The sequence below is a fragment of the Kogia breviceps genome, chromosome 2 (assembly GCF_026419965.1).
Source record: "Kogia breviceps isolate mKogBre1 chromosome 2, mKogBre1 haplotype 1, whole genome shotgun sequence".
In the NCBI taxonomy this organism is placed as follows: Eukaryota; Metazoa; Chordata; class Mammalia; order Artiodactyla; family Physeteridae; genus Kogia; species Kogia breviceps.
Genome location: NC_081311.1, coordinates 87,369,291 through 87,488,532, shown reverse-complemented (window position 1 = coordinate 87,488,532; position 119,242 = coordinate 87,369,291). Strand labels below are relative to the sequence as shown.

Genomic DNA, 119,242 nt, shown 5'->3' with positions numbered 1-119,242 from the left:
CAGTAAGTGTCAGCTGTGGGGGGAGTCCAGATAGTGAATGTGAGGTGAGTCTGTGAGCTACAATGATGAGAGAAGGATGATTAGAATACTGGCAGAAAAGAGCTGCAGGCAAATTTGTTAGGTTAAGTCAACATAATTTCTAAGCATTCTTGTTCATATGAACCAACCACTACTTTCATTACAGCCATCTGCCTCCTAGATGTAAAAAGAGTGACTTAATACAAGATTCCTTTATTCTTTCTCGTATGTCTATGGGTCAACAGCACAATTTTGTGGACCTCAACCAGCTTGGCTCAATGTCTGGTCTCTGAGTCATCTAGGTGGCTTTGCAAGTTGCTCTGCTCCACCTGGTCTCCTCCTCCAGCAAACTAGTCGAGGCTTCTTCTCATCATGATTTAGGCTGGGAACCACCACATTTTCTTGGCCAAAGACAGTCCCAAGGCCAAGGCCAAGGCTGGAGTGGAACTGCAAAGCCACTCTGCAGAATGGGTGGGCACATGGATGAGTAGAGAATCAGAGCCATTTTTATCAATCTACCACATCATCAGAGACCAGCTTGCCAGCTATCAATAGTCAATGTAATTCCTTATTTGACCATGTCATCTAGCTAGAATTCAGCTGAGACCAAAAAGGTAAGCAAAAAAGTTCCTCTGGAGCCAGTTCTAAAAAGCACATCTGTCTGGTTGCCAAGCTTACAGATTAAATTAGAAGCTGCATAGTTACCAAAACCAGACTGGTCAGGGGCTATGCAGTCTAGAACGTTAACAGTCCAGTTTGAAAGGAGCAAATTATATCTGGCATTTTCTGGCTAAATAAACATAGACTTCGTTTTAGAAAGATTCCCACCGAAAGTGATTTAAATTTGGTATAATAGTGTCTCTGTATCTAGTCAAAAACTGGAAGAATATCCCCAGAGGACTTTTGTACCTGTAACAAAGGTATTATTGATTTATTAGCAGGTCTCACTGCAGATGTAGCTAGTTGCGCTTCCCGGTTTCTAAGAAATGAGCCCTCTGTCTTTGTCCTTTTTCGAGGAAACCATGAAGATGGGTCCCAGGAACTTGCCACGTTCCAGGAGGAGCCAAGGCAGGACAGCTTAACAGTGGGTTTCCTGTGCATCTCATGAAAAATAAATCTCTGCTCCAAGTGTTGGGAGACCGGCTTTTACCAAACCACAAACTCTCCCAAAGAACTGATCTATTCCCCGATTCGGTTAGTTAACTTTTGGGAAGAGAGGGCCTGACCCTGAGCCGAGCCGCCACCCCACCCCCCACCCCCCATTCCCCATCTCTTGGTCTCGCGCCTCCGCGTCCCCCAACCCGCCCCGGTCTCCCTGCCTCACTCTAGTCCCGCCCCTTGCCCTCTTGGAGCACCTTTCCCTAGGGGCTCTTAGGGACACCGCTTAAAATGCAGCTTCACATGCTAACCGCGCGTGGGAATTCACTGTACAAGGTACTTTGGCTTTGATCATTTGGTTGCCCAACAATACGTGGCAAAACGCGGCCTCCTAAACCTTCTCCCTTTGGCCCGCCTCGCCGCCCTCCGCCAACCAGGACTTGGAAAACAGACCGGAACACAACCGGAAAGCGAGCCGGGGGCGGGGCGTTTGCCGCGCCGCAGTGCGCGCGCGCGCGGCTTCTCTTGCGTCACTCTGCCGCGCCCACGTTTTTCTCGGCCGTGCCCCTTGGTCCTGGTGGAAGCCGTGGGAGCCGGAGGTCGTTCGGGACAGGTTCCCCTGGGCGCTCCCCCATGGAGGAAGAGGTGCGCACGGCTGCAGCCCCGGATGCTCGCACTTCCCACTGGACGGCGACGAAGGCGGTGGCCGCGCGTGCTCTGGAGGGGGTAGCCCGTGCGGCCTGTATGGGGGTGTGAGCGGAGGTGACCGGGGCCGGAAAGTGGAGGGCAAGCCGCGCGCGCGGCGGGCCGGCCATCGGCGGTGAGGTCGCCACGTTCTTCCTTTCAGGCAAGCGCGAAGGGGCTGGGGGCAAGCCTGCCCATCTTGGGTCGGGAAGGACTCTTCAGGGGCGCCTTTCTTTTCCCTGGGGACCCCGAGCCGCGCGTGGTCTGAGATGGGGTTTCCCCCGTAACCTGCATCGAGGAATAACACCGTGCGTTGGATTGCCAGTAAATCTCACGGAAACCGGCCTGGCCTTGTCGGGGACGCGTGTTCATTAAGTTCATTAAGATAGTTTCCTATTGTTGTGAGTTAGAAAATTGTTTCAGCTGCTGCGGAGATATTAACTGACAGTTGAACAAGCCTTAGATGTCGCTGTAACGGTTTGAACATGGCTTGTTTAATTTCCTAACTTTTATAAACTCAGAGATTCCTCTCTCCCTCTCCATACAGCAGAACAAAACTCAGTTATACCTTTGGTTTTGTGTTTGTCTCTTGAATCTCTTTACTAGATTTTTCATTTCATTTGCTATAGACCGTGCTTTAAGTTCTGTTTCTAGAAATTCTCTATATACCGTGAGTCAGTTAGTACTTTTATTTTTTGTTAAAGTACTGTCAGTGAATGTGAGGGAATAGAGATCTTTGTTTCATACCAGTAAGCTGTCTGTTGAAGCAGTATGTTATGATCGGTTGAGTTGTTTTTATGTTAGTTGGTAAGTAAAACGAGTATGGAGGGTAGTAGTCAAATTTTTTAAGTATTCAGTAACTATTCATTCCTTTTGCCTATTTTTGTATTTTCTTCGTTCCAGGCTGGAGCTACTCTGCCAGGGCTTAAAACTTTAAATGAGAATAAAGGGTATTATTTTCGAGGAAATGAGAGTGAATAAGTCATCTCTAACCTCTTCCAGCCTTGTTTTCATAAGAGAGACCATATTAAACGTACATGTAAGTTAAAGTTTTAATTTATAACTAATGTTGGAAATAGGGTTGGAAATTTAGGTTCTGTAGTATTTATAACTACTACTTTTAGAAATAGTTAGCCAAATGAGAGGTTGGAAAAAATCAAAGCAGTGGAAACCAAGCAGAAGTAAAGACTGAGAACTCTTAAGGTTTTATTATGATGTGGGCAGTCTATATAGAAGTTGAGTCCAGTGGACACTTAGGTTCCATTTCAGGCTGTTAAACTTTCTGTGTGATCCTCCACATGTGATTTAACCTCAGAGAGGTTTGGTTTCTTTACCTGCAAGGTGGGGTTGATGATACCTTTTTCTCATTATTGTGTGGATTAGAATTAATGTGTATCGATTACCAGGAGCAGTGCCTCTGTAGGCGTTCAGTAAGTGGTAGCTATTACTATTAGGGAGACATAATAATAAAAAACAATTACACTAGTTTTCAGGATATTTCAATTGTATAAAAATACTCTGCTGTGGCATCCCACCTACCCTGTTTCAGTTAGTGTCAGCCACAGTGGCCTTTCTTTTCCTAGAAAACTGCATACTTGCTCATGCCTCAGTGCCTTTGCACTTCTTTCTCTGCTTTGTTCTTTTACTATCTCTTTCAAGCCTTTACTCAGTGTTACCTTCTGCACTAGACCTCCTAACCAACTTAGTTAAAATAGAAGCCCCCCAACCCTACTCCCCAATGCCTTTAATGTGCTTTACTTTTCACCATAGCGTTCACCACCTTCCAATATTGTGTCCTTATTTACCAACAGAAGGTAAACTCCATGAGGGCAGGGGTTTGGTCTGTTGTATTCACTGCTGTATCCCTGTTACTAGGACATAGTGTGTATTCATGTAAATATTTGTTGATTGAGTAAATGAGATAAGCATACCACTTGTCCACAGGGGGATATGAGTCATGTACATTAGTAATCATAATAAGGGCTAGAAAAGTATCCAAAGAGAGGTTCAGATTAAAGGCTAGGGAATTCAGAAAAGATCGGCTTATGGAATTCAAGCAGGGCTTTATTGTGGAGGTGCTTTTTTGAAGCAGGTCCTTAAAGATGAAAGGGATAATGTAATAAAGTTATAGAGGAGTGAAAAGGAATAGGTAAGAATGGCAGCAGTATGTTGGCTTAGGGTGGAACCAGGGTATGTGAAATACAGTATCGGGAAGTTAAGATTTAAAAGACAGGTTTGGAACAAATGGTGAAAGGTCTTAGTTACTGGCTTACAAAATTTGGAATTCTTTCTGTAAATAGTTGGGTAGCCATTCTAAGTTTGTAAGCAGGAGAATGAGATGGCAGAGATGTGTTTTATAATAGAGCAGTATGGTAGCATGATGTTTTTAAACTGGATTAGGGTCAGAAGAGACATGGAGATGCCAGACCATATTTCAAAGGTAGAATCCATCTGGCACCCTTGGCCCTTTGTATGCAGTTAGGGCGATGAAAATGGTGAAGCTGCAGTCAGAACCTAAGGAGGAGCAGATTGGGTGTGAAGACAGCGACCTACGCTGAGAGCCTGGTGTGAGCTGCCCCTTGCTTGTATTCCAGCTCGGGAACTACAAGGAGACGCCAGTGGGAAAGGCAGAAGGCTGAGGAGACCTGGATTCTAGTCCTGGGGCTCCTACCCACCAGCTGCGTGAGAAGTTACTTAACATCTCTGTGCCTGTTTTCTCAGACTGAGGCTCTTATCACATTTCTTTTCAAGCTTTTTCGAAAATGAAATGTCAGGAGTGCTGTGACAAGTTTAAAGCTGTAAACGTACTTCAGTTGGTATAATTTTTAAAGTCAGCTAACTTTGGTGATTGATGATAAGTCATTTTGCAAAGCAAATTTTTTTTTTTTTTTGGCCGTGCTGTGTGGCTTGTGGGATCTTTCCCCTGCCAGGGATTGAACACAGGGCAATGGCAGGGAGAGCACCAAGTCCTAACCACTAGACCACCAGGGAACTTTGTTTTGGATTTCCAAGACAAATCTTAATTTAGGCTTTTTGTATAGGTGTTAGAATGCTAGTCTGTGTTTTCCTGTTCCTCAAATTATGTGTTCTCCACGTTTTAGAAGGAGGCAGACCAATTTCATAATTATTTTCTTTGAGCTATATTAATTTCATTTTTGACATAATGCATTTAATGGAAGTTAACAGTATACGTATTCGTAGATATCGGTGAAATCAATTGTGAAAACTAAGTGTGTTAAAGTTTAGAAGGAATAAACTGAGAATTCTAAAAGTCTGAGTGTGTTTAAAATTTGAATAGTTAATTTTCAGAATTCTCCCTTAGCTGTGGAGTTCTTAAGGACAGGAACTTCTGGTCATCTTTATAACTCCAATGCCTGGCACATCATAGCTATTCAGTGTATGTTTCTTGAACAGATGGCCGCATATAAATAAACAGTAACAGCCAGGGGTTGGGGAGTGGGACCTTCCACCTGAGTCCCTTTAAGAGGTAACATGGGCGGGTTACCACCTGGAGCTCGTCATATCTGGTTTGGGAACCTAGATGAAGTGAAACTTAGCAAGTTTTCTTTTTTAGCTGTCTTTAAACCTGGCCCTGCCTCATAGCTAATCCTTAAGAAATAAAAAATAATCTCTGTTTCAGGCTCTCCTGGCTATGATTGACCTTCAGTTACACAGAGTAGGAATAGAACATTACCAGGTCAGCGAATAGTGAAGCAGCTGTTCCTTTCAGGACATTCATACTGATGTCCTATTTTCTTTCCTTTTTTTTTTTAATTGAACAGAAATTAATATCTTTATATAAACTATTAATAGATCTCTAAATACAATGTGGTTTTTAAGATGAAATCATGTATATATAGCTGTATTCATAAAGTACACTAATCAAAAGCTATACAACAACATTCACAGCGAATCCAAATACAAATGAAGATAGTCCTCAGAATTTCATGTTTCACCGAGCATCAAAAACCACCCATCTTTTAGTCCTTTTCTTGTATACTATTCTGTATCCACATTTTCTGCCTCAGGCTGGATCCTGTAATTTTATCTCATTTTCTGTGTGACATTCTCCACAGGTATATATCATTGGCTGCTGCTTTGGGGGTTGAACGTTCTTCTGGGTCTCCATTGTTGTCCCCACGTAGCACGGAGGGACTTCTCTGCATTTCCAAGCAGATTGCGACTTGCCTCTGTGTCCACGGATGTCCTGTTTTCAAACTGTAAGTGAAATGAGATGATTCATTTACTAAGTTTAGTGGCTGAAGGCTGCTTTATAACTTGATGGCATGTAACTTTTATGTTACTTGGCACCCTTCCCCACCCACATACACATCATTGTAGTTCAGTAAGTGAACGAACAAGCACTACAAATAACCTTAATTCTAGAAAAGCTTATAAATCATATTTGCCACTATAAATGAGTACCTTTTGTGGAGGAACCACCACAAAGAACCAGTCATTGTCTTTAAGAAACTTAGAATTTATCTTTGAACATAGAACAGTAATTAAGAAATAAATTTTATGAAGCTATCTGTAAATAAAATAAGTGCAAAGGAGAGAAAATGCCTGTGAGCTATAGCTACTGGAGAAGTCTTTGTAGCATAGCTTGAAGTGTGACCTGGCCTGGAGTGAAGAGCAGCCTCTAAGTAGTGGAAAGGAGGATGGGAGGGCTGTAGTGTGGCTGGGCACTGATGACTTGTCTCAAGGGAGCCATGATCCTGTGTTGGGAAATGAAGTGGGCACGAGGGATACAGCTCTCCAAAGCCACATGCATAATAAATGATTGACCCAACTGGTCAAAAAAGGCCTTCTCTCTACTTTTGTGTGTTTGAAAATTTCCACAATAAGTCAATAACAATTAAAAAAAAGAGGGAAAAAGATTTTAAATAGCATCATGCAACTTTATGTAACAAGTGGAGAAAATTTATATGTAGACATAGTAAAGTTAAGAATAGTGAACTTTCAGTGATCTTTGGATAAAGTGAGTAAGATTCCATTATAACGTATTGGTTTAATCACCTCTTCTTCACTTTGTTGGTTGGGGGTGGGTGCGGATTCCCTCCCTGTGACACTTGACACTGGACATGTGAGAGCAGTTTATTAGACAGCAGTTTATTAGTCACTTTTACTCATCTAGGAGGAGGACACCGCATACCACACAGGGCCACACAGGGCCTGCAGAGAAGGAACCAGGGACTGTGGAGGCAGGCTTTGTAGTGCAAGAGGTTGAGGGGCCCCTTGGCTCCTGCAGGAGGTTGTGATTGGCTTGTTTTAATAATTCTGCAGTCTGTCAAGGCCGTGAAGCCCGCTACTCAAGGATAAGCAGGAAATGTGCCTGGTCCCCGTGATAAGTAGAGTTGTTTGGCTTCGGGACCCAGCCGTGAGAGTAGAGTGGGGGAGGGCAGGAACCTGCGGTCAGGCCATCCCAGTCTTACCAGGTGTCAAGGCAACACAATATATTGGGTCTTAATTTTAGACCTTACACCATATGTATGTAACTTGCCTTTGGTGAAATTTAACATTAAGTGTTAGTAAATATTAGTAAATTAGTAGTTACACATTTGGCATTTGAAGGTCAGGTTTATATAATTAAAGTCTGAATTTGTATTTGTGAGGCTATCATTATACTGGGATTGGAATTACAGATAAACCTGACTTGTTTCTGGGTATCATCCTTACAGATAACAAAGTTCCATCTTATTGATTCCAGAACACTCAGACTATAATTTGGCTTGTTCTGTTCAGACCTTCAAAAGGGAGATTTTTGAAGATTTAAGTAGTTACTTTCTCAGTTGAGCTTGTATGATAATTACGAATATTGTTCCATGAACATAACGGTTAAAGGAGGAGGGTTCATTAAAGTTAGGTAACTCTTGCTCTTTAGAAGGATATACCTGCCAAGTGGGCTGAAGTGTTTGGTAGCCAGGTTTCTTTACTCCCTTTTTCCAGCCATTATTACTATTATCTTTGCATGTTCACTTGTATGTGGTACTATCACTTCCCAGTATACTTTGACAGCTTTTTACAGTTCTTCAGTTTATAGTCTATAAAATAGTGGTTACATTTTAGGATGCTGATATGAGTGATGCAGTGGTTTTCTCTCTACTAATGACCACTCGTGAAGAGCCAACTTTATTTTTTAGAACCAATTTTATGACTCCAAACATGTATTGAGACATACTTTTTTTTTTTTTTTTGCGGTAAGCGGGCCTCTCACTGTTGTGGCCTCTCCCGTTGCGGAGCACAGGCTCCGGACACGCAGGTTCAGCGGCCATGGCTCGTGGGCCTAGCCGCTCCGTGGCATGTGGGATCTTCCCGGACCGGGGCACGAACCCGTGTCCCCTGCATCGGCAGGCGGACTCTCAACAACTGCGCCACCAGGGAAGCCCTGAGACATACTTTGAGACTGCCAGATAGCTGAGTACACAGGATAAAAAAAGGTGACTCTTGTGTAGGAGCCCAGGAGCTGGCATTCTGCTGAGGGTGACTGGGCCATAAACGTGGATAAACCAGTTGTTTAGGGTGTGGTGGGAACCTGTAAGCACTTATTTTTGTTATAAATTTTTTTTCTTTTGGTGTTAGAGCAGTTAAATTATAGATTTGAAATTTATCTGTCATTTTTGTACTTTTACTTATTGATAAGAAGTAGAAGTAAAGGAATTGATTCAAGCTAAGCCACCAGATTTGAAAAACTATAGCATATTTGCAGAGAGCTTCATTCCTTTGTGTTTAAGTATATTGTCAAATCTTTGGTATTCAATTACAGTAAGTACCGTTTTTAAGATGTGTTTTCATACCTGGAAGTTTATTGTCAGAAGTTTTGTTTGTTTGTTTTGAGGTATAATTAACCTGTAACACTATGTTAGTTCTGAGTGTACAACATAGTGATTTGATATTTTTATATGTTACAAAAATGATCACCATAATAAGCCTAGTTACCATCTATCACCATGCAAAGATGTTACATTGTTATTGACTATATTCCCCATACTGTACATTTCATCCTGATGATTCATTTCTTTTGTAACTGCAAGTTTGTACCTCTTAATCTCCCTCACCTATTTCTCTTATCCCCCAACCCCCTGTTATAATCTGTCGCTTGTCTGTCTCCCCATTGAAGTCTAAAAGCTATTACCATTTTATCCAGAGAGCTTATCATAATGCTTAGTGCACATAGCATATGTTCAGTAAAAACTGTTTGAGTGGATGGATAAGGTAATTGAAGGGCTAGGTAGATAGGAAGTTAAGTTCCTTTTATTAAAAGCCTGAGTCCCATTACCTGAAGAATGGAAAAATGTGGCTAGTTAGTGAGGGTTAATGACTAAGGATCCTGACTGAGTTGCAGATTAGTTCTGGGATTCAGTTGTTAAATTGTGGGATTAAAAATCTCAGGACATACCAGAAAGTTGGACTGGCAGTTAGTTATAACCAGTCATAAATCTTGCAGCTGAGTAAATGTTTTTTTTCTCCACTTTCTACACTTTGCTTTAGTTTGTCAGCAGAGTTCTGAGTTTTGGCTATTTGGAAAAAAATTTGCAGTCTTTGGTATGCCACTGCATCCTTTCTGGCCTTATGACTCAAGTCCTCTAGGTCCCATGGCCCTCATGTTCTCTAAAAAGTCCACCAGTACTACACATACACCCTGGCAAACTTCTGTCTGTTAGAATCATCATCCTCTGCTCACAAAATAATGTGACTTCTGCCTTCTCCTTACACACCCCCAAATAGGCTAAATAAGAAATAAATTACCAAATGCTTATGTCTACATAGATTTCTAAGAAGAAAATATATGAGTGAGAAAGTTTCTTGTTTCTCTGTATAGATTATTCAAAAAGGACACATTTGTGAAATTGTTAAATGTATTTATAGACTAGATTTGTATATTTTTATGCCTGATTTTCATTCTGTAGAAGTTTTTTTCTTTTCTTTTTTGGTGAAACTAACTTTTAAAATATTTATTTATTTATTTATTTTATTTAACTTTTGGCCACAGTGGGAGCACAGAGTCATAACCACTGGCCTGGCAGGGAAGTCCCTAGAAGGTTTTGTCTTATCAGCAAAGTTTTGTTACTATGGACTGTCCAGCTAAGACTGGAAACATTTTAAAAGTACGAAACCAGAGTTTATAAAATCAGTTTAAATGTGGTTTTATTTTTAATTTTTTCCCCAGTTTTATTGTTATAGCTGATATGTAACACTGTATTAGTTGAAGGTGTACCACATAATGTATATATTACAAAATGATTACCACATTAAGTTTAGTTAACATTCATTACAACACAAGAGTTACACATTTTTTTCTTGTGATGAGAACTTTTAAGATCTACTGTCTTAGCCACGTTCGAATATACAATACGGTATTATTAACTATGTTACCATGCTGTACATTACATCCCCATGACTTATTTATCTTGTAACTGGAAGGTTGTACGTTTTGACCACCTTCGCTCCTACCCCCTAACCCCTAACTCTGGGAGCTCTCTGTTTCTATTAGTTCAGTTTTCTTTTTTTTTTTTTTGGTCACGCTGCATGGCATGTGGGATCTTAATTCCCCAACGAGGGATCAAACCCTCTCCCCCTGCAGTGGAAGTTTGGAGTCTTAACCACTGGACCGCTAGGGAAGTCCCTATGAGTTCAGTTTTTAAGTATGGTTTTATATCAAGATCCCATCTTTAGCCATAATTGGAAGAAATATAATTAGATTAGCACAAAATACAAATGGTAAATATATTGATATTATTAATAGTACCAATAGAAATGTTATTATTTTTTGAAAAGAGAAAGATTAAAATTTTGAATTGTATATGGTCATGCATCCTGTCATTCTGTGAAAAATCTCATTTTCTTTTGCGTCATTTAGATTTGAAGACTGCATCATCCTGCCTCCAGCACCAGCAGTTTCTCTGTTCTTGATCAATGTAATTCAGAGGAACTTTTAAAGTAACAAACGAAATGAGCCAGGGCCGTGGAAAATATGACTTTTATATTGGTCTGGGATTGGCTATGAGCTCTAGCATTTTCATTGGAGGGAGTTTCATTTTGAAAAAAAAAGGCCTTCTGCGACTTGCCAGAAAAGGCTCCATGAGAGCAGGTAGGTTATTAATGCCCTATGTGACTTTGAAATGACATCAGTGTGTGCTTATGTACTTGGGTTCTTTGACTGTAGAAGACCATATCTTCATTCCTAGTGACTATATTTAAAACTTTGAACCGTGCAAGAGTTGTAAATGTTTATAGAGAATCATTTTTGTAATGAGAAAAATAAAAAGTAAGAAGATGTCAAAATAAGTTAACTACTCTTGCAGTTATTATCAAAGTGGGAGTAGGGACCACTGCCCAATTAGCATCCAGCCTTTTCTTTAAATTTTGATATGACTGCAGAGAAGGAAGTGAGGGTATGTGGATAGAATCAGGATCCTGTTGAAGGCTAGGATCTTTTGTCTATGATAGTAAAAGTTTGACTTTTCCTTAGACATTTTTTCCGATGATCTCCAATTGGCAGGAAGAAAAGAGAGGGCTTCCTAAGGTTGAAGTGTACTCAGTTGAGTGAAATTCTGATGGGTGGTGTAGGTTGATCCCCAGAAATTACTGACAAGTCACAAGACCCTGGGGGATGCCCAGTGTGATTGAACCCCCCTGACTTCGTCTGGTGCATCGTGACAGCTCCCAGAATTATTTTGCATTCTGGTCATGTTCTGTCATTCAGCCTCTGCCCCAGTTCTGACCTCATAGGAAAACCTGCTTTGGCAGTAAAAAATATTACCTTCTTTTCTGTGCCATCTCTATGGCCAAACCTAATTAAACTCTCTTAAAACAATGGCCTCTATTAGATTTAGTGCAGAGAGGAGAAAGTATTGGCATATGCTGCTTGAACAAGTGTATCCTCATTCCTAAGACAGGTACTCTCATTGTCCATGTGGATAAGCTTGTCAAGGGCTTCATTTGCATTGGCTTTTTATTTTGAACAGTGGCTTAAGTATGATTGCTTTCGGATTTTATTAGTTTAGACTGGAGGAAAGTTAAGTGAAAAGGCAGGATGAGCATCCTGGAAGCCCCACACTGTGAGCAGTGCTCAGTCTTTTTATGTCTGGTCAATATAGGACCCCTTTCTCCAATAACCTCATAAGTGGGGCTAACCAACACCTAAGTGGCTTGTCCACTATCTAATTCATTTGAAGTTGGGCTACTTCTTATTGGTTCAGTTTCTTTATTGAAACTGAGTTCACAAAACAAAAGAATGAAGTATGAACTGAATATACGTCACTCACATTTACATGATCCTCACATCCCCTTTTCTAAGATAAGCATAAAAATATTATCTAAGAAATCCCGTATGTAATCATGATGAAGCCTTTATTCAATGTAGTAATAATTAGCAAATGATATTTTAAAATCTGTCATTACTAATAGTTGTCATAAATTTCTTAAAAGTCTGGTGCTTTTCCAAAGAGGTGAAATATGTTTTCATTCACAGGTCAAGGTGGCCATGCATATCTTAAAGAATGGTTGTGGTGGGCTGGACTGCTATCAAGTATGTATAGAGGACATTTCAAGAAAATATTATAGCTGTATATTGAAATATTTACATATACTATTACAGTCTCATATTACCAGCAGTTTTAAAACTTTAAATAAATGCTGTTTTTATAAGTGAACAAAACAAAATATGTAAAATTTAAGCCTGTAAAAGTCATTTCTCAGTTTAATAGCTTATTTAATTTGAATGAGAAGACTTTTGCTTGATTAAAACATGTCTGATATATATATATGTATTTTTAAAAGTTATGCTCAGTTTAAGAAGGTAATTTTGAAAGTGAAAGATCATAGAACTCATCCTGTTTTTAATTCCTGTCCCTCCATTAATTTTCATTCCAAATTGGAAACGAGATATGCATTTGAGAAGATTGTCCATGCTTATTTTGATGATTACGTTTTAAAGGGTACATGGAAAAAGTGATCCTTAAGACAGTAAGCCTTCAAAGTATTCAAGATTAAATTATGTAAATGTTTTTCTAAGTTTAAGGGCAGTTGAAATAACAAAGGGACTGATTTGACTATTCATTCAGCAAATATTTCTTGATCATTTTTTGTATGCCAGGTGTTCTAGGTCCTGGAGGTATAGCAAACAGAATACACAAACAAAAAAATTCTTAACCACATGAGACTTTACATTCTAGGTGGACAACAAAATAAACAAGATAAAATGTGTATTAGTGATAAATGTTAACACTTGCTAGGAGTAAAGTAGGGAAGGGATGTAATAAAATGAAGGATGATAGGTGTAGATTTTAATTAGGGGGCCAGGGAAGCCCTTGCTGAAAAGATAATATTTGAGTAAAAAACAAAGGAATTGAGGAAGCTGGCCATATGGATATTTGGGGGAAGAACACTTTAAGCAGGAGGAAGTAATAAGTCTGAAGGTCAGGAGGCAGGACCATGCCTGGCCTTTTAAAGTGTGGTGGGCAGAATCCAAGATAGCCCACAAATATTCTCATCCCCTGGTGGTAACAGTAACACCTTTGTATGATCCCCTCTCACACTGAATTAGTGCTGACCTGGTGTGATCAAAGAATACAGCAGAATTGATGATGTGACTGAGTCATCAGAGGCGTTAAGGTTTGCCTTGATGATTGTATTGGTCATTCTGAAGCCAGCTACTGTGCTGGAGGACAGTCAGGCAGCCTGAGGAGAGGTCCCCAGGCGATATCCAGTTACTGACTTACCAGTCATGTGAGTAAGTTATCTTGGAACTGGGTCCTCCAGATTGTAGCAAGGTACAGGTTGCAGATTGTATCTTGACTGCAACCTCTTGAAAAACCCTGAGTGAGAAGTACCTACTGATCAACAGAAACTATGAGAAACCGTTAAGTCTTGACCAACAGAAAACATGGCTTTTGTTGTTTTAAGCTGCCAGTTTGGGGAGTGCTTTGTTATACAGTACTGGATTACTAAAACCTCAGGAAACATTAAAGAGGCAAGAATAGTAAGGGAGTGGATGTGCAGGGAAGCAGTAGGGGTAAGTTTAGAGAAGTAATAAGGGCCTAGATCATGCAGGGCTTTGTAGGTTATACAAAGGACTTTTGACTTTTATGTTTGATGGGGAGTCATTGGAGGCTTGAGTGAAGAGGTAACCTGATCGGACTCAGGTTTTAATAGGAACTCTCAGGCTGCTGTGTTGAGGCACAGACTGCATACGTGCAAAGGCAGAGAAACCAGGTAAGAAGCTATTGAAATAATTAGGTAAGAGGTTGTGATGGCAGGGACCCAGAGTAGTAGCAGTGAGTATGGTGAGAAGTGGTCGAATTCTGGATGTGTTTTGAAGATAAAACTAATAAGGTTTGCTGAAAATAAGTTAAAAGTCTGGACAGGATATAAAAAAGCATCCTCTTAAAAGCATCAAAGAGCTAACATGTTAGTGAAGAATTAGCTAGCCTAGATCAGGGAAAAGCATAGAGCTCAGGATAAGCTGGAGATACTTCTGCCCTAGAGGTAATCGCAGACTCCAGAGCAGGCAGCTGAAAGAGAGAACTTGTGAACTGGACTAATAAGGATCAGTTAGGTGATGCCACTTGGGGAGTCTGGGTGGTGGATATATAGCTGTCATTTATATTTTCTGTTTTTCTGAATATTTGAAGTGTTGCATTATTAATCTTTAAACTTTTGAAAAGAAAATCTTTTAAAATGGGTGGTATATTTAAATCCAGATATAACTACTGTACACGAAATGCCCCAGTTAAAAGGCAAAGATTATTCTACTGGAATTATAAAAACAAATAACAAACAAAAACAACTACATGTCTTTTACAAGGTGCACTGTAAAACATGAGATATAGAATGGCTGAAAGAGAAGGATGGGAAAACATGCCTGAAAAAAGTTGAGATTTCTGTTATTGATATTAGAAAAAATATAATTCAAAGCGAAAAACAATACTAGAGACAGAGGATTATTTCTTAACACAAAGGGTTCAACTCAGGAAGTTTAACAGTTCTAACTTTATTTAATAATATGGCTTATATACAAAGCAGCAGATGACAGACTAGCAAGGAGAAATAGACAAATCCAAAATCATACAGTGAGATTTTAATGTAACACTCTGAGCAGTTGATGGGGAAAGCAGAGTAAAATCCTTAAGGTGATAGAAAATTTGAACAGCAGATTTAACACGCTTAAGTCACTGAACTCAGCAACTTAAGATCTACATTCTTTTCCAGTGCATATGGAATATTGATGCAGATGGACTGTTTGCAGGACCATAAAGCCAGTCTTAAATTTTTCAGAGGATTTGATGAAGTCTTTTCACAGATCATTATATTAGAAATAGTAACAAAAAGATATCATGAAAAACACGTGTGGAAATTTAGAAATACGCTTTATGTAACCCATGGTTCAAAGAAGTCAGAATGGAAATTAGAAAATATTTTTAAAATATGTTTAATTTAGAAAATACTTCAATATGTTGATACAAAGTACAGAATATCATAACTTGTGGAATATAACTGAAGTAATTAGAGTAAAATTTATGGTTTCAAATAAATATAATTGAAAATAAGAAAGGTGAGGCATCTAGTTCAAGAAAATAGAAAAAGAATGGCAGAATAAACCCCAAAATGTATTAGGAAGTAAAGAGAAAAGCTGAAGTTATTTAAATAGAAAACAGGGCATTAAAGCAAATATTTGGGTCTATGATCAGAATAATGAACTTGATAAACCTTGAAACTGATCAATAAAAGGAGAAGGTAGAATAGCTAGGTGATGTAATTAGGATTTTATAGGTATTAACAGGATGTTATGAAAAATTTATTCCAGTCGATAAAAAAAGTAGACAAAATATCTTGAAAAATAAAATTTATCAACACTCATGAGGAAACAAAACTGGAATACTCCTCTAACTTAACACAGTTGAATCTATAATTTTAAAACCTATGCATATGGGACTTCCCTGGTGGTCCAGTGGTAAAGAATCCGCCTTCCAATGCAGGGGATGCAGGTTTGATCCCTGGTCAGGGAACTAAGATCCCACACGCCACGGGGCAACTAAGCCTGCGCACCTCAACTACTGAGCCTGCACGCCGCAACTAGAGATCCTGCGTGGCACGATTATAGAACCCACATGCCACAGCTTAGAGAGAAAACCTGCACGTCACCACTAGAAAGAAAGCCCACGCACTGCAACGAAAGATCCCGCGTGCCACAACTAAGACCAAACGCAGCCAAAAAAAACCCTTGCACATACTAAACCTTGGGCACAGATGGTTTCATTGGTAAATTTTTCAGTCATTTAAAGAAGAAATAATTGTAATCTTGAGAAATTTCCTAATAATAGAAAAAGGAGTATACCTTCACTCTTCTTAAAAAAGCTAGCATAATTCTAATGCCAAAAGCTGATTCGGACAGGATAAGAAAGGAAAAATAAAGTCTAGTCTCATTCACGAACATATATGTAAAAATTACAAACAGTGATACAGCATGAACAATTTATTCTGTTGATGCAAAGTTGGCATAATATTGGAAAACCAGTCACTGTAATTTACCATGTTAAATTGAAGGAGAAAAATTATTATTTCAGTAAAATTCAGCTATTCATGACTATAAAGAAACCACTTCAAATTAATAATTTAAGTGAATTTCCTTAATATGATATAGGATTTCTAAGACAAGAAAAGCCAAAACCAACAATTGCCCAGTAAACACAAAAATGGGGAAATATTGAAGACTTAACTTTTTGGAACTGGGAACAAGCAAATAACCTCTCATCACTTTTTCAATATTTTACTGGAATTTCTACCCAATGCAGAAAGTCAAGGGGAGAAAATAGGATTAGAAAGGAACATATAAACTGTTTTTTTTTTTTCTCAAAATCTCAGATAGAAATTTCAAAATGGTCCAAATAAGTTTTATTCAATGGAAACAGCTCTTAAAAACATGTATTAACTAACATGTTGGCTACTCCAAAGTGTGTACCTTTACATGTATTTTTCAGTATATCTGTTTTGTTTTTTTTTTAAACATCTTTATTGGAGTATAACTGTTCTACAATAGTGTGTTAGTTTTTCCTTTACAACAGAGTGAATCAGTTATACACATGCATATGTTCCCATATCTCTTCCCTCTTGCGTCACCCTCTCTCCCACCCTCCCTATCCCACCCCTCTAGGTGGTCACAAAGCACAGAGCTGATCTCCCTGTGCCATGCGGCAGCTTCCTGCTAGCTATCTATTTTACATTTGGTAGTGTATATATGTCCCTGCCACTCTCTCACTTCTCATTTATTTGCTGATTATATGATTGTGGGTATAAAAATTCCAAAGAGCATACAGATGAGTTATAAAATTAAAATTTAGCAAGGTTGTTGGATACAAAGTTAGTGTACAAAACTTAGCTGTATTTCTATATATCAGCAACAAACAATTAGAAAATGAAATGTTAAAATGTTACCATCTGCATATAATTTTAAGAAACAGGAATTAGTTATATATAAATCTAACAAAAGATGGTAAAATTCCCACAGAGAAAATGAAAACATTACTGAGACGAATAGTAGAGGGATATGTCATTTTCATGGATTGAAAGATTCATCACTATAATAGTTGTAATTGTAAAATTGTCATTTTTCTCCATGCTGATATATGGATTAATGCTATTCCATTTGAAACTAGGTTGTTAGGTGGTACATGATAATTGATTTTAAATTTTGTGTGGAAATACAGAAGTCTAAGAAAAGCAAAGATACTCTTTAAGAAGAAAAGGTGAAAGGACTTGTTCTATTGGATATCAAGACTTAATGAAGTTACACTAATTAAGTCAGGATGGTATTATAACAAGATAGATACATGAGCCAATAGAATAGGTCCATGGGCAGTACCTTTATGACAGAGGTGGTATTGAAATAGGGAAATGTACTTTTCAGTAAATATTGCTGTAACAATCCATCTGGAAAAGAAAATAGGGTTCCTACTTCACTCTGTATAAAGATCAACTCCAGGTGGTTTATAAGCTTAAACGTGAAAGCAGAACACTAAAGAATTTAGAGGATAAAGAAGTTTGAGACAGATTTCTTGTACAAGTTGTATGAAGCACTAACCATAAAGGAAGATATTTTAAAATTTGACATTAAAATTAAGAACTTTTTTTAAAAAATAAATTTATTTATTTTTGGCTGCGTTGGGTCTTTGTTGGTGTGTGCAGGCTTTCTCTAGTTGCGGTGAGCGGGGGCTACTCTTCATTGTGGTGCGCAGGCTTCTCGTTGCGGTGGCTTCTCTTGCGGAGCACAGGCTCTAGGCGAGTCGGCTTCAGTAGTTGTGGCACGTGGGCTCAGTAGTTGGGGCGCGCGAGCTCAGTAGTCAGGGTACATGGGCTTAGTTGCTCTGTGGCATGGGGAATCTTCCTGGACCAGGGCTTTGAACCCGTGTTCCCTGCATTGGCAGGCGGATTCTTAACCACTGCTCCACCAGGGAAGCCCCAAGATCTTTTTTCTTTTCTTTTTAAAAAATAAATTTATTATATTATTTTATTTTTTGGCTGTGTTGGGTTTTTGTTGCTGCGTGCGGGCTTTTCTCTGGTTGTGGTGAGCGGGGGCTACTCTTCGTTGCAGTGCAAGGGGCTTCTCATCGTGGTGGCTTCTCTTGTTGCGGAGCATGGGCTCTAGGCGCGTGGGCTTCAGTAGTTGTGGCACATGGGCTCTAAAGCGCAGGCTCAGTAGTTGTGGTGCACGGACTTAATTGCTCCACGGCATGTGAGATCTTCCCAGACCAGGGATCGAACCCGTGTCCCCTGCATTGGCAGGCGGATTCTTAACCACTGTGCCACCAGGGAAGCCCCCAAGAACTTTTTTGATTAAAAGAGTTTAAGAGAATAAAAAAAGCAGGTCATGGTATTTTAAAAAATGCTTTTAACCAACAAAAGATTTGTGTTCAAAATATATAAAGAATTACCTAGAATCAATAAGAGAAAACAAATAGCTTAATAGGGGAAAACTTTGAACAGCTACTTCACTAAAAGATTTTACTTGGCCAATAAACATGAAAAGGGAAAATGCACATTGAAAGCATAATAAAATAATCCCATTAACAGATTAGCAAACTTTAAAAGCTGACAATACTAAATGTTGGGGAGAGTGAGAGGCAAAGGATATTTGGCATAACCATTTTGAAAATAGTAGCCAAGAGTGATCGTTTTATGAGATCACATGTCCCTCTTCTGCTAAAATTCCCCAGTGGCTTTTCAGCTCAGTTAAAATCCATTGTGAGACTCTCCCTGGCTTCTCTCCCCCTGGCTCGCTTTGCTGGAGTCACCCTGGCTTCCTTGCTGTTCAGACATGCCAGACATTGTCTTGAGTCAAAGTTCTGTACTTGCTCTTCTCCCTGCTTGGGATGTCTCTCCCCCTTCCCCATACTCATAACTGGTGGTAAATCCCTCACTCCATATCAGATTGGTCAAAATTACCTATCAGAGCACCTTTGCCTGGCACCGTGTCCTGCCTGTCACCAGCTCTCCATTCCTTTCCCTTGCTTTGTTTCTTCATAGCACACTTAAATACTTGACCTACGTGTTTTGTTTGTTTTCCCTCACTAAAATGTAAGTCTTAGGAGGGCGGTATCTTTATTGTGCTCCCTGCTGTATTTCCTGATGCTAGAACAGCATCTGGCACATAGTAGGAACCTAAGAATACCTTTTGAATGTAAGAGTTGGGTTTTAAAAAAGAAAAGAGCTAGTGAAAAAGACTTGGGAGAAGTGCTTTCATATCAGTTTTAGCTGATTTGTGTTTGTTGTCATAGGATGTAAATATCTATTACAATTTTTAATTTAAAAACCTATATAAACATAAATTAGATGTCTTCCATTGAAATTATAGATTTGTATTGTTTCTAATGGGTTTGAACTCTATTCTAATGTTGCTAATTTACAGGAGAACCCTTATGAATAGATGGGAGAAAATACAGAAACTACTAAATACGATTGAAATAGTATGTTAAAAAATAAATGTAAATACAATGCAGGCATTTCCGTTTTGACTAGATCTGTGCCTATCTGAGCGTTTTCTCTTGTTGTCTGTCTCCAAGTGGGAGCTGGCGAGGTGGCCAACTTCGCTGCGTACGCCTTTGCCCCGGCCACCCTCGTGACCCCGCTAGGGGCGCTCAGCGTCCTGGTGAGGTAAGGACCCTGCTCGTCACACACAGGGACAACAGCCAGGGCTTCAGCCTGTGGAGTCTTCCGTACCATCTAACCACACATGCTCAGCACAATCTACGTTTAAGCAACGTGGAGAACTTCTTATGCTGGGTAGTAATGCTTTTGAAACGTTACCCTCTGTGTGGAGGCAAGCTATCAAGTTGTGGGAGATGCTTCCATTCTTTGTCTTGCTTGTGTTCAGAGTCAGCACTAGTTCTACTTCAATTTCAGTTTTAAAAAATTCCAAGTTGCACTTGTTACAATATTTATCATTTGATACGTGTATACTTTGGTAGGTGGTGGTTGGTGATGAATAGATTTCTGTACCTTCTACAGAAAATCATTGATTGGGGCGTGGTTGAATCAAGGATCCTTGTTTGGAAGGAGCAGTCCAAGACTTGTCCTGCTTCTGTTATTTTAATCATTAGCCCAAACAGCTAAGCCCATATTCAGGTCTGGATTTTGGCTACTATTCCCAAAGTTGGTTGGTTGATAGGTATTTTTATCTTCTTCTTTTAAAGATAGTGTTTATATAAATCAATGTTGTATGCAAATTATATAATTTCCAAGATACTATATATTATACATAATATATAAAGATATAAGATGTTATGTATTATGTATAATAAATAAAGATATATTATGGCACATGTCTTTTATCCTTAATTTTTGTATATTATGCCATTATTATATTTATAGTTTATATTTTTTTAGGATTTTGATAAAACTAGTTATAAATTATTAAAACTTGATAATTTAACAGGCAAATTACATAGAATTAAATGAAAATGTACAAAGGATGCATCAACCAGTAGGGATAAATTAAAGTTGAGCAAATATTAAGCATTGGTTTGTACATAGATTCTTAAATAGAATATACATTTGTACCATAGCTCTGTTTATTATAAATTGCACATTGATGTACTACAGTAGAAAGATGGTAACTATGCTAGTTTTAGTTTAGTGTATGATGAAACAGGTGGTTCCCAGAAATTTTCGTTTTACGATTGAATTTGCATTTTCTTTACTTTGGCTGAAAGCCAGAATCTTTATAAGCTCACAGTGTTTTAGTTTGAGTTCAGTAATTTGAATTCTGAGTTGTGTTGATATTTAAAAATGAGAAAAGTAGTTGATTATTTTAATATTCTCCACCTTCTCCCCATTTTAGTGCCATTCTTTCTTCATACTTTCTAAATGAAAGACTTAACCTTCATGGAAAAATTGGATGTTTGCTAAGTATTCTGGGATCTACAGTTATGGTTATTCATGCTCCAAAAGAAGAGGAGATTGAGACTTTAAATGAAATGTCTCACAAGCTAGGAGATCCAGGTAAAAAAAAAGAAAAGCTTTATTTATTAGTCTTACTGTATTTTACTTTTTAACGTAGTTTTTATTGAATCAGAATTGTTTATGCATATGCAGAGGCCAGTTGTCCCACAAGGCTTATTATGGAAATTGCAGTCAGTTTCTTCCCCTGCCAGTCCCTCAGCCCTTGTTTCTTTTGTTCTTTAACTTGGTATCTTTAAATCAGGGGTCCCCAACCCCCAGGCCGCGGACTGGTACCGGGCCAAGGCCTGTTAGGAACCGGGCCGCATGGTAGGAGGTGAGCGGCGAAAGAGCAAAGCTTCACCTGCCGCTCCCCATCGCTCGCGTTACTGCCTGAACCATCCCCCCACCCCCGCCACCAGTCCTCCACAAAACCAGCCCCTGGTGCCAAAAGGGTCGGGGTCTACTGCTCTAAATGACATGCTCTATTGCTACTACTTCCTTGCCTTCCTTGCATTATTACATCTATTACCAGTTGTATATATTTAGTTTTGTTTAAATGATTTGTTTTACATTATTGTCACTACATAACTTTTATTCTCAGCTTGGACATATAGTACATTATGATTACTTTTCCCTTCCTTTCTTGTGACTTCTGATTTTCCTGAACTAATAATGATCGTATTTGCTTAGTTTTCTACAAATTTATCAGTCCATCCTGAAAATTTCCCCCTGTGATCTACTTCTACTCTCAGTAATTTCAGACATACTTGGTGTTCCTGCAGTGTCATCTCTTATGGAACTCTCTCTCTCAGAGCCTTGTTTGGCCTCAATTTAGACTGATGTCTTGAGGCCACCAGCAGAGTCGACATCCTGGGTTCCTTCACCAGCATCCTGGGGGGTCCCTTTCACTTTTGTTTTTTCGTGGATCTCTTATCTCCCAAATCCTGGGTTTGCGCCCTCATTTTGCTGGAGCCACTCTTGTAGGAGACAAGAGAGGCACAGAAGAGAGACTTTTTGAGACCCTGCGTATATCAAGATGTCTTTTATCTACCGTGACCTCATTATCTTCTCGCTTCCAGTATTGCTGCTGAGAAATCAAACACAATTGATTTTTTTTTTTTCCTTTGGTTACCTGGCCAGGGATTGAACCTGGGTCCTTGGCAGTGAAAGTGTGGAGTCCTAACCACTGGACCGCCTGGGAATTCCTGATTCTTCATCTTTTATACGAGACTGATCTTTGGAAACATGTAGGGATGTCCTCTTTGCCCTCATTGTCTGACATTTCCCAGTAATGTGCCTAGATGCGGGTTAATTTTTATCCATTGTGTTAGGTACTTGATGTTATCTTTTTTAATTTAAAAATTCATGCCTTATGCTAGAAGCAGTTGAATTACTTCTTTGATACTCTTCTCTTTGTGAAATTCTTCTTATTCTTCTTGTTGATTGGACCTCCTGAACTAGACCATCAATTTTCTTACATATTTTTCCCCATTTTGCCTTTTTACCGTCTTTTGGGAGATTTCCTCAACTCTTCCAACCCTTCTTTTGAGTTTTTAGTTCTGCTATTGTATTTTTAATTCCAAGAGCTTGGCTTTGTATTTTGATTCCTTTTGTTTTGTTTTGTTTTTTGGTGTCAAAAAACACATAACAAATTCACCCTCCCACCAGTTTCCAGATGTACAGTACAGTATTGTCAGCCACACGCATGGTGTGGTGCATCAGGTCCCTGGAGAGTCCTAGGTATTTTAAAGTCTTTATCTGAAAACTTTTAATATTTGTGGGCCTCTTTCTATGGTCTGTTTTTTCTTTTGTTTTCAGTCATTTAGTTTTGTCTTTGGACAGTTTCAATTGAATGCTGGCCATAGTGTATTAAAAAGTGTAAAGGCTCTAAGTGATGTTTTCTTCCTTCGAGAGAACTTAAATATCTTTGGGTAGGCAGGTAAGAGTAAGCAGATGACCTCCAACCTGTAAGCTGGGGCTAGTTTTTTTCCATTTTGCCATTATTCTTGGTCATAGCCCTTCTGGCTCCCAACTGATAGGCTGGGACTCTCCCGCTTGGCGAGCTGTGGATGCCAGCGTCTTGTCTTGGCAGCCCAAGACAAGGCGGGCCTCTCTGCTTAGTCCTTTGGCCTCCTCACCAGGCTGTTCACTTGGCCCCTCTGACTAGGCGTGTACAGCTCTGTGCCCACAGACACCACACAGACAATTCGCGTGCACCTCTTCAGTTCCCTCCTTTCTGGAATCTTGGCCCATTGTGTCCCAGCTACTTAGCCCAAAATTCCCACTTTTCTTTTTTTTTAACCTCCTCTGCTGAAACATCCATAAGCCCCAGGTTACCACTCTGCTGGCCTTCGTGCCTGTCCTCACTCTTGCTCTAGGTTTGGTGTTTGCCCTGAGGGAACAAGCAGAGGTGTTGGTGCAACCTCAGAGTACTTCCTTTCTCTCCAGATTTTGACTGCTTTGATTCCTCTCATATTTCATCTTTGTCTGTTTGAGGAATTTAATGGTAGTTTTTATTGATTTGGGAGGGGGGGGATGGTAATTTGTCTAATTTGAAGTTTCCCTCTAGACAGAATTAGAGGAGTAAAAAGGTTAAATGACTGTTGTGTCTGTTGTGCAGATGACAGCGTCTGTACTGCAGGGTAATTGTCACAGTTTAATGAGTTAATCGGTGCAAATTGCTGAGACAAGTGCCAGGCCCACGGTGCTACACAATCATTACTATTATCCTGCTGGGTTCTATTCTCCATATCCAACCTGAACCCTGACAGTTATTTTCATGTTCTCTTACTGATTTTTTACCCCAGTGGTTGTCCCTAAATATTTTTTAAATTTACTCATTTTAGACAAATGTTTAGCATCTATAAATCGTTGAGCGTTCAAGGTAATCTCATGATTTCTCTCCACTACTTTCTGATTGTATGTCTTTGGAGTTAGAGCACCCCAGTGGGTGGGAAGTAGTACAGTATTCTAGAATAGACAGCTGTGAATCAGCCTGATGCCGTTTTCTGTTAAGTTTGACCCTTTAACAACACAAGGGTTAGGAGCACCTGAGAAAACCCACTTATAGCCCATCCTCCATACCTGAGGTTCCGCATCCACAGATTCAGCCCTCGGACTAAATTTTTATGAATGTGCTTTTGCTCGGGTAGCAAAAGAAAGCGGATTTTTATGTTAAGGCCACACCTTTCTCCTTCCTATTGAGGACTTCAGTATTTGACTTTGCCTCCTCCAGGTTTTGTGGTCTTTGCGACACTTGTGGTCATTGTGTCCTTGATATTAATCTTTGTGGTTGGACCTCGCCATGGACAGACAAACATTCTTGTGTATATCACAATCTGCTCTGTAATTGGAGCGTTTTCAGTCTCCTGTGTTAAGGGCCTGGGCATTGCTATCAAAGAGCTGCTTGCTGGAAAGCCTGTGCTGCGACATCCCCTGGCCTGGATTCTGCTGCTGAGCCTTATAGTCTGTGTGAGCACACAGATTAACTACCTGAACAGGGCCCTGGACATATTCAACACTTCCATCGTGACTCCAATATATTACGTATTCTTTACAACGTCAGTTTTAACTTGCTCAGCTATTCTTTTCAAGGAGTGGCAAGATATGCCTGTGGATGATGTCATTGGTACTCTGAGTGGCTTCTTTACAATCATTGTGGGAATATTCTTGTTGCATGCCTTTAAAGACGTCAGCTTTAGTCTCGCAAGTCTGCCTGTGTCTTTTCGGAAAGATGAAAAAGCAATGAATGGCAGTCTCTGTAATATGTATGAAGTTCTTAATAATGATGAAGAGAGCTTCGCCTGTGGAATTGAACAACACACTGCTGAAAATATCTCCCGAAGAAATGGAAATCTGACAGCTTTTTAATAAGAAAGGTATAATTAAAAGGTTGATCGATAATTGTGTTCTAAAGTGAATTTGAGTATCCGAATGTGTCTGAAAAAGCATTGTTCTCAAATAATGTTCTCTAGAGACAATCTTTTTTAAGGTTTCACTAATCTGGACCAAGAAATTACTTTTCTTATATTTAAATGACCTCAGTACATGGCCACTTTCTTTTAACATTGTATTATTATAGAGGTATTTTAAATTTTCCTTCACCAAAATCTAAATGCACTAATGACAGTTTTAAATCTATAAAAATGCTTTATTTTTTCATTGGTGATGAAAGTCTGAAGTGTATATTTGTCATGCCCACTCTATCAAATTCTTGACCTTAATGTTAAGGCTTTTTGATTTAAAAAAACAAAATTAACTCAACACATTATCCTGTAATTTACCTTACCTGTAAAAATGACTCCTGTTTGATGAATTAATTTTGAATTAATTTGAGACTCCTAAGTTATTAAATGAAGGAAACTCTTTTACAACAAAAACCAAAAAGGTAGGAAATCACCACATTGAACTACTTCTCAGGCTGTGAGTCGCCACCGTGGACATTTGATGGCCTTCCTAGATGGCACCTTGTTAATAAACCAGCGCACCCTTTGCCAGACTACAGCCTGGCTGCTTTTATTCTTCAGTCACCCTAATCCCTTGATGCCTGGAACCTTGATGACCATTTTTACATCAGCTCTTGGACTTTTCCATATATTTTCCTAAGGAGTTATATTGTCCTTTAGCTCTTCTAACAGCTCTGGGAAATGAAGTCAAGACTAGGGTAATTTCTTAAATTTAGCTCATATTGAAATAAAAAGACAAATTGAAACAAAGTTCTTTTCTAAGTCTGAATGCTCAGAATAAACAGGATATTTGTAAAATATGGTTTCTTTGTACCACATATTTTACTTTGCTTTGTTTGGACCACTATATATTTTGGTTTTTTTAAAAAAATGTCCATGAAAAAAAAAGTTTACAGAAAACTTGAAAAATATGCAAAAAAAGGTAGAGTACTATAATTAATTCTATGCAGCTTTAAAACCTGTCACTGATTGATTGGCCTCAAAAATACAACTAATTTGGGTCAACATCTGGGTTGGGCTTGTTTCCATTCTGCTGCCCCTGCCCAAGGTCACACAGCTTGGCCCACTGTGTAAGTAGCCACCACAGGAGCCCCACTGTCCACTGGCTTTATCAGGGCAAAGGTGACAGTTTTCAAGTTTCATGAAATAAATTCCATTTTCCCAGTATTGTATCATCATTGACCCTCTAAGGAGCTTTTGTAGACTTTTTTTTCTAACTAACTGCCTCTCTCCATGTAATTTTAACACCACAGATATAACTCTATATTTGTTTATGTACTGTATCTATATCTGTGCTTTGTATACAATAGATAAAAACCAATTTTCACTCCCTTGGGTGTGATAGTGCCCTCATTGAGAATGCACAGGTTATTAGTAATAAATTCTTAAGTATTTAACATCTTACAGCACTTGAAATTTTTATTTGGTTATTAAGTCTTATAAAACTCAGTAGTGTAAATTATTTAAATTTACTCATGAAACTTAAGTTTTCATCATATTCTATACTTTCATTACAGGGTGAGCACAGCTGCTACCTCTTAATCTGCGGCAGAATGCTGACCCCAGGGTTATTATTTCATATTACCAAAAGCAACATTTTTAGGTAACTTTGTAAAGAACGGTTCTGTTTTAGGTAACTCAAGGTTAAACAGTACAACAGAATATAGTTCAGACTATATTTGGTGCCATGGATGATGCACCTGGACTTCTTGGTATTAACGTTTTTAAAGCCATATGGAAGTTCCTGTCATGATCACAATTGTCCCTTCTCCCAAGGCTGCAGGTGACCTAGACTCTTGGCCTGATTTGTGCACCCGAGTGAGGAGAGAAAGTACCTTGCCCAAGCCAGGGCTCACAGGGAGGGTCACGGTAAATGAAGGAACACAAACGGGTTTCATTAGTTTTATTTCTGTAACCTTTAAATCATACCTCACAAATTAGATTTTGTCACAACTGGATTTAGCAGAAGCAGAGAAATCAAGTTCACTATTTTCTGAAACACTGACACAAAAAGGGGAAAAGAACAAATGACTTAGAAAAGGTTTTCATAAAAAAAACCAGAAAAGTCCCTAAACAAAAGCTAAATAATCATTAAGTTTAATTCTAATTGGTAATGGGTTTTTATCACAATTAGCTGGTAATTAAGGTTCTTGCTTAAGTTCACAAATCTTTCCCTAAATGTTACGGATCCTTTGTTAAAGGATAAATGGATGAACTCAGCAGCACTTCATGACATAGGTGGCTGTTGGAACATTCCATAGAAAAATGGAAAATAATTTTGTAAGGACATGATGGCAACCAGCAGCAGCCAAATTCTCGGACTTTCCAATTACCAAAAGTATATACAAGTTTAGTGTAGAAAAATAAGTCAATTTTATAAAATTAAGCTTTTAGATTGAAAACACCCCCTTTAACAGGCACAGAGATACTGAAAAATAGTTCCTAAAAATCTCACTAAATAGTTTATGGAAAGAAAAACATGCCCTTATAGTTCTTAAATGCAGTCAGTACTGGGACTCTTCAAAACCAGGTGATACACATGCCCTCAGCTGCTGGCCAGGGACTGGTGGATAGGTGGCTGAAAGCAGCGGACATGTTCCACGGGCGTGCTCTCCCCATCGCCCGACTTCAAGTACTTGTCCAAGATAGTGATTATCTCATCATTTAGAATCTGGAACTTGCGAATTCTCTCCACCATCTTCTTCAAAGGCTACAAGAGTTAAAATTAGGATGTTTTACTAATGACAGTTACACATTTATTCTTCATGTGTCGAAATGTCCAGATTTTCATATCTTCTCAGAAAAATCAGAGCAAACTACTGACACGTACCATCTCATTAACTATTGGACCGATGAATACATTTTGCAACATTTCTCTGTTGGTTTCATGGTACTAACTGTAGATTCATTTGTGAAACTTACAGACCTATTTATTCAACAAAGAGGTATTAAGAACCTATAGGACACCTCCTAAAAGCCAGGAATGTAAAGGTGAAGATAATATGGTCAACGGGGAAAGACCAGTAAACTAGTAATAACACAGGTTTTAAAAAATTTCCAGTTATTGTGGACAAGATGCTTTGACAGACCTTCATGCTATAATAGAACCGGATAAAAAAACCACAAGCGCTGCTGGTTCTGTCTCTGCAGGAAGTAAAGCAAAAGCCAGGACTTCCTCAGGGATCGATGCCACCAGCAGCAGTGGGATGAGGAGACAGCCTGGGCAGTAAGCAAGGTGGGCTACACCTGGAGACCCCACGAAGCCTGGACCTCTCATGAGGCTAAAGTGGTCCCAAGTTGGTAATAATTCTGGGATATGAACAGTAAGTGAAAATCCTAGGAGAAAACCCTATCAAACGAGCTGCCAAATAAATAAAATCCAGCACACAGGGACTTCCCTGGTGGTCCAGTGGTAAAGGATCTGCCTTCCAATGCAGGGGACGCTGGTTTGATCCCTGTTCAGGGAACTAAGATCCCACATGCCGTGGGGCAACTAAGCCTGCACGCCACAACTATAGAGCCCGCGCACCTCAACTAGAGAGTCTGCATGCCTCAAACTACAGAGCCCACACGCTCTGGACCCTGCGTAACACAACTAGAGAGAGAAAACCCACGTGCCACAACTAGAGAGAAACCTGTGTGCCGCAACAAAGAGCCTGCATGCCACAATGAGAGATCCCGCGTGCTGCAAAGAAGATCCCGTGTGCCGCAACTAAGACCTGATGCAGCCAAAAAGAAAAAAAAAAAAGTCCAACACAGTGGAACATTTCAGGGTTTTAGATACCCCTCGAGGCCTCAGATACTAGAACTAAAAAATAAAGAATATGAGATACATGAAATGTGTAAAGGAATAAAAATTGGAAAAAATTCCATGAAGAAGATAAAATTATCAGTTACTACCAAGATTTGAAGAAGAACCAAATCAACATTTTAAATATAAACTAATGACTTTCAAAAGTAAAAGCACAGCAGGTCAGACTGAGCTGAAGTTAGTTAGTTAAATGAAGACAGTACTCTGGGTACAGCCCAGAGAGCCAAGGAAAAGGAAATGGACACCTCAGTTCTCCAACTGTAAGGAACTGAATTGAGCCAACCACCTGAATGAGTCTGGAAGCAGATCCATGACCAGGCTCCAGAAAGGAGCACAGCCCTACAGACACACTGATAGTGGCCTTGTGAAACTGTAAATGGAGGACCCAGCTGAACTGTGCTGTACCTGACTTCTGACCTAGAAGACTGTGAGATATTAAGTGGAGACGAGATACGTCCGTCTGACACATATCTAACTGAAGTCCCAAAATGGAAGAAAAACTAAAATATTTGAAAAGATAATGGCAGAGTATTTTCTGGAATTCAATTACAAAGAATCCATAAAACACAAAAAGATCTTTAAAAAAGCCTCAAGCACACTTTAACTACAATGAAGGGAGCCAGAAGACTTCAAGGGTATGCCAGTAATCTGAAAATGCAGATCTTACAAGGCTCTACAATTTGAAGTAGGTCTACATACCTTGAAAATAGAAGGATAATGGAACCATTAGTATTTCAGTACCAGACTCCTTTTACTTACTAATTCTATTTAGATTCATTTGGGGAGTGAAAAGAAAGCTTCAGTTGTCCTGGCATGAGAAACATTCCCAGAAAAACGACTTATAATAACTAGAAAGTATCTTTTTTTGTGAAACTTCCACATACCACGTTCTTGATAATTTCATCTTTGCCGTCATGTTTTTGGACTTTGAGTAGATGGTAGCAAAAATCCAGTACAGCAAAGCGCCGCTGTTGCCCAAGAAGGACAATGATCATACAGCCAGCCCAGTGGAGCCCGTCGCCAAAACACTGCCTGGGGACAAGAAGCAGTGGGTAGGATGAGTGATCAGATTCCAGTGACCAAACCCCCTGCGTGCCCCGCCTGGAATGCTGAGCAGAGGTGTGTCCCTGGTAAACACCTCTTTGGGCTTCCTCTGGCAAACTGTGGCTCCTCCGTGAAGAATGGGTTCATGAAGTTGCGGCCCTCCTATCTAGCAAAATATACACCTGATTTGCACAAGTAGTTTCCATGAGTTCAGAGAACTCCAGAAGCCCAGCCCTGAGGCACTTGCTGGGCCTCAGGCAAGAGCCCCCACTTGAGCAGCTTTATAGCAGCTCAGCAATTTGGGGCTCCGTTTCCAGAGGAAGATGGTCCCCTGTGTTAGCCCAGCGCCAGGCTCTCTCCCCCACCCCGCCCCAAGCACGCGCTTACTCGACTGTAAACTCGTGTGTTCCCACGGGAATGCAGTAGACAAACTGCATGGCGCTCCACAGTCTGTGAAACTCGACACAGTCATCCACGTGCATGACCCCATTGCTGGGCAGGGGCCCGCGCCAGATGGGGTCGTCCAGAAAGGTCCGGATCCGAGTCAGGATGACTTCAAACATAGACAGGCCACAGCAGAGGCGCTCCTTCGTCAGCAAGTCCCCCTCTCTTGCTATTGCAATTTGCTGTAGGAAGGACAGAATGTCACGGGCATGGCAGGAGGCTGGAGTGCTGAAACTAAAGTACTCCAATTTTGTTTTTGACTCACTGGAAACTATCCCAGCTTGCAGAAGAGGGTTTTTAGAGATAAGCATCAACAAAATAAATACGTCAGCTATTACCTGTATGTCTTATCACACTAAACGTATTTCAGAGTGGAGAACTGTAGAGTATAGCTGTTCTTAACGGGGAGTGATTTGTCTCCAGAGGACATCTGGCAATGTGTGGGGACATTTTTGGTTGTCACAGCTTGCGTGGGTCTAGTGTCATCTAGTGGGTAGAGGCCAGGTATCCTGCTAAATGTCCTAAAATTCATAGGACAGTCCCCACAACACTGAATTATCTCGTCCAAAATGGCGACAGCGCTGAGGTTGAGAGACTCTGATGTAGCTGGCCTAAATTCACGGAACTCCTCCCTGCCTTCTGTTCTTAAAAACCTATGAGAAGGCCTTCTTGGTGAAGGGAGTCACATTTTCTGTGTCTGTCTCACGTGCCAGGTGATGTTCTAAGTCCCTTCCACGTGTTAGCTCATTCAAACTTCCCGGCCACCCTGTGACAAGGTCCTGTTATGAGCCCCACTTGAGACACTGGGGCCCGAGCAGCTGAGCGGGCTCATCCCCCCTCACGACGCTTCAGGGCTGGGTCTCACCCAGAGCCCGTGCCCTCAAGCCCCAACCCCGCCAGTGGCCTAATGTGTGGGCCAAGCTCACGGCAGTGACAGAGGCCCCAACATGCATTACCTGAGGGGTTCCCAGTCTTTCGATTAGAGGGACAAGATGCAGTGGGGCGTACTTTGATTCTAGTCTTTTCATTTTGGCATCAAGTCTCTCTCCCTCTGCAGTGGAAAAAAATATTTTATACTCTATTCCTCTGTATGAATAACAACTGCACAAGTTTAATTTTGTCAAAACAAACAAACAAAAACCAACCAAATGAAAAATGTTTAATGTTATACATGTAGGTTCTCTTTGAAAATTCTTTTATGGAACTGGCTCATTTGCTATTTTAACTCAGAGAATTGATTTTCTGTTCAATAATCACTTTTTAAAACTTACTGAAAAATCCAAATGTAATCAAAAACAGAGCACAGTACAATGAATCCTCTGTGCCCATCTGCTGCAACAGTCATGAGATGGCACTCCTGTTTCATAGATACCCAACACCCCTGCTTCCGTGCTATTCTGAAGCACATCCAAGACACAGCACTTCAGCCCTAAAAACTTCCATTATTTGATACTCATTTAACTACATTATGTTACCAATTACCCTAGGTTATGACTGAACAGGCACGAAACTCCAACAAAGCTGGCCTGTAACTAAAAACTCTCTGAAAAAAAGAAAAATAATAAATTTAAAAAAGAAATTTTAAAAAATAAATAAATAAAAAATAAAAACTCTCTGGCCACACAGACACGTATCCCTGCCCTGGTCAGAGGACTGGCTCACCTTTCACGTGGACTCTCGGTAAGATGTTCTGGAAAGGGGCTGCGTGCAGCAGGTCACATACTTCTTCTAAAGACTAGAGCAAAGAAAAAGAAGGCTGTGTTAGGATGCTTATCTCACAGCAAAAATGGACAACGAAATCAGGTGCTGAAAACAAGGCACATCTTTGGCATTTAGTGTAAATTAAACACTGCAAAGAGCCCTGCCCAACAGGAGTCTCTGGGATGATGGAAATGTCCCCTAGCCGTGCTGTTAAGGCAGTTACCAGCCACATGTAGCAATTAAGTACTTGGAATGTGGCTGAGGAGCTGAATTTTCATTTTTACTTACTTTTGACTAATGTAAACAGAGACATGAGTAAACCCAGCACTGCACGTGGCCTTCGTATTTACAGTTTTGCAGCCCTCCGTGCAGAGGTAGGAAAGAGGTGCTTCCTGTGTAAACAGCGCAGAAGGCAGAGGGAAGGGGCAGCAGCGTCAGCGATTCCCCACAGAGCCCAAAACGAGGTTCTGAGCAGTCGCTCTGAACCTGTTGTTGAATCACCAACTCCTTTACAGAGGCAATAAAACCCCACGCTACGCAAGACCTCCAGAACAATGCAATGCACGGAGAAAGTTTACTTCCAATGACACAGCGGTTGCAGAACTCCTAAAAGCCCAGCATGAACCCAAAGATGGGCAAGAACAGGGCGCCCTTCCCGAGTCCGAGGGCCGTAAACAAGGGAAAGCTCCTTAGACCGTGGTGCGTTCGCCTCACAGCAAAAAGGCGGAAGGTGAGAATGGGCTCTCACGCCTCCTACTCTACACCCATCCTGAAACCTTAATAAAACAAACTGTTAAAGAAATGGTTATCAGAGAGTCAAAACATACTGACTGATGAGAGTTTCCCTTCTGAGGATCTCCCCAAATATGAAAGCAAGGCTAAGACCAAGAGGAGGAAGAGAAGGCTTTCTGTACCCATCAAGTGAGGGGTCCCATCGTCACCTAACGTAAGCCCGGTGCAGCAGCCAATCAGCCACCCCTGCTCCTCCAGAACCCTCCAGAGGGAGGCTGACCTCCACCCGGTCTCTTGTGCCCAAGTCCAGCAACAACACGAGTTGTTCACGCAGCATACACGTGACAGGAGCCCCTCTAGGCCAGTGCACACAGGACCTGGTCCCCAGGCCCGCTGCACTGGGAGAAGGAGGCGTGGGGGCCGAAAGAGGACATGCTTAAAGAAGGAAGGTGTCAGACGGCGAGGGCACAGCATGCAAACACAGCATGGGGGCAATGTCCGTGGAGTGCCACGCAGCTAAGAGAGGCTGAGGAACGTTACCACTTACTGATGTGGAGTGTGATCTCCAAAATATATTTACTGTCAAGTGAAAAAAGCCAAGTGGAGACAGGCGATCAGCCCATCTGCACCAAGAGAGGGTTGGAGGGCATCTGGAAGGTGACTAACTGCAAGAAAGTGGCCGGGCCAATGGATGGGGGATGGGAAACTTTGATGAGGGAAGAGAGCTGCTGGGTGGAACGGCTGGGGCACAGCCACACAGGTGGAGGGCTCTATAGGTGGTAAAAGCACCTGCCTGCTGGCAACACCACTTTTAGAGGGACCACTTGGCTATCTGCAGCTTCCAGGTGTCATTGACAATGAACTCAAATTTCTGCACCCAAACCAAGCCAGAGAAAGAGGGAGAATGGCTATAAAATCCAGTATTAAAAACAAACAAGCAGGGCTTTCTGGTGGCGCAGTGGTTAAGAATCCGCCTGCGAATGCAGGGGACACAGGTTCGAGCCTTGGTCCAGGAAGATCCCCCATGCCACAGAGCAATCAAGTCTGTGCGCCACAACTACTGAGCCTGCGCTCTAGAGCCCACACACTGCAACGAAGAGGAGCCCCCGCTCCCTGCAACTAGAGAAAGCCCGCACGCAACAACGGAGACCCAACGTAACCAAAAATAAATTAAATAAGTAAATTTATTTTTTAAAAAACCAAAAAAACCCCCAAGCAATCTAAAACTATTCTGAAACAAAAAGTTCAGTAAACACACACACATATAAGCTAAGAAGAACTACATCACCAAAAATTTCAGGTTGGGCTTAAAGAGCAGAATTTAAAGAACAAAACGAAAAAACCCTTCTTCAGAAAGGTAGACATACCTCTCCAATGCAGAGGTTCAGAGTAAGATCAACGTTGTTGGTTACTGAACCAAATCTTGGTGCCAGCTGGGGCCACCAATACCCTGGGGGCCTCAACACAGGCTCAGTGCCCCCTGCAGCTGGGTGACAGTTACCCCACTTTTCTAATGTGACAATTTGAAGAACACATCTACGCTTAACATCTCCATTTATATTAATGGGAGTCCACACATATGCCAAACACAGTTTATTACCACTTTCCTTGGAGACACCAAAACAACCACCAAGGAGAGATCAGTGTCTAGAATCTGGGTTTGATGAGATGGAGTGAGAAGAGCCATGCATCTTTCACCTTACAGAGTCCCCCTCTGGTACTGGAAAACACCACCCCTTATTTCTAAAAGGACAAATGCAAGACCACAAAATTCCAGTCTGGGGCAGAGCCTGGGAGCAGATTCGCCCAACACAAAGAGTGCGGCTTCTTGCCACTGACGGGAGGTGCACTGACAGGTGAGGGGGGAAGGAGGAAGCAAAGGGTGATGGTGCACAGAGGGCAGGAGGGCGTGGGGACAGAGATTCCTGCAGGTAGAGCCACCGTGTCCAGGGGCCACTCAGGGTCATGGAATCTGCAGTGAAAAGAAAATGGCACTTAACTGAGTTGTAGATGACCTTTTTATTTATTGTTTCAGAAACATCCATCCACTCATAAGCCAAAGTTTGCTTTGAGATCAACTGATTTAATTTCTTTCCTAGATGCCCAGCACTGGGCTTGTCACTCAGGGGAGCCCAGTACAGGTTGTAAACTTGAGACCCAGGCCCTGGTCTCAGAAGGGAAGAGCCACCGGGGATCTGTGTCACCTGGGCGCCGAGGCCCAGCACTCACCTGCAGGGCTCCTGAGACCTGGGAGGCCCAGCCACTGTTGAGGCTGGTCCCCAAGAATTGCAGGGGGCCATCCAGAGTGCTGGATGCCTGGGAAGGGGGGGGGGTGCTTTGAGAGTGCTGGACACCTCAGAAGGGCTGCACTGGTGTCCAGGGATAGACAACAGGAATTACTGAAGGGTCTGGGCAGGTAAGGATCACATCAGTTCCAGATTTCTCTTTCCCTAAGTTTCTAACACAGGATCACACTCCTTCCAGAAGCCAACAAATGTCCAAGTGTTCCCTTTATGTGTGTGTTTCAGGAAAAGTCACTCATGAAGGGAATTTTCCTATATTAAATCTTTAAAATTCATGATGAGTGATTACTCTTTAAAGGAATTTCCCCTAATTTATCTGGTTGTTAAAAGTTCACATGGGGGGCTTCCCTGGTGGCGCAGTGGTTGAGAGTCCGCCTGCCGATGCAGGGGACGCGGGCTTGTGCCCGGGTCCGGGAGGATCCCACATGCCGCGGAGCGGCTGGGCCCGTGAGCCATGGCCGCTGGGCCTGCGCGTCCGGAGCCTGTGCTCCGCTACGGGAGAGGCCACAACAGAGAGAGGCCTGCGTAACGCAAAAAAAGGAAAAAAAAAAAAAATTCACATGTAAATACACGTGAAAGATAAACGGTTCAGTTCTCCCTCAGCTGTTCCTGGAGTGAGGCTGTCCTGGACACCAGCTCTTCCGGGAGCTGCCCACCAGCCCTGCACCACCATTCCCACTGCAGGGGAGGCGGGCTGGGCTGAGTCACAGCTAGTGGGACAGTGAGGGCCTGGGAGTTGCCCATCTCTGGCACCACGTGGAAAGGGTCTCCGGAAGCAGAGTAGCAGAGGGGAAGCCAGAAGATGTGGGTCCCGGCCGGAGGCTGTACCCTGTACCCGACCTTGGGCTCCCTGACATGAGAGCCAACATATTTTCTTTTTTGTGTACCTGGTGGAAGAGGGCCAGTCCAGTGGCTCAGCCCCTACAGGCCTGGCAGTCTGACTGCCACGCCCTGCACAGTGTACGGGTACCCCAGCCCCGGGCACTGCAAAACACGACCTTGCCTCTGCCAAGCTGCCAGGGCCCCGGAGACAAGAGACTGCTTTAAGAAGCAACAGAGAAAAGATCTCCCCAGACGAAGCCAGAAATGCAAAACAGTTCCCATCGAAATGTCAACATGCTTTTTCAATGCATTTGGCAAGCTGATTCTGATACTTTCAGAGCAGAGCAAAAGATCCACAAAGAGACAGCATGTGCTTGAAGAAGTAAAAGGTTAGGAGCACGTCCTGTCAGGTGTCAAGACTTAAGTGAGAGCTACCATGAGTAAGACAACGTTTCAGAAGCCACAGACAGACACAGACCAGTGGGGTGAGAAAGAAAGCCAAGAAACAGACCAGCACATCCACAAAAAGCTGAAGGATGACGGAGTGACACTGGTGACCAGCAAAGAAAGGAGTCGTCCTTCGGCCACTGGAGAAGGGACAACTGGTTCCCCGCAGAAGAACAAGAACCTCGTCCACATCTCACCACACACAAAAACCAACTCCAGAAGGATTATAAACTAAAGAGAAGCAACACCTAAAACCTTGAGAAGAAAATATGAAGGAATATCTTTATGACCCCTAGGTAGGAAAGGACTTCTTTGAACAGATACAAAAAGTGGAACCATTAGAAAAAAAAGAGAGAGAGAGAGACTACACTCAAATTAAGAGTATCAGTTTACCAAACATCACCACTCTTAGAGTGGAAAGACAAGCCAAAAACAGGGGGAGGTATTTGCACTGAAGTGTAACATACAGAAGATACACAACTTGTAGTAAAATGGACAAAAGATACAAACGGAGCATTTAACAAGACTCCAGCACCAGGGAAGATGCCCGGCTCTCTAGTCCTGAGGGAAAGGCAGAGTGAGGCCACCCAAGAGCCCGTGCTACACTCACCAAGGCTCTCAGTGCAGAACTGTCAGTTGACATGGTCTACAGAGGACAGAGGGACAGGCTAAATGACACCACCAGGAGGCAATCAGTGGAGAAAGTGGGTGTCCCATGTGTGCTTTTCTAGTGGTGGTGGGCTCCTAGTGTTTGCTTTATTATGCTGTCCACTGCAGTAGGCATGGGGCACATGCAACTATTTAAATGTAAAAAAAAATTCAGCAAAATTTAAAAATCAGTTCTTCACACGGAGCCACACTTAGAGGGCTCCACAGCCTCAGCTATGGAACTTTCCATCATACACAATTCCCCTGGGCAGCAGTGCTTTTACCTTACGTGTATATCACATATGTTAATTTAGATGCAGCCAATACTATATAATAAAACATTCTTAAATGATGAACTGCATTGCATTTTTATTTTCCAGTTGTAGGGAACAAATTCAAATTAAAGTCTAAACAGTCATGAGAAAAGGTCGATGCTTTACGATACTTGCTCCCCTTCTGCCACTAAATAACCCCACTGAATCAGGCGTCTAAAGCTCGGCCCGTTCCATCACCTGTAGGGAGGGGGGCTCGGAGGGACGCGGGGCAGGGCGGGGCACTCACCAGGCTCTGCTCTATGAGCAGGCAGAAGAGGATGGCGTTGCCGACCTCCCGTAGGTTCTGGAAGCACACCGTCTTCAGCTCCGCATACTCAACAATGTCCTTTAACTGGTGGTGGAAGAACTCCAGGATGCCTGTGGCAGTACAGCATGAGTGTGGGGCTGGGGGAGGCTGGAGGGGAGGCAGCCCCACAGGGAGCAGCCTGGGGTTCACGACAGGAGCTCTGAGCATTCTCACACCACCTTCGTGCCCACAAGGACATGGCCGCGTGCCTCCTGACCCCAGCACCTTCCCTGCACTGGTGGTCTGTCCACCGCCTGAGTGTTCAGCCTCAGCTCCAAAGCCTCTTTCTCTGTCAACCCCGTCCAGGCATGGCTTCTTATACTGTGCTTCGCAGACACTGTTTTTTACAAACGAGATTTGTGGCAGCCCTGCATCAAGCAGGTCTACAGGTGCCGTTCTCCCAGCAGTGTCCCCTCACTTCATGTCTCTGTGTCACATTTTGGTAATTCTTGAAATATGTGAACATTTTCATTATTACTGTATTTGTTACGGTGATCTGGGATCAGTGATCTTTGATGTTACTATTGCAAAAAGGTCACAACTTGCTAAAGGCTCAGATGATGGTTAGCATTTTTTTAGCAATGAAGTGTTTTAAATTAAGATATGTATGTTTGATAAGGCATGGTGTCATTGCACACTTAATAGACTACAGTATAGTGTAAACATAACTTTATATACACCAGGAAATAAAAAAAATTCATGTGGCTTGCTTTATGGCAATATTCACTTTATTGCGGTTATCTGGAACCAAACCTGCAATAATTATCTCCAAGGTCTGCCTGTATCTTCAGAGGAGGCATCACGTCGCAATAAATGAGAAAGACCACATTGTCATCTCTAGTAGAGACGGAAAAGGTATTTGGTAAAATTCAGTACCCCTTCACAGGCACAGAAGGGAATGTACTTAGTCTGATAAAGGACATCTACAAAAACCCTGTAGCTAGCTAGTGTCACACTCAGTGGTGAATCTGCACACCTGCTCCCAGAGCTCCAGAGCAAGACAGCACATCTTCACCCCTGTCCTGGAGGCCCTGGATGTTGGAATAAGGCAGGAAAAGACACAAGGCATAAAGTCTGGAAAGAACTCAATCTATCCATTCAATGCTGATACAGTCAAAAAAAATCCCCAAGCTGGCTCCAGAATCTGTAGTCATGCAGAAGACCTAGAATAGCCACAAAAACCCTGAGGAGAACAAAGTCAGAAACTTAAATGACTTCAAACCCCTCATTCCGAGAGGTCACGCCCTGAATGCCGTTTGGCAAGGACCCCACAGCCTTGCCTGCCTGAGAGGCCATCCTTTCTTCTCTGCGGTCCACCCCGAAACGGGCATGAGAGAGCAAGGGTGCTCCCAGCAGCATGGCCCTATCCACACGGTGGTGCCAGGCCAGCTGGGCGAGGACGTTCGGAGAGCAGCCCTGAAGTCCACAGCTCTGCCCCAGACCAGCTTTGGATTTGGCCTAAACGGCTTGTCTTTGACATTTAAAATATCCACCTCTAGTCAGGATCTGAGCAACAGTTTTACCATCCTAATGTCACTCATCTGTTTTCTGAGATCCTCCAAAGCCAGGCCAGACCAACGGTTATGCCCCTTCCCAGGGGCCAAATGGGTCATCTCACTGTCTCCTTGAACACCAACAGCCCTGGGCGGTGCCAGCAACACCTGGGGGCTCAGACACACCAGCCGACTACCCATCAGAACAGTCTCGCATTGGCGACCCACGTGTGGGCCCAAGTCACTTAATAAGATAGTTGTCCAGCTTTTAAGAAAGTAGTAACGAATATGAGACAAAAGGCAGTTTTGTTAAGAGACAAGGGTTCCTGTAGTCCAATTTTATCACGAACGATGCCTTCTGAGGTCACGAAGGCTGTTCACATGGAGAGCCTCAAATCTGCTCTGGTCAGGCCAATGCAGGTCTGTCTGACACCCCAAAGGGCACATCTGCCCGAGGGCCCTACGGTCAGCCAGCCAATGAGACAGGCTCTCAATTAGAGGGAGGCTGCCAGGCAGAAAGACAGATGGGCTGCACTGTCAGGGGAAGCAGAACCTTGCATGGGGTTGCCTCTGAGGCCTCTGGGCAGTTGGACCTGGCAGTGGAGCTCCCTGCCCCTCCCTGGCCAGTGATCTTCAAGATCCTGGTGTTGTAGGAGAGCCAAGGTGCATAGGGTTCAGTCCTCAATCCCCACCCAGCATTCCCACCCCAAACAGCAACTCCTACACGCCCTCCTGCACACCTGCTCCTGGTTGAAAGGCTGGCTGTTTTTTTCTGCTGGAAACAATCAGGCTCTGGGGGGGCTCCCCACCTCCTCCCACCAGGGGAAGGCAGATCTGATCCTTATCAGTAATTTCCGACTCGATTTCCCTTACGGGGGCCTATGGCTGACACTGCCCCTCCCTGTGCACCCCAGGGAGACGCTGTGCTCACCAGGGGAGCCGTACTCGTGCCGCGGCAGACGGCACACCTTGGGCATCACCTCCATCAGTGTCTTCACGTACTGTAGGATTGTGCCTTGCAGCTGTGAGAAATGGGCTGTGTCAGCCACCAGCCACACCACCACGCAGGCTGTGGGTGTGACGGGCACTTCTGAAAAGGAGTCTGTTAGTCAAATGCACGGTAACGACCCGGGACCTTGGCTGGAAAGGAAATCTCATGCGTGGAGACTGATGTGAGAGATGGAATGGAAAGTCCCTCCCCACACAGGAATTGTGTGCAGAATCCTTCCCACCACCACCCCCCGCCCCAGGAAGGAAGCCTACCGAGGGGAGACATACCAGGCTCTTGACCACCTTCAGCAGCTCTTCCATGACCACTGCGATGCCCTGGTAGCCGAGCAGCCGGCAGATGACCTGGAAGTGTGGAGGCCCCACAAAGTTCCGGTAGCTGCCGTAGATGCTTGAGTAGGCCAGGTTCAAAGCCTGGGGACAGAGAAGGCCAGCGCTTGATGGAAGTTGCCAGGGTTTTCAACATAGCTGCACACACAGGTGAAGATGAAGAATCCATACATATTCCCTTTCCTCCATACCCTCTCCTGCACTGCTGGTGGGAATGTAAATTGATACAGCCACTATGGAGAACAGTATGGAGGTTCCTTAAAAAACTACAAATAGAATTACCATACGACCCCGCAATCCCACTACTGGGCATATACCCTGAGAAAACCATAACTCAGAAAGAGTCATGTACCAAAATGTTCATTGCAGCTCTATTTACAATAGCCAGGACATGGACACAACAGGTGTGCATTGACAGACGAATGGATAAAGAAGATGTGGCACATATATACAATGGAATATTACTCAGCCATAAAAAGAAACGAAACTGAGTTATTTGTAGTGAGGTGGATGGACCTGGAGTTTGTCATACAGAGTGAAGTAAGTCAGATGGAAAAAAAAGTACTGTATGCTAACACATATATATGGAATCTAAGGAAAAAAAATGTCATAAAGAGACTAGGGGTAGGACAGGAATAAAACACAGACCTACTACAGCATGGACTTGAGGATATGGGGAGGGGGAAGGGTAAGCTGTGAAGAAGTGGGAGAGTGGCATGGACATATACACACTACCAAACGTAGGGTAGATAGCTAGTGGGAAGCAGCCGCATGGCACAGGGAGATCAGCTCGGTGCTTTGTGACCACCTAGAGGGGTGGGTTAGGGAGGGTGGGAGGGAGGGAGACACAAGAGGGAAGAGATATGGGAACATATATATATGTATAACTGATTCACTTTGTTGTAAAGCAGAAACTAACACACCATTGTAAAACAGTTATACTCCAATAAAGATGTTTAAAAAAAAAAAAGAATCCATACATAAAGTGCATTAGCACACAGTGCCCTCAGGTGGAGGCATCCAGAGAACCTGTTGGACTACCCTTTATTGGTATCTATGTTTTCAACTTGAGACATAAAAACAAGCTTGCTAAAACAGAAGGAAGAATACAAAACCATTTGGTTCTTCAACATTTATTAAACTGCCAGTCCTACAGAAGACATTCTGAGGTCCTGGAATGAGAAATGAATGTATCTCAGAGGCTCACTGCTGCCCCCATGTTACTACTCCCAGTCTCCTGAGGGAGACACCAAGGATAGACTCTGATGAGGCAGTGGGGTATGCAGGGAGTGGGGGACAGCAGCCCCTGCAGGGGGGGCAGGCGAGAAAGGTAATCAGGGTGGTTTCTTGTCAGATGGCACCTCCAAGCTTGTCTAAGGACACAGACGTCTGCACACCTATCAGGGAGACTCCCAATGTAAGCATTCAGTGCTATGTGTTTCCCTCTCAGCACTTCTTTAGCTGCACCCCGTAAATTGTGACATATTTGCATTTCATTTAAGTCAATGTCTTTTTAAAAAATTTCCCTTGAGACTTCCCCTTGCCCTAAGGATCATTTAGAAATGTGTTAATTTCTGATTTTCTTGTCATCTCTGTTACTGATTTCTAGTTTGAGTTCACTGTGGTCAGATAACACACTCTATAATATATCAGTTCTTTGAATTTTGTTGATGTTGTTTTATGGCCCAGGGTATGGTCTATCTTGGAGAATGCTCCATGGGTACTTTAAAAGAATGTATGTTCTGCTGTTGTTGGATGAAGTGTTCTACACACATCAATAACATCCTATTGGTTGATGGTGTTCATTCCTTTTTGTTGCTGATTTTCTGTGTACTTATTCTTTTGATTACTAAGTGAAAGGAATGTTGACTTCCCAACTACAACTGTGGAATTGTTCACTTCTCCTTTCACTTATGTCAGTTTTTGCTTCAAGTATTTTGAAACTCTGTTGTTTGGTATATAAACATTTAGGATTGCTATATTTTCTTCGTGGCTTAACCTTTTTATTATGTAATGTCCCTCCCTCTTTGTCCCTGGCAATATTCCATCCTTTTACATTTAACCTACATATATCATCGACTTGAAGTGAGTTTCTAATACAGTCATATTTTTAATCCACTCTTGTCAATCCCTCTGCCTTTTTAACTGTCTTTAGACCACTTACATTTAATACATCTACATGTAATGTAATTACTGATTTTTAAGTTAGGCTCTGTTTCATTCTTCCTGTCTTCTTGTGGGTCATTTAAACATTTTTTAGAATGCTGTTGTGATTTAACTGTGGTATTTTTGAAAGTTATCTCTTTGCACAGGCCTTTCAGTGATGTTCCAGGTCTTACATTATACGTTATGTAAGTTATCACAATCTACTGTTATCAATATGTTACCACTGAGTGAAATGTACCACTCTCACCTGCTTTTAGGTCCCTATAACCTTCCCCCTTCCCCTTTTATAATTGTCTTAAATATTTCCTCTTTGTACACAGAGAACCATATCAGGACAGCAAGGATTCTGAAGAACTGGCAGAAGTCTAGTTGCTCAGCTCTGAGTGAATATCCATAGGAGGCCTGCTTGCAATTCCTGGGAACTCAGCCCTTGAAATGTTGCCTATGTTGCTGATTGATACAGTTGTTTTCTACACTTGGGACACTTAACCATGCTGTACAAGCTTGTCTAGGTTGTTTGTACAAATAGTGATTTATGGCAAGCCCCTCCTTTCCTTCTGGGGATTCTGGGGTTTCAGTAACTTGGGCCAGTCATATAGGTGGCTGTGTCTATGCCCCTAGCCCTGGACCCGGGTGTTCCTGTGAGCTTCTCTTTCCTGGGCAGGATCACTCTGTACATCCCATGCGACCCCCATGAGGGACCACTGGAAGCCCGCACCTGCTTCCATAACCATCAGATGCATCTTTCCCCCTTAATGATCCTGCTTTGTGTCCTTTAGCTGTAGTAAACTGCAGCTGTGAATGAATCCTGGCGAATCACCAAATGTGCAGGTGGTCCTGGGACCATCAACACAGAAACTCTGAGTCCAAACCAATGATCAAATGCAAGATTCACCAAGGTGGAAACACTGCCAAATGCCTGTCTCACATTCACCCCTACAACCCTATCAGACTTGAAAAGACCATATCTTGATTGTGGGCTCAGACACAACCTGCCCCCTGCCATCCCTCCTCAAAGCACCAACTGTGCTTTATTATTATTTTTTAATCCAGAGAAGGAAGGGCTTATTACTTGCAGCAAGAGAACAGTTGCTTTCCCAAAGCAGTGTTCCTAAACTGTGCTTTAAATGCTGGGAATCTGGGACTTCACTGGTGGCACAGTAGTTAAGAACCTGCCTGCCCACGGGTTTGATCCCTGGTCCGGGAAGATCCCACATGCTGCGGAGCAACTAAGCCCATGCACCACAACTACTGAGCCTGCACTCTAGAGCCTGCGAGCCACAACTACTGAAGCCCACGTGCCTAGAGCCCATGCTCTGCAATGAGAAGCCACCGCAATGAGAAGCCCACGCACCACAACAAAGAGTAGCCCCCGCTCGCTGTATCTAGAGAAAGCCCGCGCGCAGCAACAAAGACCCAACACAGGAAAAAAAAAAAAAAAAAAAGATGCTGGGATTCTGGGTGAGGTTTTCACTTGATAATAAGTTCTCATGCTTGAAAAACATGAAAATCATTAGTGAAATTAAATGGCCTCATGTTACAAGTGGGAAAATTCACTCCCAAAGCCACCCTCACTTGCTTAGGGCCTGGGGCTCAATGACACCTAGTCCCTGCCCCCCCCCCCCATGAGTGTCTGGCTTCCTGGAGACCTCACTCACCCCAAAGATGGCACATCCCAGGAACAACACAACCGGAGCAATGTACCTACTCAGAGGAAGGGGAGGAACTACCTCTGGAGAGGGCAAAATTACAAATCCTACACTATAAAACACGCAGACTCAGAGGAGGGGAGCCTCACAGCTCAAGTCAAGAAACACTGCTGACCACGCCTGATGCAGAGACTGGGGCCTCGCCCGGAAACCAGTGGACGAGGGCTCCGGACTCACTAGTCACGTGCCCTGGGTTCTCTAATGCCCTCAACACGGTGCATCTTCAACTGTGAAGTAGGGACAATCTTACTTATCTTATAGGAAACAGAACATCAGTGATGTACTCAAGAGAGTGTTCACTCAGAGTGGTGATACTACCAGGAACCAAAAAGGTAACGCCATAAATGGGCACTCATTTAAGTCGATTTTATTACCGTAAGACACTAGCCCTCACTCATCACTCCTAACAAAAGAACGGACTGGATTTTTGAATTGGATTCCTGTGTATTCCATAATCTCATAGGTACGAACACCCTGACTGCACAGCAGCACACTGAAGTGCAGCGGCCACATCTGACTGCTCACAGGGAACACGGGGGCTCAACTCTGATAGCATGATGTTCCGGCATTCTGCCTTTCTTTGATCCTCAAAAAAGTATCATATGAGATGAACAGTCAACATCAGTGTTCCTCACACAAACTTTTGTTAGACTTCTGTTAGGAGTCCAAATGATCTAACAAAAAAATATTGGTTTAGGTTTTAAGAATAAAAATGACATGAACAATTTCTGAAAGAGGCTGAAATCCATAAGTTTAAGTTCAGTCACAGCTGGTCGCTTTAAAAAGAACAATCTAATCTTTCTTTCCCCCGAGATGGGCACCTACTTTGCAGATGCACATGCACCTGCCTCCGTTTCAGCACAGAATGCTTGTCCTTTTCTTATTAAATTGTAAGAGTACTTTAAATACTGACAACACTAACCTTTAGCGATGCCCTTGCTGCTGCACATCCAGCCATGTCAGCCGGGAAACCTGCCACATCTCATGGGATGCTGGGTGTCCTGTGGTTCCTGGATGTCAGCTGTTTCCCACGTGCCCCTTCCCACCTCAGCTCCTCCCTTTAAGGTGTCACAGCTGGACAGGCCACCCTGCCCCTCCATCACAGAAGTGCCCCCCACCCCCAAGCCTCTTCCACAAACTTTCCTGGCTTGATATTTTTACATCTTTAAATCTGACAACCGTCTCACAGCTGACACCCACCACATGGCCAGAAGCTGTCCCAGCACTGCATTACTTTTCAGAAGGGTGCTAACTGAAGGAAACAATAACATTTTATATGTGGCATGACACATTCAAATTATTGAAACTAGACTGATTCAAATTAAACTTCAAAATACGCTTCGCTATGAACTTAAAAATCGTAATACAAACACAAAAGAACCTACCTTTGATCCATGCAAATACTGGGGTTGTGCATTTGGCTGTTTATCTCTTTGAAATTCTTGAGAAAATGGTAATACTGTCCGAACAAATCTAAACAAGGAATATTGGAAAAAAAAGAAAGAAAACCAAAAATTTAATGGTAGTTCTTTAAAATTCAGAACTTTTCCATTACTCATCAATTAAACCTTCCTCCCAATTAATCATTACATATGAAAATTCTGGGAAATCAAAACCCATACTAGGAATGAGCTATAAATACTCTGAAGTATAATAAATGTATCCGAAGTTCAGGAACAGAGAGGACACCGGAGGCCCTTCTAGCACATAAAAAGAGTTCTGCAAACTTGGCACCAGGACCATTTCATTCAGTCTTTTGAAAAGAGGTGATGCAGGCACCTGGGCCTTGCTGGGCCTCTGGACACAGAAATGATGGCAGGGATAGGAGTGGGAAGGCAGACTCGGACAGTGATGCGGTCACTCAGGTCACTGGGTACAAACTGACAGAAGATGAGTCTGTAAACACACTTGCAGAGCCAAGAGACTGTGGCTTCATAACAGATTAGGAGCCACTAAAACTCAAATGCTTGGATCTTAAAGCAGAAATGTCAAAATTGACTCACACTTTCAAATGAGAAGCGTTCATTTAAACATATAAAACTTTTTACAAAGAAGCATGATAAAAAAAATTCGTGGATTTGCTAATTATTAAATTCAAAAGACTTGATTAACACATATTGCACTTTAAGGATGTAACTGTCAAAACACCACTAGTGCATGAAACAAACGTTTGCATCTGAGGAGAGGACAGGGGCCTGTGGAGCTGATCACATTTACATAGAAACATCACGTTGCTGAGTGGCTGGGTTCTGTCCTTACCCTTTAAAGAGGGTTGAGTTTTTGTGGGCAAACGGTTAAACTGTTTGCAAGTCAGCAGGATCTTTTCACGATCTGTTAGGGTAAAAAGTAGTCACTACCCTTAGCGCTGGTAGTAAGATAGGCCCTGCTGGCAATTCTATCCAATGCGTGGGTATTCAGTGAGCTTTCCCCATTCTCACAGGCCGCTTCGAATGATTCCTGTAGTGCTGGCGAGCTCTGGGCACAGTTCTGTCTACCACTCCCCCGCAGCTGTTCTTCCACAGCCTCGTGGACTTCCACCCAGCGCACACAGTTTAATATTCAAGCAAAGACTAAAGGGCTCCTAAGTTGGTTTCAGGAGCTCTTTCTCTGTGTAGCTCCCGCCTCTCGACACTCTGCTTTGCAAACCCCAGCCGTCTGTCTGTGCTTCCTCATCTCCTCTATCAAACAAGACCTCCACCTCCAAATGCTTCCAGGCAGGAAGCCAGGGGAAGTCACACAGCTCACACCCTTCGTCTCCATTCTCCCGGGAAACATCCAGTGAAAACCGCTGTTTCATAAACGTCCAGTTTTCCACTTGTTTAAGGCAAACAGTAAATCCAAACTCTGTTACTCCATTATCTCAAATAACTTCTGAACACCACATTTGGACTGTATACATTTCTCAATCTAAATATAAAATAATGGAAAAAATACTGAATTCCAGTTAATAGGCTTGTGTTTCACAGTGGGAAGGATAAGTAATTCCGAAACTACTTTCTTCATGTTCTAGAACAGAGCAAATGTGTAAATATATTAAGAATGATGAAACAAGAATTCTCAGTGTAGAAGGAAGTTACAAAAACGGAAATGAAGTCTGCACTGCTGAACTGGAATTGAAGACAGCAGTGTGAATTCATGGTTTCAATATATAAAGAGCTGCACAGAAGTAGACACACACGTAAACATTATGGGTTTGTGTCCCTGCAGAAGATAACCTGAAGTCTCAATTACTAATACCTCAGGATACGTGCTCTTATTCGGAAACAGGGCTGTTGCAGACGTAATTAGCTAAGATGAAGTCTCACTGGGGCAGAGTTGGCCCTTAAACTAATATAACATGACTCCAGTCCTCACAGGAGTAGGAGAGAGACACATGAGGAAAATGCCACGTGCCAACAGAGACAGAGACTGGAGCCACGCGGCTGCGGGCCGAGGACTGCTCACCACATCAGAGGTGAAAAGAGTCAAGAGAAGACCCTACCCAGGGCCTCAGAGGGAGCACAGCCCTGCTGACTCCTTGATTTGGGGCTTGTTGCCTCGGGAACTGTGAGAGGGTAAACCTGTCACTTTAAGGCCCCGCCCCCCAGTTGGTGGTAGCTTGTTATGGCGGCTACAGGAATGTGGCACAGCACACATGTAAGTCCTTCCTAGATCCGACCACTGAAAGGGGCTAGAAACAAGGACACACCAGTAGCAGCGAGCATACCTAACAGCCAGACTTTGCTTAATTTTAAAATATTCTCCATTAAAAGGAATCCTCATAGAATAACAGATTACAAGGATAAAGTAGGAGAATTCCAAGATGAACCTGGGACTTTTTGTGGTACAGAAAGTAAGAAAGGGCTTAAGAATCGTGGGGACAGACAAGAAGATATAAAAACGGGGTGGAAGGGGCTCCCACTAGCCAAAACAGAGCTGATTTGAGCCACATCATCAAGTCATGACAGTAACAGATTTTAACCCTGCATTAGAATCCCCTTACTAATAAGAAACAAACAGATAAAAAATGCTAATATGTATAGCAGAATGTCAACTAATAACTGTAGAAGGAATGAAAAGGTTAGAAAATCACCATTGTTCAAACACCACAGTGAAAACTGATTTGGGTAAGAATCATGCTGAAACTGGTGGGTCAAGTTTTAACAAGGAACCGTTTTGAAAGTCTCAGATTATCTCCCTATATATTACTTATAAATTTCAAACAGAAAAATGGAAACACGCCAGTGGAGAAACTTGGCAGCCACCACCCTAACCAAGGGACGGAGGGTCGGTGATGGGACAGCCTTGCAGTACGCTGCACTGAGGACACACCCTCCCTAGTGGTCTTCCTGCCACAGAGGCCCGACTCTGATCCCAACTGCTGGCTTACTTCGAGGGCTATCGCGCTGTCACAATTAGTAGCTGCACAGGTTAAATTTAAGTCACAGGCCGCCCCATGAGACCTCCCAGAGTCACCAGGCATAAATCATTAATCAGAAATAAGCAGCGAAATAAGTAGGTACGCCAAGCAACAAACGGAGTTCTGGTTTCCCCGCACACAGCTCCCAGAAAACCCTCAGGCATGGAATTAAGATACTGGGTGGCATAATTTTGTCTGTCTTCTCAGGTTTCCACGTGCAATGTGGATATACGAAACGCTATTTTAAGATGTCTTTTCCAGATAATGAAGCTCTAAGGGTTCCACTGAAAGACCTGTTAAAAATATAGAAGTAATGGCTTTTGCCAATGCTAGCAAGAGGTGGAGGCCTCCAGCGCTGCTGCTCTGGTGAAGTCTGCATCTCACACAGCCAGGGCTCCCTCTGAATTGCACCTCAGGTTTCTGGGCCCAAGGAGGCTGAGGTCACTTCACGCTGGTTCCTGCCAGCACACATGCCCAAGGCCACAGCTCCAGTGCATGGGAAACTGGGTTCCCGTGCAATCAATCGCACAGCCCGTTGGAGGTAAAGCCACCTACCAGCACGGTGCGGGCAGGGGGGAGCACGCACTATCAGGCGAGGGCAGCCATCTGCTTGCTGCTCTTCAGGGTGGACCTCGTGCTGGACGGGCTAAGGGGACCCAGGGCAGAGGTGCCTCTCGTCAGTTTATACACCTGATGGGTCGTGCAAGTGACACGGCCTGGAGGTGTTCTACTCCTGCTAAGGTTGTTGGGTCGCACAGCACCAACTTCCTGACCCGAGTCCTGGCAAGCTCATCTCTGACTCAAGACTCCTTTTGCCAGTAGGACAGGTAGCCTAGGATGGCAGATTGTTCCCTAGCATCGGCCCCCATCAGGGCAAGGGCACCCACATGGGCCCAGCTTGGCAGGCAGGGCCTGGAAACAGACCTCCTTCCCTCACTGCACACTCAAGACTCATCATGCCTGGAGCATCTTTCGGAAAACACAGCAATTCAACAGAAAGGTTTATAGCACGTGCTGAGTTTTCATCACCATGTAGATTTCAGCCCCCTCCCACCCCCCTTGCAGTCCTTCCACACAGCTCCTGCTGTTTCTGAGCCCTCGACCCACAGGGCTGTCACCAAGATGACCAGAACAGGCAGATGCTGTACACACGCAGTGCAGCTGGCACAGAGGGGGCTCAGGGAGCATCTTCAACTGTTCCTTTTGCAAGATCTGTGGGAATCCCTTAAAGGGTGACAAAATGCTAGATCATCAAAAATGCAATCTAAAATAACACAAGAAAATCACAACTCCTTGTGTTGCCTGATTCTACCACCTCCACAGCCCTGCCCAACGCCCGCCTACCCCACCCCCCCGGAACATATTTTCTCAACTTGCCAATAATGGGGTTCAGCTGCATTTCACCTTTAGAGACACCAGTTCTAAGCACTAGGCAAAATGATTTAAGGGACATAACAGAAATTAATTCCAAAAGTTCCAAACGGACCGACCAAAGCACAGAAAATCTTGCAAACGTTGGCCATGACTTAGATTTTCAGAAACATGACAAGCACGTATGTACACACGGAATGCCCCTCATCATGACATATGATGTGAAAAAAGAATGTGTATTTAACAGTATGCCTACAACATCCATTTCTGCAAAACAAAAAATACACATGTATATTCGACAGTATGACAAAAACTCTAGAGATAGACATTTTATAAGGGAAATCTCTAGGGATTTAATTATTTTCCTCATATACCTATTCCATATATATATATATATATACACACACACACATACACACACACATATGAACACACACACGATTTCTAGCTTTTCTACAATTATGATGCATAACTTATGCAATAAAAATATTTTTCCGTTAATTCCAACTCTAAAACAACTTGAAAAATACCTGTTTCAAGAACCTGGGCACTTAGAAGGGAGTTTACAGGGATGAGTAGTCTCTAAAGTTTGGTTCCAGTGGATTCTGCCCAGCCAGGCCCAGGGCCCCCTGACCCAAGAAGGCCAACCAGGGCTCCTTCACCTGTGGTTCTTGTGGCCATGGCCGTGTACCCTCTGCTGCTGCGTGGGGCTGGGCCGATGGCCCTAATGGCACACCTCCATGTACCAGCAACAGGCCTGTATTTCCCACAAGGAAACCAACCCTGGGGTCCCAAATAGACAGGGGCAATAGCAGGTATGATCAGGCCACAGGAGGGCCTCCCTTCTGCCCTCATGGTCAAAGCTCAGCACCCCTGGATCAAGACACAAAAATCTAGGCCTAAAAGACAGTAGTGATCAAGCCAATACATGGTAGGATGTTCAGATCCAGTAGTGAAGCAAAGTATAAGCAAAAGACACTTACTTTTAAAAGGTGGTCAGAGGGCTTCCCTGGTGGCGCAGTGGTTGAGAATCCGCCTGCCAATGCAGGGGACACAGGTTCGAGCCCTGGTCCAGGAAGATCCCACATGCTGCGGAGCAACTAAAGACGTGCGCCACAACTACTGAGCCTGCGCTCTAGAGCCCACGAGCCACAACTACTGAAGCCTGTGTGCCTAGAACCTGTGCTCTGCAACAAGAGAAGCCACCGCAACTAGAGAAAAGCTCATGCACAGCAACAAAGACCGAACACAGCCAAAAATAAATAAATAAATTTATAAAAAATAAATAAAAATAAAAAGTGGTCATAATGCTTATACACACACGGTCTCTCACACACACCCTCACTCATACTCACCCCCACTTCTCACACTCACAAGCACACACACACACACACGTTTCCTCTCTGGCCTGTGCTGACACAGCAGGAGCGAAGCTCAGCACAGAGAGGACAGGCCTCAGGCAGGCAGTTGCCAGAGTGAGGAGGTGACTCAGAGCCACCCCAGGACCTTGGCTGGACCACAAGACTGGACCACATGACCATGCAGCCAGCAGCCATGCCACCCTTTCAGTGGGCCACTTTGTGTTGTTCAACAGAGTAAAATGGTAGGTGTGTGGAGGGCGGCTAACTGGCAGACCCTCACATGGCCTGACACCCCAGAATGGAAGCATGAAAAGTAGAGTCACCCAGCACATTCCAACATCAGTAGACGTTAAAAGTATGGAGGTGGTACAGACCCAGCAGCTGCTGTCCACTTGTACCACGGATTTGGCCCTGAGCCCCAAGGGAGTGCCCCGGATAGGAACTCTGGCCTCGCACTCGGTCTGCACATGAAAGCCATGACCACACATCCAAGGGCTGGCCCAGGGCCGCACTTGCAAATGCAGGAGACCAGGAGGGCCTGAGTATCCTGGACATGGGAAAAGATGGGCCCTGAGACCATCCTGTTTCGATACCCATTGGAAGGGGCATCCAGAGCCATCTGAGAGGAAGCATGCTCACCGGTTGGTGGAACCATTGTAGCAGTAGTTGGGCAGGAAGTCATAGTTGAGCTCCCAGAAGACGTGGAGGGTGATTCTCCCGTAGGGCGCTGACACATTGTGGTTGGCCTCCCGGAACATGGCATCAAAGCTGTCCAGAGTCAGGTATCTGCTCAGTAGCTTGTGGGTCATGCGGTTGATTTCCAAGAGGCCATCCAGCTCCTGTGGGACCACAAAGACAGGGGCATGAGGACAGAGTTGGGCCTGGCATGGCGGCCTCCATCCTCTACATGGGTAGCGCCATGGTGGTGGGCCGGGAGTGGGCAGAGCAGGACATGGACAGCAAGGGGCTGCACTGAGGGGTGCCAGTGAGCTAAGCCAAGAACGCACATGGTGGCAGTGCAGCAAGTGACACAAGCTTACTTCTCACACCTAAATTCATGTCCTCTCCACTGCTCTTAAAATGCCCCTCCATTCCATGGTTGCCCCCGAATGGCCACTGTCCATTCTCCACTGCAGTTACCTCCCACTGTCCACTGCTGGCCTCCAAACCCCTCACAGGGCAGAGAACACTGGGATGTGTCCACCCCCACCCGACGGCACACAGTGTGTCCTCAGGTGTTAGCCTTAGTCAGCTTCCCTAACGCACCTGAAGTTACTCAAAAGCACTGCTGTGCAGCAGAGCTGGCAAGCATGTTCAGAGGTGGCCTTCCAGGCTCTCACACTGACTGTTCATCAACCTGCCCAGGTCTGTAGTATCCCCTGCGGCAGCCACTGGCCACATATGGCAACAAGAACGTGGCTGGTCCCAACTGAGATGTGCCATACATGTGAGATGCACAGATTTCAGAAACTGAATATGAAAACAAAGAATGTAAGATATCCACGTCAATAGAGTTCTTATAATGATTAAATGTTGAATTGTTAATTTGGGTATATACTGGGTTAAATAAAATAGATTACTAAAATTAATTCCTCCAATTTCTTTTTCCTCTTCTAATGTGACTACACGTAAATTTAAAATGGTCTCTGGGAAGAAGCAAGAAGAACTACAATCCTGCAGCCTGTTGAATGAAAACCACATTCACAGAAAGACAGACAAAATGAAAAGGCAGAGGACTATGTACCAGATGAAGGAACAAGATAAAACCCCAGAAAAACAACTAAATGAAGTGGAGATAGGCAACCTTCCAGAAAAAGAATTCAGAATAATGAAAGTAAAGATGATCCAGGACCTCAGAAAAAGAATGGAGGCAAAGATCGAGAAGATGCAAGAAATGTTTAGCAAAGACCTAGAAGAATTAAAGAACAAACAGAGATGAACAGTACAATAACTGAAATGAAAAATACACTAGAAGGAATCAATAGCAGAATAACTGAGGCAGAAGAACGGATAAGTGACCTGGGAGACAGAATGGTGGAATTCACTGCCATGGAACAGAATAAAGAAAAACGAATGAAAAGAAATGAAGACAGACTAAGAGACCTCTGGGACAACATTAAGTGCACCAACTTTCACATTGTAGGGGTCCCGGAAGGAGAAGAGAGAGAGAAAGGACCCGAGAAAATATTTGAACAGATTATAGTCGAAAAATTCCCTAACATGGGAAAGGAAATAGCCACCCAAGTCCAGGAAGCGCAGAGTCCCACGCAGGATAAACCCAAAGAAAAACATGCCGAGACACACAGTAATCAAATTGACAAAAGTTAAAGACAAAGAAAAATTATTAAAAGCAACAAGGGAAAAATGACAAATAGCATACAAGGGAATTACCATAAGGTTAACAGCTGATTTCTCAGCAGAAACTCTACAAGCCAGAAGGGAGTGGCACCATATATTTAAAGAGATAAAAGGGAAGAACCTATAACCAAGATTACTCTACCCAGCAAGGATCTCATTCAGATTTGACAGAGAAATCAAAAGCTTTACAGACAAGCAAAAGCTAAGAGAATTCAGCACCACGAAGCCAGCTCTACAACAAATGCTAAAGGAACTTCTCTAAGTGGTAAACACAAGAGAAGCAAAGGACCTACAAAAACAAACCCAAAACAATTAAAGAAATTGGTAATAGGAACATACATACTGAAAATTACCTTAAATGTGAATGGATTAAATGCTTCAACCAAAAGACACAGGCTTGCTGAATGGATTAAAACACAAGACCCATATATATGCTGTCTACAAGAGACCCACTTCAGACCTAGGGACACATACAGACTGAAAGTGAGGGGACAGAAAAAGATATTCCATGCAAATGGAAACCAAAAGAAAGCTGGAGTAGCAATACTCATATCAGATAAAACAGACTTTAAAATAAAGAATGTTACAAGAGAGAAGGAAGAACACTACATAATGATCAAGGGATCAATCCAAGAAGAAGATATAACAATTATGAATATATATGCACGCAACAGAGGCACACCTTAACACATAAGGCAACTGCTAACAGCTATAAAAGAGGAAATCGACAGTAACACACTAATAGTGGGGGACTTGGGCTTCCCCGGTGGCGCAGTGGCTGAGAATCCGCCTGCCGATGCAGGGGACACGGGTTCGTGCCCGGTCCAGGAAGATCCCACATACCGCGGAGCGGCTGGGCCCGTGAACCATGGCCGCTGAGCCTGCGCATCTGGAGCCTGAGCTCCTCAATGGGAGAAGCCACAACAGTGAGAGGCCCGTGTACCACAAAAAAAAAAAAAAAAAAAAATAGTGGGGGACTTTAACACCCCACTTACACCAATGGACAGATCATCCAAAATGAAAATAAATAAGGCAACAGAAGCTTTCAATGACACAATAGACCAGATAGATTTAATTGATATTTATAAGACATTCCATCCAAAAAGAGCAGATTACACTTTCTTCTCAAGTGCACACGGAACATTCTCCAGGATAGATCACATCTTGGGTCACAAGTCAAGCCTCAGTAAATTTAAGAAAACTGAAATCGTATCAAGCATCTTTTCTGACCACAACGCTATGAGATTAGAAATCAATTACAGGGGGAAAAAACGTAAAAAACACAAACACATGGAGGCTAAACAATACGTTACTAAATAACCAAGAGATCACTGAAGAAGTCAAAGCGGAAATCAAAAAATACCTAGAGACAAATGACAACAAAAACACAACAATCCAAAACCTATGTGATGCAGCAAAAGTAATTCTAAGAGGGAATTTTGTTGCAGTACAAGCCTACCTCAAGAAACAAGAAAAATCTCAAATAAACAACCTAACCTCACACCTAAAGGAACTAGAGAAAGAACAAACAAAACCCAAAGTTAGTAGAAGGAAAGAAATCATAAACATCAGAGCAGAAATAAATGAAATAGAAACAAAGAAAACAATAGCAAAGATCAATAAAACTAAAAGCTGGGGGGAGAAAAAAAAGGTCTCTGGCTTGCGTTCTATTTATAGTGGTCAAAACCTCAACAGAATCATGTTAAGACCAAGGGCAATGAAACACCATGGCCCAGCCCAAGCCAGGCTGAAGGAAGAGCCACTGTGGACTCTGTGGCCACAGACAGCCTGGATTCTGAGGAAGGAGGGGGAACACGCTCACCCCTGTGGAGATGCTCTGCCTCTAGGTGGGCCCAGCAGACACCTGCCCCCAACCTGCTTCTCTAGGAACAAAGAGTCTTCCTGGATTTCTCACAAGCTCATTACCATTTGCCTGCAGCCATTATTCTTGGAAGACAGATTTGGCACAAAATCCTTAAGTTGCATTTCCTTCCCTGCTGGCAAAGGTCTGAGGACAATTGGATTTTCTTTCCCTGACCACTCTGCTCAGATACCCAGAGGGTTTTTCCTTTTGCTTGAAAGTCCAATACTACAATGTTAACTACAGTGTTCTTTGGTGTTGGCCACTTTAGGTCCGTCTTCCCATGTACGTGATACTTGCTTCTAATATGTATTTATACTGTATTTTATTTCATCAAAGTTTTCTTGAAGTAGCATTTTTAATGTTTGTTCCATCTCATTGCTTTGGTTTTTGTCTTCAGGGGCCTCTATGATATGTATATTGAATCTTCACTGTCCATCACCTCCATGATTTTCTCTCAAATCCTTTCTGTCTGTCTTCATTTCTTTCTGATTTTGAAAACGTTCCTCCTTACATTCTTTTGCCATATCGTTTGCCATAGTGAGGTGTGACTATTTGTTCTTTGAAGTCAATTTAGAGTTGTGAACACAAAGAGCAGATAGCCAGGCAGGCCCAGATCGGTGAGTGCAAACTTTTTGAGTTCTATGCAAAAAATGAACCTACCATCAGGTCAATTGATCAATAATGACCAAAGCAGAAGTAGCTCCAATCCCCCAAATCTGCTGAGCCTGAGAAGAGGGAGAACACTTACAACTATTGATGTCAGGTCTTCACTCTCAAATCGCCCAATTGCCAGTTCCAGGGATTTGTACATGGCGGTGGAGACGCGCTGAGTAATCAGACGATTGAGGTCTATGGACCTGCCCAGGAGCTGGGCACAGAGAGTGGAAAGCATGAACAACAAAAAATAAATAAGCAAGAGAATATGGATCTATCCTAGGAAACTGATTCCAAAAGATAAGACAGACAATAATGTACAAAATTTAGATGACAGTATGATCAAATACCCTACTTTCCTAGAGCTGAAATTCTGCAAGTCAAAGCTGTAAGTAAAAGGACTTTCATAGTGTACTTACACTTACATCACAGACAGAAACCCCAAGCCTCCCCAGAGATCCTGGAGAGCCTGGGTCTGGCACTTAGCGTACCCCTTGTAATGGGTTCAGGGCCACCTCCCAGCACAGAACGGCCTGCGTGTGCCTTACCCTCACCGTGTCACAAGGATGAGTAAGAGAAAACTACTCCATCTCTACTGCAGAGTCCTAACAACAAGTGCATACCTCAGTATCATTTCAATAACATAAAAATACAGGCAAAACCCTGGTGAAAATGTCCCAAAATGTGAATGCTGGTTATTTGTAGATAGAATTCCATGAGATTTCCTTATAGTTTTCTGTATTTTCCTTTTGGTGATGTAGTATATATGTTATTTTTAAAGAAACAAAAAAAACAAGCACTGTATTATTACTCTTTGTGTGGCCAAGAAGCAGCTCCTTCCTGCCACTCTGAGCTGACTAGAGCCCACATCTTCTTTCTTTTAAGCTCTGCATTTTGGGCTCCTGGAGAGGAGCTGTGCTTGGGCCAGGCCTCCTGGGAGCTGCGCAGGGCAGCCTTCCCTTGTGTGTCAAGTTATCCAAGAGAAACTGCTTATCTTTAAAACCTCAGCTCTTTACATGGATGGTCCCACAGCCACATACATACATACTGACATCTATTGAAACCTGAGGAGCTCTAAGAAAACCCCACCATCTCCACTGCCGGCTCCAGGCCTCATCGTGCCCAGGAAAGGCCTGGCTCACCTGCACATGCCTCTGCTTGAGCAGCGTCTCATAGCGATTAGATGGCGGGAGATGGATTGTTGCACCCTGATTCTTGCATTCGGATCGTAACCGTTTATCAAGAAGCAAACTAGCATGGAAGGAACAGAGGACAATTTCTCACATCTGAGAAATTTAATGGAAGTGTCAGATCAAGTTGCCCAAGATTTTGTACCCAAATTACAAACACATACCTTCCTGCCATAACCTTATAATATGCAAATATCTGGTCGGCCAGCTTATAAACAAATTGGTCAAAGCAGAGATTCACCTAAAGGAAAGGAAAGGAAAGCGTGCATTAAATTTTGCTTCCCTAGGGAATGCCCTGGTGGTCCAGTGGTAAGGACTCTGCACTTTCATTGCCAAGGGCCTGGATTCAATCCCTGATCGGGGAACTAAGATCCCCCAAGCTGTGTGGTATGGCACCCGCCACCCCCACCCCAAAAAAGCTTCCCTAAACCAAGATCAAATAACAGAACTTAAAAAAAAATTTTTTTTGATCCAGCAATTCCACTTCTAGGTATTTAAATGGAAACACTAACTCAAAATGATATCTGTACCCCAGGGTTCACTGCAGCACAACAGCCAAGACATGAAAACTACCTAAGTGTCCACTGATGGATAAATGGATAAAGAAGGTATGTACACACACACACACGCACACGCACACACACAAATGGAATATTACTCAGCCATAAAAGAGAAGGAAACCCTGCCATTTTCGACAACATAGATGGACCTTGAGGGTGCTATGCTAAGTGAAATAAGACAAATACTGCATGATCTCACTTACATGTGGAATCTGAAAAAAAACCAAAAACAAACCCATAAATACAAAGAACAGATTGGTGGTTGCAGAGATGGAGCGTGGGAGAACTGGGTGAAGGGGGTCAAAAGGTACAAACTTCCAGTTTTATAAAATAAATAAGCTCTGGGGATTGAATTAAAAAACAAAACAAAACCCCGACCCTTTGTTAAGGCAACTAAAAAAGGCTCTTAGGAGAAAACAGAAACATCTTTACTGTGCAATAGCAGATTAAATCCATTTCAGTGGGACCAGGAGTGACCACCACACCACCACTGAAAATTATGTCAGAACCTTGCTTATTGATGGAGAAAAATGCTCCAATTCTCTTAAATACAGTGGAATATAAGAAAGTCTCTGTTCTTCACGTGCTCCCAGGGGCTATCATGCACTGCATCTGGGGGCAGCTCCTGACTCCAGGCTCTACGTCCCAAGAGCCGCTGCCCATGGCCTCCTCTGGGCTCCCAACGTCGGTCAGAGGTGCAGGGTGGACACAGTCTGTGACTTCACCCTCAAAACTGTATCCTCACACTTGCAAATGGGGCTAGCACATACCCCCCGGAACTGTGGTGAGGACACCCTGTGCTCAGAGCGGAGCTGCCCCAGGACCCACGGGTCTCTGTCCCCAGCGCACCCTGCCTCACTCGGGAGCCCACGACATCTCCCCGAAGAAGCACTTCCTGTGGTTTTTGTGAGGATGTGGGGAAGGAGACCCAGATGTATAATCTAATCTGCTGAGGTTAAATTCTCTTACATCTTGAGCTAGAAAATAAGATTTTTCTCCTTAGCTGCATGTACACAGACTTAATACTAGGAATTTGTCCTCAAGAATAATCCAATACAACTAAAAAGATATGTGCAAGGAAGTTCATCAAAGCATTATTTATAATTAAAAATAAAAAGCTAAAACTAGAGAAATTAAATAGAGGTTGGTTCAGTGCATCTCTTCTGTACAATGCCCCTGCTCTAAACTGTGTTCATGAAAGAAACAGGCAAGATATGCAGTGTTCACGACATGCAGTCACGTGAAAAGGATATCCCCCAACAGCTGATGTTTTAAGACCCCAATCATTCCGTGTGGATGCACAGAAAAAAGTGCAGATAGAAGGGTTCACCCCAAAATGTTTATTTCCAAGTTCATTCCATTGTTTGAACCTCCTTGTATTAAAAAGAGAGGTTGTTCCCTCTAACACTCAGAGGAAAAAGGAAATTTTCAAAAGTCTGTTAAAAGTGCCTGGGCCCTCACCTCTGCCTCGATTTCGTCATAGAGAAACTGCTTGTTGAACCTGGTGAGGGCATAGTGGGCGCTATCGTTGTACAGGTCCAGCGAGTAGAGGACGTACCTGCAGAACGGGAGAGAGGTCAGGCCAGCCGCCCACACGAGGTTTCTCGGCTCTCACACCCTGCCCTCCACGGGAAATGTAACCCTCACTGTCCTCCTCTCTCATGAGGAAAAACAACCTCTTACTTCAAATGCCAAACTCGGTTCCTGTCAGGGCCCTAACAGAGGCCCCAGCAAGCCGGCCAGACCCTCGGCAGGACACGCCTCGCTCAGCCACGCCCAGGGCGCCTGGCGGGTCCACGAGGGCCTTCTGCAACTTCATCTTCTCAATTATCCCATTTCAAAGATTTTCACCCCACTCTGCAGCATTTTTAATAACCACAAGAATGAGTCATTTTCTTATTTTTAAGAACAAACTGTCCGACTTAAAAGGAAAAACATACTAAGGTCCTGGGCCCCAGAGCTGACCATGAGCATGCCTGGTGTGGCCAAAGCCCCTCTCTCCCTGGACAAATGGTGGTAGCCGACGGTCTCCAGAAGTAAGGTCCCTCTGAGGGCTTGGGGCATGTAAGCAGGGGGCCCAATGTGGCCCTAGGGGCGCACACACGCTCATCAAGGCCTCTAACGCTATGGAACAGACACCACGGCTGCTGCAGAGTGAGGGAAGGCCGCCCTCCTGACGTGCCCAGGCAAGGATGGTGGGGGGAGGACCCGCTAGGCAGGGCCCCAATCTGCTCACTACACGACACCCTGTTTGCTATTACTTTCCCTCCATGGACTTGATATTTTCAAAATCTCTGACCCCCGGCCCTGACCCTGAGCTTCAAACTCTAAACAAAGATATTCAATGAACATTTCCTCTCCCAAATCCATCTGAGTCGGAGGCCATGCCACACACTACATGCCAGGCTACCTCTCCCCTTGCAAAGTTCCCGGCCCTCACAGCACCTGGACACAGTGGATTTAATTAGCTCTACTGCCTCAGCTCTGGATTTCAGTCTGAAGCCAAGACACCTGTTCCTTGTATTGGTATCTGAAGTCTCACCCCAAGAATTACGACTTCAGGGACTTCCCTAGTGGTGCAGTGGTTAAGAATCTGCCTGCCAGTGCAGGGGACACGGGTTCGATTCCTGGTCCGGGAAGATCCCACATGCCACAGAGCAACTAAGCCCATGTGCCGCAACTACTGAGCCTGTGCTCTAGAGGCCACGAACCACAACTACTGAGCCCAAGAGCCACAACTACTGAGCCCAAGAGCCACAACTACTGAGCTCCCACACCACAACTACTGAAGCCCACGCGCCTAGAGCCTGTGCTCCGCAACAAGAGAAGCCACCGCACTGCAACGAAGAGTAGACCCTGATCATCACAACTAGAGAGAGCCCACGCACCGTGACGGAGACCCAACGTAGGCAAAAATAAATAAATTTAACAAAAAAAAGAATTACGACCTCAAATGAAGTGCTGAGAACAGTCACCCCTCCCCCACCTCCCAGCTCCCAAATGCCACCAAGGGCCTCAATCTCACAGACAGGAGGCTGGGACAGGCTTCCAGGACACTCACTCCATCATCGACGCTTCCTTGGTCTCCAGGATGTGGTCTGTCAGGATCCAGGGCATGGACATCTCAATGGGGAACTGGATCCTCCTGCCCATGGTCAGCTCCAGGAAGAACTCTCGGAACCACAACTGCGAAAGGTCACAGCACTGCTGGAGCGTCTCTTAAGGAATTCAAAGAACACCACATTAATATTCCGCAAGCAGAAAAGACTGCACAGGACAGTGCGAGGGGGCGCGTGCCAGGCTCTCAGCCCTGAGCTGCGGAGAGCACACGTGAGCAGGGAAGGGCCACGTGTGCCTCGCACAGCGTGGCCACAGGCAAAGCCACCTGGATGTGCCGATTCTCACTCACAAACAGAGCAGAGTCAGAGCCCAGCCCCACGGGCCCCGCACGGGCGCCACGGGAGCTGGTCAACACTGCGCGCCTTCTGGTAGGATTTATTTTACATGAGATACAGACACAGCGTTACATATGCACACTTGGTGCAGGTCCATCTAATGCAAAATAGACAGACTGAAAAAAAATGTTTCCATCCTTTCATGAAGAGAAAAACAAAAGCCTTGCTATTACTCTAAACCTGCAGCACTTGCAGCCAAGATAGAGGCCTCCCACCCTGAATAACGGCTGTAGCACAGAAATAAACATGGACGGCTCCACGATGACAAAGGGGCATCCACACGTGCCCTGGTCACCCTAGGACGGGCTGTGCTCATCAGGTCACCTGCCACCTTCCACGCATTGCGGTCATGGGTGGTTTCTGATATTTATCACCACCTGCGTCTCAAGCCAGGCGACAGTCACATTGGCCCGTGTTGCTGACCCAGTTCAGGTTACAAAGACTTTGCGTCCAGGTCACTGGGCCAGCCCTGGGCCCACAGACCTCACCCTTCTAAGGGCCATGCCACATGGAGGGAACCCACAGCCGGCCGTGCATTTAGAGCAACAGGTGAGGGAATGTCACGAGGGTTGCAACTTGTGTCACTGCCTGGGTGCGTGAAGGGACCACAGCAGGGGCGACCAGGCAGGCGGAAGCATTCTAGACGGTGTTAGTGGTGTTAGAACATGCTGGGCCGGACACTGGTCAGCAGTAGCTCTTACCACTGAAATTTATCAAGTGGGTGTAGAAGAATGACTCGCGATGAAATTTTTCTATGTCCAATATGGTGGGCCCCTCGAGGCTACTTCTCAAGGTTTTCTTGGAACCACTTTTGTCTGCAATGAGGGACTCTAGCATGGTTCTCACCATGTAAAGCTGCATTATCCAAGGAAAAACATTTGTGGGGGAGAAAATATACATGGCACATTAGTCAGGACAAACGCAGATAAACCACGAGAGGGACTGCCCAGTGGACACCGTGCAGGCTCCTCGCAGGGGCCCATCCACGAGGCCAAGTCGCTGCTGCTTGGGACAAAGAACTTGGCGCAGAACTGTTCGCCTCGGGCCGTAAATACCAACAAGAAAAACAAACAATGTCTTACCACCAAAGGTTAATAGAGGCGGATAGGTGTAGGACTGCCTCAGAAACGCGTTAACCACATGCAAGAGCCTTTCCGTGCCCACAGACTTGAGCTGCCTGAGCAGCTCAGCAGAGCTCAAGGACTCCGCCATGGTGCGCACCAGGTAGAGCTAGACACGGACAGACGGGAGAGCGGAGACAGCGTTAGTCACACGCAGCACAGGGCAGGGACAGACACGCGGACGAGTGAGCAGGGTGCCTGCGTGCTGGCAGACAGGGGACGGACAGACCCCGGACGGCACCCTCCCTGGGCAGCAATGACTTCCTCCCAGGTACCCCAGAGGTTTCATACGGAGCCAGCAACATGAAAAACTGACCGAAGCGATTCTAAAAGCCCCCAACACAGAGATAATGAGTAAGAAGTACAAAGTCCCAGAACAGGAGGGGAAAAGCCAAAGGGCATAGTAAATCAGGTATGAGGGTCAGAGAAAAGCTGCCTGGGGGCAGGAGGGAGCTGAGTATGCCAGGAGAGGGTGCAGCAGTGGTAGCTGAAGACCACAGACACGCCGAAGCTATGTTTTTAAATTTCTAAAAAATTTTATCTTTAAGAATGATCATTTATAGAGCCAACATAAAAATTGTAACCATACACTTAAACACCCACCAGGCAACACAGCATAAATACAGACACATAGACTTTCACCCACATTTTTGGGATAGGAGTTGATGCAATGAAATAAACTTCTGCATGCAAATAACCAAACCCAAGAATTACAGGGTGTCTGCACCCCAGATCCACTTGGGCGAGGAATAAAGGAGCAAAAAAGACACAGGCAGTACTTTACCTGCCCAAGCAGACAGCGGTGAGGTCATTTCATTCCCAGCCCCCCTACCACCCCCCAGCTCAGGGTCAGCCCACTCAGGGGAACAGGCAGAGACAGGGGATCGGGGAACAAGAACCTGGGTGCTAGAGGGTCCCACGGCGCGCCGTGGCACTTTAATGTCAAAGCCGCTCTTGGGGTCCTTCTCGCCCCGCAGGGCCGGGTCGTTGAAGGGCTCGTGCCCTGTCTCCCAGTCACACACGGTCTTCCTGATGGCCTGCAGGACACTAAACCGCCCGTCAAGCTGTCAGGGCAGATGCAGTGCTGACACGCTCGGCACTTTTACAGTCACAGCATCGCTTCGCCTCTCACACATGAATTGCTCCGGGGGCAGGGGGAGGCGTGGTAATGGACCAGGGTCAACGTGAAACTTTAAAAATAGATCGCTTTCTTGGGGACATTACTACCCTCAGAAGATCTAATGTAGCTGCATTTTGCATCAATTAGCCCAGACGTGATGTTTTATTTCCTAAACACTGAGACATACTCAGGGCAGCAAGACAGACCCCAAACATCACCCAGAGCTGAAATTCAACCTCCCTCTGTGAATCATCCCATTTTCTAACTTGAATTTGAAGTCACCAGCACAATACGGGGGACTTTGCCCGTGCCCCCAACTCACTTTGACATTGGGATGCCCCCACTGCCAACAGGGCTCCACCATTCGGAGTCCTCCACAGCACCACCCTCGCGGCAGACGCCACACCCACACGCCCATCCTAATCACCTCACGGGGAAAGCTCTAGCTAAGTCCAGAGTTACTCTAAGACGATGCTGCCCATTTCCCACGTGGGGAGGCTCCACCACAGTAAGCATGAGCAAAACCGAGGCACTACTGAAAATATGAAAACCTTTACTAAGCCCTCCAGGAGAGAGAACAAAAACTGGGAAACCTCACAGTGTAAGATCTTATTAATGCTAAAGTCATACCATACCAGGTGACAATTATATCAACCATAAAGCAACAAAATGAAATCAGTACATGTGTGAGCCCCTGTGAGCTTCATTTTAGGTAAATGTCTCTGAAAGAAAACTTTATCTAAAAGGCTAAACATTAATAGAAAACTAGCTCAAGATTGCTACAGGAACTGCAATATGTATGTACTGGGTTGGCCAAAAAGCTCATTCGGGTTTTTCTGTAACATCTTACGGAAAAACCTGAACAAACTTTTTGGCCAATGCAATAGTTTTTGACTCATTTGTAAGACGGGCAAAAAGGAACAGAAGCAAAAATACTGAAGAAATGGGGGATGAGATTCTGGGTTGTGTGTCCCTACGGGGCTGGTGAACAGAATTGCCAGACAGATTTTGAGACACTCCCAGGCCCCAGATAAGCACACCCTTGTCCCTGGGTCTCCAGACTGCCTAGACCTTCTGTAGTTGATTTACTGTGGGCTACTCAGGTTAATAATTGGACCCACTGCATTACATTTAGAGGAAATTCACCAAAAGGGTGCCTGGAGGTTGAATATAAATGCACTTTATGGAAATGTAACTCTACAGCTGTTCAAACCTAAGCTGATCCTTCAGGCAGCGTGTGCGGCAGGGCTGACCTCTGGATGACGTTCTTCTTCTTCTTGATGGCCTGCCTGAGCGGCTCCCTGAGGGTGACCTGGGAGAAGTCCTGCAGCGCGGCATAGACAGTGTGGCGGATGGCATGGTTGAACACGCTCTCCATCCTGCCCATCAGCACCTGCAAGCCTTTGATCATGGCGATCACCTGCAGGGGCACGGACACATGATCTTCAGTGTGCTGGAGGGTCACAGCTGAGCTCCATGGGCCTGACACATGCCAGGAGACTGCCTCCCCCAAGCACAGGGCCTCTCCCTGGCCTCCTGTGTTTCTGCTCTGCACCTGCAGCTGTCCCTGTTCCTAGGTCTGACCCCATCAGACCATGACTGCCTCGAGGGCAGCGACAGATCTGCTTGGCCTGGAGCCAACATGGGCATTTGGTAACTGACTCAAAATACTTCTGAATGCATTCGGGTGCACCTCTCTGTGAAAGACTTCAACGAAACAGAAAAAGATTCAGGAAAGCAAATTTGTTATTATCTGGACAGAAAAAAAGAAGTTACAAGCTTGTAACCCAAATCCCATCTGTTAAACCAGCAGTCCCCAACCTTTTTGGCACCAGGGACCAGTGTTGTGGAAAACAATTTTTCTGAGGATGGGGTGGGGGGGAAGGTTTTGGGATGGTTCAAGTGCATTACATTTACTGTGCTCTTTATTTCTATTATTATTACATTGTACTATATAATGAAATAATTATACAACTCACCATAATGCAGAATCAGTGGGAGCCCTGAGCTTGTTTTCCTGCAACTACATGTTCCCACATGAGGGTGATGGGAGACAGTGACACCCGAAATGTGTTGCTTATGTCCGTAAGATGCAGCTTAATTGTCACTTGCCACTCACTGATAGGGTTTTGATATGAGTCTGCAAGCAACTGATTTATTATGGTCTCTGTGCAGTGAAACCTCTCTGCTGATGATGATCTGTATTTGCAGCCGTTCCCTAGCGCTAGCATCACTACCTCAGTTCCACCTCAGATCATCAGGCATTAGATTCTCATGAGGAGTGTGCAACCTAGATCCCTCACATGCGCAGTTCACAGTAGGGTTCTCATTCCTATGAGAATCTAATGCCGCTGCTGATCTGACAGGAGGCGGAGCTCAGGTGGTAATGTGAGCGACGGGGAGCGGCTGTAAATACAGATGAAGCTTTGCTCGCTCACCCACCATTCACCTGCTGTTTGGCCCAGGGGTTGGGGACCCCTGTGTTAAACAATAATGGCACAGTGAATTAATATGCATAAAAAGGTCAGAAGAAAATGCACTGAACTGCTTAAAGTTCATTTTTGTGATGGCATCAGAGACGTGATACTGTCCTCATTTCACATATGTGTTTTCTCTGTTTGAGGATTTATATGATGAATCTGGGTTGCTTTTCTAATGAGGAAAAAAAAGGGAAATTTTCTATTTAAAAAAGCAAATTCCCCAACTGAAGTTGAATTGAATTCAAATTCACAGCAATCCGAATGAAAATGAAATTACTATATATTCAAACTTATGAGATGTAGGAAAAGGTGTGCTGAAAGGGAACTTTGGAACTTTGGATGCATATATTAGAAAACAAAAAAGCCTAAAGATAATATAACCTAATACTGATCACTAATTTATAAAAAGGTAAAACAAAATAACCCCTCCAAAAGTAGAGGGAAATGAATATCTAAAAGCAAAAATTAATGAAACAGAAAACAAGCATATAATAGAGGGTGATCAACTAAGATAAAGCTGTTTTATAAACAAACAAACAAATGCTCAGCAAGACTGATCAAGAAAAAAAACAAGATAAGGCATGAATTACAAGCATTACAAATAAAGAGGGGACACTACCACACGATTTACAAATATTAAGAGATTATGAGACTATACTGGAATAGGATAAACATACAGATCAGTGGAATAGAATTAAGAGTCCAGAAATAAACCCTCACATTTATAGTCAATTAATTTTCAAGAAGGGTGTGAAAATAACTCAATGGGTTAATATTATCTTTTCAACAAATAGTATTGGTACAACTGAATATCCACATGCAAAAGAATGAAGCCAGACTCCTGTGTAGGAAAGGGTCATCTCAGCAGGCCTGGGATGACCAAACCCTGCACATTCCCAGGAAAGGTCTGGCCCTTGGTTGGCTCCTAGGAACCGACTCTGAGCCACTGGAATACTCAGCCTGAAGAATGTCTGTGTGTCTGAGGCTTTGGGCCATTGCAATAGCAGTTTCACCAGATATTTTATGCTAACAATGTGATTTATAGCAAACAGCTGTTTTTGCTCTGGATGTGGAGTCTGAGTAGCTGAGGTCAATCGTTCATGTGCTACATGCCTACATTACTGACCCTCAATAAAATTCCTGGACACCAAGGCTCAGGTGAGCTTCCCTGGTTGGCAACACTTTGCATGTTATCACCCATCCCTGCCAGGAGAATTAAGCACATTCCCTGCAGCTCCAAGAGGAGGGGGACACTGGAATTTGCACCTGGTTTCTCCTGGACTTCACCCTGCTGTCTTTTCCCTTTGCTGATTTTAATGTGTCCTTTTGCTGTAATAAATCCTAACCTTGAATAGAACAGCTACTTAGTCTTGTGAGTCCTTTTAGCAAATCTAGCCTGAGGGTGGTCTTGGGGACCCCTGACAGAACACCCTACCTCACACCATAAATTAACTCAAAATGGATCATACCTCAAATATATGAGGCAAAACATAGGAATAAATCTTTGTGACTTAGGTTAGGCAGTGATTTCTTATGATATGATGCCAAAAGCACAAGTAAACAAAGGAAAAATTGAAAAACTGAACTTTATCAAAATTGAAAACTTTTATGCTTCAAAAGACCCCATGAAGAAAGTAAAAAGTTAATGGGAGAAAATACTGCAAATCATAGGTCTGATAAGAACTGGTATCTAGAATATATAGAGAATGCAATAATAAAAAGACAACTAATTCAATTAAAAAATGGGCAAAGGATCTGAACAGACATTTCTCCAAAGATATACAAACTATCAATAAGCACAGAAAATATGCTCAACAGCATCAGTTGTTATAAAAATGCAAATCAAAACCACAATGAGATATTACTTCATATCTAATAGGATAGCTGGAATCAAAGGACAGATATCAGGGGTTGGGCAAGGAGTTGGAGAAAGTGGGACCCTCTAGCACTGCTGGTAGAAATGTAAAGTAGTGCTACCACTTTGCAAACCATCTAGTAGTTTCTCAAAATGTTACACACAGAGATACCATATGACCCATCAATTCTACTCCTAGGTGTATCACCAGAAGGAAGAAAACAAGTCCACACAAAAATCTATACACAAAAGTTCACAGCAGCATTACTCAAAAGTAAAAATCTAAAACAATCCAAGTATCCATCAGCTAATATGGATAAATAAAATGTGATATATACATACAATGGAATATGATTTGACAATGAAAAGAATGAAATACTGTTACATGTGTGAACCTTGAAAATATTATGTTAAGTGAAAGAAGCCAATCACAGCCACGTATTGTATGAAATGCCCAGAACAAGCAAATCTACAGAGTCAGATGGTAGACGGGCAGCTGCCGCGGGATAAAGAAAGGGGAGAATGGGAGTGGGGGTGACTACTAATGGGTTCTTTTTTTTTTTTTTGCGGTACGCGGGCCTCTCACTGCCGTGGTCTCTCCCGTTGCGGAGCACAGGCTCCGGACGCGCAGGCTCAGTGGCCATGGCTCACGGGCCCAGCCGCTCCGCAGCACGTGGGATCCTCCCAGACCGGGGCACGAACCCGTGTCCCCTGCACTGGCAGGAGGAATCTCAACCACTGCGCCACCAGGGAAGCCAGGGAAGCCCAATGGGTTCCTTTTTGAGGCGACAAAAATGTTCCAAATTTGATTGTGATTGCACAATTCTGTGAATAGGTACCCCCAAAGGGGGATTTTACACTTTAAATGGGTGAACTGTATGGTATGCAGGGGAAAAAGCTGTTACCAAAAAGATGAGAACTTACTATAAAAAACTGTGTCAAAACTTAGAAAATTTAGAAAGATTATTAGAAAACCTTTGAAAATACAATTCACCAAAACTGATAAAAGAAGAAACAGAAAATCTGAATACCCCTACATATAGCAGACACTGAAAGTTTAAAAAACCATCCCATAAAGGAAAAGCTTCACCAATAAATGCTAGAAAACATTTAAGGAAAAAAATAACATCTTACACAAACCACTACAGACAACAGAAAAGAAGTGCTGTGAGCCATTTTACAAAGCCAGCATCCAAAAACTAGAGTGGAAGGTTATAAAAAAAAGGAATGTTACCCACTCCTCAGGTGTAGGCTAACACAGTGACTTCCTCCCCAAAAGCACCCTCTGAAAGGGGGCGATGGCCGGTGTGGGTAACCTCAGCCAGGTGACCAAGGGCAACACCAGCACTGATGAACCACAGTGACAGCATGGACCTCTGATGTGAGGTGATGAAAACAGCTCTGTGGTCCTCCTTCGCAAAAGCTACAAACCCAGTCTAATAAAGAAAAAAACATCAGATAAATTCCAATTGAGGAACATTCTAAAAACACCTGACTAGTACTCCTCAAAACCGTCAAGGTCATCACAAACAAGGAAAGTCTGAGACACTGCCGTGACCTAGAAGAGCCAAAGGACACATGATAACTATATGTGATGTAGGATCCTGGATCACAGGAAGAACGTTATAGAAAAGTGAGGAAATATGAATAAAGCAAGGGCTTTAGCTAATAATAATGTATTGATACTGGCTTATTAAAAATGTAACAATACTAATGTAAGATGTTAGTAATAAGTGAAAATGGGTGTGGGGTATATGGGAATTCACTGTACTACCTTTGCAATTTTTCTGTAAATCTGAAAGTATTCTAAAATGAAACACTGAAAGAAAAAAGTATTACCAAAAGCCACTCTTACTCATGAAACTTGATGCAAAAATCCAAATCAAAATATTAACAACTTATATCCAGCAATATATAAAGAGGATAATATATCATGATCAAGTTGAGTTTAAACCAGGAATGCAAGGCTAGCTTAACATCAAACCGGATCCAAAAAATCCTCAGTGTAAATCTACCACATTAATGGAATTAAAAAGTCATAAAACTATCTCAATGGATGCAGAAGTATTTTATAAAACTAATATAAAATCCATGATAAAATCTCTTAGCAAACAAGGAATAGAAGGCAACTTTTCTGATCTGAGGAAGGGTGGCTATAAGGAACCTACAGCAAATATATCATACGGTGAGAAGTTGAAAGCTTTCCCTTTGAGATGAGAAACAAGACAAAGATGCCTGGAGCCTCCTTCTATTTAATGAGTAGGGATCCTACCCAGTGTGATTAAAAAAAAAAAAAAAAAATAGAAGGGGGAGAAATAAAACTGTCATTATTTCCAGATGATATGATTATATAAGTAGAAAATCCAAAAGAATATATGGGTAATTTATTACTATTAATAAGTGAGTTTAGACAAGTTGGTAGATACAAGGAAAATACAAAAGATAATTCTGATTTTAAACATCAGTGATAAACATTTAGAAAAAAATTAAAATATACCATCAAATATCAAATACCTAGAAATAAAGCCAACAAAGATGTGCAAAAGTTTTACAGATGAAAAGAGATCTTAGAGAATCTTAACAAATGGAGGGACATACCAGATTCATAAAAGACTTAATTTTATAAATTTGTCAATTCTTCCTAAAATGATCTATAGGTTTATTCATATCCTCATAAAAAAATTCTAACAGGTTTCACTGGGACATGGAAAGATGATTCTAAAATGTTTATAAAAATACAAAGGGCAAGAATAGCTAAGGACCTCTTGAAGACAGAAAGACCTGCTTTACCAGAGACACGATTAACTATTGTAATTAACACAGAGGGGTGTTAGGAAAGGATAGACAAACTGACCAATGGATTAGAACATGAGCAGAAACACACCTGCCCAGGTATGGTCATCTGACTCACAACAGAGGTGGCAAGAAGAGCAGTTGGAAGGGTTGGTGGGGACATTTCAGATCCAAATGTGAAAGCAGAATAAGACATCCAGAAGACAACATAGGAGACTATCTTCATGACCTTGGAGTATGCAAAGATTCCTTAAATAAGGCAGGAAACGTACAGCTACAAAATCTACATCCAAACACTGGATGGCAGAGCAATTAAGAACTATTCATCCAAAGGGTCCTAATGACAGTGCAGAGCTGGGGACCACACAGCTGTGAAAGGGGCTCTTCTCCCTCAGACACCCAGGTCCTGGCTCACTCCTCTTGTGTGTGGCAATAAGAAGCTGCTGCAGCTCCCAGGCTCTCACTCAGAACATACCCTGACTGCCCCAGGGGGAGTGTCTACGCAGAGACGGGGAACCCACAACCTATTTTACTCTCTGTTTTGACAACTGTTAACAGATGCAAAGGGCCGCCCTACACAGATACAATGACATCAAATAAGCAGTTCATTCATGTTTTTGCCTTTGCTTTGTAAAGGGAAAACAGTTTCAGGCCAGAGTCAAAGAAGGAAGAGAAAGCAGACAAAGCGCACCTCCACCAGGGCGAACTTCTCCTCGCTGGTGTAGTTGTAGCGGGTGGCACGCTCATATTCCTCGGCGTTGTCAGGGCAGTCCTTGTTGGAGTACTTGTCCGTTGGGTGCACAAGTTTCCATGAATACTGGTGTGGTCAGAAAGAGGGGAGACAGCCACACTGAATGAGAAACGCTGAACTGCTGGTCTGACTCACAGGACCATCGCCAAAGCTACCAAAGGTCAGCCTTCTACTGTTCACTGAGTCTGAAAGTCACACAGCAGCACATGTGCTCGCACACACACGCATACTATACATGCACACATGAGCACACGCGCACAACACGTGCACACACACACAGACACCAGGCACGCACACACACAGTCCATCTCCATAAAACTGCAAAATATTCTGGCAATGTGACTTCAGGTTCAAGTACTACGTCAGAAACTTAAGAAATACATCAGGTAAAAAGGCCTGGATATTTTACGTGGAATATCTAAGACTATAAGCGTTTCATCACCATTTCTAAAAGAATCAGCCTTTCAAACAGTCAGGTACCCATCCAAATATAATAATCCTTATCTGAGCAAAATAAACAACAAAAGGGAAAATTCTCTATGACTTATGGGTATCCAAATCTTTCTAAGCATCAGAAACCACTTTACTAATCCTAAACGAAAGAAACTGATGGCTAGAAATACACAGAGTGCTGTTTAAAAAAAATGAGAATTAAAAATCATCATAACAATACAAATTTAATTCTATCAATATGTTTTAAAAGATAAGGCCCTTTATTTGTAATATATGTAAATGAAATGTACCTTGAGCCGTCTTAGAAACATTTAAATTAATATATACTCTTATTTCTAGTGCCAAAGATAAAAAGCCAATTTGTTCTCGATCCAAAGACCAAAACTAATGCAGAAAAAATATACTTGAGTCAAGTTTGGGAAGAAAAGCACTGCTAACCAACTAGGGGGTGCATTTCCAAATAAAAGTGAGAGCGCCCACCACTTCCATCACGTGAGCGCTCCACTGGGACAGCAGCTGCAAGCCCTGCAGTGCCAGGTCGAAGAGCTTCCGGTACTCAGCGTCCGTCTTCTGAGCCTCCTGGCGGCCTGAGCCCGTGACCACCTAGAGAGGACAGAGCATCAAGAGGTCACAAACGTGCAGGAAACCACCTATCAAACCCAATCTAGAGGCCCACCCCAAAGGGACACTCACAAAGTGGAAAATGATATGAGCACAAGGCTCCTCAGTGCATCAAAAGGCAGAGCAGGGGCTTCCCTGGTGGCGCAGTGGTTGAGAATCCGCCTGCCGATGCAAGGGACGCGAGTTCGTGCCCCGGTCCGGGAGGATCCCACGTGCCACGGAGCGGCTGGGCCCGTGAGCCATGGCCGCTGAGCCTGCGCGTCCGGAGCCTGTGCTCCGCAACAGGAGAGGCCACAACAGTGAGAGGCCCGCGTACCGGAAAAAAAAAAAAAAAAAAAAAGGCAGAGCCCGCATGATGGGCACACGTAGCTCAAAACACAGAGAAAGGCCGCCACAGCCTGCGCCGGAGGGGTCTGCAGAGCTGGTCCTTCCTGAAACATACGCACAGCATGTTTCTAACTTAGCTAATAAGGGAAAACGTGCTCACATGTGTATCTGCTTATACCAAATAATGAAAACTTAGATTTAAGAATGTTTATCGGGCTTCCCTGGTGGCGCAGTGGTTGAGAGTCCGCCTGCCGATGCACCGCAAAAAAAAAAAAAAAAAAAAAGTTTATCTACAGGCCTGGAAAGCAGAGGGTAGAGAGGAAGGCAGACTTCTCTGAACATACCTCCTCTGACAGATCTGACTTTAGAACCACATAAACAGTTCATATATTATGATATAAAATTAAATTAGGGGGAAAAAGCAATCCCCCAAACTCAAACGCAAAATGAAACAATGAACTGAACTGTGTAGGACTGAATTGGCATCGTGACCACACAGAGGAACCATGTAGTATAAGTGCCTAACATGAAGATTTTGGTTGCTAAGCCATCCATTTCGAAGACATCCATCTTGAATAAACATATTGCCAGCTACCCAAGTAGATAAAGAGCCAGCCCACCCATGAAGCTCCCCTTGCTGAAAGCCCAGGGTGACCGAGATAACTGCCAACCGGGCTTTTCCCCTCCCACACCTTCATCCCTGCTCTTGTTTTAAATTCACCAACAGTGAACCCGTGAAACCCTAGGCACCTCACCCTCAGCCCTGATAAAGGCAGAGCCCCACGTCTGTGCTCCCTCCCTCTCTACCCAAGACCTCGCTTTGGGGCTCTGGGTGTGCTGTGTACCCTCTAGGACCTGTGAGTAATCAAACTTGTTTTTCTCAAAGTTCCCTGATGGTCACGGCTGAGGGTATGTTGCAATCGTAAGGACCACAAGGGCCAGTCCAGCCACAACACTGGCTCTGGTGCGGGCTGGAGGTGGGGTGTCTGGGGGGACGGCCGAGAGCAGTACAGGTCCAGGCATCACTACCTGTAGGCTGAGACCAACACAAAACAAACCACTTCAGTGACTTTGAAAAATAATGATTTGATGTAACATCCCTAGAGGAAGAAACCTAAGGACAAAATTAACTGCAAAATAAACCTGAGTTTCTAGTAATTGTTATTAGCAGTGCCAGTACTGCTATTTTAAGACTGCTGAATGTATACTGAGACATATATTCTGACCCCAGTCAAAATATGCTGGAGTCTTTAAGAACGAGGACTTTCACCATGGGAGAAAAAAAGAAAAAGGCAGAAAGAAACGGAAGTAGACTGACTAGAAAACGGTACTCAAAAAGCTGGTCTGTTTCTTTAGATATGCTAGGGAATCAATTATTTTAACACCTGATGCATAAAGCAAAGGAATCCAGCTCTGGAAGGCTCAAGCAGCTGAGAGGACCACCAAGCTGAGGCCTGGTGAGGTCACGCGTCAGGGCAGGGGATGTAGCCGTCCACATCGCAGAGAGTCAGCTGGAACCCCCAGCAGCCCCTCAGCATGGCCACCGAGAGGCCAAATGGGCCAGGACAGTGGGAGCTGACTCTGACCAGGGCCCTGAGCTGGCAGCGTACAGGACACACAGGGGACAGAAATCATGGCAAATGACACCATAGGGAATGAGGGAGATGGTGGGGACAGGCATGTCAAGCAACTGCGGCGTATGGAACTTATTTGGGTCCTGAGGCACACAAACCTGGAAAAATACACCACTAATGATAATGAGCAAACAGGGGAAATCTGAACAATGACCCACTAGTTAATATTAGGGAATACATTTGTTGGTTTTTTAGGTGGGATGGTATTACGGTTATATTTTTAAAAGGGCCCTTATCTTATAGAGACACATGGGAAATACTTTCCGAGAGAGTGCTATGTTATCTTGGATTGCTTCAAGCTAACCCAGACCGAGGCACAGGGTTGGAAGAATAATTGAAAAGGGGCGGGTGATTAAGCTCAGTGTGGCACCTGAGGGGCCAGGACTGGTCTCTCCCTTTGTATATGCTTGAAAATTTACGTAATGGAGAAATTAAACAAAAAACAAAAAAAATTTTTACCCAGAACCTGGCTCTGGTCACTGTTAGAAAGTGAAAAGATCTGGGGGCTCTCGAGGACTCAGGGTCTGTGCACACCTGCACTGACATTCTCATGAACTATTCAAACCCAGCCACTGTCCCTGCTCAGTACAAAAAATCCTTACCCTCTAGCCAAAAGAAACTAAGCAAACAACTTGAAAATAAAATTTAAAAGATAACTCCATTTGCAATAGGATCAAAAGGAATAAAACACTTGGGAATAAATGTAACAGAATAAGTACAAAGCTCGTACTCTGAAAATGACAAAACATTTTGAAAGATATCAAAGAAGGACTAAACAAATGGAAAGACATCCCCCATGTTCATGGATTGGAGGTCTCAATCTTGTTAAGATGGCAATACTCCCCAAACTGATATACAGATTCAATGCAATCCCTATTAAAATTCCAGATGCCTTATTTTGTAGAAATTGACAAGTTGATCCTAAGATTCATATGGAAATGCAAAGGATCCACAAATAATCTTGACAAAGATGACAAAACAATCTTTAAGAAGAAGAACAAAGCTGTAGGGCTTATATTATCTGGTTTTAAGATTTACTATAAAACTGTAAAATCAAGAGTGTGGTAGTGGCATAGGACCGACAAAAGGTCAATGGAACAGAACTGAGCCCAGAAATAAAGCCTCAGGAGTACAATCAACTGATTCCCCACCCAGTTTTACTGAGAAGTAACTGACACACAACTTTGTATTAGTTTAAGGTGCACAATGATTTGACTTGATATGCATATACTGTGAAATGATTATACAGTAAGTTAACATTCACCAACTCACATGGTTACAGTTTTTTTTCTTGTGATGAGAACTTTTAAGATTTACTCTCCTAGGAATTTTCAAATATGCAATACTGTAATGTTAACTGTAGTCACCATGCTGTATATTACATCCCCAGAAATTATTTATCGTATAACTGAAAGTTTGTACCTTTTGACCATCTTCATCCATTTCTCCCACCTCTTGCCTCTGGCACCCACCAATCTGTTCTCTGTATCCATGAGTTTGGTTTTGTTTAGATTCCACATAAAGTGATATTAAATAGTATTTGTTTCTCTGTCTGACTTATTTCACTTAGTATAATGCCCTTTTAAGGTCCATCCATGTTGTCACAATGGCAGGATTTTGTTAAGATTTTTTTGATGTGGACTTTTTTTTTTTTTTTTTTGCGGTATGCGGGTCTCTCACTGTTGTGGCCTCTCCCGTTGCAGAGCACAGGCTTCAGACGCACAGGCCCAGCGGCCACGGCTCACGGGCCCAGCCGCTCCGCAGCATGTGGGATCTTCCCGGACCAGGGCATGAACCCGTGTCCCCTGCATCCGCAGGCGGATTCTCAACCACTGCGCCACCAGGGAAGCCTATGTGGACCATTTTTAACGTCTTTATTGAATTTGTTACAATATTGCTTCTGTGTTATGTTTGGGGTTTTTTTTGGCCACCAGGCATGTGGGATCTTAGCTCCCTGACCAGGGATCGAACCTGCACCCCCTTCATTGGAAGGCAAAGTCTTAACGACTGGACCACCAGGGAAGTCCCAGGATCTCCTTCTTTTGTACGGTTGAATAATATTCCATTGCATACTATATACCACATTTTCTTTATCCATTCATCTGTCTATAGACATTTAAGCTGTTTCTTTGCTTTGGCTCTTATAAATAATGTTATAATGAACATGGAGGTGTACAGTCAGTTGATTTCTGTTGAGGGTGCCTTCAGTGGGGAAAGAATGGTATTTTAAAAACATTACTGGGAAAACTATATCCACATACAAAAGAATGAACTTGGACCCTTAACTTATACCATATTTAAAAAGTGACTTAAAATGGATCATAGATCTAAATATAAGAGCTAAAACTACAAATCTCTTAGAAGAAAACAAGGGGTAAATCTTTGTGACTTGGGTTAGGTGATAGTTTCTTCATTATGACCAAAAGCACACAACAACCAAAGAAAAAATAGATAAAACTGGACCACATCACAAATAAAAAATTGTGCTTCAAAGGATACCATCAAGACAGCAAAAAGACACAGGAGAAAATATCTGAAAATCACATAACAGATAAGGGACAGAACATAAGAACTCACACGACGGTACAGAAAAAAAAGGTAAATAACACAATTTTAAAATGGGCAAATGACTTCAAGAGACATTTTTAAAAATTGGCCAATGAGCATATGAAAAAATACTCAGTTTCATTAGTCATTAAGGAAATGCAAATCCAAACCACAACCAGATACCACTTCACACTCACTAGGATGGCCAGAATCAAAAAAACAGACAGCAACAAGTGCTGGCAAGGATGTGGGGACATCAGACACTCACAGACTGCTGGTGGGTGTAACATAGTGCAACCGCGTTGAAAACAGCCTGGCAGTTCCTCAAATGTTCAACACAGAGGTGCCATAAGACTCGGCAATTCCATTCCTAGATATCTACCCAAGAGAAATGAAACCTTACGTTCACAGTAGCATTATTTGTAACCCACTGTCCATCAGTCAACAGCAGATGAACAAACCAACAAAATGTGGTGTGTCCAAGCAGTGGAGTATTATTCTGCCATAAAATTATTATAAATATTATAAATAAGCCATAAAATTATTGATACATGCTATAACATGGATGAACCTTGAAAATACTATGTCAAATGAAAAAAGCCAGTCACCAAGGAGCACGTATTATGATTCCATTTATATAAAATGTCCAGTAGGCAAATCCATAGATAGAAAGTAGATTGCCATGTGCTAGAAGGAAGGGAAATGGGGAGTGACTGCTATGGGTGCAGAGTTGCTCTGGGAGATGATGAAAATGTTCAGAAATGGACTAAAAACCTTTGAATTGTATCATTTAAATCAGAGAATTGTCTGATATGTGGATTATGTCTTCACAAATCTGTTTAAAATTAAACTGTGCAAAGCTTTCAAAGGTGGATCTCTTTTCTCTTATTAAAACCATCATCCGATTATAAGGGCACGACAGCACACACCGGAAGGCACACAGGAACCACGCATGCTGTCAAGTGCTCCTAGTTGGAAAGGCAGAAACCAGCTCTCTGTGTTGTTTGAGAACATCTCATGAACTCAGTTTACAACTAAATCATGAAGTCCTGGGGACTGGCCCCCATCTCTACTCTTCAGGCTGCACTGGCCTCCACAGAGGGGCTTCCTCATGGGGAGTCGGCCGCCCACCTGGGGTCTGCGAGGAAGCGACATGCCCCAAGCATTGGGCTGTCTTTCAGTCATTTTGGTTACACGATGACAAGTGCTTGGGGGTGGGGGATGAAGTGCTCATTGGCCTGCAATGAGCAGGGCCAACAGGGTTGCTCCCCCCAAATGTAATGGGCCTCCTGGAGCTCCAGGGTACCGCGATCTCAAAAACCAGACCTGCGTATGCGGCCCCCAGCCCCCGGGTCCCTCTAGACCATCTGCAGCACCCACACCACCAACCACCACTCTGACCCTGACCTCGGTGCCCGGTCCACTAAGACGTGAGGAATGACACTCCCCCTCGCTCAGACCCCCGTCCCACCCACCCCCACGCGCGAGCAGCACTGGCGAGGAGCCAGGCTTGGGGCAGGTGTGGGGAATGTGACCGGCCCAAGCAAGGACACAGAGAAGCCAGCTGCAAAGCTGGACGGAATTAACAAGGCCCAAGGCTGAAGAGACCCCACTTCCTACAACACCCAACTCCAGGCCTCCTCTGGGCACTCGACCCATCTGCCCACCGACCCGGAGGCTCCTGCACTTCCTCCCTCTAGACACGAAAGGGGTGCAAGTCAGAACCACCCCTTCTGTTCCTGACGTCCTCCACTCTCCCCACCCCTCTCCTAGCAGCTTGGAGCCATGGAACTACACTAGGAAATGCACTTAATTCATGGTCTCACCTCAGTCCTCAGCCCCGTGTTAACGTTCTTCTGAAAAAAGAAGATGCTTTTCTGTACATCTGAACAGAGCCCAACAAACTCCATTATATTTTTTAAGCATGCAGTGCTAAACTATGTTTCTCAAAGCGATCAGTGGTAGTATTCGGGTGCAGAGAATACAAGGGCCACACCAGACCCCGTGTCCTCGGGTGTGCTTTGCAGGCAGAGGCCACTCACCTCGCTGTTGCTATAGCGTGCCAGCTCCGAGATGAAGCGCATGTGGTCCTCCCGGATCTGTACCATCTGCTCGCAGATGTTGTACTGTGGGCTGCTGCTGGAGGACGTGCACGTCCAGCTGGCGGTAAAGGTGAAGCACGCGTTACCTGACAGGCGACTGGCTGAGGGCACGTGCACAGCAGGCCCGCCTACCACCCCGGGAGCCCCGCTGCAGCAAAGCGGTAGAGGTGCAGAGGAAACGTGGAATTCTCCACATGGAAACAGATCCGGGCCTGCCTCATCTCCCTGTGTAAGGGCTACGTCCTACCTTCTCATGTCTGTATTCTGGAAAAAGAACCGTCATTTCTCCTTAATCGGCAGACTACTTTCCACAAAGCTGAGAGGTGTTGCTGCATTCAGGACACTGCAACACCCTTGCAGGGCCCCTTGACAGATTACTGCAGACTAGGCAGGAACTAATATTTCCTTATTACTCACATATGAAAACACAGCTATACTACAAAACAAGTCAGCCAAGGACTCAGGGACAAAAGTTATCCTTAATGAGACAGTTGAAAATGACGGGACTTGGAAATTAGACAGTGTTGCTATAACTACGTGCACAGCACGCCATTTCAGCAGCAAACGGATACAGTCAGTGTGGTGGAAAAACGTGTACCAAGAATTAAATCTGTTGGACTTCTCGGGCAGAAAGCATGGGCCTTGCTTTGGGCTCAGAGCGGTTCCCTCGGTTCCCTCGCACTCAGCACCAACTCACACCATGTTTTAACAAGTTGGTCCCCTTTGCTAGAAGGAAAGGATTCAGATTACCAGCTTTCAATGTGATCAGTAGACTATCTCAAGCAGCATCACTTTTTTAACTTTCTGATTTTACTACAGGATTACGTGATTACGGCATGAGCAAAGGCAGCTCCCTGAGTGTGCAGTAAGCACTCAAGGCCCAGGCCCTCTGCCAGGGTCCACCTTAAACACACTGACTTCCCCTGCAGGCCCCAGACAGCATGTCCACCTCAGGAGAGGCAAGCAGCCCAGAGCCCGATGCCAACATCTGCCCACTCCGCGCCCACCCCTTGCGGCCAGACGTAGGTGCTACGCCACTGGGCTGAGCTCTTGGAGCTGATTGTTGCACGCTCAGGCACCTGCCTTGGTGGCTGTGAAACACAGGATCTAATTGGTAATAATGGCCATCGACTTACAACAGATCACATTAAAAATAAAGAAAGTATGCAAAACTCGTTGTTTCCTGATTCTCTTACAGATTTTACAATTACGTATGATCTGGGTCTGACTGTGTTTGTTAGGGTAGGAGGTGAGTTGTACATTGTTAACTTAAACTCAGGCATTTCCATTTACACCACGGAAATCAGCACACCCTCCAAATCAGAGCTCAAGCTGACGCTGAAGTGAAGAGAGATTAGTGAATGTAATTTATAGGAAGGTGATCACATATCAGATTTAATGGCAGATGTGTTAGGAAACAAGCTGGCACAGAGACTGGCAAACTACATACAACGTGGGCCCAATGCAACCACCTTTTGCATGGCCATAGAGACATACAAAATGGTTTTTACAGTTTCAAAGAGTCGTTTAAAAAACAACAACAATAAGAGTACGTGACACATGTGGCCAAAAAGGCCTAACATGTTTACAATTTGGTCTTCACAGAACAAGACTGTTTACCTTTGAGTAACCAGATTGAGGTGCAACTGTATTTTTCAAAACCATGGCTGAATGGAGACCACGTGTTTGGCATAAGTCAACTGAAGCATCCTATGAAACTCAAGTGGCTATGTAGAAGCTACAATATAGAGTACTGTGTATTTATTATCATTTCTAACTGTGAGCTGCAGATGCTTTATGACAGGGATTGGCCATCTTTCTCAGGACAGGTCCAGAAAGTAAATGCTTTAGGATTTGGGGGCTACACGGTCTCTGTCACACATCAGTCATAGAGCCATCATCTTAAAAAAAACTCTTTAAAACGGTAAAGACCATTCTCAACCACAGAGACCTTGGGCCTGGCCTGGTTGGGCCCTTGGGTGATCGCTCTGTACCCTCTGTAAGTTACATGTAAGCATCCAGCCACTCCCCATCAGGCTGCTGTTAAGCTTTCATAAGCACCCAGAACATCTGGTTATACTTCAGTACCTGTGGCCGGCACTAACAGAACTCTTTGGGATGATGGAAAAGTTCCATATCTGTGCTGACCAAACAGTAGACCCTAACTATTAAATATCTGAAATGTGGCTATCCCACTAAGGAAATAAACTGCATTTGTAAATGAATTTAAATGTAAACATCCACTCCTGGAAAAGGCTACCGTATCACCCATTCGGTTCCACGTGGTTGAAAATGTCAAAGGTGGCATCTCTGGATAGATAAGTGAAGTGTTAGGAACCACAGTGAGAACACTGCAGAATGCTCTAACTGGACAGCTCACTCTCCGCCTACCGAGATTTATTTTCCTCATAGTGGGCGCTGGTCTTGATATATCTTGCCAGTTCTATTTGCATGTCCCCGAACAGTGGAACCACCTGGAGCTGCTGTATTCAAAGAATAAAAAAAAAAAACCCAGGGTCATTAAATATGTTTAGTCACCAAATACAATCGCAAGAAGAATGAATAATGCTAATAATTACTGAGTTGAATGCTACCTCTGCAAATCACTTACTGCAAAAAAGTTGTAAACAACTTCTACGTTCACTTTAAGAAGAACAAAATAAAAGTTAAAAACCAACTCTCATAAAACCAATTCAAATATTAAAATTAACCTACCTTGTTGCTAGATCCATGGTCATTAAAAAAACAACAACTGTATTTCTATATACTAGGAACTATTAGAAAACAAAAATCTAAAGAGAAAAAAATTACAATAGCATCGAAAAATAAAAAGTATATATTATTAAATCTAAAAAAATATGTGCAAGACTTCTAGACAAAAACAATACGAAGAATTCTAGAGAAATTTTTAAAATTCTAAGTGAATACAGAAATACATTAGGTTCGTGTATATTGAAAGACACGGTATTTTAAAAATATCAACTCTCCCTAAATTGATCTATAGATTCAACGGAATCCCAAACAATATTCCAAGAGGAAAAAAGGTTTATGGATTTTCTGTGTGTTATGTGTACGTGTAAATCAGCAAGTCAATTCTAAAACGTATTTCAAAGATGGAGGGACAATATTCAAGACAATTGTGAAGAACATTAACTTGAAGACTGGTAAGTAGACCTGCTGGAAACCTACAGCAACTAAAGCCAGCATGGCCCTGGAGCGCAGGTGCAGACCAGTGGGCCAGAGCAGAGAACTTAAGGCAGAGTCACACACATACAGACACCTGCTTTATGACACAGGTGACTCCTCAAGAGCAATGGGGGGGGAACGGTCTTTGCAATAATTGGACAGAGTCAACTGGATATCCATAACAGGAAAAAAAATCCAAAAATGTCAAGCCCCTACCTCACAGCATACACATGGCCAGTTCCAGGGGCATTATAGATGTAGATGGAAAAGAAACGGTGATGCTTCTAGAAGGTATCACAAAAGAAAATTCTCGAGAGCCTGCTTTATCAAAGATTTCTTAAAGTGGACATCAAAGATTGATATATTGGACCACATTAAAATTAAGAACCTCAGTTCACCAAAGACTCTTCAAGAAAGTGAAAAAAAAGAGCCACATAGGGGAAATGCATGTATTTTAGAACACATGTATCTGACAAAGGACACATACCCAGAATACATAAAGAACTACAAATCAACAGGGGAAAAAAAGAATGAGAGACTTGAAAGGACACTTCACAAAGAGAACACACAAGAGACTAATAATACCGTGAAAAGCCATCAGGGAAACATCAAGTAAATCACAAGGAAACAGTAGCCAATAAAATCACAAGGACATACACACACACCCTTCAGGATGCCCCCCTCCTCCCCCAACAATGACAGAGCCAAGTGATGGCCATGATGTAGAATCACCGCTGGTGGTGATGCAAGTCAGCACAGCCATGTGGGAGAGCTGTGAGGCTGTATCTACTACACTGAAAATGTTCATTCTATTAGATGAATACCCAATCCACCACTGGGTATTCATCCAACAGAAATGTGCATAGATGTGCACAAATCAGAGCAGCACTGTTCGGACAAGCTAAAATCCAGAAACAATCTCACGTTCATCACGACAGAACGGATAAATAAATTGCACTTTAGTCATAAAATGCAGTGCTACACCACAATGAAAATGTAAAAACTACAGTTGCAGGCTCCCACAGGGATGATGTGACAAACAAAGTGAATGGGGGCAGCCAGACACAAAAGAGTACACATGGCACCATTCCGTTAGACAAGGTTCAAACCCAGGCAAATCCGGTACAGGGTAGGAGACAGTCTACCTCCACCTACCCACCCACCTGCCACCGCTGCATCTCCCAGCACAGAACAAAGCCACAGAGGTTGACCTCCTAAAGCTCAAACTGCATACACTTCAATAAAAAGGTTTACCTAGAAACTGTAACTCACCTTGAAGTACTTGTCGATTTTGGATAAGTTTATTCTTTTCTTGGCATCTAGTTTATAAATGTTGCTGACACTCCCATCCATCAAGTACAGACCAAACCCCATGACCTGCAAATCACAGAATGGCACATAAAGCTCAGACCTGCAAGTTTAATTACCCATAAACACTTATACTGCTACAGTTCATAACTTAGAAATGACAATTCATTCTTCTTTCAAAAAGCACTTTTTTAAAAAATTTAAGTATAGTTGACGTACAACACTATGTTAGTTCCAGGAGCACAACACAGTGATTTGATATTTCTACACATTAAAAAATGATCACTACGATAAGTCTAGTTACCATCTGTCACCACGCAAAGATATTACAATATTAATGACTATATTTCCAATGGAGGACATTTCAACCTAGTGACTCATTTATTTCGTAGTTGGAAGTCTGTACCTCTTAATCTCACCTATTTCATTCACCAACACCCCCCAAATAACCCCACTAGGAACGTCCTGTTTCTCTGTATCTATCAGCCTGTTTCTATTTTATGTTTGTTCATTTGTTTTGTTTTTTAGATTCCACATATAAGTGAAATCACATGGCATTTGTCTTTCTCTGACTTATTTCACTTAGCATAATACCCTCTAGCTCCATTCATGTTATCACAAATGGCAAGATTTCATTCTTTTTTAGGGCTGAATAGTATTCCATTATATATATATATATTTATATATATATATATATATATATATATACACACACACACACACACACACACACACACACACACACATATGCATCTTCCTAAGCATCTATCAATGTTACACTTTGGTTGCTTTTGTGTCTTGACTATTAACAGTGCTGCTGCAACGAACACTGGTGTGCATATATCTTTTTCTTTTCTTCACATAAACATCCAGAAGTGGAATTGCTGGATCCTATGGTAATTGTAGAACCAGCATACTGTTTTCTAGTGGCTGCAGCAATTTACATTCCCACCAGGGTTCACCAGGGATCCCTTTTCTCCACATCCTCGCCAGCACTGTCTTCTTTGGAAAAAAAAGTCTTCTTTGGAAAAAATGCCTATTTAGATCCTCTGCCCATTTTTAAACTGAAATTTTTTTTTGATATTGAGTTGTACAAGTTCTTCATATATCTTGGATATTAATGCTTTACTGAATATATTGTTTGCAAATGTCTTCTCCATTCAGTAGGTGACCTTTTCATTTTGATAGTTTCCTTCACTGTGCAAAAACTTTTTAGTTTGATGTAGTACCATTTGTTTATTTGCACCTTTGTTTCCCTTTCCTGAGGAGAGAGGTCCAAAATATATGTCTTCTTCTAGGAGTTTTATGGTTTCAGCTCTTAACATTTAAATCTTTAACCCATTTTGAGTTTATTTTTGCATATGGTGTGAGAGAGTAGTCCAGGTTGATCCTTTTGCAAGTAGCCGTCCAGTTTTACCAACACCACTTATTGAAGAGGCTGTCTTTTCCCTGTCACGTGCTTTGTAATGGATTAAGTGCCCATTTAAGGGTGGGTTTATTTCTGAGTTCTCTGTTCCACTGATCTATGTGTCTGTTTTTGTGCCATCCCTTCCTGTTTTGATTACTGTAGCTTTGTGGTATAGTTTGAAATCAGGGAACATGATACCTCCAGTTTTCTTCTTCTTTCTCAAGATTTGTTTTGATGATTTGGGGTCTTTTTGGTTTCCATACAAACGACAGAATTATTTGTTCTAGTTCTGTGAAAAATGCCATTGGTATTTTGTTAGGGGTTGCACCGAAACTGTAGATTACCTTGGGTAGTATGGTCATTTTAACAATGTTAATTTTTCCAATCCCCAAAACACAACAGATATTTCCATCTGCCATTTTATTAATTGTTTTCTGGGGTTTTTTTTTAGAGTTCCTTTTTGTCCCTTTCTTCTTCTTTTGCTCTCTTCCCTTGTGATTTGATGACTATCTTTAGTTTTATGTTTAGATTCCTTTCTCTTTTTTGTGTATCTACTATAAATTTTTTTAAATAAATTTTTGATTGTGGTCATTATGAGGTTGATATATAGCCATATATATGATCATATATATATATATATATATATGGTTATTTTAAGTTATGATCTCAAGTTCAGACTCATTCTAATAACCCTGCATTTTTACTCCCCACCAGCACTTAACGTTTCTGACATATTTTACATCTTTTTGTTTTGTGTATCCCTTAACTCCTTATTGTGAATACAGATGACTTTACTACTTTTGTCTTTTAACCTTGCTACTAGCTTTGTAAATAGTTGATCTACTACCTTTACTGTATATTTGCCTTTACCAATGAGATTTTTCTTTTTGTAACTTTAATATTTCTAGTTTTGGTAAAAAGCAGTTTTTTAAAGTCCCTCAGAAATTAATAGCTATCCCTTAACATGAAGCTATTTTATGTCATTTCTTGTGTCCTCTTCCAGGTGCACATATCAGCTCCACTTCTCATCAAGCACAAGGCAATACTAAATGTGCATTTCCATAAGCACTTATGGCCAGGGGGCTCTTGCACCTGGTAGGTGCAAACAGAATGTTTCCACTGCCACAGAGCACTCCACCGGACAGTGTCCTCTTGCTCTGATCCCTCCATGCTGCTCTCCAGCAGGGAAGAAGTACTGGAGATGGGCCCACTTGCACCGAGGGCTTTGGGTCAGCAGGACACCCAGAACAGGGTCCCCCAGAGCTGCCCTCCATGAAGGAAGAGAGCAGAGTGAAGAGAATGGCAGAAGCATCTTCTCGGAGTTACTCAGTTTTCCTGCATCTCTCCCATGTATAAGTTATTAAACTTTAGTTTGAAAAACAAACAAACAAACAAACAAAAACACCTTCTCATCATCTCAGTGAGAAACGTCATTGAAAACCTCCCCAGTTTGAAACAGAATAATGAGGAATATGGTAAATGGCATGTTTCTTGACCAACAAAAGTCTACTATAATCATGGTGACACAGTATACTAAATTTCTAGGAATTACATCCTTACCACGTAGAATCTGGTATAACCTATGCTACGAGCTTTATACTGAGAAAGGCCCTTGACCAGGGACTCCTCACCCACAAGCACCTTCTCCAGGGATGGGCATGTGATCTACCTGGCACTGGGGTCAAGCTTGAAACACACTCACGGGAATGCATCAAGGACTTGTAGGGCAAACTGCATGTAGGGTGGAGGGTGCGGTATATGTGTGCACACGCGCGCGCACACACACACACACACACACACACACACACAAGCATGAGAGAAAAGGTTGGCCAAACGATCATAAAGTGCAGACTATTCACGAAAGCAGGACTGCCCCTATCTCATGGTGCTGCTGGCTGCCTACCCTCAACACACGTACTTTGAGAAGCATATGTTTCTCACTGGGTGTCAAGTACATCCTGTTCTCGTAATAGTCCACACACAGATTCACAATGTCCGCTAAGAGCTCTTCATAGCCAGAAATCACTTCGAGCTGCTGCTGCAGAGACTGAAACACAGAGTGAGACACCTGTGTCACCGACCGCTCTCCACCCCTCAGCCCCCCAGCGATGCGCCCGTCAGCCAGAGTGGCAAGAGTGTGAATTACTTGCGTGATCTTGTTGTGGTTGGCCAGGAACATGGACAGATTCTGTGATTCCTGGATTGACTGTGGATCTGCCATTTTACGTAAAAACTGAGCAGCCCTATGATAGGGGGGGAAAAAAGGGTTAATCAACCAACATGCTTAATGACTTTAAAGAAAAACAGCCTTGGAATATCAAAATTACTTTACTCTCGCTACAGTTATCCGTAGAAATGTGCATCTTAGAGTCCAGTTACAATTTCAGCCTCCTCCAACTTCTCCCCTGAACTCCAGATAAGTCTCTTTGCAACCTGCATAGCTCATGACCCTACTGTCCATAGCTGATGGACTGCCTCAGAGATGTGGCACCACTTCTCACAGGCCTTCCTGAAGGGCACCTACACATTGGCCGCTCTCTGTCCCCAAGTTTGAGAAAAGATGACACTCCCTCTATGACTTCCAGAGCTGAGTGACAAAGATGGCCAAACTGTTTAGGTTCCCTGCTGGGAAACTTTTGGGCAGCCAAACCTCCCAACAGTCAGGGACCACACCACGTGTACTTCTGGCGCCAAAGGTCTGAGACCGAATCCTGATTCCACCACCAATTTGCAGCTCCATCTTGGACAAACCTAAAGATCCGGTACCAAGTCTAACACAAGGGCTGGGTTTTTTCACACCACCAAGCAATTCTCTAGCACCAGTTGCCAGTGGTGTTACAATGCTGACACCACCTGAAGATAGCATCAGACCCCACAGGTTAAGAGCTCAGTCCCACAATACTGCCACGTCATCCCCCCACTTCAGACACAAGCTGGAGGTCTGCTACAGATCAGCAGTCCCAACAACCCCTTCTTTGGGTTCGATTAATTTGTTAAAGCAGCTCACAGAACTGAGAAAACATTTTATATACTAGATTAACAATTCATTATGAAAGGATATAACTCAGAACAGCCAAATGGAAGAGATACATATGGGGAAAGGGGGCGTGGGGCTTCCATGCCCTCTCTCCAAGCACCACTCCCCCGCAAACCATCACATGTTCACCAACCTGGAAGCTCTCCAAACCCTGTCCTTTGGGGGTTTTATAGAGGATTCCTCACATAAACATGCTTGATTGGACCACTGGACATTGGCAATGGATTCAACCTCTAACCTCTAACCCCTCTCTCCTGAGATCAGGAGGGTAGGTCTGGAAGTTCCAACCCTATAGTTACAGGGTGATTCCGCTGGTGACCAGCCACCATCCTTAGGGTAACTAGAGGCTTTCCAAAGTCACCACATTTACATAACAGAAGAAACTTTATTGCTTTTATCACAGGAAATTCTAAGGGTTTTAGGAGTTCTGTGTCAGAAATAGGGATGAATATATATTTCTTATTATAAATCAACACCACACCTCCTGAACTCTCCTGACTCTCACTTACCATATCTGTGAAAAACAATAGGTATAGGACCTACCCAGTGGGGCTGACAAGGGAACGCTGGACACAGAAGGACCGGTACCCTGAGGTCCAACAAATCCTGTGCAACACGGGCTGAGTCTCTAGTTTTTGCAAAGAGGGTGAAAACACATAATGAGGATTCTGACACCTAGGGCTTCCCCCAAAAATTTAGTGGAAACTGCCCACATAAGGACCTGTCTGTGCAACCTAGAACCTCTGGGGTTTTACTAAAGAAAAGCTTTCATGGCAAAGACTGGTAACCTACCCCAACTGTCATTTTCTTCCCTTTCCTTTCCTTCCCTTCCCTTCCATTCCATTCCCTTTATTCAGAAGAAACCCTGAATTTCTGTGGTGCAGCAATGTGCCGATGACCGCATTCTCACCTCCACGCTGCGACCAACTGCTGAGCCATGAGATATAATGCAAAACTTTGTAAGGCACTTGAAAGTTTACTTATAAGGAATATTGTGGGCCCTTCAATGCTCCTTCCTTCCTGCCGACTGGAATGCACAGATTGACAGCAAGAGCTCAAGCAGCCATCCTGGGCCACAAGGCAACAAATGAAGACAGCAGGAGCTCTGGCTCCTGAACACTATGGAAGCCCCTCAGCTGCAGACCACCTACGTCAGAACTTTTCAGATGAGAAATAATCTGCAATCTTGCTTACTTCTGTAAGTTTTAAAAAATTATATACAGTGAAACAATATTAACTGATATGTTTACATTCTTTTTTAAAGTGTTCACTTTACTGTATTGATTTGAGTGGGTGTTGAAGCTGCAGGAGTGGAAACTAAGGAAGGGACCAAGAATACCTGCTTTTATTTTCCTTAAGCCTCACCATGACTATATGGGTTATCTGGCATTTACACTCAGAAAAGGTTGTAACTACCAGCTGGGTGCCAATAAAAAGTGTTCTGAGTGTTGAGTGTGGGAGCGTGAGGGCTAGGGAGAAGTGGAGGTTATTGTGTGGGAAAGTGAACCAACCAACAGGGGATCCCAAACATAGGTCACAGGAAGAGGCTGCTGGAAGGGTGAGGGGAGCCTAGCGGGTAGCAAACACGCTGGGCAACTTCTGAAGGGGGTGCCCGGGGGCCTTCCACAGAGCAGCCCCATCTTTAAACTATTTTCCAGACTGGGCTTTGAAATAAAGGTGCTGCTGCTAAGAGAGAGAGGGAGAAAAGAAACCTTTTTAAAATTTAAAACCACTGGGGCTGTCCACCTCCCCATCTCCCTGATAGAGTCAGGAAGGCTGAAAAAGCTGCTCCAAATCACCCGACAAGTGACTTGTACCATTAGGAGCAGAAGTTGTTCTCCTGAGCTGGGAAGTTCAGAAGCCCCTACACTCCACCAAGAGTCACACGCACTTGGAATCACACAAAACTGGCATCAAATGGAGACAACTCCAGACTTTCCTACCGGAGCGGAGTTAACAGGACGATTAAAAAGATTTTGTCGTTCTGAAGATCTAGGCTTCCGTGCAGAGCTAACTCTACGTGATGAATGGAACGCCTGAACTTATTTCACACGAATGAGGCTTAAAGTCTGGGAGATCTAGCTCAACTTCCAGTGCCATCCCCTCCTCAAATCTGTTTCATGCCTCATCTCAAGTCGATTTCATTTTAAAGACCCAGCAATAGTTGCACGATTTTAGATATGTGTTGGGGTTCAGGGTAGGCCACCCCAAATATGCCCCTGTGGCATACTGAATCATTCAGAATTAAAGTTCCTTAAGAAACAGCTACAGCAGGGCATTCTGACCTCCTCTGTGCCCTTGAAGGCAGGAAACAAACCTCCCACACGAAAGGTCCCCTCCCTGCACCAGGAGGTCAGGAGACATCGTCATCACAAGAGACGGGGCGTTCAAGGCTGAGAAGGCCGTGTGAGCTAACCTTCTGACCTCCTCACTCACTGGCCACCCCAACTCAAACGTCTTTGTCTTGTCAATTCTTCACCAATTTGTTTTTTCTTTGTTTCAAAGGTATAAACGCTGGGAATTCCCTGGCAGTCCAGTGGCACTCCCACTACAGGGGGCTCGGATTCCATCCCTGGATGGGGAACTAAGATCCCACACGCTGCCGGGTGTGGCCCAAAAAAACCAAAACCAAAAGGTATAAACACTGCCTCCTTTGGTCACTTCTTTGGGTCTCATATCTTGGGACCCCCATATTCCTGAAATGAAATTATATTTGTTTTTCTCCTATTAATCTCTGTTTTCTTAAAGGAGGTACTCAGGCAAGAACCTAGAAGGGCAGAGGAAAAATTCTTTTTCTTTCCCTACAAATGAAACCACAGCCTATTCAGACACAAAATAAAATCTCTTCTAATTTAGTTTTATAGCTAAGATTCCTTGTCTAGCAAAGGAAACAGAAGTCAGCATCTCATTCCAGCCAACATGTTTTAACAGTCCCAGGCACAGACTTTCTAGAGTCGGTTAGAGGACAGTGGCTCCTCTCTACCTGCCACCAACACACTCAGTGTCGCAGACGCAGCGCCGAGTCATGCCCACCTTTTCCAATTCTCTTCTCCAGAAGTTGTCCACATTCGAAAAGAAAACCGCTCTGGAGGACAACTGGTCTGGGGAGCCCTGTGGGTGCCGAGGCCAACTGTGCTCACTGCGGTGACGGTGCCCGCCTGCCGGGGATGCCCACCAGCCAGCCAGCGACGAGCAGTGGCGGCCCCAGCAGGCGTGGAGCCTCCGGCCCGCCGGACGAGACACTCAGCGCGTCAGCACCCACGTACCCGCCGCCCCCACACAGGCTCAGAGCACTGCTCTTGCGCATGTCTGTCCTCCAGAGTGCTGAGAGCCCAGGGCCCGCCCCCGCCCCGCCCCCAAAGCTTATAAGAAGCTCCGCAGCCGCAGCCGGTGGTGCGCCCACGAGAACGCTTCCCCTGGAGGAGACTGGCCCTCATGGTGGGCACTGCACTCCGCAGGCGAGCGCGCTCGGGAGCCCCGCCCTGAGTCCCAGGCGCTCTCATCACCTCTTGTAGGCTGAGTGGTCATTCTTCACGCTGCACTTCATGTTCTTCAGCTCGTCCAGCACGGCAAACATGTTGATGAACTTGCCCAGGGTGATCAGGTAGGCTTCGGACACGAAGTCCTTCCTTCTCTCCGCGTGACACAGGCGCCTCACCTCCCCACAAAAACGCTCGATGGCGTTTCTCTGCGCAGAGGAAGCGGGGTCAGAAACGCGTCTTTCAGGGACTGGCCAACCCCAGGCCCAGCCAAGCACGGGGTCCAGAGTCACGTTACTCCCTGATGAAACACCCGACCAACGAGTGCATGTTTACAGCTCGGGTAAAGAGACATGTCTCTAGAAAGTGATTTCCACGTGCCTTTGCTCTGTAACAATCATCATCAACTTTGCACTTTACCAACTATGTCCCCAAAGTAAAAGAATTTTGTTGATTATTCCAGCAAAGTTACTGAGCAAAATGCTCCAATCGAATGTCTGTAAAGCAGACTGCTTTAGCTTTTAGAGTTGAAAAAGGGGGTGGGAGGATGTACACTTGACAATTTTTAAGATAAGACAGAAATTCATCACCTAAAGTTCTATCTTCTCCCTTTGCTAAAGGATTCTATAATAAAAACTTTCACACATTTCTAAACTATGCCTTTAAAAAAGCCAGCAAGTCCCCTCCCTGTGGCCACTCGGCTTAACCCAAGGGCCAGAAGGAGCCAAGGCCAGGGCAAAGCCCACCAGAGTGGACAGTGGGGGGAAAACACCTGAAAACCAGATGAATCGAAAAAAATGTAAGCCTGTAAACGTCCTGACAGAAAGCAGTCTTCGTGCAGGAACTACAAATTCACTCTCGAGGGGGGAAGAGAAGTGAAACCCAGAAGCAGCATTTATTCTGAAGGAGCCAGTAACGCTCTGGACTGTCTAAGGCTTAGTTCCCTTCGGTCTCAGAGCTATTGTGATCGCTTGAATTTACACGCACTTTGTTTAGTTAGTAGATGGTGCCACCATCTCACTCCTCTGCTCTAAAACCCTAGGATTATTTCACTGTTTTACCTGGAAGTACATAAAATTCATCAGTTTTGTGACCTCGGGCTCAAGGACCTCCACGGTTTTCTCATAAATTTCCACTCTGTTAGGTTGTTCGTTACATTTCACCTGGGAGAAAACAAACATGACATAGAGAGGCTTCAACCCAGAGAGGATGTGGGGAGTGCGCTGGGATGGAGCAGGCCAGAGGTAGTGGGGGGTGTCTGACTGGGCGGGGATGACTGGAAGGGATGAGGGCATGGCCAGTGGCGGGGGTGGGGTCAGGCTGGGATGGGGCACCTGCGGGATGGCCCGAGAGCAGCTCCTCCAGGTGTACAGCATGACGGCGTACTCTTGGCCTTCCTCCAGCATCTCGTTCTGCAAGGGTACACGGGGCAAATCAAAGGCAAGCAAAACAGTCATAAAAAAGGAGATGGGGCTTCCCTGGTGGCGCAGTGGTTGAGAATCCGCCTGCCGATGCAGGGGATACGGGTTCGTGCCCCGGTCCGGGAAGATCCCACATGCCGCGGAGCAGCTGGGCCCGTGAGCCATGGCCGCTGAGCCTGCGCATCCGGAGCCTGTGCCCGGCAACGGGAGAGGCCACAACAGTGAGAGGCCCGTGTACCGCAAAAAAAAAAGGAGATGCCAAATCACCAACAGCTAGAGCCATAAACCATGGTGGAGAGGCCAGGAGGGCCCTGCCTTTGAGGGACAGAAAAGCACCAGGAGGACCCGTGTGCCAAGAGACAGCTACTAAGATACTAGTGACACTGCAGACCACCCAAACACCCCCATGGCTTCTGCAGGCTCAAGAGGGGTATCAGCGACATGCAGGCGCCTCTGCTCAGGGGCAGCACAGCCCATGGCACCTGCCGTAGCCTCCACACCTCAGCTCCACTCAGTCCCAAGCCACCTGCTGGCAGTGCAGACCTGAAGCTGGGGACATGGGAAGTGTGCAGTGTGGCTGAATGCACACGGGGTCCTCACAGCCGCTCCACCAAGCCACATGGAACCTCCTGGCCCCGAAGGAAGACTGACACACTCTGCTGTCCCCAGGGCGGGGAGGAAAAGCACTTAAAATCCAGGGAGAGTATCCATGGGAAGAGGGCTGCCATCTTTTCAAAACTGCTTTCGTGTCTACTTCTTTCACGTTATTTCCTTTGGTAAAAATGGCAAAAATTGCATAGATGTCCTTGAAAATGTTGACCACAGTTTGGTAATGTTTTTAAGATACTTTAAAATGCTCACAACTTTTGACCTAGTGACTTCACTTCTACAAATCTAGCCTGCGAGAATAATGATATATTTAGGAGGATGTTCATCACGGCATTGTTTACTAGAAGAAATCAAGGCAAACTAAGTAAACGTGCAAAAATAGTTAAATGTTGAACATTTTAAAAATGGACTAGACAACCACTAAAAATTACTCCATCTGGTGCGTTTTAATGACGTTAAAATGTTCATGAAATCATTAAAATACATAATTATAATAACAATGCATTTCATTTATGCAATCTAAATCCCATATGGGTGTGTACCTGGTATGCTTGAGTGCAAGTATAAAAGAGGGAGAATGGGTTCCCTCAAAATGCTGACAAAGGTTTTCTCTGGGCCACAGAAGCCAGGTTTTCAGAAAGAGCATATATTGTTCTTATAATTTAAAAAAAAAAAAAAAGGTGCTTTAAAAAAACATAAAACACTTAATTCACTTTCTTCTCTTCTTCCTCACTATGTATCCTATCAGGATAATACCAAAAAAAGTGACATTTGCTATTCAGACATGCCATCCCCCCAGAGGAAACTGCGCAGTTACCATGCTAGAATGGACGGTCGCTTGTTCAATGTATCTTGCAATGCCAGTGACAAATGCATTTCTGTCTTCAAAATTAGTGTTGAAATTTGGCTGCAAGAAAGAAGAAAACCGTCAAGCGGAGGCCAGCACCACAGGCCACGCATCCCGCGGCCGCCCAGCACCCACCTGGTAGAGCAGGGAGGAGGGCGGGGGCTCGATGCAGGGCTGCTGGTCGGGCAGAGGCAGCTCTTCCAACAGGTCCACGTTGGACAGCGCATCCTCCAGCGTCACCTGGGCTGCCATCCTGCCCTAGGACAAAACACAAAGCCCCCCGGGGCCGTGAGGAAGGGCAGGGGCACCCTGACAATCCTTCCAGGGTGGGGTGCTTCGCGCCCTGCTCCCCTGTGCCCTCTCCTCAGGGAGCTGGGGACGGCGGAGGGGTCTCGGCCCATCCCTGGGGTCTGGCATCTCTCTCCAGGCTCACCAGCAGGGGAGTCACAACACAGCCTCTGCTGGTCGTGGAGTAGGGCGCATGGGCCAACACATGTGCCATCACCTCCTGCCACCTTACCACCTCAGGGCCACCATCCTGGAGGACTCTCCGTGAGGGCCCGGCATCCCTCACTGAGCTGGAGGTGGGAACAGCTCCTCCAGTACCACGTCTGCCTCCAGGGGCCGACGGTGCTTCCCTGCCAGTGGCACTTCCTCCAAGCAGGGCCACACACTAGGGACAGAGATGGACAAGGCCAGAGCCCTGCCTCCAGGAATACAGGGCAGCCTGTGGCGCCCACTGAGATGAGGGCCGGCGGCCAAGGGAAGGAAATAGGGAGGGACTATTGGCAGAGGCCTGAGAGCCTGGACTCTGCGGCTGCCAGACAGAAGCACAGCAACAGAGACCGACTTCACCTGCCACGGCTACGCCAGCTCCAGGAGAGAGGAGTCGGCTCACTCCAGCTTGCCTCCGCTGAGTGCTGCTGTGACCCTGGACAGGACTCAGGGATGAGCTCTGACTCCAGACGGGCACACCAAGCAGCTCCGCCTCTGGCAGGATCCTGGGGTAGCTCTGACCTCAGACAGGTTGCGTGGGGCAGCTACATGGGAAGCTACGTTCATTCTGAGATGGAAGGAGCAGCAAGCAGGCTGGACAAGAACACAGAAGGAAGAAGCACCCAGTTGCTCCACGTAGCAACTGGGCCCCAGGCAAGGCATGGGCTTGGAAGTGTACAGCAGGGCAGGTTTCCAAAGCCCCGGCATACTGGTTAGAGGACCGGTTAGAGGACCGACAAGGGAACCCCAGGCCCCTGGAAAGCCCCAAGGCCAATGTGGAGAGGAAGAAGCTTGGAAGAGCAAGCCCCCAAAGTTGCTCATGAATGTGAGGCCCACCCCCAAGCTGCGTGGATCTGACCCTCACACCCCAAGCTCTGAGACCACTGCCAGGTCCCACACAGCCACAGGAAGCACACACAGGCCAGATCCAATGGCACGGCTGAGGCTCCAAAGACAGAACTGACACGGAACCGTAACCCAGAGAGGCCAGGTCAGAACTGCACCTAAATCAAATGAGGTCGTTTGCCTGCTAAAATGGAAACAGCAACATTTTCCTAGGATTTAAATAAGACCCAGAGTATCATACTATAATATCCAAAATGTCCAGCTGCAATCCAAACTACTCAGCAAAGAACCAGTAGTGTCTTAACCCCTATGGGAAAAGATGAGCAACAGATACCAATACCAAAATAGCATATGCTACAACTATCTACCAGACTTAAAGCACCTACTATAAAAAATGCTCTAAACAAACATAGCACTCCTGATCCGAACAAAAAAACTGAAAGACAGCAAATAAATAAAGATATAAAGAACCAAATGGAAATTCAGAACTAAAAAATACAATACTGAAATTTTAAAAACTCCCCATATGAGCTTAAAAGCAGAGGAAAGATTCAGTGAACTTGAAGACAGAGCAATAGAAATGATCTAATCTGAATGACAGAAAAAAGACTGAAAAAAATGAAGAGCTTTGAGGACCTTTGGGACAAGAGAAAAAGTCTAATCAGAGTGCAAGAAGGGGAGCAAAGTGGGCATGGCTGGAAAAACAGCTGAAAACATGACTAAAAACTTGCAGATGTGGCAAAACTTTGATCTGCAGAGTCAAGAAGCTCAACAGACCCCAAACAAGATAAACCTAAAAGAAATCCCTACCCAGACACATCACAGTCACACTGCTGAAAAATAAAGACAATGAAAAAAATATCTTAAAAAGAGCCCCAGAAAAGTGGCTCATGACCTAGAGACCATGTTCACAATTTGAACGTGGACCTCTCCCCAGAAACCAGGGGGACCTAAAGAAGTAGAAGACACTTTTAGGTTGAAAAAGAAGTGTCATGAAGATGAAATAAGGACATTCTCAGATGAAGGAAAATCAAAAGGATTCATAGGGGCTTCCCTGGTGGTGCAGTGGTTGAGAGTCCGCCTGCCGATGCAGGGGACGCGGGTTCGTGCCCTGGTCCGGGAGGATCCCACGTGCCGCGGAGCGGCTGGGCCCGTGAGCCGTGGCCGCTGAGCCTGCGCGTCCGGAGCCTGTGCTCCGCAACGGGAGAGGCCACAGCAGTGAGAGGCCCGCGTACCGCAAAGAAAAGGAAAAAAAAAAAAAAAAAAAAAAAGGATTCATAGACAGCAGGTGAACACAAGTTCTTCAAATAGAAGGAAATGATACCAGAAGGAAACTTGGGACAAAAAAAAACAAAAGCAAGAGAAAGGGTAAACAGTGAGTAAACGGAGTAGACGGCTTCCTCTAGAGGTCTTTAAAAAAATGTTTGGTGGCTGAAAGCAAAAATGAAAATATTGTCTGATGGAGTATTCAGTGTATAGAGATGTAGTATATAACAGAACTATAACATAAAGGGGGAAGGCAAAAGGATCTACATGGTGTGAGATGTTTGCATTTCACTTGAAGTAGTGCAATACTGATTCCAGGTAGACTGAAAAGTTAGCATGTATTTGTAATCCCTAAAGCAACCACTTAAAAAAACTATACAAAGCAATATAGGTAACTCATAAAAAGATTGTTTAAAAAAATTTAAATGGAATACTAAAAAATATTCAAATAACCTAAGAGTTGTGATCTTCTTTCTGCCATGTGAGGACACAATGAGCAGCTGGTGTCTGCAATCCAGAGAAGGGCCCTCCGATTCTGTAACCAGTGCCAAGGTGTGGGTTTCCCCACATCATCAAGCGCCAGCTTGTGTCCTACAACTGAACTTAATTCTGACATTACCTACCTGCATGTTAAGGGCTCAGTCCCACAAGGCAGCCACTCCCTGACTAGGCCAGGTTATCACCTGTGCTTCTGACCAACCAGCTATGCATGGGAGGTCCTAGTGACCCCTCCTTGGGTTCCATTAATTTGCTGGAGCAGCTCACAGACCTCAGAGAAACATTTTACTTACTGGATTGCTGGTTTATTGTAAAGACATAACTCAGGAACAGCCAGATGAAAGAGATGCATAGGCCAAGGTATGCAAGAAGGGGCATGAGCTTCCGTGTCTTCTCCAGGCACACCACTCTCCCCGCATCTCCACATGTTCACCAACCTGTAGGCTCTCTGAACCCCTGTCCTGGGTTTTTATGGAGGTTTCATTACACCGACATGATTGACTAAATCACTGGTCACTAGTGACAGAGGTCAGTGAATGGGACTGAAAGTTCCAACTCTCTATTCCTAGTTGGTTCCCCTGGCAGCCAGCTCTCATCCTTAGGTGCTTTCCAAAAGTCACCACATTAACATAAACTCAGGTGTGGTTGAAGGGAGTTTGCTGTATCAAGACACCTCTGTCACTCTCATCACTTGGGAAATTCCCTGGATTTAGGAGCTCTGTGGCAGAAACAGACAAAGACCAAATATATGTTTCTTATTATAAATCACAATATCACAGGCTCTTACTAGAACCTGACCACGTTGGCACACTGACACCCTAATCTCAGACTTCTAGCCTCCAGAACTGTGAGAAATAAATTTCTATTGTTTATAAGCCAAAAAGAGAGAGAGACAGAGAGGGAGGGAGGGATCTAACAGGAATCAAATAATAAAATGGTAGACCTAACCAAACATATCAATAATTAGATTTATCACAAGTGGAAACACACCAATTAAAAGACACAGATGGGGCTTCCCTGGTGGCGCAGTGGTTGAGAATCCGTCTCCCGATGCAGGAGACGCGGGTTCGTGCCCTGGTCCGGGAGGATCCCACATGCCGCGGAGCGGCTAGGCCCGTGAGCCATGGCCGCTGGGCCTGCGGGTCCGGAGCCTGTGCTCCGCAACGGGAGAGGCCACAACAGTGAGAGGCCCGCATACCGCAAAAAAAAAAAAAAAAAAAAAAAAGACACAGATGGTCAGAATGGATTTTAAAACTCCTGACCCAGCAATATGCCAGCTATAAGAAACTCACTTCAAATATAATGACATAGGTAGGCTGACAGTAAAAGGGGGAAAGAGAAACTGTGCAAGAAAAGGAAGCTGGACTACTTGAGTGTCAGACAAAGCCAACTTCAGAGCAGGAAGTTACCAGGGATAAAGACTGGGGCTGCATAACAACAGAAGGTCATTCAGCAAGGAGACAGAACCACGCTCAGGGTGGATGCACTAACAAGAGAGCTGCAAACCAGGCAAATGCTGACAGCAGCAACGAAAGGAGAACTCCACCCTGGAGACAACAATAGCTCTCAGCCAGCAACAGACCAGCAGGACACGCAGGACAGACACCAAGGGAGCGACGGACAGAACACCCCTCCCGACAGCACAGTGCTAACTACGAATTTTAAACGGAGCAGATATTTTTCAAAATAATGAAAACTTTTTCCTTCCATTACCGACTTCCTTCTATCATCACAACTTCCTATTCCACATGCTCAAGAAAAGACACACGCCCAGGACGGGATGCACAGAGCCACGTCCTCATCCTGCTCACTGCCTCGCAGAGCCAGCGCGGGGCCCCAGTGGTGCCCACACACGGCACCTCAAAGCTGATGGCCTCCAAGGGGCCAGGCCGCCCCACAATGATCTTGCGGCCCCTCAGGGCTGCTTGGCCTCACCTCTGGGCCTCCCACCCCCTGCTGGTCAATGAGAAAAACTGGTCGGGCCAACCACCCTGGGACAGCCCACAGGACAGGCCGCCCTGGCTGTGTGCCCAGTGCCCGCGGGACCCCCTCCCTCCCCCACCTCTGCCCAGGACAGTCCAGGAGAACCCAGGTACGGAACTGGTGCAGGAGGGTTGCAGAAAGCCTCCGTGACACACTTGGGTCACATCCTAGGAAAAATGTCAAATGTTCAACTTATTTCCAATCAACGCGTAAGGACATTTTTCTTTGTTGCAGTTTATATATACAGTGGAATATTATCTGGTCTTCATAAGGAAGGAAATTCTGACACATGCGACAACATGAATGAACCCTGAAGACATGTTAAGGGAAATAAGCCGGTCACAAACGGACAAATACTGCACGATTCCACTCACATGAGGGGAGCTAAATTCATAGAAGGAAAGTAAAACGGTGGTTACCAAGGGTTTGGAGGAGCGGGGACTGGGGAGTTACTGTCTAATGGGCATAGAGCTCCAGTTCGGGAAGATGGGGAAAGTTCTGGAAACGGATGGTGGTGATGGTTGCACAACAGTGTGAATGTTTCAAATGGCAAATTTTATACGTTATGTATATTTTACTACAATTAAAAAATTAGCAATATTTATTATAGATAAATCAGAAAATATAGAAAGGTAAAATAAATTATCCATAATCCCCTGATCCCTCACAGAAACAAGATGATAGAAGCTGTTTTGTAAGCTACTTTTCCCTTCCAACTTCCATAAAAACGTTGACGTTGTTGGACATTCTTTCATAACATCTTTTTTTTTTTTTTTTTTGCGTACACGGGCCTCTCGCTGTTGTGGCCTCTCCCGTCGCGGAGCACAGGCTCCGGACGCGCAGGTTCAGCGGCCACGGCTCACGGGCCCAGCCGTTCCGCGGCACGTGGGATCTTCCCGGACCGGGGCACGAACCCGTGTCCCCTGCATCGGCAGGCGAACTCTCAACCACTGCGCCACCAGGGAAGCGCTCACAGCGTCTTTGAAGCTTCATGTGGACTACGGGTCAGGCCCCGCCATCACTCACGGAGGCTCTCTCCTATTTGCTGCATTTTCCTCCCCATGTTTTTCAGTCATGAACACCCCCCTACAAACACCCAATTCCAGGGCCACGGGCACCCCCGCGACTCTCCAACCTGTGCATCTTCCACAAATGCACGTCTGCCCGGCCTCTGCCTCACCTGTTGAGGAAACCTGGAACTGCCAGTCCGAGTCCAAGTCCCCAGTCTCCGTCTTGCCTTCTTCTTTGACAGCTCAGAATTCCCTTTAAATCCATTTACTTTTTTTTTTTTTAACATATTTATTGGAGTATAATTGCTTTACAATGGTGTGTTCGTTTCTGCTTTACAACAAAGTGAATCAGTTATACATATACATATGTTCCCATATCTCTTCCCCCTTGCGTCTCCCTCCCTCCCACCCTCCCTATCCTACCCCTCTAGGTGGTCACAAAGCACCAAGCTGATCTCCCTGTGCCATGCAGCTGCTTCCCACTAGCTATCCACCCTACGTTTGGTAGCGTGTATATGTCCATGCCACTCTCGCTTCGTCACAGCTTACCCTTCCCCCTCCCCATATCCTCAAGTCCATGCTCTAGTAGGCCTGTGTTTTATTCCCATCCTACCCCTAGGCTCTTCATGACATCTTTTTTCTTAGATTCCATATATTTGTGTTAGCATACGGTATTTGTTTTTCTCCTTCTGACTTACTTCACTCTGTATGACAGACTCCAGGTCCATCCACCTCACTACAAATAACTCAATTTTGTTTCTTTTTATGGCTGAGTAATATTCCATTGTGTATATGTGCCACATCTTCTTTATCCATTCATCTGTCAATGGACACTGGCTATTGTAAATAGTGCTGCAATGAACATTTTGGTACATGACTCTTTTTGAATTATGGTTTTCTCAGGGTATATGCCCAGTAGTGGGATTGCAGGGTTGTATAGTAGTTCTATTTGTAGTTTTTTAAGGAACCTCCATACTGTTCTCCATAGTGGCTGTATCAATTTACATTTACTTTTCTCTATCTCTAACGGCCGCCCCTCGTCAGGGGTGGCCCACGCTCCCTCCCTGTGTCTGCTGCCACCCAGACCCAGAGCCTCACCAGCCCCTCCTCCCAGCCTCACCGTCGGGCCCACTGGGGTTCCTTCCCAGCACGACACAGGGGCCTTGTGTGTCTGGTCACTGCACGGCCCTGGGACAGAGCCTCAAGTACACCCGAAGGACCCACCACACGCCTTTGTAGCGGGCTTCCACTGGAGCCCAAGAGTTTAACTAAAGTAACACATTTGGAACACACTCAAACGTGCCCGTGCTGCCATGCGGGAGTTTGCGGTTTAACAACTCGATTACATTTCTGTCTCCTCTGGCTCAACTCAAAGGAGCTCATACGGCTCCACGGCTTGGGGCCTGGTCACAGCAGGGTGGCATGTGACCACAGGCACAGAGGGGAGGCCACGTGTGGTCACGGCGAGAAGGCGGCCGTCTGCAAGGCAAGGAGAGGCGCCTCGGAGGGAAGCAGCCCTGCCGACACCTCAATCTCAGACTTCCAGCCTCCAGCGCTGTGAGGGAGTCTGCCTAAGCTGCCCAGACTAACACAGCCAAGATCGGGGGGAGCAGAATCTCCCAGACAGGGTCCCTACACCCTTCTGCTGAGTGGCCACGAAAACCATGCCCGTGCTGGTGTTTTTCTGATCATAAAACAATACCGGCTCGATGCAGAAAAAGACTGCTGAGAGCAAGAGCCAGCTGACCCACTCCGGCCTCAGTCTGAAAGTACCAGCATCAGCACTTCTGGTCTATGACCCGCCCCCAACACCCATCCTTCCTCCCCCTGGGGGTGAAACAACGTTGTCCACCCAACAACATAAAAGCCAGGCTTTCTCTTCCTTGACTGATTTCTTTCAGCAGCAGTTCCTAACCCTGTTTCTGATCCCTACGACTTGTCAAGTTATAAAAATGAATTTAAATGTCAGCAGAACTGCCTTTTAACAAGCTATCAACTAATTTATTTTGCAAGTTTACGAGTTTTTAAAATAAAGATTTCAAAAAAGGACACACTGGGACTTCCCTGGCGGTCCAGTGGTTAAGACTCCACGCTCCCGCTGCAGGGGGCAGGGGTTCGATCCCTGGTCGGGGAACTAAGATCCTGCATGCCGCACGGTGCAGCCAAAAAAAAAAAAAAAAAAAAAAGACATGCTGATCTCACTTTGCTGCTGCTGGAGTGTCCCTGACTCAGGGATCCCCAGGGCTCAGGGGACACGCGTACTCTGGACAGTTCCCCACAGGTAGGGTGGGCGAGCGGGAAGCCAGAGCTCTGAGCTGGTAGCACTTCACCACCCTGTGCACCACCACCCACCCTGCTTGTTCCTTTAACGGGCAGTGTCCTGGGGCCCCACGGCAGGGCCCTGGCACTCGGACGGTGTGCCCATGCCTGTGAGCTGGAGAGGCGGAGAGTGGGCGAGCTTCCCGGTAGGGCCGAGATGCAGGGATGCTGTGCTGACACACCATAACACTCACAGCCAGCGAGACCCCGGGGCCCAGCTGCTTCCTCCTCCTATGCTCCCTGCCCCCTGCCCTTGGGTGAGGGGCTCCCAGGGCCCAGGGGCCCCTTCTGACTCAACTGACACACCACCTTGCAACCGAAACTCAGGCTCAGTTCTGTGCAGGGTGGGGTCTTTGAAATCCTGCCTCCGTAAGGGGACCTCCCCTCTCCTGCCATGACATGGCCCCCTGCGTGGAGTGGGCACCAACCCCACTCCACCCAGGACCAGCACCTAGACAACGCTTCTGGCGTAGCTCACAAGCAGAGCAAGCTGGGGGCACCCTTCCTGGACTTGGAGCCAATGTGTGACCAGAGCTAAGGCCCAAGGAAGGCACCCTTTGAACCTCAGGTGACCACCACAGGCAGGCATCAGAGAACTCCAAGTGGGCTCAGGGGGCCAGAGATGGGGGTCAAGCAACCTCAGGTGGGCAGGAGGTCAAGGTTCCCAGTGCCGGGCTAGAGACCCCATGGCTGCTGCCCCCTTTTCTCCCCAACATGGCACCGTCCACCCCTCAGCCTAGATCACCCTACAACTTCCCAACAAGTCAACCTCACGGTCACCCTCAGGGTGGGGTCATCACACTCTGACAGATGATCAGAGCAAGGCACAGAGCCGCACAGCCACAGAGCAGGGGCAGAGCCAACGTGACCCCAGCGCCAGGTGCCGTGTGCACCTGGGCCGACATAGGCAGATTACAGCAGTAGAGAAGCCGGCCAGGCCTGAGGGCAGGAGAGGGGCGGCGAGAGCCCGCACCCCAGACCAGCTGCTGGGGTCGAGAGAACAGCGTTGGGGAGGGGGGGGCTGCGGTGAGCAACCCAGGGAGAAGGCAGGATGGTTTCTCTGAGTCGCGGCAGCCACCACACACTTCAAAACCAAGAACACCAGATAACAGAACTTCTGTTGTTGAATGAGCATGATCTGATCATTTTCCCCGTTTCTGGGCAGGACGAAAGGGAAGCCTCCTCTGTTTGCTGGCAGTTCAGTTAAAAGGTAATAATAGACAACGAGTACTTACATAATTCAACAATTTAAAAAAAGAAAAAAAGAACACTTAGGCTAGGCTGCAGAGAATTAACAGAAATTAAAGCAGAGAGACTAATTTTCAACCTGGTAGGGGTGGCACCAAGAGATTAAAAGGAAAAGAGAAAAAAAAAGTGTGTGTGTGTGTGTGTGTGTGTGTGTGTGTGTGTGTGTGTGTGTTTTCTCAAAAAGCCAGTATCACTGGGAGAACACAGCCTCCCCATCAGAACACTGGCTGCAGGAAACAAAGGAGCAAGATGAGAAAGGTGCCTTAGGAGATGGACATCAAATGTGAGGCGTAAGGACAGATAGTGGAGGTAGTGAGGAGGGGCGCCCTTGGGAGTCCACGGTCCAGACTCCCTGTGAAGGCCCCAGAGTGCAGCGTTCAGAAGCATCCACTCCTGAAGGGTCCAGGCCCGGTTCAGACCCTTGATGCACCTCTGCCAACCACACACAAGGCCTCCTCCAGGCCCAGACAACCTCAGTCCACACTACCTGTGGGGACCGGCCTGGTACAGGACATGGGCCACGGAGGGGGGGCCTTGTGTTTTGCCAGATTAGAGGATAACCTTCTATCACCATGGAGATGTATTTATTTTCTATGACCATCTAAACCTCTAGTACTGCTCTGGAAACAAAAAACAGCTAAAACACTTTCTGGTTGAATAACTTGCATGTATTTGGAAGAGAACATTCATCTATCAGCGGATAAGGTAAAAACATAGAGGAAGCACAGTGGTGAAGGGACATCAGCTTGAGGAGGGCGACCATTTAGAAGGCTGGGTTAAAAACGCTAAGAGAAACAGCTCAAAACATAAGCAGTTAAGCAAGCAAACTCGGTTTCTGGTTACTTCTCTTCCCAAAAGCAGCTGAATTTAAATCTTCCACAAATCAAACATTTAAATCCAACTGGTCTTACGCACCCATAAAAGAGCCTGGCACATAGTTTCTATAGAATCTATAACTTTAGTCAAGGCAAGGTCTTAATTTACTGTCCATGAAAACAGAAATGAAATTAAAACTGTTACGCTAGGTATGTGCCTATTAATAAACAGTAGGCTTCCAGGGGCTGGGAACCAGACTGGGGGGCGGGGGTAGGATGTGGACCCAGCTCATAAATGGGACTAAAAATTGACCCTGAGGCCCTGGAGGCTCAGGCGGCAGGAGCTGGCAACTGGATGCCCCAAGAAAGGGCTGCAGCAGGGGGATGCCAACCCGTGGGCCAGGAACTGGAGACCAGGGGGCATGCTGGGCCAGACAGACAGGGCAGGGTGGGCAGGAGGCTGTGTGAGCGCCATACACAGGGAGGGATGGCATCCAGCACAGACCAGGCCCGGGTCAGATGCAAAGCTAAGTGAGGGTGCATCCCAGCCAAGAGCCAGCAAGCAGGCATTCTGCACAGGCCCGGTAAGCTTTAAAATAGAACTGCCAAGGCAGCTCGACACCAAGGTTGCAAAACATGGCAAAACCACAGGAGGGAAAATGCAGAACTCATGGTTCAGATGCCCATCCAGATGTCCTGACTGTGGCACCACAGTGACAGCACTGCCTGTGTGTCAGTGCCACCCTTCAAGCCCACGTGACCTGAGCCACGAGGGTGTTTTTTCTGGAAAGAGGGTGTCCCCAGGATCTCCAAACTTGTAATATTTTTTTTACTTTACAACTTGACAGTATTTCACTTGTCAAACCCCACAGCAGAACCAAACCACAACAAACTACAAAATGTTTCTGCTAACATGCACAAGACGCACATTGATTTTCTTCCTCTTCTATATATACAAATAACAGTATTTCCCAGAAAAGTACAAACATCCAACTTTTTCTGCAATCTGTTCACATGTAAAATAAATCATCTGAGGAAGAGAAGCATACTTTATTCAACTGTGCCTTTCTCTCCCGCATTTTAAAACAACATGTTTTTCCAACTCCAGCCTCTTTCCCCAGATTAAGTGGCGTGGGGACAGAGAATGGGGCTGCTATGATCTCTAGGCAAAAACTTCAAAATTAAAAAACAAACACCATCTCCTGTCCAGCTTTACTACTGAAGAAATGCAACTGCACAAAAATTTGAAATTCCATTCTGGAAAGCAGCACTGGTCTCTTCTGCAATTACCTCAAAACAACTGCTGCATCAACAGAAAAACAAAAATCAAGTTTGCTTGAAAATCATGACAATAGGTGAAGTCTGAGACAGAGCCCGCAGAGGACTCTTGAGCCTGTCAAGCCCCTCCCTCCTGACATTGCTCTCCTGCCCCCTCAGCCTCAGTCTGCAGACCTGGGACAGGGTCTTCCCAAGACACAGCGCTGTCTGCCTCTGGACGCCTCCTCCCTGGGCGGGCGGCCTGCCCAGCCTCTTGCCGACCCAGAGCTCCTATGCAGCCCCTCAAGGCTCCCACGCTCCTTTTTCATTCCTTTTAAACTAGGACTCTGATCCTGTCGCTCTCCTGCTTATATGCTTACAGCTGTGGTTCTCAAACCATATTCCCTGGAACTCCGGGGTGCCCCACAATGGCAAGGCAGAGTAGCCCTGTGTTTATCTATTTTACGAACTGGGATGCCTCCTGAGATTTGTATGAAAAATGAACCTAATACAAATATAAATCAATCAACAAAAGACAGAAATGTATCTAGGATTCCAGAGTAAAGTCTCAATCCCTCGCAGTGTGCAGTGCCCACACAGGCCCAGCCTGACACCTGTGCGCTGTGCCCTGCCACTCGCACCACCCCCAGCGGGTCCCTGGGGAACGGAAATGCTCCACAGCTGCCGCGGCCACACACCAAGCACACAGGTGAGCCCCACAGAGCCGGACGCACTGCTGTGGGATGGAGGTTGGGACGGGGTGGGTTCTCCAGGGTGGGGGGGGCTTGTTTTCCCCCAAGGTCTGGGATCCCTCTGGTCTACTAATGCCTGACCATTTCTTTGTGACTCCGGTGGCCTTCATCTTTCACACAGAATCCAGTGCATGTTTAAGGCACGAGGGGAGATGATAGTAACAGGTCAGCGTGTTCTTTCTAGGATGGAGCCAAGCTCAGCAGTCTCTGGCACTGGGGGCGGGGGGGGTGGTCACACCATGGAGAAGGTGCCACCAACCTCCCGACTAGGCTGGGGGCTCCCCACCCACCGTGACACTGGGGCCGTTTCCTGCCCCCAGAAAGAGGGAGAGTGAGCCTGCACACAGGCGTGCCAGGGGCGGACACGTCCCCAGCTCACCGCAGGGAAGGCCTGGCCCCCCCCCACACACAGACCTAGACGCTGCCTGCCCAGGCTCCATCACCAGCGCCACTCCATACTGGAAGGTGGCCTCGTCCTTGCTTACACGGCCTCATAAATGCTCACCAAGAACTCCGACCCAGCAGTCCTTCTAAGCCCTCCCTTCGTGTGAGTCTTTTAACAAATTTTTACCTTCTAGAGAAAAGCCTAAGATGACCATATCTGGGCAGAAAAGTCCAGTATAATCGGTCCTCTGTATCCACAGATGCAAAACCTGTGGATACGGTGGACTGACTGTATTCACAGTACAACTTCCATCTTATATAAGTGACTTGAGCATCCGTGGATTTTGGTATGCATGGGAGCTCCTGGAACCAACCCCCAGCAGATAGTGAGGGACGACGGTGTTTCCTGATGACTCCCTCAGCAGCACGTCCCAGGAGGGGATTCTTAAATCACATGAATGTCTCCACAGCTGCAGGAGATGATCCGTCAATCCCACTTCTGGCCATTTATCCAAAGGAAACAAAATCACTACTTCAAAAAGATATCTGCGGGCTTCCCTGGTGGCACAGTGGTTGAGAATCTGCCTGCTAATGCAGGGGACACGGGTTCGAGCCCTGGTCTGGGAGGATCCCACATGACGCAGAGCAACTAGGCCTATGAGCCACAACTACTGAGCCTGCGCGTCTGGAGCCTGTGCTCCGCAACAAGAGAGGCCGCGATAGTGAGAGGCCCGCGCACAGCGATGAAGAGTGGCCCCCGCTTGCCACAACTAGAGAAAGCCCTCACACAGAAACGAAGACCCAACAGAGCAAAAGTTAATAAATTAATTAATAAACTCCTACCCCAACATCTTCAAAAAAAAAAGATCACTGACCATAGATCACCATACCAAATATAAAAATAATTTAAAGTTTACAATATTGCAAGAATTACCAACATGTGACACAAACATGAAGTTAGCAAATGCTGAAGGAAAAATGGCACCAAAAGACTTGCTTGACAGGAGGGTTACCACAAACTTTCAATTTGTAAACAATGTACTATCTGGGAAGTGCAATAAAGCAAAGAGCAATTAAATGATGTCTGCCTGTACTTTATTCAGAGTACCATAACATCCTGAAAGTGGGCTGCTCCTGCCCAGAACCCCAGGGGTATGAGCTGGCTGTAACTAAAACAGACAATCACCAGAGATACTCGGCAGAAATGCTCACCCTCACACCTTGTCCTGACTTGGTGGAGCTGAGTGCCGCGGGCACCTGCATGTTTAATGCCCGGCCCACACACACCTCTTGATTCTGAGGTTGGAGTCTCTGGCCCACACTTAACATGTTTTAGGGCAGTAGCCTCCGACACAGGGTGGACCATATAATCCTTTGAAGCGATAGAAGAAAACGCTGGAGTGTCTGTATTTCTGCCTCACGAGGACGAGGAACTAAGCCTCCCTGATAGCTACACATCTTCTCCCACCTCCTTGCCAGGTCCTCAAGGAGCAGCAAAAGCCAATGGCTCACAGGTACCTCAGCATTGTAACTAAATGAAGCCAATCTTTGTTGGAGGAGGCAACTATATAAAATGCAAATTAGGGGGCTTCCCTGGTGGCGCAGTGGTTGAGAATCCGCCTGCCAGTGCAGGGGACACGGGTTCGTGCCCCGGTCCGGGAAGATCCCACATGCCGCAGAGCGGCTGGGCCCGTGAGCCATGGCCGCTGGGCCTGCGCATCCGGAGCCTGTGCTCCGCAACGGGAGAGGCCACAACAGTGAGAGGTCCGCGTACCACAAAAATATATATATAAATAAGAAAATATAAAAATGCAAATTAAAATACAAAATAAAAACTAACCCCTATGATGATTAATTCTATGTGTCACCTTGACTATGCTATGGTATAATCCAGTTTTCGGTCAAACCTTAGTCTAGATGTTGCTGTGCAGGTATTTCTTAGGTGCAATTTACATTTAAATGGGCACACTCTGAGTAAAGCCGATGACCCTCCATCGTGTGGGTGGGCCTCGTCCAAACAGTTGAAGACCTTAAGAGAAAAAACCGAGGTCCTCTTTGGATTTGAATTCTGCCCCCAGAGGGCCTTTGGACTCAAGCTATAACATCAACTCTTCCTGGGTCTCAGCCTGCCTACTCTGAATTCAGAATTCCCAGCCTCCATGATTACGTGAGCCAATTCCTTAAAATAAATCTCTCTATATATATAAACATACCCTATTGGTTCTGTTTCTCTGGAGAATCCTGACTAATACACACACACCCATGTGTGCATTAGTGTGTATTAGCCTCTCAGACCATGTTCTGAGAGGCCGTTAACACAGAAAGTTCATATAAATGCAAATCTTATCCCTGGAGTGCTCTGAAATCTTATTAGATAGCCTGAATTCAGGCCAGAGCTGCCATGTTTAAGCCCCATTCATGGTGCTAGGTTCTCTACTGGCTCCTACAGAGCATAAGCTCTGTCCCTAAGCCCCTCACTTATGGCCAAAGGGTCTCCAGATATAAAAAGAACAAATAACAAAATGGCAAATATAAATCCTACCATATAAGTTATCTGCATTAAGTGTAAATGGAGTAGACAATCAAAAGGCAGACATTGACAGAATGGATTAAAAAACCATGTTGTGAGAGACAAATTTTAAATTCAAAGATACAGGGAGGGTGAAACAAAAAGGATGGGAAAAGATATAACATGCAAAGAGAAACCAAAAGTAGCCAGAAGTAGCTATACTAATATTAGATAAATATTAGACAAAATAGACTTGAAAACAAAAATTGTTACTAGAAACATTATGACAAAATGGTCACTCCACCAGTGAGATGTAACAACTATTAACATATTCACCTAATGAAACAACCTCAGAATACATGAAACCACAGAGAACATGATCTTATATGTAGAAAATCATAAAGATTTCACAAAAAAACCTGTTGCAGCAAATAAATGAATTAAGCAAAGCTGCAGGATACAAAAACAACACATAAAAATCAGCTGCATTTCTATACATTAGAAATGAATATTCCAAAAAGAATATTAAGAAAACAATTCCATTTACAATAGCATCAAAAAGAAAAAAAACTTAATAAATTTAGGAACTTCCCTGGTGGTCCAGTGGTAAAGAATCCGCCTTCCAAAGCAGGGGACGCGGTTTCGATCCCTGGTCTGGGAACTAAGATCCCACATGCCGCGGGGCAGCTAAGCCTGGGCGCCACAACTATTGAGCTCGTGGGCCTCGACAAGAGAGCCAGGTGCTGCAAACTACAGAGCCCAGGGTCTCCAGAAGCCATGAGCCGCAACTAGAGAAAGAAAACCCACACACCACAATGAAGACCCGACGCAAAAAAAAAAAAAAAGAATAGATTTAATCAAGGAGGTGAATGATTCATACACTAAAAATTACAGAACACAGACTTCCCTGGTAGTCCAGTGGTTAAGACTCTGCGCTCCCAATGCAGGGGGGCCTGGGTTCGATCCCTGGTCAGGGAACTAGGTCCCACATGCATGCCGCAACGAAGATCTGCATGCCGCAGATAAGACCCGGCGCAGCCAAAATAAATAAATAAAATAAATAAATATTTTTTAAAATCACAAAACATTGCTGAAAGAAATTAAAGACACAAATAAACAGAAAGATATTCCATGTTCATGAACTGGAAGACTTAATATTATTAAGATGACAATATAGGGAATTCCCTGGCAGTCCAGTGGTTAGGACTCTGCACTCTCACTGCCAGGGGCCTGGGTTTGATCCCTAGTCAGGGAACTAAGATCCCGCAAGCCACATGGGGCAGCCAAAAAAAAAAAAAAATTTACAATATAATCCAAAGCCATCTACTGATTCAATGTAACCCCCCTTCAAAATTCCAAAAGCATTTTTTGCAAAAATAGAAAAACCCACCTTAAGATTAATATGGAATCTCAAAAGACTCAGAATAGCAAAAACAATCTTGAAAAAGAACAACAAAGCTGGAGGTCTCACATTTACTGATTTCAAAACTTACTATAAAGCTACAGTAATCAAAATAGTGTGGTACTGGCATAAAGACTGACATACTGACCAATGAAACAATAAAGAGCCCAGAAATAAAACCTTGTGTATATAGTCAAATGATTTTCAACAAGGGTGTCAAACCATTCACTGAAGAAAGGACAGACTTTTTAACAAATGGTGCTGGGAAAACTGGATATCCACATGCAAAAGAATTAATTGGACCATCACCTTACACAATATATGCAAATTAACTCAAATGAACAAAAAACCTAAACAGAAGCGCTAAAATTATAAAACTCTTAGAATAAAACATATGAGAAAATCTTCATGACACTGGATTTGGCAATGATTTCTTGAATATGACACCAAAAGCACTAGCAACAAAAGAAAAAGTAGATAAACTGGACATGAAAATTAAAAATCTTTGTGCACCCAAGGACAAGAGAATGAAAACATAACCCACAGAATGGGAGAAAATATTTGCAAATCATATATCTGGTAAGGGATTGCTATCCAAAATATATAAAGAATTCCTACAACTCAACACTAAAAAAAAAAAAACATGATTAAAAAATGAACAAAGGATTTGAATAGACATTTCTATAAAGAAGATACACAAATGGCAAAAAAGTACATGAAGAGATGATCGACACCATTAAGCATTAGGGAAATGCAATCAAAACCAGAATGAGATACTACTTCACACCCATTATGGTGGTTATTATTAAAAACAAACAAAAAAAACCCACCAGAAAATAACAAGTGTTGGTGAGGATGTGAAGAAACTGGAACCCTTGTGCATTGTTGGTACACAGAAGACTGGTGAAGCTGCTATGGAAAACAGTATGACAACTGCTCAAAGAAATTAAACATTGAATTATGATGTTCATAGCAATGCTTAATTGGTGTCTGGAATAGTCATGTTCATAGACAGGAAGTAGAATGGTTGCTACCAAGAGCTGGAGGAATAAGGGAATGGGGAGTTAGTGTTTAAGTGGGTGCAGACACAGACATAGAAAACAAACTTATGGTTACCAAAGGGGAAGTGGGGGGAGGGATTAATTGGGAATTTGAGATTAACAGATATTATTATATATAAAATAGATTAACAAGGACCTACTGTGTAACACAGGGAACTATATTCAATATCTTATAATAACGTATAATGGAAAAAGATCTCAAAAAGAACAGATATGTGTGTATGTATATATACGTATGTGTGTATATATGTGTATATGTACAAAACGGAATCACTTTGCTGTACACCTGAAACATTGTACATCAACTATACTTCAATAAAATAAAGAAATAAATAAGTGCAGAAGTTCAGTTTGGGATGAAGACAAAGTTTAGGGGATGGATAGTGGTAATGGCTGTACAACTTAATGCTACTAAACCGTACACTTAAAATGGTTAAAATGGTAAATTGGGGGTTATTTATATTTTATTATAGTAAAAAAAAATCAGGCAAGGTGATTTCCCCCATTTATTTTTGTTTTTAATCATTTTTTCAGATCAGATATTCCAGTTTATTTTACACTTCCTATAATTTTTTTTTTTTTTTTTTTTTTGCGGTAAGCGGGCCTCTCACTGTTGTGACCTCTCCCGTTGCGGAGCACAGGCTCCGGACGCGCAGGCTCAGCGGCCATGGCTCATGGGCCCAGCCGCTCCACGGCACGTGGGATCCTCCCAGACTGGGGCACGAACCCGTGTCCCCTGCATCGGCAGGCGGACTCTCAACCACTGCCCCACCTGGGAAGCCCCACATAAATTTTAGAGTCAGTTTGTCTTTTACCTATAAAAACATCCTCCTGAGACTTCTAATAAACAAAAATATCTTATGACCCAGCAAGAACACTTCTAGATTTCTATCCAAAAGACATTATAACATATGCCCACATAGAGACTTACACATGAGTCTTCATAGCAGCAGTTATTCATAACAGGCAAAAAATGGATCTAATGAATGGTTAAACAAAATGTAATATATCCATACAATGGAATACAACAAAAAGGAATGAGATGCTGGTACATACTAGAACAGGCATAAACTCCAAAAACATGCTAAGTGAAGGAAGCCACACATAAAGACCACAAATTATTCACTTTCGCTTATGTTAAATGTCCAGAAACGCCAAATCTATAAAAGAGAGCAAATTAGTGATTAGCTGGAATAGGGCCTACGAAACTGTGAAAGGTCACGAGCGATCTTATCGGGGTGAATCGTATATTCCACAACTGTGTTACGGTGCTGCTGCCGAACTCCGTAAATCTACTAAAAATCACTGCCCACTTGAAGTAGGTAAATTTTATAGTATGTACATTATACGTCAATAAAGTTAAAATATTTTTTTGCTGCAGTATTTGATTGGAATTGTTAAATCTATAGATCGATTTGGAGAGAACTGACATCTTTACTATGTTGAGTGTCCCAACCCATGACCACAATGTGCCTCTCCATTTATTTACATGATCTTTGATTCACTCATCAGCATTTTGTAGTTTTCAGCATATAGATCCTGCATGTGGTTTATTAAATTTATCTGTAATATTTGATTTTTTGAAGCTGCTGAAAATGGTATTTTTTAAAATTTCACTTTCTAATTGCACATTGCTTGTATATAGAATAAGATTGACTTACATGTGTTGACTGTATTTTGTGACCTTGTTAAACTTCACTTACTTAGTTCTAATAGTTTTTCATAGATTCCTTGGATTTTTCTAGGTAGATACCATCTGCAAAAAGGGACAATTTTATTTTCTCTTTCCAATCTGCCTTTTATTTATTTTTCTGACCTTATTGCCCTGGCTAAAATAAAGTTTTTAAATTACATAGATGTAGCTAACCCATGCTATACTTATTTCGGTTAAAAAAACAATGAGTAGCTAGGACTGGTTAGTTATATAAAAGCTTTAGAAAACATAGCACGAATAGTAACAGCTCCTTATACAGTACACTTCCTATATATATTACCTCATTTGATCTTCATCACAACCTAATAGGTGCTTTTCCCACCATACCAAAAAAGAAAAATGGTCTAAGGTAGTCCAAGCAACATACCCACCAGGGCTCAGGTGAACATATAGCAGACATCAACAACAGTCAAAGCAGTAGATTTGCCAGGACCTAACTTGATCTCACCTGCCGAAGTGTATCTTTCTTCCCACTGGCTAGTGGGCAGCCCCAGGCACTGACTGAGCTGAACCTCTATAAACTGGTGCTAGTGAAACGCAGATCAGAAGCCAGGACACAGACTGTCACAGAGTGAGAGGGGCTGAAGGAACACTGGCCCACCTGGGGAGTGGAGGCAGGTGCTCCTGGAGTGGTACCTGAGCAAGCACAGTGCCTTCAAAAAATAGCAGGTAAGTTATTCAATAGGTGTGTGAGGGTCAGGTCCCAGGGTCTAACATTTTGCAGAAGGCATTACTGGCAGCTTCTTTCTGATTTTTAACTTATGAGTGTGCAGTCAGATGGCTGGATTCAAAGTCTGGCTCTGCCACTTACCAGATATGTAACTTTAGACACATACTTCACCTCTTGGTCAGTTTCCTCATCCATAAAGTGGGAGTAGTAATTGCACCCACCTCTGAGGGTCCTGAGAATAATTAGTATGTAGAGCACTCAGGAGTTAGGGAACTACAGCCCGCGGTCTGCTTCTACAGGCAAAGTCCTACTGGGGCACAGCCATACTCGTTCATTACAGACTGTCTGTGCCAACTTGTGCTGCAACAGTGGAACTGGGGAGGCTGTGACAGAGACCATATGGCCTACAAAGCCGTAAGTCGTCACTATCTGGACCTTTACAGGAAAAGTGGCCCTGGCTTAGAATGTGCTGGAGCAAAGTAAGTACTCAAGGAATGTTAGCTATTATTTAGACCCTAACTTACTTCCTGAATGATAAACTTGAGTACATACAAAAAGATATACACACAAGCATTGACTCTGGGGGTGACAAACATAAAATAACAATGTCAATTAACAGGTGGTTGATTAAATAAATTGTGATGCATCTATACTATACACAACCATTAAAAGGAATGAAGGCTATCCATGTGTATATATACTGTATGTGCCAACATGTTAAGATTTCCAACATCTTTAAATAATCCGAGAACATTAAGTGAAAAGGTATGATGCTACATGCAATATAATCTCATTATGTTACATAAAGAACACACCCAAACAAAACCTATGTGTATGCACAGAAAAGGCTACATACCAAGAGAAGTACTGAGGGAATTTCACTTTTAGTATATGTAGTTAAGTACTGTTTGAATCTTTTAATAAGCTGAAATTCTGTAATTTTTCTCATGACTTAAAAGTGTTATTTTAATGGCTCAGGTTGTACCCTAGTGGTACAAGTTTTAAATTTTAATGTCTTTACCCCAGGGACAAACTCGAGTATGGATGAATCGCAAACGCGTTGTGAACTAACCAGACTCAAAAACCACATATGACATTCTGGAAAAAGCAACACTGTAGGAACGGAGAACAGATCAGGGGTCAGGAGTTGGGAATGCGGTTGCCTACAAAGGGACAGAAAGAAGGAGTTCAGGGGGGTGACAAAACTGTTCTGTATCTTGACTGTGGTGCTACACTAAGCATTTGTTAAAACTCACTGAACTGTACTCCACAAAGCGAATCTTACTATGTGTCAACTTAAAAATAAATTTAAGTAAACACACATACAAAACAAAAACACTTGGGGAGTAACTCTTCTTTGGGCGACCTATGAGCACACAAATTTATGTATTAATACAGGAAATGTCTGCCGCCACATTTCCCTGGTTCGCCTCTGGCACAGAGATGATACCGCTACGCGAAGGCACCATCCTCCTAACTGAATTCCCACAAACGCAAAGCTGCCGTGGCCCTGATTGTTTTCTTCGGGCTCCGTGCGTATAGATCTGCGCTTTACTCGGAAAACCTCGAAGGGCTTTCAGGGAGAAGGGAGGGCAGGCACCGGCGCGCACCGTCACAGGCCGGCGCCCCAGCCGAGCGGCCCGGGCAGATCTTCCAGCACGAGCCCCGAGCCGCTGCAGCCGCTGGTGAACTGTCAAGAGCAGCAACCTGAGCTAGGCAAGGGGAATCACTGCTGATTCAATCACGGATCATTGACGGAATCACGTCGATAAAGGCCACGAACCACCACCCGGCTCACCAGCTTCAGCCAAACACTGTGCGGCGAGGCGCACAGCACCTTCCTCTCCTGTAAAGGAAAACTCCCAGGTCTCCCATAGAAGCGCAGACCGTCCAACACGGGGCTTCATAAGCAACGCTATCCTGCCGTTCAGACCTGACACTAGAGTGGACGTGGTCCGGACACCTCTCTCCGCTTAAAAAACGCTCCTTAAGCCCCATTGCCAAATTACTCTTCCGCCCTTTTCTCCCGCCCACCAAGCGCTGCGAATTAGGAGCATGCATTTCAGGCTTGAAATACACAATTCGGTCTGGCTGTACTGAACCGCGCTGCCCAAGTAACAATCCCGGCTCCTTAACAAAGCCCCAAACTCCTCTCTGCAAGAATCTGCAAAATGGTCTCGCTCGGCCAGAGTCTCCCTCCTTCCCTCAGAGAGGAGCACAAAGCACGACCTCAGCGCAAATCCTCTGCTCCCTGCTTTCCAACAAAAACTGCAAAACCCCAATGTACCCCGTCCCCACTGGAGTTTCGCCACGTGCCGGGGGTGCTGGGGCAGGGGTCCGCGACTCCCGGGCCGGAGCCGTCCTGGGAGGCGGCGCAGCCGGGGAGGCCGCGCGGCCGAGGTCCGAGTCCCGGCCGCTCGCGGGGCCCCGGCCCGGCACCGCCGCCTTCCAGCTCCCTCCCGGCCGGGTTTCGAGCGAGGTCCGGATCCCACCTGGGCGGCGGGGTGGGGCAGAGGCGGCAGCGTTCCTCACCTTGGTCCGCGGCGGCAGCTCGGGGGTCCCGGGCGGGCCCTGGGAGTTTCCCAGCCGAATGAGTCACCGAGGCGGGTCGGGAATGCTCCAGGAAACACCCGGCCTCCTCCCCTTCCTCCCGGGGCGGGGGCTCTCCCGGCTCGGCCCCTTCCTCCCGGCGCTCCTCCCTCCGCGCTCCTTCCCCAGCCCAGTCCATCCGCTCCTCCACGCCTAGCTCCCTCCCCCGACCCCGCAGCCCGGCAGTGTGCCGGGCCGCGCTCCCCTCCGGCCGCAGAAAATGCTCCCCAGGGAGGAGAGCCTCCAGTGCCACCTGCGGGCTTCGGCAACCTCAGTTCTGCCTGGGACCGCGGGGGCGGGGGGGCTTCCCCGTGGAAGCTGCCCCGTTTGGGCCGTAAAAAGAGCGGGGAGTGCTCACCCTGTCCCGGGGCTCCACAGGGTCAGGGCGGCGGGTGAGATGAGCTGCAGAAGGGACTTGGAGGGACACCCAAGCGGGCTGGCCTGGCGCCCCACAGCCAGGGAGGAGGTGCGCACACCTGCGCTCCGCGGGCTGGAGCCGGGTGCGACTGGGACACGCCGCCGGAACCGAGCCAGCTGGGAGAAAATGACCCGGTATGGCCCCTGCAGTGATCGCATCTCCCGTCTGAGCCAGGGGCAAAGGCGTGCGCAGGCTTGTGGGAATGGCTGACAAGAAGTCCTGACGAACTAGCCCCAAAACACAATCTTGAGAGGCCAAATAAATAACACGTCTTATGGAATCGCTGAGTGAAGTTAGCTTGTCACAAACATGCTTAGGAGAAAAATTTCCCTAAACTACAGGCTCCCCCCGCAACCCCCACTGCCGAGTTGTAAGGGAGAGCAATGAAGACGGGCAGCGGGTACTGAAAACCGCAAGAAGTCTGATTACCTCCTGGCTGTCCCCCAGATGATGCAAAAAGTTGCAGCAAATGGATCCTGACTAAACCAGAATCTATCAGTTGTCTAAATATTCAGAGACCACTTTTTCTAGAAGCTCCTGTAGGTCCCTCATACTCCTGCAAAACATGGGTTTTGAGTGACTTTCTGGTTCCCAGCCAGCTCACACATTTTCAATCAGCAGAAATACTGCATCTCTCTGCCCAGGGCTGAGTCTCAAAGTTAGATTCCGAAGGGTTGGGTTCTTTTGTTTGTTTGTTTTTGTTTGTTTTCCTGCCTTTTTTTTTAATACTGTAGGTGAAGTGCTGAAATACAAATTCAAGGTATAGTGTGATAATTTTTAAATATCATAATCCCTAGAGGAATTAATAAAAAATAAGCAATTTTTAAAAATCCGGGCTTCCCTGGTGGTGCAGTGGTTAAGAATCTGCCTGCCAATGCAGGGGACACAGGTTCGAGCCCTGGGCCAGGAAGATCCCACATGCTGTGGAGCAACTATGCCCATGCACCACAAATACTCAGCCTGGGCTCTAGAGGCCTCGAGCCACAGCTACTGAAGCCCACACGCCTAGAGCCCACTGCAAGAGAACAAGAATCTTGCACACTGCAACAAAGAGTAGCCCCCACTCAGGGCAACTAGCCCATGGGCAGCAAGCAAGACCCAACACAGCCAAAAAACAAAAAAATCCGAGAGGAAATAAAATGGAATGCTAAGATATAAATCTGAAGAAAGCAGCAAAGAAGGAGGAAAAAGCACATAGGACAAACAAATGAAAA

The 119,242-nt window shown here is 44.5% G+C and overlaps 2 protein-coding genes and 1 pseudogene across 10 annotated transcripts; 1 reads left to right on the top strand and 2 right to left on the bottom strand.

The window, feature by feature from the left end:
- Positions 1 to 1,599: 1,599 nt before the first annotated feature.
- Positions 1,600 to 26,529, top strand: NIPA2 (NIPA magnesium transporter 2). 5 transcript variants are annotated; one of them, XM_067025762.1, is made up of 9 exons: positions 1,644 to 1,963; positions 2,704 to 2,839; positions 4,395 to 4,482; positions 5,877 to 6,020; positions 10,661 to 10,891; positions 12,275 to 12,331; positions 19,860 to 19,950; positions 21,137 to 21,297; positions 24,473 to 26,529. In XM_067025762.1, exons 5-9 carry the CDS (start codon positions 10,753 to 10,755, stop codon positions 25,105 to 25,107), a joined length of 1,083 nt encoding a protein of 360 aa, XP_066881863.1. In that variant the 5' UTR covers positions 1,644 to 1,963; positions 2,704 to 2,839; positions 4,395 to 4,482; positions 5,877 to 6,020; positions 10,661 to 10,752; the 3' UTR covers positions 25,108 to 26,529. The 5 variants fall into 5 exon arrangements, with proteins under 5 accessions (XP_066881862.1, XP_066881863.1, XP_058910994.1 ...); XM_067025761.1 differs by lacking the exon at positions 4,395 to 4,482 and having other exon boundaries at positions 1,600 to 1,963; XM_067025763.1 differs by lacking the exon at positions 4,395 to 4,482 and having other exon boundaries at positions 1,647 to 1,761.
- LOC136793581 (DNA-directed RNA polymerases I, II, and III subunit RPABC4 pseudogene) lies at positions 5,753 to 6,004 on the bottom strand (annotated as a pseudogene).
- Positions 26,530 to 26,605: 76 nt separating the features above from the next.
- Positions 26,606 to 117,678, bottom strand: CYFIP1 (cytoplasmic FMR1 interacting protein 1). Of its 5 annotated transcripts, XM_067025758.1 has the most exons (32): positions 117,554 to 117,637; positions 95,648 to 95,881; positions 94,928 to 95,045; positions 94,763 to 94,852; positions 93,250 to 93,327; positions 92,977 to 93,078; positions 91,943 to 92,124; positions 87,546 to 87,642; positions 87,318 to 87,446; positions 83,956 to 84,060; positions 81,889 to 81,980; positions 79,438 to 79,555; positions 72,747 to 72,869; positions 71,754 to 71,879; positions 65,188 to 65,354; positions 63,714 to 63,861; positions 62,395 to 62,548; positions 61,300 to 61,456; positions 59,700 to 59,796; positions 57,843 to 57,919; positions 57,631 to 57,739; positions 56,583 to 56,702; positions 52,252 to 52,451; positions 45,867 to 45,954; positions 40,547 to 40,690; positions 40,200 to 40,290; positions 37,716 to 37,846; positions 32,164 to 32,236; positions 31,458 to 31,552; positions 30,445 to 30,683; positions 29,898 to 30,045; positions 27,089 to 27,912 (listed from the first exon to the last, which is right to left on the bottom strand). In XM_067025758.1, exons 3-32 carry the CDS (start codon positions 95,042 to 95,044, stop codon positions 27,748 to 27,750), a joined length of 3,762 nt encoding a protein of 1,253 aa, XP_066881859.1. In that variant the 5' UTR covers position 95,045; positions 95,648 to 95,881; positions 117,554 to 117,637; the 3' UTR covers positions 27,089 to 27,747. The 5 variants fall into 5 exon arrangements, with proteins under 5 accessions (XP_058910986.1, XP_066881859.1, XP_066881861.1 ...); XM_059055003.2 differs by lacking the exon at positions 95,648 to 95,881 and having other exon boundaries at positions 26,606 to 27,912; positions 94,928 to 95,050; positions 117,554 to 117,678; XM_067025760.1 differs by lacking the exon at positions 95,648 to 95,881 and having other exon boundaries at positions 81,889 to 81,977; positions 94,928 to 95,050; positions 117,554 to 117,651.
- Between the last annotated feature and the right edge of the window lie 1,564 nt (positions 117,679 to 119,242).

Coding starts and splice junctions, on each gene's coding strand:
- NIPA2 (XM_067025761.1), top strand. CDS start 10,753: ATGAGCCAGGGCCGTGGAAAATATGACTTTTATATTGGTCTGGGATTG. Junction 12,332..19,859: donor GTGGGCTGGACTGCTATCAA/GTATGTATAGAG, acceptor TCTGTCTCCAAG/TGGGAGCTGGCGAGGTGGCC. Junction 19,951..21,136: donor GCGCTCAGCGTCCTGGTGAG/GTAAGGACCCTG, acceptor TCCCCATTTTAG/TGCCATTCTTTCTTCATACT.
- CYFIP1 (XM_059055003.2), bottom strand. CDS start 95,044: ATGGCAGCCCAGGTGACGCTGGAGGATGCGCTGTCCAACGTGGACCTG. Junction 63,862..65,187: donor AAGAAGAACGTCATCCAGAG/GTCAGCCCTGCC, acceptor CGGGCGGTTTAG/TGTCCTGCAGGCCATCAGGA. Junction 62,549..63,713: donor TGGGACCCTCTAGCACCCAG/GTTCTTGTTCCC, acceptor TGGATAATGCAG/CTTTACATGGTGAGAACCAT.